The 139044-nt window shown below is 42.4% G+C and overlaps 13 protein-coding genes and 2 non-coding genes across 27 annotated transcripts in view; 6 read left to right on the forward strand and 9 right to left on the reverse strand.

Annotated features, from left to right (window-relative positions):
- The window catches only part of pygl (phosphorylase, glycogen, liver), a 12752-nt gene extending 11355 nt beyond the window's left edge, over positions 1-1397 (reverse strand). The window contains exons 1-2 of one of the 2 annotated variants that reach the window (XM_086050087.1): positions 848-1395; positions 1-74 (exon numbers count right to left, since the gene is read on the reverse strand). The exon at positions 1-74 is cut by the window's left edge and continues 28 nt beyond it. In XM_086050087.1, coding sequence (XP_085906213.1) covers positions 1-74; positions 848-1090 — 317 coding nt within the window. In that variant the 5' untranslated portion in view covers positions 1091-1395. Of the gene's footprint in view, positions 75-847 lie in introns of both variants that reach the window. The other variant, XM_086050088.1, reaches the window with a different exon arrangement.
- An 878-nt stretch (positions 1398-2275) lies between these two features.
- On the reverse strand, positions 2276-19913 carry trim9 (tripartite motif containing 9). Its single transcript, XM_086050089.1, has 11 exons — positions 19007-19913; positions 14700-14795; positions 13139-13261; positions 9528-9638; positions 9307-9460; positions 8424-8569; positions 7473-7611; positions 6451-6480; positions 5581-5884; positions 5134-5296; positions 2276-4739 (listed from the first exon to the last, which is right to left on the reverse strand). The coding sequence occupies exons 1-11, from the start codon at positions 19847-19849 to the stop codon at positions 4662-4664; spliced, it is 2187 nt and encodes a 728-aa protein (XP_085906215.1). The 5' UTR covers positions 19850-19913; the 3' UTR covers positions 2276-4661.
- Positions 19914-25033: 5120 nt separating this feature from the next.
- Positions 25034-27686, reverse strand: LOC147137247 (uncharacterized). The gene is made up of 7 exons (XM_086049648.1): positions 27520-27686; positions 26737-26913; positions 26537-26608; positions 26375-26467; positions 25993-26078; positions 25738-25918; positions 25034-25539 (listed from the first exon to the last, which is right to left on the reverse strand). The coding sequence occupies exons 1-7, from the start codon at positions 27592-27594 to the stop codon at positions 25393-25395; spliced, it is 831 nt and encodes a 276-aa protein (XP_085905774.1). The 5' UTR covers positions 27595-27686; the 3' UTR covers positions 25034-25392.
- A 1791-nt stretch (positions 27687-29477) lies between these two features.
- Positions 29478-33534, reverse strand: LOC147137248 (galectin-related protein B-like). 2 transcript variants are annotated; one of them, XM_086049989.1, is made up of 7 exons: positions 33114-33534; positions 31988-32081; positions 31712-31804; positions 31536-31616; positions 31297-31382; positions 31030-31201; positions 29478-29893 (listed from the first exon to the last, which is right to left on the reverse strand). In XM_086049989.1, the coding sequence occupies exons 1-7, from the start codon at positions 33122-33124 to the stop codon at positions 29747-29749; spliced, it is 684 nt and encodes a 227-aa protein (XP_085906115.1). In that variant the 5' UTR covers positions 33125-33534; the 3' UTR covers positions 29478-29746. The 2 variants fall into 2 exon arrangements, with proteins under 2 accessions (XP_085906115.1, XP_085906113.1); XM_086049987.1 differs by having other exon boundaries at positions 31988-32206; positions 33114-33519.
- Positions 33521-41497, forward strand: tmx1 (thioredoxin-related transmembrane protein 1). Of its 3 annotated transcripts, none has more exons than XM_086049985.1 (8): positions 33521-33642; positions 35776-35891; positions 35962-36007; positions 36470-36598; positions 36773-36818; positions 37775-37876; positions 37967-38030; positions 39217-41497. In XM_086049985.1, exons 1-8 carry the CDS (start codon positions 33617-33619, stop codon positions 39498-39500), a joined length of 813 nt encoding a protein of 270 aa, XP_085906111.1. In that variant the 5' UTR covers positions 33521-33616; the 3' UTR covers positions 39501-41497. The 3 variants fall into 3 exon arrangements, with proteins under 3 accessions (XP_085906111.1, XP_085906112.1, XP_085906110.1); XM_086049986.1 differs by lacking the exon at positions 33521-33642 and adding an exon at positions 34430-34467; XM_086049984.1 differs by lacking the exon at positions 33521-33642 and adding an exon at positions 34496-34721.
- Positions 41498-47178: 5681 nt separating this feature from the next.
- On the forward strand, positions 47179-48351 carry LOC147137250 (dynein regulatory complex subunit 4-like). Its single transcript, XM_086048733.1, has one exon. The coding sequence runs from the start codon at positions 47179-47181 to the stop codon at positions 48349-48351; it is 1173 nt and encodes a 390-aa protein (XP_085904859.1).
- Positions 48352-57077: 8726 nt separating this feature from the next.
- frmd6 (FERM domain containing 6) lies at positions 57078-82619 on the forward strand. 2 transcript variants are annotated; one of them, XM_086049122.1, is made up of 15 exons: positions 57078-57237; positions 60573-60731; positions 66364-66609; positions 67608-67698; positions 69333-69412; positions 71100-71176; positions 71265-71451; positions 73142-73297; positions 74102-74167; positions 74269-74337; positions 77184-77358; positions 78228-78536; positions 78754-78885; positions 78967-79058; positions 79865-82619. In XM_086049122.1, exons 3-15 carry the CDS (start codon positions 66511-66513, stop codon positions 80135-80137), a joined length of 1806 nt encoding a protein of 601 aa, XP_085905248.1. In that variant the 5' UTR covers positions 57078-57237; positions 60573-60731; positions 66364-66510; the 3' UTR covers positions 80138-82619. The 2 variants fall into 2 exon arrangements, with proteins under 2 accessions (XP_085905248.1, XP_085905247.1); XM_086049121.1 differs by lacking the exon at positions 60573-60731.
- On the forward strand, positions 69465-69547 carry trnal-uaa (transfer RNA leucine (anticodon UAA)). The gene has a single exon. It is a non-coding gene; the product is annotated as a tRNA-Leu (tRNA).
- A 3379-nt stretch (positions 82620-85998) lies between the features above and the next one.
- On the forward strand, positions 85999-97874 carry gng2 (guanine nucleotide binding protein (G protein), gamma 2). 3 transcript variants are annotated; one of them, XM_086049123.1, is made up of 5 exons: positions 86004-86175; positions 88064-88145; positions 93768-93839; positions 95972-96067; positions 97042-97874. In XM_086049123.1, exons 4-5 carry the CDS (start codon positions 95981-95983, stop codon positions 97168-97170), a joined length of 216 nt encoding a protein of 71 aa, XP_085905249.1. In that variant the 5' UTR covers positions 86004-86175; positions 88064-88145; positions 93768-93839; positions 95972-95980; the 3' UTR covers positions 97171-97874. The 3 variants fall into 3 exon arrangements, with proteins under 3 accessions (XP_085905250.1, XP_085905252.1, XP_085905249.1); XM_086049124.1 differs by lacking the exon at positions 88064-88145 and having other exon boundaries at positions 85999-86175; XM_086049126.1 differs by lacking the exon at positions 88064-88145 and having other exon boundaries at positions 85999-86172; positions 93766-93839.
- Positions 97875-98524: 650 nt separating this feature from the next.
- dusp23b (dual specificity phosphatase 23b) lies at positions 98525-102240 on the forward strand. 2 transcript variants are annotated; one of them, XM_086049918.1, is made up of 3 exons: positions 98525-98686; positions 100615-100885; positions 101334-102240. In XM_086049918.1, exons 2-3 carry the CDS (start codon positions 100616-100618, stop codon positions 101517-101519), a joined length of 456 nt encoding a protein of 151 aa, XP_085906044.1. In that variant the 5' UTR covers positions 98525-98686; position 100615; the 3' UTR covers positions 101520-102240. The 2 variants fall into 2 exon arrangements, with proteins under 2 accessions (XP_085906044.1, XP_085906043.1); XM_086049917.1 differs by lacking the exon at positions 98525-98686 and adding an exon at positions 99406-99574.
- Positions 99070-99152, reverse strand: trnal-cag (transfer RNA leucine (anticodon CAG)). Its single transcript has one exon. It is a non-coding gene; the product is annotated as a tRNA-Leu (tRNA).
- On the reverse strand, positions 101592-113688 carry afdnb (afadin, adherens junction formation factor b). Of its 2 annotated transcripts, XM_086049916.1 has the most exons (25): positions 113447-113688; positions 112153-112345; positions 111970-112076; positions 111769-111887; positions 111625-111698; positions 111485-111550; positions 111154-111326; positions 109750-109895; positions 109571-109665; positions 108979-109250; positions 108671-108814; positions 107736-107934; positions 107586-107665; positions 106770-106856; positions 106590-106655; positions 106448-106521; positions 106253-106371; positions 106017-106187; positions 105822-105901; positions 105581-105724; positions 103594-104220; positions 103408-103515; positions 102298-102379; positions 102155-102194; positions 101592-101965 (listed from the first exon to the last, which is right to left on the reverse strand). In XM_086049916.1, the coding sequence occupies exons 1-25, from the start codon at positions 113540-113542 to the stop codon at positions 101872-101874; spliced, it is 3456 nt and encodes a 1151-aa protein (XP_085906042.1). In that variant the 5' UTR covers positions 113543-113688; the 3' UTR covers positions 101592-101871. The 2 variants fall into 2 exon arrangements, with proteins under 2 accessions (XP_085906042.1, XP_085906041.1); XM_086049915.1 differs by having other exon boundaries at positions 103408-104220.
- Positions 113689-114272: 584 nt separating this feature from the next.
- Positions 114273-120184, reverse strand: slc22a3 (solute carrier family 22 member 3). Its single transcript, XM_086050510.1, has 11 exons — positions 119738-120184; positions 118771-118874; positions 118541-118695; positions 117624-117792; positions 117435-117552; positions 116840-116943; positions 116545-116759; positions 116364-116472; positions 115467-115579; positions 115260-115359; positions 114273-115007 (listed from the first exon to the last, which is right to left on the reverse strand). The coding sequence occupies exons 1-11, from the start codon at positions 120122-120124 to the stop codon at positions 114965-114967; spliced, it is 1617 nt and encodes a 538-aa protein (XP_085906636.1). The 5' UTR covers positions 120125-120184; the 3' UTR covers positions 114273-114964.
- Positions 120185-122317: 2133 nt separating this feature from the next.
- On the reverse strand, positions 122318-129609 carry txlnbb (taxilin beta b). The gene is made up of 10 exons (XM_086049399.1): positions 129544-129609; positions 128344-128582; positions 127744-127835; positions 127469-127639; positions 126505-126699; positions 125225-125344; positions 125069-125143; positions 124102-124194; positions 123924-124019; positions 122318-122822 (listed from the first exon to the last, which is right to left on the reverse strand). The coding sequence occupies exons 2-10, from the start codon at positions 128564-128566 to the stop codon at positions 122388-122390; spliced, it is 1500 nt and encodes a 499-aa protein (XP_085905525.1). The 5' UTR covers positions 128567-128582; positions 129544-129609; the 3' UTR covers positions 122318-122387.
- Positions 129610-130706: 1097 nt separating this feature from the next.
- The window catches only part of hivep2b (HIVEP zinc finger 2b), an 18423-nt gene continuing 10085 nt past the window's right edge, over positions 130707-139044 (reverse strand). For 3 of the 4 annotated variants that reach the window (XM_086048851.1, XM_086048850.1, XM_086048852.1), the window contains exons 2-7: positions 137557-139044; positions 136365-136522; positions 136113-136288; positions 135388-135486; positions 134568-135283; positions 130707-133875 (exon numbers count right to left, since the gene is read on the reverse strand). The exon at positions 137557-139044 is cut by the window's right edge and continues 2150 nt beyond it. In XM_086048851.1, coding sequence (XP_085904977.1) covers positions 133531-133875; positions 134568-135283; positions 135388-135486; positions 136113-136288; positions 136365-136522; positions 137557-139044 — 2982 coding nt within the window. In that variant the 3' untranslated portion in view covers positions 130707-133530. The remainder of the gene's footprint in view (positions 133876-134567; positions 135284-135387; positions 135487-136112; positions 136289-136364; positions 136523-137556) is intronic. The other variant, XM_086048853.1, reaches the window with a different exon arrangement.

Here is a 139044-nt window from a genome sequence, read left to right on the forward strand (position 1 = left end):
TGCAGACCCAGGTTGATCATGGTGTTCTGCAGTGTGCGACCCATGTAGAATTCCAGGGACAGGTAGTACACTCTCTGCACGCAGTCACACAAAACAGAAAGAATTCAAGCACCGATAAAAGTACACCATAATGTGCAAGCGAGGACACGTTGTCCATAAAAGCATAACTTGGGATATCAACTGCGTGTTTGATACCAGTACGAGTACTCAATGACACCGATACCTCTAGTACTTTTGGTGCATAAAATATCATTTAACACCATGACAAAACATTGTGCACAAAACCTTCCTTTCTGACAGATGATGATTCTCCGATGAAACTGCCGTAGTATAGCGCCAACTATGGGAGAGGAGGACTTCATACAATACAAATACAACATTCTACATATAGAGCACCGGTAGATTTATCTTATAAAACATATAGCTAATTAACAAGATATTAAAAAAAAAAAGTTTTTTTTACTCTACACCAACCTTTCTCTTCACGACAGGTTTTCAACAGCACATGGCTGATGTGGCTGAGCTGTGGTAGTCCATGAGTGAAAACAAAAACAAAAAACAAAAACACAAACCTCACTAGTTAACGAAGCAGCAAAAAGGAGAGGGTGCACTAACAATAAACTTTGATGTCAAGTAGGGGGCCGCAAAATATCATCCTGCGGACCACAAATGGTCCCCAGACCTTAGGGTTAAGAACTTTGATATAAATGGTCAATAATACAATTTAAAAATGAGAATATTTTTTTATGCGAGTGTGTAGGTGTCCCTAATGAAATGTCCATGAATTTTTGTTTGTTTATTTTTGGTTTTGCCTTTTTTTTTTTTTTTTTTACTTTATCGCTCGTACCTTGGGGTCGGCCTCGTAGTAGAACTGCTGCGTCCGGATCCAGCGGCCCACCAGGTAATCGCGGACGGTGTGCGCCAGGGCGAAGTAGTAGTCCCGCGGCGTGGCGATGTTGCGGTCCTTGACCAGCGTGAAGTGCAGGTGGCGGTTGAAGCCCTTCTTCAGCTCGGCCACGTTCTCCACGCCCACGATGCCGCGGATGCTGATTTGCTTGCGCTTCTCCTGGTCGGTCAGTAGGGCGGCCATCGCTTTGCCGGTTTTTCTGTACGCCTCGAGTGCGTCTGAGTCCGGGTAGTTGCTGTTCTGTCAATCGGTGAGTGGAGTGACTGGAGCTCCGGAGGTGAGGAAGTCAGCTGTCATTGGTAGGTGGGGGCAGGGGGGGGCGTGTCCCTTTAAGAAAGTAGAAAGCCAAGTTTCTTTCGCGTTGCGTCCTCCTCGACTTTAAGTCAATCAGCTTTCAGCAAGGTCACTTAAAGACCTTGTATGTATATATCAATTACTTTTTTTCATATATGGAAATTAACAAATCAGTAGTATTTTTTTAAATGTGACGTTTCTCTCCTCCTTTGTGTCTTTACGTCTCATCCTAACTGCTGTCAACATTTTGACCAATCAACTTCCAGGAAGAATACTTTCAGCCAATCAAGTTTTGGCAAGTCAACTTTCGACCAATCAGCTCACTGCTTTTCCATCGCTTCTCTACTTTGGAGCTCACATTAAAAACACACGCAATATAACATAGAAAATATGAATACATGAATTTTAAAAATATGAAATTTGTTAAATTATTGATCTCTTATCACTTCTAAATGTGACGTTCCTTTCATATTTTTTTCTCCTTCACCGTTCCTCAAATCAAGATAAACTTTTTGGCCAATCAAATTCCAGCAAGTGTACTTGCAGCGAATCAGCTTTCAATATTTCACCTGTCGGTCAATCAACTCTCTACTCATCCCTTCGCTTCTCTATTTTGTTGCCCTCATTAAATAAATATAGAGACATGCAATAAAACAAATGAGTTATGAACGTATTAATTAAAAAAATTCGACATTTTTTACAGTCACAGGATCAGCTTTCAGCAAGTCAACTTTGAGCCAATCAGCTCTCTTGTCTTCCTTTCCCGTCTCGATTTATGTGCGCAAATTAGATACAGTTAGTGTAAAAGACACTGAAAGAAATTTTAAATTAATGAATTAAAATTGTTTTGTAACTTTTTAAAATGATTATTTTCAAAAAGTATATTTGTTTCACCTGATTCGCCTCTCAGCCATTTAAGTTCATTTTTTTGGCCATTGAGCTTTCAGCAAGTAAACATTTGACCAATCAGAATGGAGGACTACAGTGCACCCCAATACATTTGATCATAAATTATTTGTCGCTGTTAAATTGCTATTAATAATTTACAAATATTAATATTTAGTGAGACAGGCATTAGTTTTGTCACCCATTTATTGAATATTCACATATACAGGAAAACACAGGCTCATATTAGGCTCAAATTATCATCATGAAGATAATAATAATGCAGCAGTCATCTAGTAAGAGAGGAGACATAAAGAACCATCTCATGGCATTAAATTAGAACAGAAACAGGGTCACGCACAAATATACGATTATGTACATTTAAATAGACTGTATGTATATACTGTACGAGCCAGTGTCGCCCAGCGACTGCGCAATAATAATTCATAAAAAGCTGCGATAGACAAACTAAGCATCTGCTAGTCTATTTGATTTGCTCACTCATACTTTCACGCATCTATTCATCTTTATTATATATTTTTTTTTCTTTCAGAAACATACTTAAAGTCATTGTGGTGGTCAGAGAGGGATGCTGTTGTCATGGCAACAAGCGGCATTAACACCTGATATAACATTCTGTTCTAAATACTGTACATATATATCATATATATAAATATATATATGACACTTATTATAGCTTTGAGCTTTGTTGTTACTATAGAAGTAGCAGCAGGTGACGTAACGGGGTGACCCAGTGGACTCTGCTCTGTGTGCGCTGTGTACAGCAGAATATAGCACCTTATGAATGGATGTAGTCAGCGTGGATAACTCTTACCGGACACAACATTAGGTACACCCGTGAATGACAACCAATGTAAGAGTTGTGTTGAAAGCCCCTTTCATACTGCCAGCAAAAGCCAGCTTTTTTTTTTTTTTTTTTTTTTATTTGGTTGTGTTGTTCTGGTGTATATATGGCACCATGCTTTCGTTGAGTTCTGTGTAAAAGGCACAGGCAAAGAAATGCTGGACAGGGGTGTGAAGTTACAGAATATTGTCGTTATTAATATATGTGTTGTGTAAAGTTTGGGATTTTTTTTGGTGGGGGAGCATGTTCAGTTTTTAAGCATTTACTGTTTTGCGGCAAAGGAAAATGTGAAATGTGAAATACGATTCACCACCCCTATCATATATTATGGCAAAAACTCAAAGCTTATTAGCACTTTTAATGTCCCGGGCCTTGAGATGCAGGCCGAGTTTGAAATCGACGGATGAATCCACTAGGACAAGGTGGAAAATGTATGTGTGCAAAAAAAAAAAAACCAAAAAAAAAAATCCCACTTGCTTCCTTTTCATTTTAGGGTATGGCTTCTGCAGACTTATTTGTACATCTCGGAGGGGTGCAACACATGCAAAAGCAGCAACATAAAGAATAACAAAAATGGAAAAGAATAATTCCTTCAATTAAAATAGGGAACTCGGGCCCTAACTAGAGCTGCAAGCAGCTGCAAAGTTAAACATGGATGAATGCTGGTCTTCTGTTACGGCTTTGATATGGCCTCTGTGTAAACGCTGTTATTGTCCTGACTTTGTTCTGATGCGGAACGGGGGCATGAATTCGATTTGGCAATATTTCATCTCTGTAGAAATTATCGGAGCCATCAGACAGAAAGAACGATGCCTGTATGTATGGGTGCTCTGCATTGCCGGGAAAGAAATGTGAACTTTAACATGATGGGTCCGCTGCAGCGATTTTTGCAGTATCTCTGTGTGAAAGAGGCTCCAAGTGGCAGTTGTTTGCCCCTTTCACACGGTTTCGGTGTTGCAGTTCTGTAAAAAGGGACTGGTGTAACGTTAGGATAGGGGTGCTAAGTTTAACGCCCGACGCTCACTTTTGACGCTCAAAAGTTCACACAGTCGCATAATTTGCCGGGTTCTGTGTAAAAGGTACAGTACATACTGTACTTTAAATGCCAGATCTACTGTTACTTGATGGTATCGTTAGCACCTTTTACACTGTTCGAAAAAGCCATCCTTTTCCCACCATTTTTTGTGTAAAAAAAACCCATCACACCCGACATTCACTTCTCCCATATTTGTTGCGGGATGCCGCGTTGCCACGAGAAAGTGATTTTACGTAAAGGCTCGGTTGCTGCAATTTCGCAGGCTTGCTGTACCAGAGGCAGGCGTACCTAATATTGTGGCCTGGTGAGCTCATGTAGCTTCCTTGAGATGTTTGGTTCGGTAATTGCTTCCCGGGAAACAAAAAAGGGAAAAGAAATCCGATATTGCCCGCTTTTAAATTCCACACATACGACATTATCAAGCAACTCAAAAGACTGTCTTGCTCAATATAGCTAAACGTCCAATAAAAAACACGATCATTTATACACTCTTTTGCAATATAAAATACAAAAATGCCTTTTCAATCGTTGTTTTCAAACACAAAAAGCCACGAGAAGCGCACAAACAAGAGCTTATTTTTGAACGTCAAACTCCCTCTTTCTCACTGTGCTTTTAAAATGTATACTGGGCATGGGGGGGGGGGTTGCGGCGATTGTAGTTGGGGGTGAGGTGTTTAGCACATGTGAGCGGCAGGATCAACCTCTCCTGGGGTGTAGAAATCAGGGATGGGCAAGCCGGTGTGCAGCGTCACCTGTTGAAAAAAAATTAAAAAAAAAAATCGTGTTTTTAAATAAGGCCGGCGGGGGGCGCTGTTGCTCCACTTCAAAGACACAAAAAGAACTTCTAACACTCACAGATTTGGGGAGTTTTTGGGAGTGTTTTTTTTTTCTTAATCCTTTGAGTAGACAGTCCTAAAGGAATGACTTTTAAAGCAGCGCAACAGTACATTGAATAACTGATAAATGGTATGTAAAAATATTTAAACTGGGAAACTTTGAGCTAAAAATCGCTAAGACCACCTGTTTGCAGGAATGTGAATATTATTTGAATATATTTGTACGTGTGTATATAACAATTTATTTTTGAATATCTGCCTTCATTAGGTGTAGCTAAGATTAAGGCCAGGTGTGAGTGGCGCGTTGTACCTGGACGTTCCGGTTGAGGCTGATGGCAGGGTAGAAGGCGCCCTCCAGGCCCTCAAAGGCCACGGGCCCCTGCTGCTCGTCGTTGATGAGGAAGATGAGGATCCTTCGCGTGAAGTCCAGCAGCACGCCGATGGTGGAGCCTTTGCTGATGCCGCCGTCCGTCCTGTGCCCACATTAAAAAAAAAAAATGCTGCATCAACTCTAGAATTTCTCACATCCCCCGATAGCCATGGCACGGTTGGTTGCTCGCTTGTTGCTAGGCAGAACACACAAGAATGCATCATAACAGCCACACAGGTTAAAGAAAAATCATACGCCAGACAGAAATGAAACAGAAATAAAACAGATCTTTGATGTACGAGGTTGTGCTAGGAAGCTCCAAAAAAATGAAAAATGGCAGAAAAAGCCTACTCGCGCACAAAACAAACAAACATTTGCGTTGATTACCTGTTGGTGTGCGAGTTGTTGTGCATGAACCAGGAGCGGTTGTTGTCCACGTACATGGCCCAGGCCTTGTCGTCCTTGCCCAGCATGACGTCTTTAAGGACGTCGGCGCGCGCCACCCCGAAGGCGGGGTCGGGGTGGTTGTCGTAGCGATCCAGCGTCATCTCCCAGTAGTGGACGCCGCGCGAGAAGGCCGCGCCGCCCAGGGCCACGCGGTCGTCGTAGCTGTTGCACGTCACCGTCAGGTTGTCGTTGGACAAGATGATGTCCGGGTGCGCCGACGCCGCGTCGAAGGTGAACCAGGCCACTGCGCCAAATGCCATACAGCAAGTTAGATTGAGGAGGGATTCTTAAAGTGTGGTACTAGAATCACGAGAGGTACGAAGGCTCTCTCTAGTGGTACGCAAAAGAATCACTGTCAGTTGTATTTAACTTTTATATATATATATATATATATATATATATTAGTGCTGTCAAAAGATTAATCGCGATTAATCGCATTTTTCAACTACATTTTTTACGAAGCTTTGAACCGTTATTTACTTGAGTAAAATCTAGGAATTAATGTGGAAAAAAGTATATTTCAATTCAAATACTGTTGTAATAGCTTTCTTTCATCCGTGAATACGATTCTTTTCCTGTAAAAAAAACAACAGTTGAACGATACACCAAATGTGGTATTTGAATTTGGCTGCGCAAAGTGTGCAAATTATTTTGGATTTCTCCAATGAGCCGTCAATTTTTACTTTTTAAGTAAAACTACGCAAAAGTTCGTATTTGCGATTAATCGCGATTAATCTTTTGACAGCCCTAAATATATATATGAAAGTCAGCAATGAGAGAAAGCATGAGAGAGCGCGAGAGCGAGCTTACCTGACTGCATGTCACCCGGAGGGAGTCCAGCTACAAGAGTGGAGAGGTGATAGCGAAAAGTGGGAGAGGAAGCAGCTTTAGCCAAGCAAAACCAAAAGAAAGCAATGAACACTTCATGTTTTTCTTGCTTTTTCATAAGCTGGTGAAAGCAAGCCAGCGCATTCATTCATCATTAATATTAGAATTATGATCATCATTATGTTCGAGATCACATAGCGGGCCGATTTGATTAAAATGTCATTTTATGAAATGTGGAGAAAAAAAAACCATTTTTATGACTTCCACGTGACTGAGACAAATGGATTCTCTCACATTTTTAACAAAATAGTAAGACTGTCTCAGATTTGATGACTCTCATGAGTATAATACAAATATATTTTGCAAGAATATTCAAAAGCACTTTTGTCAAACCGATACCAACATGAAAATACACTTTTGAGAACCCACAGATACCGATACTATAATACCAAGTCCCGATACCACAAGTGTTTTTGATTTAAAAAATTTCACAGGCATCCGGTTAACAAATGCGCAGAAAGATTTTTATTACACCTATTAGATTATTATTATTTTATCACTTTCATTTGTAGAAAATATAATCTATTTGGTCACAATGTTAACAAAAGTTACGAAGTTCACCATTACAAGTGGTAGCATGTAAATTTAGTAAAATGATTTTAATATTTCAAATATCAAATATTTTTTTACTTTCATTTAATTCAAAATAAAACAATTTGATCCCATTCTTAACAAACAGTGCAGCTTTGTCGCAATCTCGTGTTGGTGCGCAACATTTGACAACTTTCAAACCTATGCTCCAAATCAATTTTCTTGTAAAACTGTTCATAAAAAAAAAAAAAAAAAATCCAGTTGATCGCATTGCTAACAAACGAGACCGCAAACGATACAGATTTGATTTGACCACCTGTCGGTGTGCGAAATTCAACGACGTCGGTACTCACAGCGTGAAAGAAATGGATGTTTTTTCCATTTGATCACAAAGGGTAAAAAGCTTTGCGTACCGTGCGACGTGTGCATGACGAGCGTCTTGCTGTACTGCCCCACCCCGCTGGCGTTGAAGGCTTTCACCCTGGATTTGTACGTGCTGTTGTAGTGCAGGCCGTCCACCGTGCAGATGGTCTCCGTCCCTACGTACACTTCCTGCGGGGAGTACACGCACACACACACACCACAACGATATTTTGGCGACAAGCTCCGACGGGTCGGAACGGTGGCGCGTGGGCGGGTCGGCCCACGCCGGGGTATTAATAAAAAAAAGGGCCGTCGGTGAGTCAGCGTGCGGCACGGCAAAGTGCAGCACAAGATGAGCGTGATGTTGAATCAATGTGCAAAGTGATCATTCTTGAAAAAAATTGAAAAAAAAAAATGACAATCGGCGTATCAGGAGGGGAATAATACTCGTAGTTGCCACAGTGTGCCTCCTCAAGTGCAAGAATATTAACGCTTCTATTAATTAAAATGTACCGTTTTAAAATGAAATAAAGATTAATTCAAAATGAAAAGTCATGAACATATACAACATATTTTGCCTTTTAGGTAAACATTTACATGTTCACAAAATTAATTTGACTCTTTTTTCACGAAACTAATTTACACAAACAATTGAAAAAAAAAAAAAAAAAAGACAAACATTTTACAAATCATAATTTCAATCTATTTTTTTTAAATTAAATTAAAATTTGCTAAAATAAGTTCACTGTAAATGTTTTTAAAAATAACTTAATGGAAGCTTTTAAATCATTTCATAACATTTCATTATTTCTCTCTCTCTCTCTCTCTCTCTCTCTCTCTCTATATATATATATATATATATATATATATATATATATATATATATATATATTCTTTTTAGAAGATGCCAGAATTGTCCTGACATTAATAGGTGCTGCTTTTTTGGTTAGCAACAGAGATGAAGCTGTGCATTTGCTTTCTTATGAAGTGAGCGAACGTACCCTGAAGTGGCCACCGTCACCGTCGTCCAGCTCCAGGATGTATCCGTCCACGGCGATGGTGGAGAGCGGCGGTTGTTTCCATGACAACGTGGCGCTGTTGTTCTCTGTGCAGCATTCTTCCAGCTGGAGCATGGGAGCCGACGGCACTGGGCAGGACGAGGCCACGCAAGGGTGTGCACAAAACGCAACGGATGCTCACTTTATTAGGCACAGTGTACAGCGATTGGATTCATTGTGAAGAGACCATTCAGCAGTGAGAACAGCTTTCATTTCATATCACGATTAGAGTGAGAAAATGATGTTTATCAGTGTATCGGAGAAAATGGATACAAATATATATAAAACAAACATCAGGAATTAATACAAATTATTAGCCACACTACAAAAATATTCAATGAAGAAAATAGAAAATATATAAAATATGGTAAAAATATTTATATATATATATATATATATATATATATATATATATATATATATATATACCTACAAAATAATACATAAACATTGGAAAAAATAACACTCAATACAGTAGTACTAATAATATTTTACAACTTTAAAGCAGTAATGCTAAGCAAGTGTCATTGAAATTTTATTCCGGTTTATCGGTGAACCGTAAACATTTCATTGCTACCTGTGAGGGACAGGAAAATCATTTTGCCTTGACAAACGGTAAGGCATCGAGACCACGTGTGCGTGGTGGGGTGTAGACAAATATGATGTCAAAAATATAAACCAAAATAATCAGGGAGAAATATATGAGAAAATATCAAAGTATTTGACAAAAACACAAAACTATTCGTTACCGTCATAACGATAACCATGTGAATTTGTTATCGCTGCGACAAAAGATAAGGCGTCAAGAGCAGCGGAGTGCCTCTACCTTTCATCTGCACAAAATCCAGCTGGTGGATGGTCTGCAGCAGCGGCGCACTGTCCAGCGTCAGGTCGAAGTCGCTGGTCATCCTGGGCGTCAGCGTCCCTTTGCCCCACTGGCTCTCCGTCATCAGCACCCTCCGGATCAACGCGTCCGAGATCTGGCGAACAAAAACTGACTGGGTCAGGGGGGGCGGTCGCCGACCCGGACGACGAAGCCAGTCTCACCTGGAGGAAGCCGCTGGGGTCGTTCTCTTTGATCACCTCCAGGCAGTACTCCATCAGGCCCGTCGTCTGGCGCAGCTTCACCGTGCAGTGCGAGATCTGATCACGCACCACCTGGAAAAGCCACACCACAGGACGTACAATATAAAAAGTAGCATTAGTCTGTCGCAATAATATATAGGTCGATAATCTGTACGACGTATGTTTCAAATGCACAACACAACGATGACATGTTTGGACATGTGAGGAAGGCGTCGTTGGGTTTTTATCTTGAAGTCATCGCTTCGTGGCAAAAAAGAAATGCGATTTGATGGTAAACGTCGTCGTGCATGAATCCTGTTTTGCCGGTGACTTCACTAATTATGTTGCTCATGTACTGAATATATTTATGACCTAAATCCAAAGATAAATTCGTCAGTTTGAGAACAAAGTATCGTAAAGCAATCCAATTTTCTCTCTTTAATGCATGTCGTCGTAAATGTTCAGGAACCAAAAAATAAGTTACTTCATTTTATATTTTAATCGGCCAATTCATCGGTTATCGATTTTTTTTCCTGCCCAATATCGGAATTGGCTTCAGCCTCAAAAAATCCGTATTGATCAGGCCCTCGTTATTAGTCAACGTTTTAATTTTATAGAGTGCTACATTTTTTCTTTGGTGGCAGGGCTGGAACGGATTAATGGCATTTCCATTCATTTCAATGGGGAACGGTGATTTGAGATACAATTGCGTGCTAGTCGTATGTATGTCATTCGTACATCACGGAGCGAATCTGTACAACCAGCATGAAGAGGTTGACGTAGCTTTTGAAAAGCTTCGCAGGACTGCTGTCAACGTGCTGAATGGTGACTCGCACTGTCCTCGACGGAGGACGCGTGACATTTTCACACGGCAGGATGTGCGAACAGTTGTCCCGTTACATCAGAGAAGCTGTAAGCTACTCGCATTTTTTTTTTTTTGCCACACTAGCACCCCTGAAAACGTCAACATTAATCCTGACACCCACCCAGTGCATCTATCACTGCTGCTGTCCAAAGAACCTCTTCTTGGTAAAAGAGACTCAAGTAAAACACGCACACACACTCCGAGCGGAGATGGACGAGGGGTTGCTAGGTAACAGTAACCTGGTCGCGGCTATGAGGGGGCCGAGAGGAGGGAAAATCCTGCAGAGAAAAACATGGAGGATGACAACCACAAGCGGCGTCGTGCGACATAACATTTGACATTCCTCCGGTCATGCAGTGTTCATCACTTGTTGCTAGGCAGAATATACGCAGGTAGGAAAAGGGCATACGACCCGACACCCTGCTGCTTCCTTGTTAAGCAGTGCCTCGGCCGTATCACATAATCGATAAAGGACAGGGAGACCTGGAAACAACAACTGCTGATTGAATGGGGCACTACCTCATCTGCCCCTAATGCAAACACTTTGTGGTTTTATAGATGAACCAGGCTCCGTTGGTGCTTCTCAGTCCCCCTCACGGCGAGGTCGCCGTCGAGGTGCCAGAATTTTCCTCCAGGGGGACGAGGCCAAATTAACTTGCGAACCGGATAAAAGATTATTAGGGGGAAAAAAAAGGGGGACCTTTCAACGGCATTTAGACGTGAGCAGGGCAAACTAGCTTTGAGCGCTAACAAAAGCCGAAACAATGCAAACATAGTATCGTGAGGCTTTGGCTTCTATATGGCAATCCAAATAAAAGCCAAAGAACAAGCAAAATAGACATCAGAATCCTTTGATGGATCCATCCATTGGATCTTTGACTGCCCCACAAATCCTGCCTAGCAACAAGTGACCATTCAAACATGATGTGACAAATGACATGGAGAGTTTGTCGCTGGTGCGCTTTACTACATTCCTGTTTTGTCCATCGCTGTGCGAAAAATCACACTCGGCGGAGCGACACCAGGCCAAACAGAGGGACGAGGCGTTGAATCACCGTGACAACTGCAACGCGGCCGCAGAGGACGGACGGGAGCTTGTTGTTGCCAGTGCGGTAAAAACTGGAGTCACTCGCGTCTCATAAAGACTAAATACTCTCCTCTGGCTGACTGATAACATCAATAACACGCTTAATTATTTAGTTTGTCTCTTTATGGGGAAATGATCGCATTCTGAGGGTGTCCTTAATCCTCCGGGAGCCTCAGAGGAGACAATGCAGTCAGTTCATTCCAGGCCACTGAGTGTGCTAGTAAATATTCAGCTGCGAAGACACGCAAAATATGGCTTCTGTAGCCTCTTTCACACAGACAACCTGCGTAATTGTAAGCAAAGTGAACCTTCTCGAGACACTTTCGAATAAAGTGTATGTGTGTGACAATTTTTTAACTAATTAATCGCAAAAATGTGCATAATTGATCGCGATTAATCGTGTTTTGCAACTACGATTTTTTTTTTTTTACGAAGCTTTGAACCGATATTTACTCGAGTAAACTCTTGGTATTAATGTGGAAAAAATCTAAAAGTGTATTTCGACTCAGACCGTTCTAATAGCTTTCTTTGATCTGTGAATACGGTATTTGAATTTGGCTTTGCAAAGTGTGCAAATTAATTTGGATTTCTCCACCGAGCTGTCGAGCACATTTTTTAAGTAAAACTACTTAAAAGTCAGTCTTTGCGACAGTGACTCTTCTCTAAATTGGGCTGCACAGTGAGCAGAGGTCAGCTACAGGAAGTAAATAAAACTGAGTTAACTGAGTTAATTTTTTTAGTGCATTATAAAATTTAAATTAATCTCCATAGTTAATGTTTTAATTTTGACAGCCCTAATATATATATATATATATATATATATATATATATATATATATATATATATATATATATATATATATATATATATATATATATATATATATATATATACACAACAATTAAAATGAAACGTGCTCTTGAAAGGGTTTCGTGCCATGTCCGAGGTTTAGGACAAGTCTTTGACAATCTGGCTAATCTGGACACTGGCAGATGGGCCAGCCCACCTCCAGACACACACACACAAACACACACACACGCACACACGCATACACACACACACACACACACTCAGGAGTGTAGCTGGTATCTAAATTGGTGGTAGCTGAACAGGCTTTTGTGTACTGTTGATTTTGTTGCGCTGGCTCACAACACCTCCACGTGCCAAACATTGATTCTTGCCAGCGTCCAAGCGTGAAATTGAAAACACTAACTCACGCCTCCCTTCTTGCCTCACTCCAAACACGTCCCACTTCTCGCTCGTCATGTTACGAGCGACGCAAAGACAAAATGTTTGTGAAATGATTGTCATTGAAAGCCACATGCGAAAATCATGCAGGGTTTCTTTTACACTCATCAGTGGAACCTCCTGGAAAGTTATTTAAAAAGAAATTAGCTCACATTCAAGTCGATATGAAATTGGGTGAAAAACTCAAAAATAGGATATGTACAAATAATAATAATTAAAAAACTAAAAAAAAAAATTAAAAAAAAGAAAATAATGAGAAAAATAAACAAGTAAAGAGAACGAATACCCCAAATTGTCTCAATGACCCAAGCCCAATGTTGAACGGGAAAGTGGCCATTTTGTTTTGAAACTGTGTTTTTTAAAAAAAAAAAAAGTTTTTAGTGGTGGTTCACCTTGAGCTTGTGTTCGTGCTCCTTGTTGACGCAAGCGAGCAGCTGAGCCTTGCGACGGTTCAGCGCGTCGATGAGGGCGTCGCACTGCGCCACCAGACACGCTTCGAATTCCACGCTGTTCTCCTGAGGGGATCAATGCAAATACACAAGCGCGTAAGTGGCATGAAAAGAACACTGGAGGACTCTAATTTGGTCTAACTCTCGTTTGGAATATCGGGAGTACGTGTAATTACACTATCAACCAATAGATGGCGGCGCACTTGTTTAGTTTGAGAGAGTGTGGATTTGAAAGAAGAAACAGGAAGTACTGAAATTCAGCACAAACTAGAATTTGTAGGAAATTAAACTTGTCAAGAAAAATGTACTACATTTTTTTCAATCAGAGATTTAAAGTAAACTTTTGTAGATGGATTTTTGCACTGGTTCCGAATCTGCCCTTGTTTTTTCTCCGGCACATCAGACTTTCATAATAATAATACTAATATAATATCAATCGTAGATGTTATATTGTAATATATTTAGTAGTGCCTGGATTCGTAACCCAAATCCGCATTTGTATATTTGTTTAGCATTTAACCACGAACCCCAAATGAATATGAATGGGTTACTAATTGTACTTTTGCCGAAAAAAAGGCGAAAAAATGAAAAAATCAATTTGATCACAATGGTAAATAGTAAATGGAGTCCACTTACGTAGCACTTTATCGCCACTATATGTATTCCAAAGTGCTTTACCAAACCTAATATTCACTTTTTTGAAAACATATCGGAGCTTAGAAAGACTGAGCGATGGAAATGTTTTCCTTTTTAGTTTAGAATAACTTACTTTAACCTCCAGGATCCCCACACTGGCCAACGGCAGAACCCCGGGTGTTTTCCCTTTTGGTAAAGTTTTAAATCAACCCGTGTCATCCATCCATGTTGAGTCTGTTGTACTAGCTAGCTAGCTAGCGCTAAGCTAACCCGGGAAGATTCATCTCTCTGGTCCAGCGTCCAACTTTGAGATTCGGCATTCGTTTTTGACGGAAATTCTCATCTCAATTTGAGTCACCACAGATTCGCGCACATCCCTAATATTTAGTAATATTTATGAATGAGACGTCATAGATATAAATTACAACACATGGTAAAACAATATTGACATTTTTTAAATTAGCGTCAAAAATGTACATTTAGTGCCACATGAAGCCATCTCTGATTAAAACTTACTAAAGGTTTATGGAACATTTGAAACATTGCGCATTTGGACTTTGGTAACTATTCTATACTATACTATACTATACTATACTATACTATACTATACTATACTATACTATACTATACTATAACAGTAAGCAAACGTTGCTGGAACTTCTGGACTGCAGGAATTAAAAACATCCTGGTGTTTTTTAGGGATGTCCAAGTGAAAGCTGCTCCAAATATTTTGAAAGAGCCTCGTGGTAATATCAATCAGATAAAAGTGCAGAGGGATTATCAATGATACACGATGATTAAGCCGCCGTTAATCCCGTTTGTCCGTCACCGCAGTGTGGGTGTCAGTGGGAAAACAGAGAGTGTGTACCTGGATGTGCTGCACGGTGTTCCTGAGCTGCACCAAGAATTCTTTGGCCTCGCTGGCTCGGTCCGACAGCCCGTTGAGAGCCTGAGAGAGTTGACCCTGAGTGCCACATGAAGGCAGAACGTTAGCAACAAGCAGATGCTAACTAGCTGCTAATTAGCGCCTAAAGACAAACTCCATTCCAAACGAATGTTGTGTTTGTGTGTGTGATGTAAGGGAACTTGATGTCTTTATTTCTGGTTAAACTAATAAAAAAAAAGAATCGAATTATATTAAACTAGCCAGGTTGTCTTTCAGCTAAAGAAAAAAAAAAGTACAATTAAGTCAAATGTGATTAAATACACCCGTATTTCTTTCAGCTAAAAAAAAAAAAAGAAAAAAAAGAAAGAAAATGAGAAAATGAACCAGGCTGATTTTAAGATAAAATAATAAAGGTAAAAATAAGCAAAATCCAATTACCTAAACCAGACTTGAAACTAAACTAGACTAACTTCAAGATAAAAAATAAAAATAAAAATGAAAAGAATCACAATGAATAAAATAGGATTGAATAAAGCAGGCTTTTTCAAGCAAAATAATAATATAATCATAACACTTAAATAATACATGAAACAGGATAAAAGAAACAAAAAATAAATACACAAAATGGCGCCGAATATATCAGGTTGCCTTTTAACTCAAATATATTTAATATATTTAATATTTTTTAAATGCATTGATTAAATGAACTAGGAAGTCTCTAATAATAATAATAATAATAATAATATATAAAAATAAATATTTTGTAAAGCATGCTTCTGTTCCACTAAAATCATAAAAATAATTTTAATTAAAGAAATTGTTGAAATCATGATTAAATAAACCTTTCAGCTAAAATGGACTACTAATGAATATTAGAAATGAAAAGTTATGTATTTGATAACAATTTATGTGCTCTATACATATCTCAAATGAGTATTCTAATGATTAATGTTAACATTAAAAAACAAGAATTCCTAACATGTAAGCCCAAATTTCACATTTGGAACCAAGTCAATTACAATTATTATTATTATTATTATTATTATTATTATTATTATTGTTAGTATTATTATTGTTACTATTATTGTTACTATTATTATTATTATTATTATTCACAATGAAGCAAGTTGTGAATCATCATTGCTGCTATAATGGAAAGGAGATGTAGAAGTCATGTGACAGGAAATCCCACACAAAAGTTCTTGTTTGGACACGTTTGGCCATTGCAGAGGGTTATGCGTGTGCTCTGGGGGTCACATGACGCCGTGGGAACCACTCGCACTCTAGCCGGCAGCCACATTCTATTGTTGTTTTCTCATATTGTCGGAATACGTACAAACACTAGGCGATACAGTTCCGAAAAAGGAAAAAAAAACTTTGACGTTTCGTGCCTGCGAGGGAATTGGGGTTAACCTTTAACCCCGACCAGACAGCTGAATGCACAGCTGAACAAAGACCAAACGTGGAAAAAGCATGTTAAACGGCCTACTTGTGTCTTTTTTTACACATTAACGCACTACAACATAAGACAAAGTTAATGACATTCAAAGCACCCCCCCAACCCCCTGTTGTTAAATTAAACAAATAATCTAGGAAAGAGCAGTGTAAAACACTCAAATGGTGTGCCTGCCATACCAATCTTTATTGTTTTAAGGGTAAAGGGACACAAAAAGAAGTTATTTTATTCATTAGTACTTTTTTTTTAATTAATCGTCTAATTAATCGGTCATCTGAATTTTATTGTACCGAATATCACAATTGGGTTTGGCCTCCAAAAAAAATATATTGGTTGGGCCCTACAGAATTAAACTTGCGTAAGCACATCAACTTTGTCTTCTAAAAGTCTTCTAGCATAATGCTAACTAGGCTATGGAAAATTGTGCAGATGGGCTAACAAAACTAGCACTGATGTCACAGTGTTATAAATCCCCTTAAGCAGTGGCTATTCAAACACAAACGGTGGCACAACATATGTAGATAAGCAATATAACAATACTCAAAGACACATTCACTTAGTTTATCCTCTCCAAAATACAACTCATTTTGCTGCAGCTTACTGAGCTGTTTTTTTGTCCCTGAAAAATTAGCTTAGCAAAGAGTGTCATAACCTACTTTCAATGCAGAGTCATTACATGGGCACGTGCACACACACGCACACACACGATTAATATCTCATATTTCTAGTTGACAGTTGACACGGTCCACTTTTCACCATTCAACTTGGCAGCGTTTGACGACTTTTCAGGAAAACATTCAAGCAGGCTGTTGAGCAAGATGAGACATTCATAATTCATCACTTCACGTCATCAATAATGCACAAGCTGTGAAATCCCCCATCAAAATCATCATCATAATCATAATATGGAGTCCTAAAGTGACACACACATGACCGAGTGGGACAGCAGCGTGTCTCTTATCAGATCGGTTAGATTATTACAATTATTTGCAATTTTTGGGGATTGCTAATTTTGCTGAAGTCAACAAAATATACTGGATGTACTTAAAAAAAAATAAAAAAGAGCAATAAACTTTTAATATTTGTGCATTGTCCATGTGATATTTTATTTATTTATTTCTGTTTGAATGTTGATACATTTGTGTATTTTTCAGTTAGATTTTTTTGCCCGGTATCGGTGTATGTTGTGCTTTTTTGGTGTAGTATTTAGCATTTTAGTGGAATATGTTTTGCATATTTTGTATAATATGACAGTTTAGTTTTTGTCAAACTTTGGGGGGGTTTTTTTGCACCTGTTTTTTGTATTTTTGACTGCTATTTGTTGTTGCTGTTGTTGTAATATTTTTATATATTATATTTCTTTCAAACATTTTTGTTCTTTTTGTCTATTTTTTATTTATTCTTTTTTTTTGTGGGGGCAGATATTGTAGTTCGTGATTGTTTATTGATTTTGTATTTTTTCATCTGACCCTTTTGTTGATGATGGTTTCCAATTTGGATATTTTTTGGTGTGCATGCGGAGTGCAGTGTGCTGTTTGGAGCACACAAGCTGCCTCTCTGCCCACTACAAGCCCAAAAATAGCATCTGGCACGCTCCACTCCAAATACCCATGAGTGTGTGTGTGCAGTCCCGGGTCACAACATTAGGTACGCCTTCACCAACAGTGACAAGAGCTGGATGAAAAATTCCACCGCGTTACGACACCTTTCGAATATTTGGCTGATAACTCCCACGATGCGTGAGAGGTTCCAAATATTTGAATGACAGGCTGACTGGTTGTCATGGTAACGGAATTCATTGTCAGCATGTTTTGAGGAGGGTTGGGGTCAGGAGGGAGGTCCTGCTTGCACAGGCCACTGCTCGCTTGGGGGCCAATGCTGAGTATGGCTTTTGTTACCATGACGACCAGGGGCGGCGCTAGGGGGTTGCGACGGGGTGAGCGACTACCACAAGTCTGGAGTGCGAAGAGAAAGCAAGCGGATAAAGACAGTAAAAGCAGGGATTGTTTTTCACTCGTGGCGACAGCGCTTCATCAGCAAGCCGTTTGTATTTTGGCTGACTATTTGTGTATTTTCAGCTTATTTTTTTGGTATATTTTCATGTACTATTTTTCTCTGTATTTTTGTCATGATATTATTTCCTCAGTTGTTTTTGTGTATTTCTCTGCAAATAGCTTGTTTTGTATTTTTCATCAACTATTTTTTGTTTCATATCCGCGTAATCGTCATCCAATAATTTTGTATTTTTGTCTAGTATTTTTGTTTACTCTTTTTCAAAATTTTCATCAAAAACGTTTTTTTAATGTAAGATATTTCTATTTCAAATCTAATATTTTTCATCTAACTTTTGTTGTTTGTCATACATTTGTGCATTCATGTTGTCCATGTTTGTGTATTGTCTTGTAATTTTGTCTGATATGTGTTTTTGTATTTGCATATTGTGTGTATCGTGCGTATGGTGTAGTGTATTTTTCATCAAATATTTGTGTATGCATTTTTCTATAATTTATTTCATCAAATATTTTGTTTTAAAAAGATATATATTTTAGTACTTTTGTTCAATTCAAATTTTTGAATTTTTCATCTACTATTTTTTTTCAGTTTTTGTGTCATATTTGTGTATTTTGCCGAACATGTTTGGATTTTTTTTTTTTTACAGCTAACATAACACACAAGTATGTACTGTATGTATATGTTGTATATGTATCGTTGCATTTTGACTTTGCGTGTGCTGTGCGTGGGTTGCGTGCGTGCGTGCGTGTGCGTGCGTGCGCGCGCGCGCGTATTACTCATGGAATGTATTTGCCAGTGAAGTTGTCGTCGCGGCTCCCACCTTGTGCAGCTTCCACATGGCTCCCAGCGCCTTGACTTCGTGCGTGCCGTGCTTGCCCTCCTCCAGGCACTGGTAGCACACGGGCGTCTTGCACTGCACGCAGTACATGCTCAGGTTCTCCAGTTCGTGCTCCGTGCATGTGGACGTCTTGCGAGGCGCGGCGCGACGCCCGGGCCCGACCCGGCCCTGGGCGGGCGGCACCAGCCGGTGCTTGGCGAGTGGCCCGCGGGGCGGGTGGCAGCGCATCCGGCACGGCTCGCAGTACAGCACGTCGCACTGCTCGCACATGACGGCGGCCTCGCGGGGGCTCCTCTCGCACAGCTGACACTTGAGTGCGGCCGCCCGGCCCTGGCGGTAGCGCTCCACGACGCCCTCCAGCACCCGGTTGCGAGGGAAGCCGCGCAGACCCCGCTCGTCCAGCACCAGGCTGCGGTGGCACTGCGGGCACGTGATGCACGCGTTGCGGGGGATGGGCGACAGCAGGCAGCCGGCTTGTTGCTGCGCGGGGGGCTGCTGCGGGTGCGGCGCCGGCGCCGGCCCCGGGGGGAACACCCGCACCCCGTTGGGGGACTTCTGGCAAGGGGTGGTGGGCAGGCTGACGAAGCCCCCGTACGAGCCGTAGCCGCTGTCTGCCTCGCTGTACAAGCTCATCTTGTCCAGGTCCAGGTAGTCGTAGTCGGAGCCGGAGGCTCGACTGCTCTGCGGGGACTCGGCGTCGGGCGTCTGGACCAGGATGTTTCGGGCGCACGCCAGGCAAATGTTGTGCGAACAGGGTAGAATGATGGGCTCGCGGAAGAAGGAGCCGCACACTGGGCACTTGAGCTCTTCCTCCATCTCGTCCATGGCTGCGCCAGCTGGGAACGGGACCAATAGAACCGCGACGACTGGCGACCGCTCGTCAGTCCGCACACCGAGTGAGCGCGTCCACCAGGCGGCGGCGGCAGCAATTTGGCCGTGGGAGGAGCCTGAAGCCTCTGCGCCAATAGGCGAGCGTCAACAGATTGGCTCGGTTTCCTATTGGACCGTCGCTGGATTCCGCACAAATCATTGGAAGGTTGCAAGTGTGTCTCATTAGCAAATGCAACTCACACGTATGAACGTGAAATGGCAACTTTATTGATGAAAATGTAAAACAATAAACGTATGGGGAAAAAAAAGTCACAAACAAAGATACTCCTGTATCTCCTGATAGTCTTGATGTTTTAATGGCGTTAACTGGATACAAATTAGGCTTGAAAGATTTTTGGTGTGATTATTTTATTTACCTATTTAACTATACATATAACTGTAGTATATATATATGTATATATTTTTCTTTAAAAATTGATTATTTAAATTTTTAAAATAATATTGGTTTTATATTTCATTTATTTATATACAGTATTTAAACTGTTCGTATAAGTCCATAGAAATATGAAAAAAAAAAAAAAAAAAAACAGCAACAATGTAAATGACGAATGTCTATCACTATCATTTTTATCAGCAGTTTTTGCCATCTTAAGTGCTTGATCACTTGTATGAGTAGAATTCCACAAACATTAATGCATGTGCCATGAGCGTTGCATGCTTTCAGAGAAACTTTGGAAATGAAACTCCTGAGCGTCTTTCATAGCAAACAGACAACAAATGGCAGTTTGATCCGTGAAACAATATTTCCCCGGATCTCCATGTTGATTCGCACCAAATGTCGGTTAAGAAGGACCGCCGTCTATTTTTGGATCTCTGACGCCTGCGGCATAATGACATTGTTCTCTGAGTAATCCGAGTTAGGATAGTGTTGCGTGTTGCTTTCTGGCAGACTTCAACCCCATCTTCCCCAACATATTCCCTCAGTGAATGCACAGAATTCGAGCACTTGGAATTGGTGGGGGAAAGCAGGTACATAGCGTAGCGCCTATAAATAAACCCCCGGATGACATCTTTTGTGGCCCGTCAGCACTGCCCCACTTAGAACAACCGATCCAATGGTCTCCTCCCACCTATAGTGAGGAAAAGAAGGGCAGGACTGGGAAGTGAGAGAATCAGGACGCGAGTGACCAGCAAGCAAAGTGATGAAACGTTTGGTAGACTTATAGGAAGTGAGAAGGCAAGGGAGAAATGATCGACTAGGAAAGTGACGAAATGGTAGACCGAAGTGAGGGATGAGGGATTGCCATGCATGGGTGATGAGGCAACGAGGAAGTGAGTGACAGGCCAGGAAGGGGAGGCATACGAAGAAGGTGTGGTAGACGTAGGAATTGAGGAAACAAGGAAGCGAGTGATCGACCAAGGTAGTGAAGCAACAAGTAAAATCCTGGGAAGTGAAGAAACAAGGGATCGACTAGGAAAGTGATCAAATGTGTGGTAGGCCTGCGAAGTAAGAAGGCAAGGAAGCAACTCGGCAAGTGATGAAATGTAACGTCTGCAAAGTGACAAAATAAAGAAAAGAGTACTCGACAAGAAAGTGATGAAACATGCAGTAGGTCTGGAAGTGAGGAAACAAGGAAGCAAATGACCAACTTTTTTTTTTTGTCCGCCTCCGTGCCTCCTTGTGCGATAAGAGGACATTCCCCCCCCCCCCCCCCACTTCTTCGTATAATTTGGCTTCTCAAATGCTGTTGATCCGACTGACCGGGGTGGCTGTTGCTATGGTTACCACTCTACCGGCGCAGACGAGTACACACGCAAATGCTGCGCTCTTCCCACTCTCTTCAATCCCCACGCTTCACATTTATCCATGCGACAGCTGACGGATGCCGGTCATTTGGAGGCTTCACCAGCGCCGCGTGGGCGTCGAGAGGCGCGAACAAGTGGCCCTCACCAAAGCATTCCGCATCTCTCGACATTTTCCGCTTCGTTCACATATATTGAACTAAACGCATTTCTGCAAAAAAAAGACAGCCGCAACTATCTTTTCAAGACTGTGCAAACAGAGGTGCGCAAAGGGGTGGGCTGAGGGGGCTGAAGCCGCCTGGGCATTTTCCCCAAAATTCCCAATGGCCACCCCCACCCCTGACGCCGTTATTTTATGATACGGCACAAGTCGACGCAACTAACGGGAATGTAAGCATTGACGTCCTGCGATTAGCACGGGACATGAGGTGCCTTCAAATGCAGTCGGACATTTCAAACTCAGATGGAAAAATATGTAGTTGTTTATTTATTCATTATGTATTTATGATCTAAAATCTATTATATATTAATTAATTAATTAATTAGTTAATTATCTGCTGTTACGCATCACCTAATTTACCTGGAAACAGCTGAATATTTATTTATTTGTTTATTTATTTATTTATTATTTATTTACTTTCATTTCTGGTTTTTTTCAATTTTTTTTTGGGGGGGGGGGTGCTAAATCGGTCGAGCCATTGTCAAATGTACATCAAACTGACACAAAGGGTCACTAAGTCGTGGAGTCCATCTAAAATTAATTCTGCTGTGTTCAGTCCTTACCTGAATGCAACGAGTAGCTCTTCATGCATATGCTTCTAGGTCTGTTTTTTTTTTTTTTTTGTAGCCACATGCACACTCCATTTTTAGGCCCATGCTTCTCATATTCAGCCTAAAACTGAAAACAGTCTTATGTAAGGCCATTTCTAACAATGGCCAATATCTAAGAAGGTCGAAATCAGTCATGACTCACACTGAAACGCTGCCATCTGAGAGGCAGGAAGGACCATCGGAAGCCGTGGGAGGCGTTCATCACAGCGGGGGGAGGCGGGTGGCACGTCGCATTCTCGGACCCACACCCACGCACACGCCAGCCTCAGAACATGATATATTTATGTAGTAGGAGTGTTGCCTCCAGCTCAAGTATGGATATTGATAAAAAAGAGCTTTGAAGGAGACGTATTACGTGAAATTGACTCTCCTATTTTATTCATGGCTGCCCACCCATCAAGTGAAATTAAACAACCTAGTCAATTGTTAGTTATCGCTCTACTTCCGCATGAGGCGGCAGCTTGGCTCGACGAGGTTTCATGCATCTCAGGTCAGGAACCTCATTTGTCAAAATTTGGTAAATTTCCAATTTTTTCACAAATCTATATGCTATTGGTCAGTCCGCGTGTGTGCTGTTTAGCTTTTTTTTTCTCGCAAATTATGGACCAATCTCAAGTGTTGAAAAGGGCTTGCTTTCTTTGACAATGCAACGTTGTTTACGTTTTGTGTTTTTGGAGTCTCCCGAAAAGTGATTATTTGGGAGGTCCAAGGATACGGCAACGATACATGCATTAGGGGTGTGCATCTCTCCAAAAAACATGTATTGCAAAACGATTAAAGGACCGTCCATTTCAAAGTGTAACGATTTGATTTGGTTTGATTCGATGCACTCACATCTTTTACGGTAAATCAAATACGATTTTCCGATTGGTTTGCGTTACTCCTAATCCTTGGTGTGTTTTCACAAAAGCATGCCACAAACATGGTACTAAGACACCTGGGAAATTGCTTAAATGATTAGTCCCGCAACGTGGGGGTGAATGTACGACAAGAAGTGTACTGTTCATGAATAAATAGATGCTATACTGTAGATGTGAATGTGAACTGTAGCTAAGACAGCACGAGTCAGCAGCATTCTATGGAGCAAAAAGCACTAAATGTATCAATAAATTGTCTATATGCAGAAAAATACCGGTACTGGTTTTATTACCAATATATTCTAAGAAGAAGAAACAACTTTCCCTTGTCAGTGGTCACCCACCAACATTTTCTACACAACACAAAACTGCATCCAAAATGGCGACCAGATTCAACTCTTCAGCCCGCCCAAATCCAATATTCAACCTAATCTGCTGGGTCAAAATAATTAACCCAACCTTGGGTAAAAGTAAGGCTTAAAAAGGTGATAAAGTGACGGCTTTCACAGGCAACTTTAGAAAGAACACTTTTGTATTGCTACGCAACACCAAAACAGTTGCAAAATGGCTCCAACAAGGCCAAAGTGTGTTCATTTTCTTTGCAACACACACACACACACAAAGCTCCCCAAGAAGACCCCCCCCCCCCCACCTGCCTAATGGAGTCAGCTCTTATTACTGCAAGCTGCATGGAAGCGCTCCTTTTGTTTGGCCCCGTGAAAGCAGAACAGGTGTAGAAAAAATGGAGCACAATGAAAGATTCTCTTACAGCCACTGTGGTGAGTATTCCCTCCTCGGGGAAAGGAAGAATAATAACACCAGATTAGGAGTTCGGTTTGCCAGCGAAAGTTCAGTCAGCAGTATTCTCAATTTATAGTATTCACTAATACATGTATATATATATATTTTTTTGATAGATAATTCACTATACTGCAATGTTTTTTTTCTTGCAGTCATGAAATTCTTTACATATTATTCACTCAAATGCACATATACTACACTGTATTTCATCTTGTGTGTTCGCAGCCCCACTATTTTGCTGTTCAGCAGCAGTGCAAAATCATCGGCCATTTTGGATAATGAATAAAAACCCATTATGTCTATTAATTGCAGCGCAGGTCCCCTGCGGAGGCTGTACTGCGCGAGACATGGAGAGCAAGACGGGCACGTGTAAGGCCTGCTCACGTTTCTTTCTGGCGATCCGTGGCTGCCCCCCCCCCCCCACACACACGCGGTGTGTTCTCCAGAATCAGTTTGCTCGGCCTGCAGGTTACTTGTTGTTCCAGCTGTTTCCGGTGTCAAAAATGGTGCCAGATCCAAATCCACACATCACAACGGAATTCCTGTTTCACCGTGAAATTGATGAACGCAGCACCAACAAAGAATGCACTTCCTCTTATCCTTTCTACACAGTAGGTCTGCATGATTAGCCTAAATGATCATTTTGATCAGTTTAATGGGGATAATCATTTGCAATCATGTTATTCAAAATCTCATGGGCTGGCCCAGTCTCTACTCCCAATGAATTTGGAATAGGTGACAGGGTGGCTAGCTAGTTAGGATAGCAAAAAGCTAACTAGCTAATGAAAATGCTAGCTGGGCTTTTGAGCTAGCTTCTCAGGAGGCAGCCATTTTGTCGACAATTTTTCTGAAGCTGAGTCGTATTGGTTGTGCACTGAGCAACGCATTTTGCCAACTTTAAAAGCACTTTATTGGAATAAAATATTGGAATAAAATGGATTAACATGTGATACATACTTTTGTAATGCTGTTGAGTACAATGGATGATTGTAAGAAAAAGTTCTCATCAAAGGATCAACATCAAACCTCATCTTCTGGAGCTTCATAGTTCGAGTTGTTCATTCAATACAATTTCTCTAGCTGCAGTGTTAAATGTATATAACTGCCATTTTCATTAGTAGGTTCTAATAGCCCTTTATATGGATAGTATGATATATAAGCATGATCATGAAATGGTGCTTCAAATGTTGCCATGAAGTCACGTATGATATATAAGCATGATCACAACACGTTGCCATGATGAAGTCACACAATCTTGACGTCCATCAGCTTCATGTCGCCAGACACTCTCACGTGGGTGATCTTGCCCAGGTCGACACGGTATTTGTACTCCAGTAGTGGGATGTTGTTGACTGACACTGTGAAAGCGCCGTCGCCACAGTGGATGTTCATCTGAATGACAACAAAGACAGCAACATGGCGGCTGAGGGACCTTCAACCAGTAAACATTTTCTGGTCGCCATTCAGGGCACGTATTGAGTTTTTGGGTGCTCAATGAAGCTAGCATGTTTTTAGCCCATCAACAAACATTGTTGTAATGGATGTGTGTGTGTGTGTGTGTGTGTGTGGAGTAACAGTGATTCATGTAACCTCAAAGTACAAGTTGGGCGAAAAGGAGAACTTCTTGTCCTGCAGCTCCTTCTCCTCCACGCCCCAGGAACCAGACAGAAAGGAGTTGCGCACAAACACGGTCTTATTCCTGGAATTCATGCGAGGGTTCAGTTGCAGTGCCTCATCCCTGCTGTTGCCCATCAACAGGGAGACTCTAAAACTGCAACACAAAAGCACAAACATGTTGTCATGGGAGCAGACTTATTTGCAGGGGGTGTGGCAATAGTACTAGACCTTTTTGGATTCAGGTTAACTTGGCCCCTGAGGGCGATGCTGTGGCCCATACGGAAACCTCCAACCAGCTCTCCCATTTGTCCATTCTTCAGGAGAAAGGAATTTTAGAGAACTGCGCGTAAATACGGTTTGTAAAATGTAATTATTGTACGGACTATGTTTGTTGGATATGGGCCTTTTAGGGATTTGGCCTAGCAAGTGATGTCAGGAGTTGCTCCTAGAGTGCGGTTCAACTTTTATGACTGTCCCGTTCAATAAAGAGCTGAAATTCCATTGCAGCGGTGGCGCTCTTTTCATGTTACCTCTGTACTTTGATGTTTGAATGGGTTGAAATATTATGGTAATGCTCTTCCGCATTCACACAAAAAAATGGTTAACTCACCCCATCAACTGTCATAACAACTCTGCGCCAGCATTTGATTTTATGCTTGTTCTCATCCGAACGGTTTCTGGCCGCGCTCAGGGTGACCTTTTTCTATATAGAAAGAAATCAACAGTTAGCGTCACGTCACTTTTAAGTCATGCCAGGGAGACGACCACTCACAGCCACGACCTTTCCGGAAACGGCCATCTTGTTGACAAGATACAGTGCCAGTTGTTCAGTGAAGGTCAAATTCTGAAAGCAACAGCGTTTGACTTGATTAGCTTAGCATCAGCTGGCGCTAAATCTGTAGAGGAGATATTGCGGTCGTGGTCATCAAAAAAAGTTGAATGGTGGCAACTGCTGGTAACGCTGTGGCTTACCTTGGTGTCGTTGTTGGGCACATACTCCTCATTGAAAATCCATGTTTCAAAATGTTGGGGGTTGCCCTGGTTTTTAGCCGCCTTGTTTCTGTCAAAGAATAAGCTGTGCAGGCTGAACAGTGTCACCACGATCAAGATCCAAACCAGGAAAACCAACTGCCAAGTCTGTGCTTTTGCCTAAAAAGGCAAAAAGTGGGATCATTAATACAATGGAAACAATTGTCATTCTTTATATTTCAGCTAAATTAAATTCAAATCAAATGGAAAGACAGTCATGCTCGGCGTGGTACTTTGGCACTATCTAGTGGTACACAAGGGAGTACATATTAAAATGTGCTTTCAACTAATACAATTGTAGCTATATGCAATTCATACATAATTTCCTAGTACATATTGGCCAGTGAACAGTAGAGAAACTATACTCATGAATAGCAAAATTTACATCATTTTTTCTTTATTGTAAACTGACATGAATGCAAATCAAGCATTCAACTTCATTGATGCTAAAATGTATCAACACTTCACATTGTCATGTAATTAATAATCATGTAGAGAAATTGTAAGCATTTTCTTGTAAAGTTGTTGACATTTGAAAAATAGTTGCTATTCTTGACCTGATTTAAAAACTAGGTATCCTTGTTATCAATTTGTTGTGATCAAACGTAACTGCAACTAGCCAGGGAAGTGTTTCCAGATACTTTTAAACGTTGCGTAGAAAGCGGTACAGAGAAGGGATATAGATGGATGTTAATAGTACTTAAATGACAAAAGATGTACACTCACGCAACGTTTTTTTTTCAGTTTCTTACTACTCTCAAACGTTTCCCAGCGCATATTGAAGGTGTCTTGCACAGGCATCCTGATGGGTCGATGTGATTCTGAAACTCGACTTGCTCGTTTCCACCATGCACCTTCCCACCAGCGTTCAAACCGGTGGCGAGTTTGTGTCGTTTGTCGTTTGCTTTTTGACGCATTTAACGTTGCCCTTTAAATTTCGTGACGAACCGAACGTTGCTTTTAAGTACGAAAAGTACGAAAGTAAGACGTTTTAAAGTATGAAAGGTGTTATGTAATGATTGACTGACAGCTTCCGAGGTCGTGACGCGGGGCGCTGGCCGTGCGTTAAGGTGAAATGGACAACGTCACAAAGCACATGCAGCCAAATGGTTTTGATAAGGTCAAATCCAGCACAGAAGACAAATTGGAATACACAACATTTACAGGCTATCTGCAAGATTTAAAAATGGATTTCCCTCCCAAATGTCTGCTTGGTCTTGATCACACAAACTCCCATGGGAGCAATTAAGTGGGAATGTTAAATTAACAAGTGCTACGAAATAGTTCTGCAGTGTGTTGCTAGTGTATTGCCAGCATGCGTGTCTGTAACGTAAACCAGTCCCAACCTTTATTGAACTAGAAAATCAATTTTCATCCAAATAATTTACATTAATTCATTGATGATCTATCATGCTGACAACTGAAACATGTCATAGAACCAACACAATACCTAATTTTTAGGTATTCTTCCAACACGATAGCAGCATTTGTGGTTTGTTGATCCTGGTGGAAACAGTCGAACACAATAATACTGCTGCGTTGTAGGACCACCACTCTGCTAAATTCTAACAGATTGATGGATATAGGCCTAGATTTGTAGCTATGGATAGCTAGCTTACAAGCTTGCTAGATGGATGGATGGATGGATGGATGCATAGATGGATATAGATATAGATATAGATATATAGATAGTACATTACAAAGGCAGGATTCTAATCTATATTACCTATTTATTTTCAAGACAACAACCAACTACGGCTCACCTGTCTTCTGAAGCTGAGCCGTGATTGGCTGTTACCTGAGCAACTGTGATGTAATTTTCGGTTGATACCAAGTGACAAAATGGCTGCCACCTGAGATGGCTAAAAACAGTTGGATTTTGCTGCTTCATTTGTATTCCACAAACACAATATTATTCAGAATATGCACGGAATATATTATTGAAAAGAAATGTTTTGGGTTGACTTCCGTTTTAAGCAACTGATATTTGAACCCAAACGGTGGTGCAACACATGTAGAGAAACAATATAGTAATACCGGGTGTTATGGCTGAAAAATGTATCACGATATAGGTAGTTAATATCAGTTGACAGTTTTATTTTTTTTAATGTATTTTTTGCTGTTTAATTCATGATCCACAAACGTAATATTAACCAGAATGCCATGTTTAGATAATATAGCATAGCACATTATTGTAAATAATTTCAACAACCTTGGTTTTGAGACATGGTGAAACATTAAATTGCTAGTGTGTTAAGGGCATGCTTTCAAAGCTTCGCTATAAATGTGTATGCCGGCCAGCTGCGTCCCACTCAGTTAAAACCCTGAAATGTATTTTTAGCGTATGTAAAAGCTTGAGCATTTTGATTAGCTGCAATTTGCAACGTTAAAAATTGGCTGTGGTATGTGCCGATCACAATACATTTTTATATTTTTTGCCCAGCCCTACTCAGGCATATATTTTTCATCCACTGCAAAAAACAATTACCGGTACTGCCCCAAGGGGACCAGAAGCTGCGAAAAAAATCATGTGGCTTCACTCATAAAAGTACAAGTGATGGGCCTAGGCCTGCTTTGCTCATTCTACCCCTGGACATTTGTTTAATCAAACCGAATTTGCTTACATGTGACAAGATTTTTCTCCATCTGGCATTTTTCTTTCCAAGTGTAGCAGGCAACAGACATACGTTTGTAATGCTGTTTATTGAAATGAGTTCAATTAACGTCAATCTTCACCAAAATTCTGGAGCTTCATTCTTGCTCTTGCTGCAGTGTAAATAACTTATTTTACATATTAAAGTCACACAGATTGCAACCGTGATCATGTTCATTGGTGTAAAAAGTCATGCTACGAGAAACAATAATAATCCCATGTTCTAATAATCCTTAATATAAATGTATGAATATATATGCATGATCCGGCCACGGCTCTTCCGATGCTGCCGTGATGAAGTCACATCAGCCTGACGTCCATCAGCTTGATGTTGCCCTCCACTTTCACATGCGTGGTCATGTTTAGGCCGATACGGTATTTGTAGTCCAGTACTTTGACAGTGTTGACGTCCACGGTGAAAGAGTCATCGCCACAGTGGATGATCATCTAGACAACAAGGCAGCAACAGGCGGCTGAGGGATCTTCAACAACTACATTTTCGGGTCGCTAGTCATTGTCAGGGAATATATTGACATTATTGGTCTTTAATTAAGCTAGCATGCTTTTGGGATATGTGAGGAACATGCCAACTTCATACAGGAAAGTCACCGATTTGAACCCTGTGCGGCAGACATACTAACCACTAGTTCTCCGTGTTGCCCATATTGATATTGTTGTAATGGCATAGGTTTGCTTATTAGCAGGGCTATTACAGTTTGAGAATTTTCATTAGTTTTTTTTTTTTTTGTTTTTTTTTAAATGTCTATACAGTCTTTTTTGCATGCATGATTAAAAAACCACCATGGTAAGTATAAAAATTTCTAATAAAATATTTTCAAAACATTTTAAAAATAAACATCCATCAACAAATTCATTGCACAAATCAAATACAGCTGTGAAAAAGTCCACAGACTCTAAATAACAATTCAGATTCCAATCATGGCTCAGCTTCAGAAAACAGGTAAGACGTGATTGGTCGTCACCTGAGCAACTGTGCTGTCATTTTCAGTTGACAGAAGTGACAAAATGGCCACCCCCTGAGATGGCTAAGAATGTGTGGATTTTGCTGCTTAACTCATATTCCACAAACAATATAAATCAGAATGCCATGTTTAAACTAGTGAAGGCCCATATAGCAAATGGCAAAGAATATTTGGGGGTTGACTTCACTTTAACCCATTTGAGCTAAAGTACTAACCAAAACAGCAGAACCTACTGAAGCACGTTAACGTGTCAGACTGTTCAACGCACACTATTAAAAGCATTTTCATTTTATTTAGGTAGCCCCTTGCAATTCCACCTGGCAGTTTTACCTGAACGAAAGGTGCACCAAAGTAAGTAAAAATCCGATGTATTCAAACTTTCATAATTCAGTGCCAGTAGCACTTGAAAAGATTCTGACAGTTGAGGAGAAAAATTCAAAGTTTTATCATCAAAAAGAGACCAAAACTATGCCGATACTACGAATGGTTCAAGTACAGCATCAAATTTACTGTGGTGCACCTTTCGTTCAGGTAAAACTGCCAGGTGGAATTGCAAAGGGTTAACACATTTAATAACACAGTAACAGTAATTCACATAACCTCAAAGTAGGAGTCGGGTGCAAAGGGGAAGGAGACCAGCTGGCGCTCATCCTGGCCCATGGTGCCAGACAGTTTGGAGTTGCGCACAAACACGTTCACGTCACCCTTGTCATTGAAGCGAGGGTTCAGGCGCAGCGCAGTGCCGTCATTGCACAACAGGTCGACATAAAAACTGCAACGCAAAAGTACAAACATGCTGTCGTTGCAACAGCCTCATTTGTAGTTGTCGTGGCAACAGCCTTATTTGTAGAGTATGTGGCCTAGTACCGTTTTGGGTTCTTATTGACTCGCCCTCGAACGGAGATGCTGTTGCCCTCATAGAGACTTCCAACCAGATGCCCGACAAAACCATTCTGCAACAAGGGAATGCAATAAACGGCTGAAAGTGCATTGGCAAACCGAGGCACTCTTTGTTACCAAACAAATTTGATGTTTGAATGGGTGTAAATATGCAATTAGCAATAATGCTCTTCAATATTCACACACAAAAAAATAATAGAACTCACCCCAAGGCGTTTCATATCAACACTGTGCCAGCATATGATGTCACTAGTTGAGTCTGACAGGTTGCCTGAGTTCAAGAGGGCCTTTTTTTTTTTTTATTGAAAGAAAATAAAGATACAGTTAGCATCATCATGGCGTCACGCAACTTTTGGCCAGTGCCTGTGAGGCGACCACTCACAGCATTGATCTTTCCTGAAGCGGACATGTTGTTGACGATCGCCAGCGCAAGTAGTTCATTGAAGTTCAACATATAAGAGAGACTTGACAGCACCTGAAACCAACAGCGTTTGATTTTATTATCTTAGCATCAGCTAGCGCTAAATGTCTTGTGTACATTGTCAGTCATTCCGGTCATGGGTAATCCGTAAAAGCTGAATGGTGGCAACTTGGCTCTTCTGGGTTGGTTGGTACTTGGGTTTCTTCCCACCACTGCTGGTAACATGGTGATGCTTACCGAGTCGTCGGCCAATTCTCCCTGTTTGACGCTCCATTCCTTAAAATCGAAAAAGAGGTCTGTGTCGTCTTCACCCGGATTCAGGTTGCTGTTCCTGTTGAACATCAACATTGGCACCAGGATCAAGATGGCCACCAGGATAGCCATCAGGACAGCTACCAGAATAGTCACATAGCGGGTTTGCACGCCCAACTGAGGAGACAAATACTCCTCTGCCGCCTAAGACAAAAGTGGAATAATGAATAAAATCAAAGCGATTGTGAATGTTTTTTTGATGCACCCACACTAGTCTAAACACGATGTTCTGTTTATCTTGTGGAAATAAATGAATTAAGCAGCAAAATCCACCGTTTTTATCGATCTCAGGGGGGAGCCATTTTGCTGTCAACAGCTCAGCTTGCTTACGTCACATTACCAAACCCAGAAAACAGGTGAGCCAATGCACACGTTACCTGAGTCCTTCGTCACTTTGATGTCATTTTCAGTCGACATCAAGTAGAAGTACAAGGCAAAATGGCCGACCCATGAGATGAATTTCTGCTTAAATCATTCCACAAACACTGTAGCAAAATACTGCGTTGGCACATAGAAGATACTGTAAAGAAAATGTTTGCCTTAACATACCATTAAAGATGTGCTTTTAAATATTTTACTACATGTTTGTTATGCAACATTTTCCTTTTGTTGCAGTGTCATTAAAGTTCCTTCCACGATGAGAGCAGACTCACTTCTGGTGTTTAGTTTCTCCATCGTTGTAGCAATATATTAATTTTGCATTAGCTAGCACTTGCTTCAAATATAAATCACACATTTGCTAGTCAAAATGAATCTATCAAACTGGGATTATTACTATATAGTCAGAACCGAAGTGTCAGTCTCGACAATTGCAGATGGACGTTATTATCAAACGAAATTTGGCCACACATGAATACAAAAATGACGTCACTTTCAACTAGTCACAATTTGGATCTCTTAAATTAACATTTTAACTATTCAAAATTGCAAGTATAGTCAGAAAGCTTTTGATCGATAATTCAGTTTATTCCAGATATTCCAGAGTCAAACTTGGCTTTTGAACTCGGTACAGAGAATGGACGAAGATGTACACAACAGTTGGTTAACTTACGGTACGTTCATGATTAGAAGGCATTTTCCAAGTTAATGACGCGGTCGCAGATATTCAGACGATTCGATCCTGATTCTGAAGGTCGACTTGCAAGTGCGCCCCTTCTCTCAAGCAGTCATCCGATGGCGAGTTCATGTCGTTTGTTTTGTGACGCACATAACGTTGCTTTCTAAGTACAAAAGGACGAAAGTATGACATTCTAAAGTATGAAAGGTGCACTAAAGCTTTGATTGATTGATTGATTGATTGATTGGTTGATTGAGTGATTGATTGATTGACAGCTTCCGTACGCCACGATCGTAGTACGTACGTGCCTTTGGCTAACGGCACATTAGGGTGCAATGGACATTTAAACGTCACAGGTAATGCCGAGACAACGTTGGAGATAAGTTTATGATGAGGTCACACACTAATAAATAACTACTTTGCGCAATTTCAAATTTTGCACTCAGCACTTACCATCTGCAAGATGGTAAAACGCCCATGAAACCAGGCTTCACCTCATGCAAAAACATCCCAGCAACTTCATGTTAGTCTCAGTGAATGTTATTTAGCATCTTCTATCATACTGATCGGGATCCATCCAATATAATTGAAAAAGTGCAAGTATGATTCAAGTGCAACATTTTGCATGACGCCAAAATCTGAAGAAAACCACAATTTCCTTAAAACTAAGAATGTGGAAGAAATCGTTGCCATATAAATCACCCAAAATAACCCACCCACACACAATTTTATTGCAGCGATAAAACTAATTGGCTCTCGCAAAATGACAAAATCAATTGGGAACGCAGTATTTCATGCCAAAAGGTCAATACTACCACCTCCTGGTGAAACGCTATAAAGGTTAGGGCGAAGAAAATTTACTGGTCAATTAATTAGAAAATACAGGTCTTATTATTTACATTAGAGTGTATGTACATCAAAAATAAATATCAAATCAGATTACAATCGCAATTTTAATGAAGTACCAAAGTGTACTGTAGAGTCTACTGTATAGCAAAGGTGCATTCAAGTGATTCAGGGAAAAATTGTGACAAGAGGTTTACGTACTCCAAATTAAAAGAATTGTGTGATAACGCTGACTAATTGACATTTAAAGTGAATTAAAACAAGCATTCGTCTTATTTAGTGCACCGTTGCTCTGCGGCTCTAAAACCGTCGTGTTTTATCCGCCGAAGTGTCTATTATCTCGACTAGGCGCTTTTGAATTGAAAGCAAACTATTCCGATATGACGAACGCGGCACGACCGCCAATAATGGCGAATTAAAGCCTGTAAACGTCCTATATTGTCTATTTCAAGGTTTTCATTGTGTCATGTTCGAGTGAAATGAACCCAAGTCTGACCCGAATGTGAGAAAACGAAGTGGGCGGATTTGCACTCAAACGCATTATTACAGGAGTCAATTTCTGGTTAGCTTAGCGGGCGAGAGCGCCACCATGTTTCCTTCGAGTTCGGTTCCAAAACACCCCTCGCCGATATGTTATCTCCTGTTAACAGCGTGTCTCGCGTCCTTGCCGGTTACAGGGGCCAAGCGGGACAGCCTCCGCGAAGTGACCGACGGCAACTGGGAGGACATCCTGACCGGAGAGTGGATGATTGAATTGTCAGTAGCTTAGCCAAGTCAGTTAGCTAGCCACATGGAGGAGGGGGCACCGGGAGGGCGTTTTGCCATCTTTTCTTTCGTTGCAATTCCAAATTTTCACAATTGTTAATTTAAACTACCGCTATCAATCCAAATGTAATGTTTTTTTTACAATGTTTGGTAGTTGTCTTGCTAGGCTACGCTAGCTTCGCCAACTAGCTGGCTAATCACATGCTCAAGCTAGTAGTAAGCCTAATTGTTTTGACTTTCGTGTATCGAATCCCGGCCTTAGAAGCGATGCAAATATTTTTCAACATCTCATCGACCGATGAAAAGTGGACGAAGCAGTTGTTAAATATTAAATCATTAACTGCCAGCCTTTTTCAAAGCAGGCTTCCCCATTTTGCCAGCCGTTTTAGAGCACCCAAAGAATATTGTGTTCTGTGATAATGCAAACACCAAACTTAGCAGAAGAGTAAATTCTCTTTTCTAACCAGAATAAAAAGTTTGCTTCTATCTTTTTCAGTTCTGTAGTAATCAGCAGTAGAACTTTATTTTTCTAGCCAAAAACACAGTTTTCTGACTAAAAAGAGGGGTTTTGGGTTGAGGAGATTTTGAGCAGAGTAGTGATTTATATTACTGGTACATGCTTTTGGGACACCAAACACACCAAAAAAAGACTGAGAACATGTTTTTGATGGCTGAATAATTATTTAAAGATTTACAACTATGAAATGTGCCGTGAGCGATGATGCTTTACATGGAGTTGAACACCAGTGCCGTTTTTTTTCATGGCTATTATGAACTGGCTCGTCGTTTTTCATAATAGCGACATGCACTTCTACTTACCACAACACATTACACTTTCAGGGTTCATTTTAAATGTATTTTGGTTTCGCTGTATATCTGTACAGAAGAAGAAAGGTCAGCTGTTTGAGAATTGTAGTTTACGTTATTACACAATACTTAGGGACTTTTTTTTAAAACTTGGTAGTACTTTTAACTTAGTATACCTGCCTCACTTTCCTGAGGTTCGGGTACCCGCAATTTCAAATATTTTTTCACACCCCTTCAGCTATGCGCCCTGGTGTCCGGCCTGCCAGCAGCTACAACCAGTGTGGAAAGAGTTCGCTGACTGGGGGGAGGACATGGGGGTCAACATAGCCAAGGTGGACGTGACGGAGCAACCAGGTAGGGAACCCCAGAAGTACTTTGTGGTTTTCTGACTTAGTCTTAACCTACTGTCGTTCTCACTTGAAAGGTCTTAGTGGGAGATTCATCATTACGTCACTTCCGACCATTTACCAGTAAGTTCTCTTGCAGTGTTTGGCAACATCCTATCTCCTTATGTTTCAAGGAGGCTTGTTAATGCAGCTTTTCCACAATTTAAAATGGTTCCCTAGTGTCTCGGTAATATGTCTGGAACATGCTGTTGTCAAAATACCCAAAAGGATTAAGAATTATGGATGTATTATGTTTTTACAGCATATATCTTGAATCTCTGAAATTTAGGGCCGAAGAATTAATTGAATTCAAATCGCCATAGCAATGTAGTTGCAGTTTTCAAATTGTAAAGCGGATAATTTAGGTGAAAAAAAATGACTTTGGTCAATCGGTAGGTTTAATTTATATACGTGTATATAATTAGTGTCTAGATAAATTGATTGCTTAAGTCCACAAATCTCAAGTTTACAAATCACTATTTTCTTTCTTACTACTACTGTCTATCATTAGCATTTTGGGTGTGTTGCTTTTGTTGCGCGTTCCAGTTGCAAAGACGGCATCTTTCGCAAGTACCAGGGCGCACGCACCAAGGACGAGTTCCTCAGCTTTGTGGACGAAAAGAAGTGGAGTGCGGTGGAGCCGGTCTCCTCCTGGTTTGCACCCTCATCTTTTCTGTGAGTCCCCAATGTTTTCTGACTGTCTAGTAAATCATGTCTGAGTGTTTTGACTTTGGGGGTTTCACGATAATTTGGTCTTATTGGAAATAACATCACATGTCCGTCGTGGTAATGTCACTGTTGAAAGCTCCTTTTAATGACGTGAGGCCTTGTTTGTCTCATTTTTTGCAGAATGAACTCCATGTCTGCTCTCTTCAAACTCTCCATGTTCATCCGGGTAAGCCTTGTCCACACGTGTTAAGCGCTAGATAAGTGCTTTGAGAATAGAGGAGGAAAGTAGCTTAGATTTTGTGGGATGTCTTAATAGAAAGTGGAAGCAGTAAAAAGAGCAGGAAGTCTTTGACGGACCCTTGCAAATGGGTAAGATTAATGGTAAAATTGCCGCTTCGGACAAAAATTGGCAGACATTCTATGTTGTGATTCTTAAGATTTTTTTTTTTAATGAAATTGCTGTTCAGGGTTTAATTTTCAACAAGTTTTGGTCAAGCTCTTACCTGCTGGAGCTGAGTTATAACCGTTCCTGCGTTTTGGTGAATCATCAAACTTCATCGCCTTGCTCTGTCCACAGACAGCGCTGAGACCTCAAATCCTCTGCAATTAGCTAAAAGTGGTTCAAATTTGGTAGCAGTCGGACAAAAAAATTTAGAGGAGGAGTTCTCAAAGGAGCATTGAAAATGGGCTTAAATTGGGGGTCCAAACCAGTCATTTTAAACCAAACTGGTGGAATTCCGGTGTCATTTCGGCCATAACTTCTTTTGATGTATTTTTGTGGGTCTTCCCATGATAGACATGCCTATTAAAGCTCATGTTGCCAAGCGTTTTTGTAGGTTTGTTTATGATGGACAAAATTGGTGGAATGTTGGTTCGTAAAACTGACTGAGGGCTAAATTAAAAAAAAAAAAAAAAAAAAAAATCTTGAGGACATTACTGAGCTGAAACATCTGATTCAAACCAAAATGGCAGACTGTATTTTTTGGGGGTTGGCTTCTTCAGACTTTTTGTGGGTCTACTATTGATCGACATGCCTACCAAATCCAGCATTGCTCAGTGAAACTGGCTTGAGAATTTTTTTTTTTTTTTGTGGGTCTACTCATGATAGGCAGGCCTAACGAATTTCATGTTGCTCACCCACAAAACCATAAACTACCATGTTCCTGTTGATTTTTCTCCCAGCGTTGCCATAACTACATGACGGAGCAACTGGGCATTCCCGTGTGGGGCTCGTACGTCATCTTTGGCTTGGTCACGCTCTTTTCCGGCCTTGCTCTGGGACTGGTGAGCAAAAACGGAACCCTTTCACAACCGTTTGGTTTGTAAAGTAGCATACACAATATTTCCTATCGTTACTCTTGTTTTTTTTATCAGTTGCTGGTATTCATCGCCGACTTTGTCTTCCCGTCGCGGCGATTCTCGCCGGACTACTATCAGAGTAAGTTCTATGTTTTCATACACATTGTAGAAGAGAATACACCCTAATGAAAGCTTTATAAATTATTAATTGGATTCGTTGTGAAGACCAAATATTTTCCCGAGTCATGTGGCATGTGGTTTTATTGAAGTGTGGCGGTTGCTGAAGTGCCGTTTAGTAAGCGCTAATGATTTATAAAGAATTAACGACATCATTATTTACCTTTTGTAAACCATTTGAGGCTGCGCTGATTGCAAAGCTCGAAAAAAAAAAAAAATCGCTACAGTACTTTATTACTTTGTACATTTAAACAAATGCCATGTCATCAAAACACTAGAAATAAATGCTGGATGTAAAATTACATTTTGCATCTTGTAACTCTCACATTCAAATAGCTAAGTAAAAACGATTATCCTTAATACATCCCCTTTGAAGTTGCGGATTTATTAACACTGCTACAGCGGAGGTAAACAGTCTACACTCGCTCTGCACGTCCGCACATTTTGCACATGTGGCTGTGTTCAGAATTAACCAATCGCATTCAAACTCGGGTGAAAAAGAGAGTCAACATACACCTGCCAACATTTTAAGGTCCTCTGATCAGCCCTAAATAAAGCTTAAGGGGACGTTAACCCCAACCTTTTTTTTTGTTGACAATATTATGTTCTCTGTAGCCCCACTCGTCTGGTTAATATTACGTATGAGTTAAGCAGCAAAACACCCGTTTTTTTGTCCATCTCAGGGGACAAAAACTTTCTTTCGGCTGAAAATGGCATCACAGTTACTCAGGGCTCCGGTAACGACCAAACATGACTCGGCTTCAGAAAGAGGTGAGTCGTGATTGGTTGTTAGCTGAGAGCCCTGATCGACTGTCAACAGAAAGGGACAAAATGGCCGCCCCCCTGAGATGGATAAAAAAAACGGTGGACTTTGCTGCTTAGTGGAGGCAAATTTGGGGGTGACTTTTTTTTCTTGAAGATGTTCTGTTAGGCATTTTCAAGCAGGGGTGTGTAGACTTGTTATATCCAGTGCAACTTTTCCATACCATGTAAACTTGATCCCAATTCAGACATTTTAAGTTGTTTCAAAACGACACCCAACTGGCTGCCGGCGACGGCGGCTGCTAAGTAGCGAGACGTGTGGCAACTCGGTTGACCTTTCAAGCAGAGCGTCAATGCAACGCCTCACTCTTGTCGCTGACGCGCAGAGAAACAAACGGCGGACCAGGCCTGGCTCCTCAAACAGCAGCAGCAGGAGGAGGAGGAGGAGCACGAGGCCGACGGCGAGGAGGACGATGACGACGAAGAGGAGGAGGAGGAGGAGGAAGACGACGAGGCGTGGAGGACGCGGCGGTCCCACAGTGCGTCCTCCGAGGGCCGGCCCGAGACCAAAGGACAGGCTGTGAGGAAGCGGGCAGTTCCCAGACGCAAAGAAGAAGATGAGGATGATGATGAAGAAGAAGAAGAGGAGGAGGAGGAGGAGGACACCTAGAGGGGCGGAGTGGAGCGTCACGTCATCTCTTGTCGAGTGGGAGGAACCTCACACTTCTAACGACGTTTACAACTTGCCTCTCCTCCTCCTCACCTCCTCTTCCTCCTCTTCCTCCTCTTCGGGTGCCATGGCGGCTCCACCCGGGAACAAAACTTGAGCTTGAGCGTTGGGAGGTTTGTGGAGCTGTTGGAAGTTTGCGGTGTTCTTTTTTCAGCTATGCATCCTTTTTTTTTTTTTTTTTTTTCTTTTTTTCTTTTTTTCTTTGTATTTTTTAAAATAAGTTTCATTTTATGTATATAGGCATCATATGTCCCTGTAAAAGTGTTTGATGGCCCGTGAGTGCAGTGTTAGCCAAGGTTTGGGATGCAAAATTTTTTAAATTTTTTAAGTTGGAAACTTTTCATGGGCAGTACCAGGAATTTAATTGAGAATAAATGAGCAATTCGCAACATTGAATGTTCGTTTTTTAATAGGGAAAGAGTCCCTGTAACGTAAGAATAAAAGGAAGTGTTGTTAAAAATGCCAAATTTGAATGAATAGTATATAATATGTATAGGGATGCAACGATTAATCCAAAATCGACTTAAAATCGATTAGCCCCGATCGAAAATTGAGTTGAGTAAATTCATCTTGAAAATGATGTTTTGAAATGTTTTTTTCATTCCAGATGCATGGCACATTTTGAATGTGTCGATCAAATTATGCTTTTGCGCCAAACATCATCGCGTATTGCGTTTCTGGATGGAGACAAGCATGGTAGCAATTTTTAAAAATCAAATCGAAAATCGGGAACTGAGAATCGAATCGGGGCTTGAGAGAATCGTTACATCCCTAAATATGACGCTTCAAAATTGAGAGAAAGGCCGTTGTCTCCACTCTCAAAATACCGAGGGTGTATCTGCTAAAAATTAGATTCTAATTCATGTAGTATATTTTCTTCACGTTACATGTTTCAGCCGCGAAAGTAAATCCGCTTAAAGTGACGAGCGTAATAGTCACCAGTCACTTTTTGACCTCTATGGGTCGAAAAAGGGACCAACCGCCACTTGGGTTGAATGAAAAACCCACATTTAACCCCAAAAGTTGCGTCAAATGAATAACCCAAAATCAGGGCACATCAGGTTGACTGTTTATGCCCTCCTTGGCACAAACCACCCTTTTTTTTTGCGTCTGCGAAAAATGCCAGACTTGTGCTGGACATTTTCAGCAATTATCTTCAAACATCCACACTTTACAGAGTCTTTACTGTAAGTATAGTTTGGGAAAATATATTTGAGCACAATCCTGACTATAACAACTAAATATACAAATTGGCAAAGGCGAGCTACATTTTGCATGGATGCCTGCTCATGATGAAACAAAATGTTTATTTTTATGCTTGAATGTTAGACGGCATGGCTCAAAGGCCGAGTGGTGGTCTCCCAACCTGGAGATTGGGGGTTCGATCCCCATCCACTGTGACCATGTCAGTGTCCTTGAGCAAGATACTGAACCCCCAGTTGCTCCTGATGCCGTGTCATCAGTAGGCAAATGAGATCAAAGAGTGAAGCGCTTTGAGTACCAAAGGTAGAAAAGTTCTATACAAATCACAGACCGTTTACCATATCTTTCCATTAAATTACCCTCAATTCCCAGTTAATTCCTGTGATTCTCATGGAATGTTTCCCGTTTGGAATATTTCCAAAATCCCCCCAATGATAAATTCTCATGGAATAAAAAAAAATAAATAAATTGTATCCGATTTTCCACACCTTTGCAACCCTAGCCAAGGCACATATTTTATAATGAAAAAAAATTTCATTGGACTTTGGGTCCAGACAAAAATGTCACCAAAATATGTAATACTGAAATGATGATTTTTGTCTCCATTTACGAAGAAATTTACTGGCAACAAGTGTATACACAGATTATTTGTACCTTCTTCTGCCATCTATCAGATGTCTGCCCGTCACTGTAATTTATGGAATAGATGAACAATAAAACATGATTTGTAGTAAGTCTTTTTCAGACCAATGAATTGAAATTGGAATTTCCCGTGCCATTACTGATCATAACACTGAGTACTTGTATTTCTCAAAATTAAACGATCATAAAAATGTACATTTACATCTCCAAGAATTAACGAACAATTTAAGAGTATGAAACCAATTTATATACATAAGCGGATCAGATGGATGGATATACTTATTTAGAATATTTTTAAATGACTTTTACCTGTTTGTTTACACTTACAGCTACCATACTAGTAGTATATTTTTGACCAGTAGATGTCACTCTATGAGCACTCAGTGCAACAGGATGAGGTTTTTCATTGTTTTGGACATAATAGAAGTCAAATTTGGACCATGTACTGATTCGGACCAACCGGGCACTTGATTAGGTACACCTGCACGTTTGGATGGAATATTTTTTCCACCCTACATAGTTTTGTTTTAATTACATGTTACTCTCAAAAAGTATATTAGCTACCTCCTGCCCGTTTCATATACTTACATCTAGTATGTATTTGACAATAATTTTGTGATGAAATGAAGTCTGATTTGCATGAAATCTGGTCGACTTCACATTTAATATGACTCAATTTGAAATAACAGAAGGCAGTCACGTTTCTATGCTGAAATATCACAAGTGTGGACAAGTAAGAGTGATGGAAAACAAATGTTCAGTTTGCCGTGGCAGCCTTGCTTGGGCCACAGTGCTGAGCCTTGAGTATTTGTGATGTCATTTTCAGGCGACAGAAATGGCAAAATTGCTGCCCCCTGAGATGGCTAAACACGGGTCGATTTTGCTGCTCAACTCATATTCTACAAACGCAATATTAATTAGAATGTTTCAACTAGTGGGCCTGCTCGAAACATATTCTTGAAAAAAATATGTTTGGGTTGATTTCCTCAATAAAGGTTAAAGAAAACCATTATTTATGTGGAAATTCTTTCCATTTTAAAAATTTTATTGAAAGCTTCTTTTTTTTCATTTTATGTGACTTATTTTAACCCATTATTTCCTTAATATTAACCATAGATTAACTCCACAAGTACACACTTTGTTTTTTATTTGGCTTTTTAGTGTTGTCACCACCCAAGACCCCAATTGGTGGCAAAAGATTAATTGTGTGATGATAACTGTAGAACAGCAAATGGAAAACACACAATTGAGTAGTGTGTGGTTTTCCTTTTTTTTTTTTTTCTTTTTTCGAAATGCGTGTCGGTGTTAAAGATTCCCGGGAAACACAAAGTCAGCAAGCTGAGCGACCGTTTCCACGGATACGGCGAGGTTTGTTGTGGCGCTCGGCACCCGACCCGAAACTCACATCTGGTTCTGGGTCAGTCAAAAAGCCCCCAACACACATGCATACACACCCTAAGTTTCAACATTTTCTGCTTGGCTGGGAACGGTGTGCATTTAGACATCGGAATTCATTTAAGATCGGGACACCGGGGAAAGGGAGAGAGAGTTTGTTTTGTTGAGCTCAAAATTCGCACAAAACCAAAACCAAAAAAACATCAAATAGTTCAACTCAACCGAGATTATAAATTTGTGAGTTGGTTATAGTGAATCATTGTGTAAATCATTTTGTAGTTGTGTGAGTTGTCCGAGTCAGTGAGTTATGAAGTTGTGTTGGTTAGTGAGTCGGTGCACTATTTAGTGAGATATTGTGTCAGTTAAGTTAATGTGACTGAGTTAGCGAATACTAAGTTTAGCTAGTGAGTTACTTTTTCGGTTATTTTTGCACGTGGGTTAGTGAGTGAGTTACAGAGCTGGGCATTTTACTAAAAAACGGGTACTCAGGCTGCTGACGGATGACGAATGACAGACCGGCAAACTTTAGTAAAATGCCCACCTGTGCCCGCCACAGGAATGTAAAATTGGTAAAGAAATCATTTGTTAGCTAATAGGCTACTTCCGGTTAGTGGGGAATAGATTGTGTTACTTAGGTAACGTTTTCGCATGACTTTACAGGGTAAATATTGCTGAGCAAATATATTACGTTATATTCAGGATTAGTGCTGACAAAGTACTTTAGCAAACAAGAAAAGCTGTTGAAGGTTAGTATCCTGACAGCCTATCAAGGTTAGGGCTGAAAGGCACGTCATCGCTTGTGGTTGTCGTCGGAGTGTCTGGACATCGACATGCCTCCCGTGGAAATTTAATTTCCCAACAAGCGAAGGGGACGACCTCCCCTGGGGCCTCTGGAAGTACCACCGCTGTCTCTGCAGCAGACGTCTCAGTCATGCCGACTACATGGCAAGGCTTAAGAATTTGAAAATCACATTTTAACCGCCGTAGAAGTGTTAACATAAATTAGTTTCTACAATAGAAAACAAAAATCAATTTGCATAATGAAGACAGAACAGGATTTTTTTTTTTTTTGCTCATTATCAATCCACTTCTTGATTCTTAGATGATGACGAGGACCAAAAGAGAGTGTATCATTTTTGTTTTTCCCCTGAGCAGATTGCTTTTATTTTAACTCAAATGACCAAATGGCAGAATTTCTCTGACAAAAGTGAAGAAAAGAAAGATAGACTTCACACATCATTATATCTTGTACTTCAAGTTTGACTCTTAGACTGAGTTCAGACTGGGGAGTTCCACTTTGAAGTCTCCCACTATTATTATCAACGTGAGTTGTAAACCGCCGCAGTGAGAAAAGAATTTTTTCCCTAGGAGGAATTTGAATGGAGCCAAGTGGCATTGTAGAGATTTCACGCTCGACATGCCGACACATTCCCAAATGTTAGCTTGGGTTCATCCCGCTGAATGGAGGGCAGGTCCCGACTTGTGTGTGCGAGCTCACCTGTGGTCATATTTCATCACCTTTTGCCTCCTGAATGCAAACACTCAAACACATGCACATATAACCAGAGTGCAACTGAGGCAAAATTTCAGACTTCCTGTGTCTTTTCAAACTTGGCTTCCTGAGACTTTTTTTTTTTAATGGGTTTACTCGTGATAGACAAGCCTACCGAATCTTATGTTACTAAGGGAATCTGGTTTGGCGGGCTGATTACACTGGTCAACAGCAAATTTGAATCCGAGCTGGCTTTATGCGTCCCTAAACGTGTTTTGGACGCTAATTTAAAAAATGTCGACATTTTTTCTAGCACATCAGGTGTTTTGAGATATTTTCATTTTTTTCTTTTGAAGTTTTCACCGGTAAAAAGCTTGCGCAATACGACTTTTCCCATGCATTGTAATTCTTAGCTATGACGTTGCAGGACACTTAATTCATAAATATTACTAAATATGCTATATGACTATATTAGATATGATTATGATTATTAAAACCTGATATGCTAGAGTAAAAACGAGGGCACTTTCTGAATCAGAGCGTAAAATTCACCTAGAAAAGTTCACCTCCATCTCTGATTAAAAAAAAATTGGGAAAAATGTATTGAGCAGTGATAGGAAATCTGATTTTGGCAGCTGATTGTTTTTGGTGAGTGCTAGAGTCAAAATTGCCACTTTAAACCGTAATGGGAGACTTCCTGTATCTTTTTGGGCATGCCTTCTTCTGACTTCTTATTCCTACTCATGATAAACACGCCTACCAAATTTCCTGTTGCTAAGTCAAAAGTGGCTTTGGAGGAGGATTTTTTTTTGGTTACATTTTAGAAGGGCCTACCAAGTCTGAATGGCAAACTTTGAGAATTTTGCGGATCTGCTCATTGTAGACAAGTCTGCCAAATTTCACGGTGCAAAGAGAAACTGACTGACTACAAGACTCACTCTCTTTGGAATCAAATGTTATCCGCTAGGAACTTGTCAAGGATTGATTTATTTTTCTTCTGATACAAGACCCCCGGATTAAAAAGCATGTTCCTGTTCATGTCTTTGGTTGTAAACCTCAAACACGTGGTACACTCCAACAAAAATGATGATGCTACCCAAGTGGCGTCTGTGACACAGATGGTTCAGACTGCAACTACATTCCGTGTGAGGTCTGCGAACACAAGCAATAAATGAATCTGTATTACAATAAAAACAATATTTATTATACATACATGTTTGGTCTTATAGTTTAGGCTTATGCTAAAATAAAGACGATTGAATCATGAATTAATATGAATTTATTCATCTCCTTCAATTGGGGTTGTTAACTTAGGAAACACTTTGACTTGCCGAGACAATTTAAAAAAAAAATTCTACCAAGCCAGTAATGACTCAAATAAGATATCAAGCATTAGTATAACTATATTATTTTTTTAAAAACTTGCAGCTAGTGTTTGGACTTTCTCTAGGATGAAAAAAAAAACGGTATTTGCGGTTTGCTCAAATACACCAGGACGTCGTTGCGGGCAAGCCTGGAATTATATGGACTGCAGTTCCTACTCGGAGGAGGAAGAGGGTTGATCCAGCAGTGGTGACCACGTGAAAATTCATCCTGGGAACTCAAAGAAGAAAAAGCTTCCATCCTTGAGGAAAAAAAACCAAAAAAAAAAACGCTTACGTCAACATCCGAAAAACACGGGCCTGAAAAACCATAATTCTTTTCAGATGTATCAGTGACGCCCCGGAATGCGCTAATCTGTTGTGTTTGGTGGAAACAGACAACGAGCCCCGGAGACACTTAATCCTTGTCCAAACGTCCCCTAGTACAAGTTTTAAGTTACAACAAAAGCTTGTTTCTTGGTGGAACATTTTTTTTAAGACATACAATTAAGAATCAAGCAGCAGTGCTTGTGCAAAGTTCACAGGCCGGTGATATTCAAGGTCCTTATACCGTGGCATCGCTCGCATCAACGTAATCACTTAGTCGTTTTTCATTGATTTGAATTACATCAAAATTGTAACGTTTTGTCTGGCTGTTGTGGCTAGACATGAGAATGTTTACATTATACATGGATTCCTTGACAAAAAGTAGTTGAAACAAACATGCGGAATAAGATTGTTCCATCTTTGTCACTCTTTTCGTGATAGTTTGCATTTTCCCAAACTAACTTTCTTTGGGCTTTGCCAAAAAGTCAGGATTGGGTACATACTTTTGGTTTTAGGGTGATAGTTCAGTTCACAAGTGGGTACAGTAATGGAAAGAAAAAATGCTGCAAATGTTTTCTGCTGTGTAAACAGGAACATATTTGATTACGTTGAAACTTAAAGGACACCTAGTTGTGATAGTATTTCGCTGGGGTCTATGTGAAAGCCACGGGCCAAAAAAAAAAATGCCTGCCACAAAATCAGGCGTAGCGGTAGACCTGGAATCGACTCAGATGTGCCTTTCAGGCAGAAGATACCAAAACGGGGAAAAGTTGCACCCTACACACAGGGAGGCCGAAGCTAAGATTCGAACCATGCGAGTGCGCATGCTTGTTTGTCTCTATGTGGCCTGCGACCGACCGGCGACAAACCGAGGGTTGTTTCCCACCACCTGCCCAGAGTTAGTTGGGATTGAGAATAATCTCCAATGATATCGTTACATCTCTAGTAAAGATGTCATCTATGATGTTTGATGAGGCTTGTTGTTGTCATCTAAACCAGTCCTCTCTTCAAAGAACACCTCATTGGCAAAGATGACATCACATTTCACACTTGGTGATAGTAGTCGTGTAGTTAGTATTACGTCGTCAGTGATACAAGTCGTCTGCAACGCCGGAAAATCGGCTGACTGCAATCAACTGGTTGTCCTCAAAATAAATCCAGGAGTTTTTTTTCGGTGCGTTTGTTGGTGTTCTCCACGATGGCCGCCAAAGGCAAAGGCAAAGGCAAAGGGAAGGGCAAAGGCAAAGGCAAGGCGGCGGAAGTCAATGAAAATATGCCATTGACTGAAATGACGGAGGAGCAGTTGATGGAGCGTGTCGCTAAGATTACAGCGGAGCTGGTCCGCATCCAAGATGAGAAGAAGAGCTTCCAGCTAATGCGGGACCAGGTCAAAGCCTTCTGGGAGATCTCCAAGCAGAAGCTGCAAGACGTGAAGGACAAGCTGCGCGAGGGCGCCATTGTGCGTGACGAGGCCAAGATGCTCCACCGGATGAAGGTGGCCAAGTACCAGCAGAAGGTCCGGCACCTGGAGTCGGAGTGCCACACCAATGTTTCGCAACTGAAGCTGGACGGGGCCGGATTCTCCACCATCTTCGACAACAAGCGCTTCGAGATGGAGCAAGGGGCGCTGAACGAGATCCGCAGCCTGCAGGTGGACCTGAGCGAGAAAGAGCTCTACGGCCAAAACCACATCGAGCAACTTAAGTTCGAGCAGGCGTCCAAGCTGGTGGATATCATCGTCCCGCACGACTGGAGGAAGGTGGAGCTGGAGGCTAAGCATAACGCTAAGATCCTCCCGATGTTTGAGGCGTCCGAGAATAAGCTAGAAGCCGAGATCAACATCCTGGACACCCTAATGCAAATCCGTCTGGAGACGCTGAAGAAAGAGCACGACGGCGCCTTCCGCGATGCGCTGAAGCGAAGTTGGGAGTTCTACCAAGCGCACATGGAGGAGATTTCCCTCCTGGAGAAGCAGCTCACCACACTGATGTGCCAGGGCGTGGTGCGGCAGCTGTCGTCCATCCAAAAGCAGCCGTCGTGCCCGCAGGAGAATCTCCAGCAGGACAAGAAGAAACTGCAGGAGCTCCACAGGCAGTTGGAGAAGCACAACGAGGACAAGGCCCAGCGCGAGGCCAGCGACGGTCGCCTGAGGCTCCTGGAGGAGGAGCTGGAGGAGCTTTCAATCAAGCACAGCTCCCTGGTGCAGGAGCTGGAGCGCGAGGAGCTGGAGTATGAGGCTCTGCTCAAGAGCCATGCGGCAGGTCTTCTGGAGGCCCAGAACCGCAACGGACTGCGGACAAAGCAGCTGAAGCTGAAACTGCGAGCCGCTACCGAAACACTGGAGAAACTTGAAAAGAGCCTTAGCGCATAGCGCTGACTTGGGAGACCGCGTTCAGTGGACGGGAGGTTTGGACGTCCCTGGGGGATCTGTATCTGGAAAAGCGCAGATGGCGGGCGGGACAGACGTACGGTGCTTGATTTACTTTTGGAGCTACGTTTTCAAGCTTCGTTTTGAGTGAGCGGAAGGAGGGATTTGCAGGCAGAAGCGATGGACCACAGCAACTCTGTCAACACTATGGATGGCGCATCAACGACAAATTCATGCCTGGTTCGGTTTGCCTGGAGGAAGCCTCAGGTCAGACCTGGGAACCACAGCGCCTTTGCGATTGCGGGACGTAACGAAGTACAAATACTTTGTGTCTACACATGACGTTTGGTCCCCCACAATTAAAAACAGATATTTGTACTTTCTGCTCCTTGCTTTGTCAAAATAGGCACGTTACCTTATTCAACCTGAAGTCAACGGGTTCTTGTGGACTTATAAGGCAGAAAAAACGGAGTGTGACATTAAATAAGGTAAACAAACCAGGGACCTTTCGCAACAGTTATGCTGCTGTACGAATTTGGAGACACAGAGATGTGTCATTCCGCATTTAGATAATGGTATAAGACGTACCATTTTAAAACGTGGGCGCAAGGCGCTGCCAGGACCACTGGCAGCAAATTAGGGTTCAGTGTTTTGCCCAAGGACACTTTGACTGCAGACAGCCAGAGCCAGCGTCCAAACTGGCAACCTTTTGGTCACTGGACAATCGACTCGACCAACTAAGCCACAGTCGCCATTTTTGAAGCCACAGTTGCCCTCGATTACATTTTTGACCCAGCCGGACTGGCACCAAAACAGGAGGCTGTTCGAATCCTTTCTGGTTTGCCCACAAGATATTTTTACAACCTTTCTCCTGAAAACACATCGCTCCTGATAATCCGTACGCGGGTCACAATGGCCGAAAACAGGCCAAGCTAATCTACTTCCTGCCGGTTGTCGGAGTTGCTGGCATGGTCGCGGTGATAAAATGGAGCGAAATCACACTCTAGTGCTGATAGAACAAGGACAATATGCTTAGGGGTTGGGAATTGGTGCTGTGTTTACAGGAACAACGAGTATAGTCTCAAACAAAACAAAACCAATTGAGCAAGTGTTTTTGCAAGTCTGTGTATCGTGGTGAAAATGTACGTATTTTGGGGTCCCCCTCTCAACCGTCCAAAAACCACTCAATATTGCCGTCCCCAAAAAGAAAATAGACCCCAGACACGTGTTTTATTCAGACCACGCAATTTCTTCGAGGTGTATTGTATAAAACGTAATAAAAGAGAATGATAAGGAATAGTTTGTTTGCAGAAAGTGTATTCACTTCATGTACTGTAGTATTTGTGTGTTGGATGTTTGCCTTTATGGGGTGTGGCCTGGTGAGTCACGTCAGGAGCTGTGGAGTTGGGTTGTATGCGTTGTGGCCTACAGCAGCTCCTTGAGAATGTTCTCATTTTGCATTTGTTTGTCCGATAGTTTGTCCCATTTAATAAACAACAAACAGTGCATTGGTGACTGTGGCTCTCCTTGCCCACATACGATGGCATTATGGTACTGTTTGGTACTGAATTCTCGAAAAAAAAAAAAAAATCAACACCTGTTACTTACACTCTTATGTTTTTGCAATCTCATGGTTGAACTTCCATGTTCTGGATCTCTGTGACACATTACAACAGACCCTGCCTTGGAATGTTATGTAGAAGGAACAGCAGGGTCCCTAAACGCAACCAGATGTTCCACCGTTGAAAGCCTTGTGGTCCTGCGCTGGGCCAGGACCCGGACCGATCCCAACATGCGTCACCACGGATGAACCCCAAGCCCAGATTTTTAGGCCTTAGCTAAACAGCCTTCTTCCTGTGCCTCACTGGGCTAACTGTTCCTATTCTGAGAGGCTCTTTATTTGGATGTTGCCATTTAATTTGGATGCGATTAATGCTCCGAGTAAACCAAAATATAACACTGAAGACACTCGCTCTTTGTGTGTGCGTGCGTATGCGTGCGTGTGTATATATATATATATATATATGTGAATATATATATATATATATATATATATATATATATATATATATATATATATATATATATATATATATATATATATATGGGGGCAGTCACAATGAAAGCATTAACTATGGAGATTAATTCAAATTTGATAACGCATTAAAAAAAAATTAACTCAGTTAACTCAGTTTTATTTACCTCCTGTGCCAGCTTCCCTCTGCTCACTTTGCAGCCCAAGGGAGAGTCACTGTCACAAAGACGGACCTTTACCTTGTTTTACTTAAAAAAATTGCTCGATGGCTCATTGGAGAAATCCAAAATAATTTGCGCACTTTGCAAAGCCAAATTCAAATACCATATGACTTGTACGTATTTGGTATATCGTTCAACAGTTGTATTTGGCGGGAAATTAATCATATTCAGATATCAAAGAAAGCTGTTGGGACAGTCATAGTATAATTTTTTTTCCTACATTAATTCCAACATTTTACTCAAGTAAATATCATTTCCAAGCTTTGTAAAAAATTGTAATAGAAAAATATGATTAATCGCGATTAATTATGGAAAATTCTGAGATTAATTAGTTAAAAAAATGTAATCATTTGACAGCTCTAATATATATATATATATATATATATATATATATATATATATATATATATATATATATATATATATATATATATATATATTGATATATTGTATATATCATGCTGTCATTCTTCATCCTTATTGTATTACGTGTCGGCCAGTTGTGTAGTCACTTGCTGTTCCGCTTGCCCGGCAACGTAAAAGCCGTAAAGTGTTCCTACCAAGGAGTTTAATCTCCTGCACCGCTGTCTGGACGTTTGTTATGGCGCTTCATACCACCGATAAGACTTTTTTTTATTTTGTAGTGACCTTATGGGACTAAAGCTGAATTTACACTACAGTTCCCATCTTAAAGTCTTTACTCCTATAATGCACCATATTCAATATCATATTAAATGTCTGTAAGCCTCTAATGTAACCTTATTTACATCATATTTACATCATCTGTCTATACGCCGCTAAATATCAGTTGTTTGAATGTGTATTATTACATATCAGATCTTAATTTACATTTGGAAAAGGAAGGATTCTGGTCTGAAAATATCCAATTTTGTTGGGGGGGGAGTCTTTTGTGCGTGTTTACATTGCTGTGACGCATATCCCAATTGTGCCACTTAAGAGCAAATAAAAGGAAATGGGTCACTTGAACCGCACGTCGTAAATCCAGTCTAATGTGTACAGTACTGAACGTCTCAGATTAGGTTGATCAATGAAAAAAAAGGTATTCACGTCTCTTCCAAGGAGGCGTTCGGGGGAATTTGAGTAGCCTTCAGGGGGGTTAGAGGCCCGGGGGTGAGAGGAGGGTGAGACGCCAAAAGAACAAAGGCAGCGAGCGCAGATTAAAGGAGGTAATAAAGGCGGCAGACTGTGGAGCGTTGACGTTTAACCGTGCCGGAACTGCAGATGAAGTTGATTTTGGGAGGGTAATGACAGGTGAAATGACTCCCACGCTGAGACGATAAAAAGGTATCCTGTTGAGTTGACAACGTGAGCGGGATAATCTCGAAACGCGCCGCAGCGCAGAAACAATAGAAAACTAAGCGAGACGCATGCCAAGCCTGTAGGTGGCGATGTCACATTGGGAAGAAACACTACGCCCTTAAAGAGGGAGTCAACCCTAACATATTTGCTTCAAGAATATGTTCCCAGTAGGCCCACTAGTTGAAACACGGCATTTTGATTAATTTTGCGTTTGTGGAATATAAATTAAGCAGCAAAATTACAACTGCTCACAACGACCAATCACGGCTGAACTGTTTTCTAAATATGAGCCGTGATTGGTCGTTGTGAGCAGTTGTGATGTCATTTTCAGTCGACAGAAGACAAAATGGCCGCCCCCAGAGATGACTAAAAACAAGTGGATTAACACTTACTCCACAATTGCAATATTTATCAGAATGCCCTGTTTCAACTAGTGGGCCTGCTGGGAACATATTCTTGAAAAAAATTTTTGCGTTGACTTTTTCCCTTTAAGAGGCATATAGAGTGCACACATACCGATAATCGGGCCAAATTTGACCATTTTCATTCCCTTCACTTGCCATCAAAATCAGAAAGGCCCCATTATTGGATGTCTCTGAAAGATTTGTTAAGACTGATCTATTCTGCTTGACTGTCATAAATGTTAAATCTGTTCAAAATTTTAAATGGAAAGAGACATATCCAGAGATGCATACAATCAGGCAAAATTTGATCATTTTTTCCTCCCTTTGCAATCAAAGTCCCAAAAAGGCCCGATTATCGGATGTGAACGATTATCATAATTGATAATCCTGTGCTGTCGGGTGTGTTAAGAGTGATTTTTCCTGCCCAATCTGCACATCAAATAGTTGAGGCTAACTCTTGTAAACGTTAAACCATTTCAATATTTAAAGAGGTACACACATCCCAACAATCGGGCCATCTGGCATCTCTTTCCAGGTCAACAAAACGTAAGCACGTGTGAGAATCCGAGGTCAGAGCACACCTGCGAGGGTTTCGACTGGCACAGTTTGCCATTTTTTTTTTTTTTCAGGGTTTTCGGACTTTAGACAACAGGGACGAAACCCAAACATGTCTCCGCTGAAGCCAAATATTTGTTCTCCTTTTCCTCTTCTCGCTATCATCTCTCATTGTAAACTATTTATATATGCATTTTTGGGGTACTGTTTTGTCCTGGCTGAAGCTTTCTCTTGACAGGATAGCTCAAGGATGTTAATGTTGTTTATTTTTCCTCATGTTATTGACAAAGAGTCACGTTTTCTCCAGTGTTACTTTTTTCCTGATAGATGACGAACGCAATCAAAAATGCTTATTGACACTGTTTAATGTGTTGAGATTTAAAAACAAAATTGGATAATCATTATTAAATACATATCCATGGTTCCGCAATTTATATATATGTATAATGGTGGTTTAAATGAATGCAGGTATCTGTACTGACACTATAAATAACACTAAAGTAAGCATAAACTAGTAATACCATAAAATGACGTGTTGGTTCCGGTGAAACTGAAGCAAGGCTGCTTTAAATGTAAGCCAACCCCGCAGTCAGTCACATATTCAGGAATGTTATTACTGCAGTTAAGGGGGATGGAGCTTTAACGGCAGGGAGGGGGGGGGGCAGAGGGTGCATGCATGGGATTGCAGAGTGCACTGATGCCTGAATTTACACTCTCAGGTGACACGTTCGTACTGCAGAGTCTACAATGGCCACGGTTGCTAACATCCCGCGTAGTGGGAGAGGGTCATGGGTTTGGCAACATGGAGTAATAACATAATTAAATAAAATGTAAAGAATGAAATAGCTTTTGGCTTCACGATTTCATGTTTCCATTCAATTCATTTTGCCGCTCCTTCTGGTGTACCTGCCCTGGCCACCGGGGGGCAGTGTAATGTAGTCAGGCAGATGCAAATTTAGAAGAGTTTCACAACTACTGTGATTCGGTACATTACTGTAATATTTGTGTCTGTCTTTTAAGAGGATAAACAATACATGCATGTAGCTATATGAATGCACGTTCATAAAAACATAGAGAATCTCATTTTTGTCGCACTGCATCAAATGAATGGCGATTGTGCTTTATTTAGCTTCTTCATATTCAAAAACTGGAGCTTGGTTCAGCAAGTATCAAGGGGTTGACTGTGTGTATTTTAAAGGAATGATGTTCCACCCTCGAAAAAAAAAAAAAAAATAAAAAAAATCAGTAGGTTGTTTACGAACGACGATGTCATAAAGAAAAGGGCCCATTAGCTCATTACTTTGCTCAATATACTCTCCTGATGCTTGGGATGCACAAAGCACGCATGAATTTTGCATGTTTTCCTTAAAAGCGACGTCAATAGTCGCCATGCATTATTTAGCAGCGACAACCATTTTCAAGTTCATCAAAATGTTTTTGCACACACACGCACGCACGCACACACACAGCGCAGAGCGTCTCATTTTCCCTAGCTCATTGCACATGGTGAGCTAATGACAAAAGCTGCTGACTGGCTTTAAATGACTCTTTTAAAGTCAGCAGCAGCGAGTCATTGGGCTCAGTCGGTGGGTCGGTCGGGCTGGGGGGTGTACGGCACTGCGGGGGGGCCACTGCAGATCGCCTGCATGCGTTCAAATCCGCACAGGCAAATTCCACAATTGATGATGATGATGATTATGATTATGTATAACCTGCATTTCCGCTCAACCATTTGAATTGCAAACGACGACACATGCAGGAGTGTTTCTCCTTCAATATTATCACCGGTATGTTTTTTTTCCCCCCATGTTTTTCATTTTATGCACACGTACAGTTAATATTAATACGGTGTTGATAAAATGAAATGAAGTATGATATTTTTTATTGTTATTTAGTGTAGTGGTACACACGCCGGAGTTGTATGCGGGCAGCGTGGGATCGGTTCCCGCTCAGTGACGGGTGTCTGTGTGTGCCCTGCGACTGGCTGGCGACCAGTTCAGGGTGTAGTCTGCCTTTCGCCCATAGTCGGCTGGGATAGGCTCCAGCACCTCCCCGCGACCCTGTACGGGATAAGCGGTGTGGAAGATGACACATTTTATTTTTATTATTGTATCCTTGCCCCAGTACAATCTAGTATAGTATAGTATAATCTTTTATAGTATCGTGATGCATTATATATTTCATTTTATATACATATAAATATATAAATTATGTAAAATATATAATTGTGAGGGCGGCACGGTGGTCGACTGGTTAGCACGTCCGCCTCACAGTTCAGAGGTCGTGGGTTCGATCCCGGCTCCGGCCTCCCTGTGTGGAGTTTGCATGTTCTCCCCGTGCCTGCGTGGGTTTTCTCCGGGCACTCCGGTTTCCTCCCACATTCCAAAAACATGCATGGTAAGTTGATTGGATACTCTAAATTGCCCCTAGGTGTGATTGTGAGTGCGGATGTTTGTCTCTGTGTGCCCTGCGATTGGCTGGCAACCAGTTCAGGGTGTCCCCCGCCTACTGCCCAAAGACAGCTGGGATAGGCTCCAGCACGCCCCGCGACCCTTGTGAGGAGAAGCGGTACAGATAATGGATGGATGGATGGATATAATTGTGATATTTTCTAATAATTGCACATGTATATATGCATATAATGTGTATGTATATGTGTATATACATACAGTATGAGCATATATGCAATATGTATTATTATAGATTTTGCCATTGATGCACTATTATAATTTTTTGCAAAAATACTTGAAAAATAGCATTATCTTTATTAGAAGAATTCGTTTTTATCATTATCATTACTATTATTTTATGATTTTATTTGTATTATTACTCAATTTTCCAGCAGAGCGTGGATTATTTTTTAAGACTATTTTATTCGCATTACTACACACTGAGCTCTATTTGCATTATTAAATTTTCTTCTAATTTTATTTTTCCTTTTATAGACTTCGCCATTGATGAATAATTTTATTTTACTTTTTTTAATCTATCAAAAAAGTAAATATTTCAAAAAATACAACTCATGATTTATTATTATTACAATTATTTCTATTTTTAATATTATCACATACTTGCCCCAGCGTATTTCTGTATTTGAATGAAAGGACAGCTACTGTATAGGGTTACCATGGCGTATTGTTTTCACCGTACCATCTGGTGACATTCACTCCTTGACTCCGACCACGCCATCTCCATCGCTTTCTTCCTCCTCGCGTTCTCCATCTCTCTCATTCTGTCCTTCTTTCTGTCTTTCTTTGAGTTCGCAGACGTGATGCGTTCAAGAAGACGTCAATGGTTCTTTTGTCTGTTGTAAAACGCCAACAACATTCAGACGTCGCTGGATAGTACCGCGCCTCGCTGCTGGAGCTCGGTTCAGCGAGCATCGACGCAACCTTTTTGCTTTTTATTTGGCTTTGTTCACACACAAACACAAATGATTGGGTTGGAAGGCGGTCTCCAAGTGCCCTGTTATTGACAGGCAACCAATTTAAGTTATACCCTGCCTTGCCGTACAAAGTCAGCTGCGATAGCACTCTCGCAACCTGAATAAGGAGAAATGGTTGAAAAAAAGGATGAAGAAATATTTCTCCACTTTAGCAGGTAAATGCATACTCAGTAGGGTTGAAGTATGGAGATTGAGCTGGCCCCACAAAAACATTTTTTGCCGTGTGTTTTGGTCATTACAATGGGCTTATTAGTATTCTGATACACAAAATGAATGGGTGGTTTCTTTAAATTATATATATACATATATATATATATATATATATATATATATATATATATGTGTGTGTGTGTGTGTATATATGTATATATATGTATGTATATATGTATATATGTATATATATATATAATGGTCCCACCCGCTGACTCCCCTTCCCCAGCCAGTGGGACACACTCAGCCGGGAAAGGAATGAGAGGCCGCCGTGGACGATACCAACTTCTGATGCAAATGGGGGACTTCGAAATTACCCACCACGACGGTTCACGATACTAGATATTAACAACTCGTAATAACACAAATTATTATATAAACTGTCTTAAGAACTTGAATTCAACCGAAAATTTGACATTCCGCGGTTGTGTTGTTCATATTACGTCGTCGTCTTTCTCCAGTCCACCCCAGACGAACTCCCCTTCTCTCCGAGCTCATGTAAACCCAGAAGAGGAGCTCAAACTCGGGCAGAATGTGGCGCGAGTCGACCAGCTCACCTCTCGTCCGTCGAATTTAGAAGTGTCTTTCTCGGTATCACGGATGTCCTTTTTCCTTTCTTTTCTACTTTGCCACAAACAACACCGCGTCGGGATTAACCTCTTTTCAAGGAATTACGTCGTTTTTTCTTCGGGGGAAAAGGTGAGTTTTGTGGTCGTTCAACGAAGACTCTTTAAAAAAAACTAAACTTAATCCAAGCTAGGTTTCGCTGTGACGTCACGGTGTAAAACTTGTAAAAATGTCCTCATATTCATTTTATAGCTGGTTTCATATTGACAAGTGGGCTATTCGAACCCGTTGTAAAACCGTGTCCGGGCACGTAACTCGATGATGCTGCCAGCGTTAACGCACAGGGAATGTTGCCATGGAATTTAAGTTAGCCACTTTCCGGTTGCTTTTTTGGGGTGTCGGGGAGGGGGCGCATTTGAGGAATTTCGTAGCCTCTCGGCTAATTATGTAATCGTCTATTATATGCGATGATGAAACAGAGCAGTTTTTCCCCCCCGAAGTTCTCCCTTGAGAGAAATCCGCATTCTTTGGAGTAGTGCTAATTTCCTCCCATGTTGTTGTGTAATTACTATGATACACACGCACGCACAGATTCATTCAAATGATATACGATGACAAAATGGTGTGCATGCAGCTTTACAGATGCCACATTCAAGGAAAACTTTACGTTATTAAGACAAAGTGGTGATTATGTGGTTTAGGTTTGTCGGATTCCCAAAGAATTCTCATTTGCTTGTTCATGCTTTGGTTTGAATAAATTAAGGGGAAATAATTGAATTTATGACCTAATTTCACACAATTGTGTCACTCCTGTAATAAAAAGGAAAGAAGGAAAACAGAATAGTTTTAATGACCTTTTTTCATAATAAAAAAAAAATCAAGATTTTATAAAACTTTGAAATGTGTCTAAATGACCCGCAATATAACCGAGAGAGTTATACCAGATCGTCATCATTGTTTTGTTTCTATTTCTGTGGTTTACCAAAAATATTCACAGATCATTGTGATGCTGGGTGTTTCAGGGTGGAAAAATGTGTTTTTGTTGTTGTTGTTAAACGAATATTGAAAAATTCCAGAAGAGTTTTACATAACGTGTGTGTATATAATACAATGCGAATGAGTGCATATTTGCAAAGCAAAGTGCTTACGTTAGACATTTCTGCCCGCCCTTTAGTTGCTTGTGCACTGTTTTAAAAGTTTTTTTAAATACTAAAAAGAAAACAAGAACAAGTCTTTCAGAGAATTTTCATCCCTCACAAATGTCTTCTACATTGTTATAATGTATTTTTAAACTTCAAAAGTGTGCAGTTTGACTTGCTACACAACAGAAGTGTCAATAACATTATGTAGGTGTTGGACAGGACAGGTTAGGACAGGACAGGAGCAATAGCTAAGCAGTGCCCTGCTGTGTAGTGGGAGTAAATCGACGTTGTGAGTGACTGTTTGCATGTTGCGTAATAACTGTTGGATATTGTGCCTCTCATTCCCCAAATTTGTGAAAAAAATGAACAGAAGTGTTTTTTTTGTTTTTTTCATGAGTCTGGACAGGATGAATGCTGTGAAAGTAGGAAACAAGGAGGAAATGTGGACGAGGATGGTTACTGTGTGTTTTGATGATTCATTGGGATGGCTGGTTGGAATGCAGGAAGATAATGGCGCAAAAGTTGTCCTAAAGTTTCTCAGATCGATTTGATTTACATCCGCGTTTTAGTGGATGTCGGCGCTATTGTTTGCTTTGGTCTCACTTCATAAATGCTTAACGTTCAGCGGTACCTTGTCTTACATGTTTAATTTGTTCCGTTTTATAAATGGTTTTATTTAAAAGTCATTTATGTATTTATGTAACTATGTAGTAGGGGAGTAATGAAAACTAATGTGAAGCAGAGAATCGATTACCAGACATGCGGATGTGACTACTGACAGAAATAGAGACAACCAACAATAAACCGACCGAGTCCACAAAACCCCGGCAACTAAATACGAGCAAACTGACGAGGCGACGAGGAACACCTGCACAAGACACGAGTGGCCGAGGGAGCTGATTGGAAGACACAAAAGACCATGTTGACGAGCACTTGTGGAAGCTAAAAACCTAACCAGAAGGACGAGGCATGAAAACACAAGAAAACGAAACACAATATGAGACAAAACCAAACGCACAGGTCATGACACTTGAAGATATATCAAGATACACGTTGAAAAGATACACACACACACACACACACACACACAATTCCTGCTGTATCCCACAGGCCTAGGGATGCTTTTACACTCTACCCCGTAAGTCTGTTTTGATCCGCGGATTTTTCGCCAGCGCTGAACGCCATGATCGAACTCGAAACAATCCAACTCGTCTGTTGGAAGCCTTCAAAATAAACTCCGGGCAGGGTTGGGTAGTGGGGCCCACCACTACCTGTAACTGTGCGCACGGGTGGAGTTTTCTCTCTTTGCGTAGAAGGGCGCAGGTAGATAGAGGCTTTTGCGCCGTTGTGGGAGTGACCACAGCTGACTAACTTCCTGGCCAGTGAAAGCGGCTCCGCTCGCTGGAGTCCATGCAGAAGATCAAAGTGCGCAAATTACGTTCATACGGAACTGTAAGCACGTTCACTTGCGGATGTTGTCAGGTTGTCCGTGTGTGACAATTTTAGTCATCAATTGTTGTTATCAGCCAATATTTAATGTGAATTTATTTGTTATGGAGTTTGTTTGTTTTTTTAATATAAATTTGCACAAAGGTAGCGGACACTTGTTACGTTGCTACTTATATAGTTCTAACTAGTGCAACATCAATGCTAGTTTCATCAACCCCGTCTATAGTTTTTCTTTGTGTGTTAGCGTTAAGCTAGGAGACTTTCGTCAGACAAAGCTATGCGGTGTTTGGTTAAATATACAATCTGTAATCCACTTTAGTTCATGTTTAATTTTCCAGTAAACATTGTGAGGCCTCTTTTATTTTGAAGCATTGTTGCTGCTTCCATGTAGCCCTGGGTTACGATAATTGCTCGTCGGGCGACGACTTGTTTATCGAAAAGAAAAACTGTCGGGTCAGACGAAAGTCGAGGTGCACTTGTATAAAAAAAAAAAGACTTTGGTATTTTAACTATATAACTACCCCGGCGACTAGAGATGATCTACTGTTTTTTATAAGTCAGGATGGTTTAAAAAAAAAAAAACGTCTAAAACTGCATAGTCATACAATGAACTGAAAAACACCTGTGACTTAACTAATAATTAGCTGCCTCGACATTGTTTTTGAAACGTGCTTGACCCCCCCCCCCCCCCCCCCCGCAAAAAAATGTCTCACTTCTTCCTGCATTTGTCTCTCCTTCCTCGGATTGTGTTTTTTTCCCCTCCGCTCTTGCTCCTTTCAAGGAAGTGCAGAAGTGGACCTATTTGTAAGACCTTTATTCCCCGCGTCTTGATAGCACGCTGGTTTTCATTATGGCTTTTCCTTCCATTGAGGTCAGCCTTCTTGCCGGGATGACTGGCCGATAGATTCATTCGCTGGCTGGCTCCCAGGTGGATGCACGCAGCTGGATGCTGTTACACATTCCGCCAAGCTTTTAAGCGTTCCAATTCTTGCAGTTGGGCGCAAACTTTTGCTGGGGAACGAAGACCTCTTCCAGGTATGAAAACGCCACACACGGGACTCAGCAGCAAACTGTCAGAACGCAGGCTGCGATCAAAACAAGCAGGGTTCGGGCTTTGCCGTAATTGCAGCTCGCGTCTTAACCCTCTCCTTAAAGGCTGTTGTGCTCTATTTCGAGCGCACGTAATGGCCGGGTTGACGTCTCTGCGGCGTGTTGCGGAATTACTCACGCGCGGCTCAGGCTCGAGCGCTAGGCGGGGAGCTGGGTCTGTTATAACATGTTCACTTGTACCGCTTTGCATTTGCGTGCGTGCGTCTGTGCTCTCGCTTCAAGCCAAGCCACATGGATAGCAGCCACTCACGAATCAAGGTATGCCCCGTTTGTTTATTCAAGAAAAGACTTGTAACAAGCTATTACCAAAGGGCAGAGATTTGACTCACAGAAGCTATTGTTAGTGACAAGGGTTGAGGATATAGCGATACACAATGTTCACAGGTTGGACAGGAGTCAGGACTATGGCAATGACCGTTGAGATGACTCCCAAACAGTGTTGCCGTGGCGGCTTCCACTCCCCGGTGACACGCGGGGCAAGTATGTTGGAAAGTCGCGCTACATGCTAAAGATAACGTCGTAACGGAAATCTGTGTGTTAGGGGTGGAGCAAAAACTGATTTGAATCGGAAAATCGGTTGTGATTTTGACGATCCAAATCGGATCATTACATTTGAAATTTGTTGCATCCTTGAATCGTATCGCATGCATCGAGATATGTATCGAATCGTCTTTGTGATGGATGTACACCACATGGTTTGCCATTGCTAACGATTTGCTTTTTCCTTTGAATTTACTGTTGCATATTAATAAACGTGACTACAGCCGTGACATATTGAATCGAATCGTAATCGCCATTGAATGGAATTTCATTTCAACATCATTACATCCTTGAATCATATCGTACCCCATGTGTGGAGAATCGTATCGAATCGTCTTCTGTGAAGAGATGCACACCCCGAGTTTGTGTCTGTCTGTACACTGATGCAGGTCAGAATTGCTGTAAATGTGTGTCTGAAAAACACATATAGGCCATAAATTGAAAAACAATTTACAAAGGCGCTAACTGGGTGATTTTTCTCTGTTCATTCGATGCCATTTCAAATGAGTTGAATTTGAAGTACGACCAAAAAGCATACCGCTAGCCATGCTAGCCATGCTAGCCAACCAGCGGCTGAAAGGCGCTGTTTGTTTACGGAGCAGACGTGCTGTCAGGTTCTTACATTTTGTCTCTCTTAATATGTTTTGGAAGTCAACTCTAAACACCTCTGAACCATACCGAGCGTTTCAACCACTCAAAAATCGAAATGCATGTATCGTTAACACCCAGCAAGGTACACTAAAACGGCATTCCCGCTAAGCTCACAATGTCACCAAAGCATCGCATTGAGGCGTTTATTGAAAATTGGCATAATTGTAGGTTTCATAGACAATTTAGCTACCTGATATTGACCCGCACCTCACTCGGTTCAGTGGCAATATACAGTACTTACCTGAAAAAAAAATCGTTCATCATCTACGATTGCGCTTGCTTGGTCAGAGACGATAAATGCAGATGCTTGTTCTTAACATGGCTTTGTAAGGCGCCGGTTGTTTAGCGATGCACTTTTTCACATGCTATACCTTTACCAAGTTGACAAAAAGGCCCGATCCGAATGGAATTTCATTCGGAGTCGCAGGGTCTTGTTTTAAAGTACCGCTAACTTGCTTTCGTCAAGATGCTGCTTTAATAAGAAGCGTTGAATAAAAACAATCGCGAAATACTGTGCTCAATAGATGAACTCCATCTCGATACATCACGTGACGGTTGCATCGATCTCCGCGTGTCACACGGCTGCGACGCGGCTGATCCGATTAACAGGGCGCAGCGAGTCAACGGCCGATCGGAATTGATCACGTCACATGCAAACAGGTGACCGGAGAGCCTCATTCGGAAGGATTTCACTCCGAATGACAAAAAAAGTCTCCTTGTAAACCCGCAGAGCGTCACTCAGAATCCTTTCCTTGAGCGTCCACTCACTTGTCAGTTATGCAAGACTAGCACTACGGTAGCACGCTGGAATGGACGCCTGACCTGCTATTTGATCTTGAGATCTCAAAATCAGAGTCGTCTCCTTTTTGGGGAGTAGGCTTAAGGGGTAAAACACACCAGGTATTTTACAGGCAAGCAAGTACAGTGCAAAGCTGTGACTTAAGTCTTTTTTGACAGGTACTTTTGCTAACCCGCACGATACGCACTGCAGTATGTTTACATCCCAAAAAAGACATCGAGTGTGGCCAGCTTGAAAGGCTTTTTCCTGTTTGGATCCCGAGTCTCAGTCTAGCGGCTTTACGGGGGGGGGGGGGGAAGAAGGAGTCAGCCTAAGCATCACCGTCAAGGCTAAAGCCGCCGCGTGACGGCTGTGATTTAGAGTCAGTCGTCAAGCTCAGCGGCATTTTCTCTTCAGCTGAATAAACAGCTCTCCTGGCCGTGGGAAAAAGTCACGACCTTTCAAAGAGGGGCCTTTAAAAAATCTCCAGGGGTGCGATATATAACGGCGTCCGCGTTCCGTTAGTAGGCCGTCCTCGTCGAGCAACTGAAACACCATTTACGGCATCTCTGATTGAGTTCAGGCGGATTTTTCTTCGTCGATTTTTAGCACATCCTTGCTGCAAAGTGTACGCTTATCACACGGCTGCGTACAAGGAGGGGTTTGTTTACCAAATCAGACAGTGAACATTCCCGCACGGGTGGTCATGGACGTTTTCCGATATATACGTATATGCTTCGCTTATTATTATACCGGCAAATAGAGATAGACCGATATGCTTTTGTCAGGGCCGATACCGATTATTAGGAGTCAACGGGGCCGATAACCGATATTTGGAGCCGATATTCATTTTCAGTGAAAAGGAAAATATTGGCATCAAAATCGGAAGAAAAATGTACTCTTAACTTTGTTGTCACGCCTTTAAGCGTGTTTATCGAACAATGTTTCAGGTTTGCATAATTCTGATTTTTCTTTTTAAATCATTATTACACAACATTTTTGACAGTATACTTTCTATACTTACTGTTTTGACAGTATATTTTCTCTGTTATAAAATTCGAACAAAAAGTTCACGGAACGCCGAGGACGCATGTCTTAAAAAGGAGAAAGGAAAACTTAAACAATAGCTCCATGTAGTTTTCTACAAAATTCAAAATTTCAAAACGTTAAACTTCCACACATCTTTGTTTTGATTTCCACAGTTTTCAAATTGATTTATTATCGGCCAGCAGAGTTTTAAAAAAAGGCCGATATTCGTCAAAAACCAAATATCGGTGCCGATATTCGGCCCGGCCGATAATCGGTCCATCCCTACCGGCAAACATTCGTCTGCACAACATTTGTCAGTTGAACCCAACCCTGACTGGACGACGTGACTGAATGCGGTTTAGTCTAGTTTAGCAATAGTTTGACCGATTATTATGTAGTTATTTGGACAGTTGTGGGACGCTCACAAGGAATGCAGTTTGTGGGCGCTGCATCCCGAATCAATGCTCGCCATTGTCGGAATGAGAAGCATATGTGAGAGAGGAATTCTCCTGACTGCAGCACGTTTCCTTTTTTTTTTTTTTTTTCTTCTTCACAGTCCTCGCCTTTGAAAGTCACCTCCGTCTCTCTCGCTCTCTTTTTCTTCAGCATTGACACTTCCTCTACCTGCAGCGCAGTGACAGCCTCCTCCGGGGATCCGTTTTTTTTTTTTTTTTTTTTATCTCCAAAGCTTAGGAAGTTTTTCTTTTTGACTCGCGTTTCCATGCAGCAGCGGGCCCAGTCACTCATCCTCTATCCGAAGCTGAGAAAGAGACCCTGCATAGTTTGAGAGAGAGGCCCTCTCTCTCGCTCACTGAAGCCCTTTTTTTGTGGGATTTGATGACAAGCTCCGATGCTGAGAGCTTTGCCACGTTGACAGAATCTCTGTTTGCGAGGCTGAAAAGGCCGCAGGAAGCTCAGTTGGCCGCTCTTTTGTGTTCTGACCCCGCGCCGCTGTTGCATCACACTTACGCGCGGCGCTAATGTGATTACGCGCCACTCTCCCTCGCTCGCCCTAATTGGTTGGAGAATTTTCGTGGCCTTCTGTGGTCTCGTGTGCAGATGTTTAAACGCATTAGAAGATGACTTCACCGGGTTATGGCTGACTCACCTCAAACCGCTCTCCCCGGCGTTCAAGCCACTTTGTTCGGGCCACACAGGAACAAGAACACTTCTCACAGTAGTTTTCTCCGCAGCTTATACTGGACTTTAAAGTCTCCGCCAAGTACAACCGATCCTCCAAAAAGTCCCAACGAAATCTTAACACACCCTTTAAATAAAACACTCTTCGCTTTAAAGGTGAAATCAACCCAAACGCATTTTTTTTTCAAGAGTGTGTTCCCAGCAGGCCCACTAGTTAAGCAGAAAAACCCACGCCTTTTTCGCCATCTCAGGGGCGGCCATTTTGCCACTTGCTGTCCATTGAAAATGACATCTCAGTTGCTCAGGGCTCTGAAGCTTAGCCATGATTGGTTGTTACCTTTTTAAATGACTTTCCCTTGAAAAAGCTGAACACATTTTCTATTTAATCTAGGGCCGGGCGATTAATTTGAAAGTAGAATCTGTTCTCAATCGCCTTACTTGAATGGAAAAAAATGGATGGATAAATAAGTAAATAAACACACATTTTCCACAAAGCCGCTACTGTATTACGGACGACCGAACGAAAAGGCACCGAGTGGGAATCGAGCCTACGCCAGCCGGACAAAACCCTCCCAATAGTGCCCGCTGACAATTGTCTACTCATTCAGAAAGAACGATTCGACATTGTCTTGCGAGAAATATGACATTCGAACACCCCCGTCATACCAAAAGTGGGAGGTCAACCAAAATGATGCCTCAAAAAGTCAAAACAATCACCACACTATGTGACATCCTGTGAAATGTCAGCAAGCCTCATGAGACTTCAGTTCCAAAAGTGATTCGCATTTTCGGGGGGGGTGTGTGAATTCATGGACACAAATCCGTGGCGACAAAGCAGAACTCACCTCGTATGCTAATGCTACATGCTAGCCATTACCTGCACCGAGGTGAATATGTCTCTTAACACGTTTTACCATCGGAATGTGGTCGTCATATAAACAGGTGTGTTGGGCTTGTCAGCTGCTTTCTTTTTAAAGGTTAATCCCTTCTTTCTTCCGCCGTAATTTGATCCCTGGCCCCGCACTTCTCAATCTGTTCGGAATGACAAGGCGGAAAGCCTCGGCGGCGAATGACTTGCAGCAGGGAGAGGTGTCGATGCCCCGATTGTACTGCGACTTTGTTTTGTCCTTCCTGAGTATTTTCACACCGCTCGGAAAGCTATTCAACATCTCCCGCTGTCTGTCATTGTGTCCTCGTGGCGGTCCCCACAAATGGCAGCGGAGCACAAACCAAGATCCTAAATAGTCCCCATAAAAAGTGCACCCAATTCGACTACGAAAATTCAAAAAAAAAAAAAAATCGAAAAAGCCACCACAAAGGGCAAACTATGTCCTCTGAGGAAGAGGTGTTGATGCGTCCCCGGCCTCCTTTTGTCCTGCCGTTTCACATCTCACGCCGCGTGTCATTGTGTCTTCACAGCGGTCGAGCACAGCCGGGCGATCTCCATGCTCGTCTTCCGGGTGACTGCTGAAGCGCGGCTCAAGTCGGCGCGTCGGTGGCGGTGGTAGCGGGCCGCTGGTGGCGGAGGAGAGGGGTGGGGGTGGGGGGGGGGGCCCCCACACGAAGATGAACAAAGTGAGCTTCCACAACAACAAAGCCATGCAGGACCGCCGCTGCGTCTGTGTCTTTCTGCCCAATGACGACACGCTCAACGTCATAGTCAACGTGAGTGGAACGCGCATGCTGTGCTACGTCTGTCAAGGGTGGAATTCGTCAAGCTGATTGGTTGTGAACGCTCAAGCCGGCACGCCATTGGTCGTAATGGTTGACATTTGGGGATTTTTTCATGGCATTTACCTGCAGAGTCATTTGGTTTTCCAGATTTTTTTAGGTGCTGGGATACCCTGGCGCATTTGGCGAAATCAATTGGCGCGAATTGATTCTATAATTTTTGACTCTAAATTCATGCTTAGGGGTGGAAATAAAGGTCACTTTCGATAGGTGAGATCTGATTTTGATATTGCATCCCTCACCAAAATACGACGACCGGCTGCCGGCAGGGCCGAAACGGCCTTAAAATAAAATCTGATTTCTGATTAGGATCAGTTGACTAGGGATGTTCGATACCACTTTTTTTCACACCGATACTTTGAGTAGGGATGTAACGATTCACTCAAGCCCCGATTCGATTCAATTTTCGATTTTCAGTTCCCGATTTTCGATTCGATTTTATTAAACCATGCTTGTCTCTGTGCGCTAGTGTGGTTCCGCAGCCATCCACAAACGCAATACGCAACGTTGTTTGCCGCATAATTTGATCTGCACGTTCAAATTGTGCCATGCATCTGGAATGAAAAAAACGTTTCGTTCAAGATATCATTTTCGAGATGAATTTAAGCAACCCGATTTTTCGATTTATCAAATCGATTAATCTGGGTGAATCGATTTTAAATCAATTTTCGATTCACCGTTATATCCCTGAGTATGAGTATTCACTCATTCAGTACTGATACCTCTAGTGCGCTTGATATATAAAATGACATTTAACACAAAGAGAAAACATTGTGAAGAAAACCTTTCCTCATTTTGACCTATCAGAAGTGGCCTTTCAGTGTTGGCGTAGCAACAAGGATGTTTTGTTTATCGTTGATTTTGCAGAGAACTTCAAGCTTTCTGTTACGACCGGACGTGACGTGGTTTTCCTTCCTTCCTTTCCTACTCAGGTGAAGACCCTGTGCCAGGAGCTGTTGGTCCAGGTGTGTGACCTCCTGAGACTGAAGGACTGTCACCTGTTTGGACTCAGTGTTATTCAAAGTGAGTCCACTATTTGGTGCCACAATCTGTCTGCGGTGTATCTCTTCTTTGGACTCACTGGATTCTTTTGGGGGCGGTCATGCCATGCCCATTGTGACCACAGATGCATTGAAAAACATTTGCAGCCTGGCATTTCTGCTTCTTGGCTGGGAAAAAAACGCAATGGGTCCTAAACGTAGCGCGTCTCACCTAGCTGCCATGCAGGTCTAGATGAACCCGGGCCTCCTCATTCTGACTGGCTCCATTGTGCAGCCTGTACGAGTCGTGTGAGTCACGGCGTGTGCGTGTGTGCGTGCAGACGACACACGACGCTGGCGGGCAACTGCAAGGGAGCGAGTGTGTTGCGAAAAGTCGTTTTTTTTTTTTTTTTTTTTTTAGACAGCTGGCCTCCAGATGAGCCGCCGACGGGCCGGCCGGTGCTCTGGCTCGGAGCCGGTGGGTCTGATTGTGGGACATTCTTCAAGTGTTTGTCTGAACAGCGTGAAAATCCCCAAGGCAAACAGCGGCCACCCAGCCGCTGTCGTGACACCCACCGCCTCCCCGCCACAAATCCGAGCCCACCTCACGGTCTCATGGCCGCAGAGGGACCAGTCGTCGCTCTGTACGCGCTGCTTGTTCTGACTCCCACGACTTTGATGCAGTATTTCTGTCCGAAACGCACAGTGGATTAACTAGCGTAACAAAGATTTATTTTTTATACATTGAATACAGAGTAGTATTGGTGGAATTTCTGCAATGGTGAAAACATTTCTTGAGGATAGTTAAAAAAACAAAAAAAAACAATTTTGTCTGGAATTGTTCCTGTCCAATAAAAAAGCACAAATTGTAGCTCTATATTTTAATTAAAAAAAAAAAAGTTTTTATCCAAAACAGCGTTGTTTGCAGTTTGTCCGTATTGATACATGAAACTCACAAAATGTTTTTGGTGGTAGCACAATAAGTACAATTTGGTCATTCACATGTGGAATTAGCCAGGTTAGCCTTACAAATCTGTTCTCAGTTGCTTGCATAAATAAAGGTTACATTTGTGTAAGTGACATCACCGCTGTGCAATAATAATACAGATAAAAAAAATGTATCTCCAAATTTTGCGAGTTTTTACTTTTATTCAGAACAGCTGCCGAAAATTGTTGTTTGTTGGATTTAAAAAAAAAAGAAAAAAAAGCTTTTTTTTTTTTAATCACCAAATTTTGAGTTGCATTTTTTACCGGACTGGGACAGCATGTCCAATTAAAAAAAAAAAAACATCTCCAATTTTGTGATTCATTTTTATTTATATTCGTTTCCTTTTATTTTAAACAAAACATGAAAAAAATGTTTTAAGAGTAGAAATGAAAAATAAAATTGGAGTTACATGTTTGATACCAAGTGTTGACATGACTATGACATGATAACGTATGATAATTTGATCATAATCTTATGGGGGCGGTTCATGTTGAGCTCTCAAATTCTGCCTAGCAACAAGTAAGCGCACATGAAATGTTCGTGAAATGTGAAATTGTGCTCATCTACAGTGTATGCAGGCTCAAATCCTGGAGGATTCATGTTCTGTTTTGTTATAATAGAAGTTTAAAAAAGATGAAAAAACACCCAGAAGAAGATTATGTTCTTAAACTGTGCCTTCCTTCCCGCAGATAATGAACACATTTACATGGAACTGGATCAGAAACTGTCCAAGTACTGCCCCAAAGAATGGAAGAGGGAAGCCAGCAAGGTAACCGCTGCCGATCTTGACTGTATTCACACGACCGCTCAGTCAGCAGAGTACCAGGATGGCCGAGTGGTTAAGGCGTTGGACTTAAGATCCAATGGACAATAGTCCACGTGGGTTCGAACCCCACTCCTGGTATTGTTTGCCTATTTTCACCACCCAACCTAAATTATGTGATGTCAGTTATGTGGCCGTTTGACGTGGTTTAAAAACAACCCGTGAAGGTTTTTGGCGTACAGAGATTTCTCAATGTTGCATCACCCCGAGCACTTCTTCAAAGAACAAAGCTCCAAACGACATCGACGGGGTCGGGTCCTTAACATCAAACGAGGCAGCAGACAAAGTGGGCGTAAGGCGATACGGCTTGAAAATCAGGAAACCCGATCGAGTCCATTTAAGAAGCGACACACGCACAAGCGCCAACGTCCATTTCATTCCACACATGAAAAGGATGAAATCTTTTGATTATCTAGTCTTTTTTTGTGTGTTCCCGAAGGGAGACGGACCGATTCCTGCTTTTTGTGTGTTCCCGAGTCCTGCTGCGAATTGCAAAAATCTGGCAAAAATTACCCCCCCCCCCCCACCAAAAGATTTATCTTTACTTGTAGATGCCACAAGATGGTGGGCGCCTGACTAAATGAAGCTCATCACCTCACTACATCACAGTTCCTTGTCACCAACAAGCCGTAAGATGGCATCAAAGGAACATTTTTATATTCGATATGGCTAACATATTTTATTTTTTTATTATATTTTTCATTTCATTTTTGGGAGAATTTATGGCTAGTAGATTGTACAGTTTTTTTGGGTGATTTTTGTTGTTGTTGCGTTTTGCGCTTTTTTATGCTCTACTACAGTGATTCCCAAAGAATGTGGCTCCCTCTAGTGGTATGTCAAAGAATCACTGAATTAAATGTTTAAACTGTGCATAATGTGTATCTTTTTTATTATTTTTTTTTTACCCACTACAGTACAGGTCAGTTGTATAAATTATTTTAAAAGTCGAGTTGAGTTTTAAGTACAACATATCGCTGCTGTCCTGTGAAAAACACTTGTGTCAATTTAAAAAAAAAAAAAGTAATTTAAGTTAATGGGGTTTCCGTGTAACTTAAAAAAAAAAAGACAAAATTGGACATACGTGTTTTTCACAGGACAGCGACGATATTTGCATTTAATCTTTTAGAACTCAGTTTTTATTCAACCCCTCAACACAACACCTTTTATTTGAATCATTATTTAAGTACAGTTTGTTTTTATTGTCCTATATTTGAGTTTAGTGTTAATGTTCAACCTTTTGCATAATTTTCCAGGGGCTTACAACAAATCAAATTCCTCTGCCTTGTATTTGATGAACACTTGAGCCCACTTTGTTACTGCTTAGCAATATTGGGTCATTGTGGTGGTACTGCACTGTATTTTTTCGTGGTGGTACTTGATGTAACTTTAACTGCCGTCCTGTATTCAAAGTCAACCAAACCGCAATTGTAAAACTATAAGTCGCGTACCTCGGCTTCAAAACTCTGTCGCCAAGTACGTGATTGGCTAAAAAGACCGTGCTTTTATCCGCTCATCGTGTATAGACAGTTCCTTAACCCGCCTGTTGGAGGTACTCTAGCACAGAGCTAGTAGTGTGACGTTAGATATAAAATTCCTCCTTTTTGAAGAGAATAAACATTGGTTCCTCCTACAGGGAATCGACCAGTTCGGCCCTCCGATGATCATCCACTTCAGAGCTCAGTATTACGTGGAGAACGGACGCTTGATCAGGCAAGTCGGGCCTTCTCATCTCCAATGTGTGAGCCGGCCGGCTCGCTAACATGCAATGCTACGTGTGTTTTTTTTTTTTTTTTTTTAGCGATCGCGCCGCCAGGTACTACTACTACTGGCACCTGAGGAAACAGGTGCTGCTCTCGCAGTGCATCCAGCGGGAGGAGGCCTACTTCCTGCTGGCCGCCTTCGCCCTGCAGGCCGACCTGGGCAACTTCAAACGGAACAAGCACTTTGGCAAATACTTTGAACCTGAAGCCTACTTCCCCCCGTGGGTGAGTGCGCCTAACAGGTACCGTGTGTTGCCCCCCCCAACCACAAAAAAAAACGCCCTCACGCACACATGTGGCGTCTCGAGCCTTTTCCGCAGTTTCTGAGACGGGATTCACGCACCTTTTCTTTTCTTTCACTCACAACCCTGAAAAGTGGGATAGTGGTGGGCGTCAGTTGTGGCTGTAGCAGTTCATGTATGAATGTGGTTATTATGTGTGTATTTTTTTTGTACCGTTCATTTGATGAAGTGTCTATCCTTGACCAGTTGTAGGGGCATTACAATGCATTTTAACTCGAGGTGGTAGGAGGTTAGTTTCAGGGCTCCTGCGGATCCTTCAAAAGTCTTTAAAGTCACCGAATCCATGAATCTAACATCAAGGCTTTCGTTGGAGTTAAAATTACGTAAGCACATTTGTCAAACGTCTTAAAAAAATGTACACATGTCCTTAAAAGTTCAGAATTTGACTTGCCGTAAGCTGTATGAAACCTGATATTAAATTAGCTAACATCAATACCCTGTGTTAGCGACCGTAGACACGCTGTTGTGGTACGGTACTCGGTTCTGCACTTTATCATCTTTTTAAAATCTTTTTTACGGAGGAAATAATCCCAAAACTTTGGAAATTCTGTCTTTTAGACTCTATTTGCTCCTGGCTTGCCGCCATTGTGCGATCATATTTCTAGTAGCAGTAGCGTCAACGATACTTACAGAAAAATGATCACTACGAAGCTTCGAGGCAGATATTTTGCCTCAACTTTTTTTCGTAATTGAATTATTCAAATAGTTTGTTTAATCGTTTCAGCCCTAAATCTATCAGCCCGGTCCGACACGGGACAAAGGTAAAAAATGTTCCGCTTTTACTGGTAGTGTAAAAGGTAGCTTGCGTTCAACACAATGGGGCGGGACAAGTGAATATCGCATATTAAACGTCACAATAATTACAATAATTCTTTGTTTTCATACATCGTGGTTGTCTGTGACCATACGTTTATATCTTATCTTTGTATAGGCGTACGTTGCACTGGATCTGATTATTAGGTTATACAGGTGTACCTAATGTTGTAACCTTGTAGAAGTTGACTTATATTCTATACAATTATTTCAATGGCATTAAATTATTTTTACCATTTTTTTTTTTCTTGGACCTATGCATGAACTTGAACAGAAAGTCGGCCATTTTGTTTGAATTTGTCAATTTGGAGCAGAGTCAAGGGTTTGTACTTTGAAAAACTCTGAATAGGCAATTTGCCCAAATGAGCCCCCATCATGAGGAAGTTGTAACATGGGCCAAGCATCGTGTCAAATTTTGTTGAGTATATTAAGGCTTTGCCCACTCATCGCTGCTTACGGCTTCTCGTTCATCGCGCTGTGCCACCACATTGACACAGCACAATGACACAAAAACAAAAAAGTGGGCCACTGAGTTTTATTTTTGTCGCTGGAAGCGGCGCACATTTTTTGTGTGTGTTTTCTCGGGTCATGAAACCACACCCGTCTGATTGCTCCACACTTCCTGCAATCTGCCTCCTTATCATAACTCACAACAGGAAATGACAAACAAAAGCAAACCTCAACATGCCAATTACCAGAGGTCACACACGAAACCTGCTGCAGTCCCGCCGCCCCCTCCCACTACCATCGTGTTGCGTAAATAAACACGCCATGACGGCTCCCCTCGTCCTCTCGCTCAGGTGATAGCCAAGCGCGGCCGCGACTACATCCTGAGGCACATCCCCAACATGCACAAGGACCAGTTTGCTCTCACAGCCTCCGAGGCGCACCTCAAGTACATCAAGGAGTGTGCACAGCTCGATGATGTCACCGTCCATTACTACAGACTGTACAAGGTGAGCCGCCATCAGACAGGGCTCTATCATGAGTAGACCCACAAAAAAAAAAAAAACTCCTCTCCAGAAGCTATGCCTGAAAAGACAGGAAGTCTGCAATTTTGGTTTGAAATGGCCAGTTTTGATCGGTAGTGCTCTCGCAATTTTTTATTTAATTCACTCAAAAGATTCTCAATGCGTTAAACCGGAAGTCAACCCAAACATATTTTCTCAAGAATATGTTCTATGCAAGCCCACTAGTTGAAACAAGGCATTCTGATAAATATCGCGTTTGTGGAATAAGAGTTAATCCACTCGTTTTTAACCATCTCTGGGGGCGGCCATTTTGTCACTTCCGTCGCCTGAAAATGACATCACAACTGCTCAGGGCTCAGATAACGAAAAAAATCACGGCTGACCTGTTTTCTGAAGATGAGCCGTGATCGGTCGTTACCTGAGCCCTGAGTAGTTGTGATGTCATTTTCAGTCGACGGAAATGACAAAATGGCCGCCCCCTGAGATGGCTAAAAACAGGTGGATTTTGCTGCTTAACTCATATTCCATAAATGCAAAATGGATCAGAATGCTTTGTTTCAACTAGTGGGCCTGCTGAGAACATATTCTTGAAAATAATTTGTTTGGGTTGATTTCCGCTTTAAAGTAAAGCAATGTTGCCAATTTCCTTTACTTGTACATTTCGCCAATTGCTAGCAAATTAGAACCACATATACTAGACTGGTTGACACTAAATTCAGATGAATGGCAGCCTGATCATCAATGAATCCTTTGTTTTTGATATCTGCTGACAACATAACTTTGATTTAGGACAAGAAGGAAGTGGAGGCATCGCTCACTTTGGGACTGACTTTACGTGGGATTCAAATATTCCAGGTACAATCATTCATCTGGGAAGGATTCACTGCCCTCTGCATATGTTTAATCCCAAAGCAAAGCAGTCAACACCCCCATTAATCATTCCTCCTTTCTCGCAGAACATCGGCTCTGTGAGGCAGCTTTTGTACGACTTCCCGTGGACCAACGTGGGGAAACTCGTCTTCGTGGTGAGTCACGCGCGCCATCGCATCATCCTAAACCTCTCCTGGCGAGGCTTCGTTTCTCTTTCACTGTTGTTGTGCCTCAGCCCTGTGAGGCCCCTGGAACGAATTGGGGATTTAGGAAGGCTTTTCCTGCCCGCACACAAACTAAAGGCCTACTTATAAAATAAAATACGACACTATATGGACTGAAGTATTGAGACACACTTCCTTATCACTGATTTTACTCAGCACGTCCTTACTTCAATTGTTCACTTCCTACTTTGGTGGAACAGTTTGGGGAATGTCATCTTCTGTGGCCAGTGCGCAAAATAACGCCCATAAAGACATGCTTGGATGAGTTTGGAGTAGAAGAACCTGTCACTCAAACACGCACACGTACTTAGCACAGTAAAAACTGTCAAATGTAGGACTGTCACTATCGACATTGAATACTCAAGGAATCGGATGGATTTTCAGTCATTTCAAACGGTCTGTTTGGCTGCAGTATCAACTTTCTGCCAGTAGAGGGTGCTAATAAATTGTGAAATTGTAATGAGTTGTTTAGATGCAGTAGACTGGATGTTTTGAGGCCCTAAATCCGCCTAAAATTTAGGGACTTGAAATGTCTGTTTGGATGATGTACATGCTGCCGACAAAAAATTCTACCTGTCGACCTGTTTTGGTGGTTTGACGTATTCGACTTGGTCGACTTTTTTTACGCCTTGATTTACGACTTTAATTTGTTCTGTGACCACGCTTGTAGCTCAAAACATTTGTATCTCAAATCATCTCTCCCCTTTGAAATTCCATTTATCCGTTCTTGCCCACCTAAAAAAACAAACAAAAAATTGGAACGTGGTTTTTTTTTCAATAAAAGAAACATCACTATATCAAGTTGCAAGTTATAAATAAAGATTTCAACAGGTTTTGTCACATTTCTTTCTGCAATTCAATGGACATTGTGCTGCTCTTTCACTGTGTTGGCCACCTGGGGGAAGTCAATACACATATAAGGAGTCGGTCACAGCTTCTCAATATGCCACATTAATTGCAGTCGTTCTTCGCAGAGGAGAAGCAAGATATACAGACTTTGACTTTTAAATGACTAAAATTGGTCCCCCCGCCCCAAGGTCTACAGAAAACTCCATTAAATGTCCTCATTAGCCATTTTGCCGTAAAATCTTAATGTAAGCGTCGCTACCCGCGATCCAAACTCGAGACTCAATCAGCAGCATTCCCCAAAATAAATGTCCCCACACTGTTGTGTTTTGTAGTTTTGCATTTGACCTAGTTGCGCGGCGCCGACGAGACGCTCGGCTTCTGCATTTCCTCCTCCGCCTTCCCTCCCGAATAAGAGCCACGGCTCCCGCGGCCACACCCGCGCTTTCAGCTCGTCATCGCAGTGCACCGCGGCGACCGCTGGGCGGAGGGACACGCGGGTCAATAAACACCAGATGTTACGTTGGTTTGAGGGGGCACTTGAGCAGGCTGATGCAAGAAGACAAAACAAAAATCATGTTTATACTTCCTCATCATTATCACCCTTGTGGATGTGGAACGAGGTCATCTTCCTGACGCCCTGGTCATGCTTTACATATTGTTTGTTGAAAAGTAGTGCAGTAAAAATACACATGTTTTTTCCCTGACATAACGAAGTGATAATGATTGATATTCTTGATGACTATATTGATCAAAATAATCATGATTATCGTTGCCGTACAGTGTTCGCTCCCTTTTAGCGGGTGATACGTTCAAAGCACGGTGTGCCAGTGCGTCAGGCAGTCTAGATATAAACAAAATTTCAAATCAAAGTCCTTTGTTCACAAAAACTGGTCAAGCCAGCCTGAGCTCTAGTAAGGCACGTTGACAAGTCCAGAATGTGTATATTGAAGGCATATTTTATCTCAAAAAATAGGTCAAAATTGGACCACCTTTGCGGGCATTTGGGGTATCACAGAAGATTCAAATCAAAGTCCTTGCCTTTTTTTTTTTAGGCTGATGATGACTTTGATATTTGTCAGAATAGAATTCGATTAATCAAAAATATATGTAATGAATAAAAGCTTATTTTTTGGTCCCTTAATTCTTACAATAAAGATATGAATTATAGGCAGAACATTTGATTGTTTTACAATACTTTGGACCTATACTATTTGTTTACCTTTATGACAGAGAGAAAAATTGGATGATTTTTTTTTTTTTATGGTACAGTAAATGGTCTGTCAGTTGTATAGCGCTTTACTACCTTTGGTATTCAAACCGCTTCACACTGTACCTCATTTATCTACTGACGAACCCACAACATTTTGCGTTGGGAGACAACCACTCTTCCACTGAACCATGCCGCCCCCCGGGCGGAAGGTGTTTAATTTTTCATTTTTTTTTGTCTCAAGTTGTAATGCGTTATTGTGTCAAAAATCGATTCAAAATTCACCCCAAAATAAATCGGACGATTTTGGCCGATTATAAAAGAGCTAATATCGGCTTGTCAGGCTCTAGTATATAGTATAGCAGTGCAGTATTTCATGGCTACTTTGTTAAAAAATTGAAAGACGTTAATTCACAATTTCACAGCATTCTCACAGTTTTAAAAGCCAAAAAGAGACCCTCAGAGAAGAGAACGTTGAATACAACCGAGGACAGCTGCTTGTCAGCTGGGCTTCAACCAAAAGTCGCCTGTTTTTTTTCCACGTGTTCAGCCAATGCCTCATCCCAAAAATTGTGGAGAAATGATAACAGATGTCAGCTCTGATAGTGTTGTCTCTGGCTGAGGGACATGTTTCAAGAGCCGGCTTGTTCCTCCTCTGAGGTTTTCTTGTGTGTCTCCTTTTCACATTCCTGTGTGTTATTAACCGCGCAATTCTTCTTAGGGAAAGAAGTTCGAGATCCTCCCCGACGGGCTGCCCTCAGCCCGCAAGCTCATCTACTACACTGGGTGCCCCGTGCGGTCCCGCCACCTCCTGCAGCTGCTCAGCAACAGCCACCGACTCTACATGAACCTGCAGCCGGTCCTCAAGCAGGTCCGCCGGCTGGAGGAACACGAAGGTCAGTCAAATGCAGTGAACCATTTGCTCTCGTTCGCGTTATTATTCATTAATTCCAGTTTGTTTGTCGGAATGATCAATTTATTTGATTTCATTTATTTGATTTGATTTTTGGCGGGTTCTGTAATTTAAAGCTTACCCCACCTGATGTGCACTGCTGCCCTTACAACATGGCCGCAAAATGAGATGAGCCCCACAATCATGTTCATGTTTAATTAGCTGAAAAAAATCTCAAATTTATTACGCTGGCCATTCACCAGAAAAAAAGGCTTTAATACTTTGCAAAAAAGTAAAAGACAGTGGTTTCAATATATTGAATAATATCATTGCCATATAAAAGCAAAGGGAAAAAACATGAAATTGGAAATTGGATTTTTGTGAATGAATTTGCAGATTTTAAGAGCATATAAGCCAGCCCTATACAAAGTCTGAACTTGAACAAAAAAGGTGATAAAATGTTGCATGTATCTAATTATTTTCTGCATTAGTAACTGTCTTAAAGTTTTTGAAAAAAAAAAAAAAAAGGCAAACGACTGCAATTAGTAGAAACAACAACAACAAAAAAACTCGGAACACATAGCAAAATACATGATGGTGGTCAGCCGAAAGAGCCACAAAAAGTCAATTTGAAAGCAAAATACGTACAAAAATGTATCCTTAGCCTCTATCGTGCAAGAGTGTGGCCCAAATTCCCGAGGTTTGTGTGACTATCTATCAATTCATGTCAGTTAGTATCACATGGTAGCGTTAGCATCAGCAATTTTTAAACAAAAATCCATGAGTGGGCAAATTCAAACCACGAATGTGGGGTTTCATTGTAATAAATTAGCCACTGCAATTTGCATAAAGTGTGTAAACGTGTGTTTCCAGAGAAGAAACAGTACCGCGAGTCGTACATAAGCGACGCTCTGGACTTGGACATGGACAACCTGGACAAGCGCTCGCGGGCCAGCGGTAGCAGCAGCGGCAGCGTCTCCCGCCACAAGCGCCTGTCGCGCCACTCCACCGCCAGCCACGGCAGCTCGCACACGTCGGGCATCGAGGCGGACAGCTTCCGCGCGCCCCACCCGGCCCCCCACGGGCCCCTGAGGACATGCGGCTCATCCACCACCAGCCACGGCAGCTCGCACACGTCCGGTGTGGAGAGCGGCGGCAAAGAGCGCATCCTGGATGACGACGGTATGGTCGTTGTGACTACTACCGGAAAAACACACCAAAGGTCGCACTGTTAAAAATGAATCTATTTAATTTGACATAAGTTACATTATGTTAAAAAAAAAAAAAAGACTAACCATGAAATGACCATTTATGCCTCAAATGTGGCGCAGGTCAAACTACACGGTAAATTCCCAAAAGGTTGCACAGGTTAAACTAAAACTGCCTTAAATCACTGCAGAGATTGAGATGCTGGTGGACGACCCCAAAGACTACGAGGAGCTGAGCGAGATGTCCCTGGACCAGGAGCTGTGCATCCACATCACTGAGGACATGTTGACCATGTCCCCTGACCACAACAATGGATTCTCCGGTAAAAAATTGTATTCTTCATCTTGGTGAGATCTTAAAGCTTATTTAGGAGATCTATAGCTTTCAAATGTGGCGTTGGCAGGTCTCATCGTCAAGGACGTCAGCTCATCCACATCCAGCTCCTCTGAGACGGTCGTCAAGATGAGAGGACAAAGCATCGAGTCCCTCCCACAGGTAGAGTTAGGGATACAGTTAACGTGAAAATTAATCAAATTTTAATCGTGATTACATTTTTGGCTGCCAAGATTACATGAGCTTGATTGTTGGCGATATTTGCAATTTATAATGCGGGCTCTGTCGCATATCTGATCAAACGCGTTCTCAACAAGTAGTCATCCAACCACCAGGGGGCGAAAGCATGCTTAAGGCTTCATTAAAATGCCTAAATAAAGAGTAAGCGCACCCTGCAGCGGGCGCCTTAAGTCACTCGGTTGGCTGATGAGAGCGAGTCATGTCGAAAGAAGAAAGTACCGCAAATATTGGAGATGAAGAGCATTATGGTGAGGAGCTAGTGCCTCGAAATACCTTTAATTTGTGTTTTTTTTATTTTGCGAGTGCCTTTTATTTATCATTTCGGCTTTCAGAGTTTGACACAAAACTGTTTACTTATTGTTTGTTCTAAAGTAATGCAAAAGAAATACAGATATTTTCTTTAACAGTGAATAATTGTGATTAATAATCGCGATTACAATAAAATGTTGATCAAAATAATCGTGATTAGCATTTTGGCCATAATCGGGTTAGGGTTGTGTTCAAGAGACTAAAATCCTCTGCCAAGGCTGAAAAATAATGACGCGTTGGCCATACTGTTCCACTCCAGTCTTGAAGGTGGCGGTCATTCACATTTACAAAGACTGTAATGGCGATATACGAAAATAAACAACGATCGCTTGGCACGCAACATGGCGGGAGACGAGAGCGTCGGGTGTTAAGCGTCACACCTACTCAAAGGGCTGACGTCCGCGTTTTCCCGCCGGCAGACGTCGACGTGCAGGAAGCCCCCGTCGTCCAGCGACCGCCACAGCCAGTCGCTGGACGACGTCCGCCTGTACCAGAAGGACTGCCTTCAGTGGGCAGAGCTGTGTCAGGACACGGCGCACAGCTACACCTTCGGATGTGCCCAGGAGCTGAGCGATGGGGGCGGCGCCGGGGCCTACCAGGGCCTGGCCGACCAGTGCGCCGGGATCAAGAGAACCAGCAAGTACTTCTCCCTGGATCTCACCAGTGACGACGTGCCAGAGTTTGTGGTGTGAGGAGCTCCTTCCTTTGTCTATAATCAATACAGAGGAACGCTAAAGGGATCGCAGAATACTTAAATGTCGCGCTAGCAACCAAAGACCTGAAGAGATGGAACGCTTCGGACGCCTCTTGACAGAAAGTGCAGCGTGCCAAACGCACCTCGCCACCCGACGTGCCTTCATCCAAGACGCCTAAGACAATCGCCGCCGGCCGCCGTTTTCAGCTTGCTCTACGCCAGTTGAAACTTATTCGTGCCCTTTTGAGCTTGCGCAGTGCCATTTTAAGCGCACTCTCTCGTTTAAAGCTTCCGTGTGCCATTCAGAGCTTACTCAGTTCAATTTTAAGCCTCGGCAGCACTGTTTTAAGATCACTCTGTAAGATTTTAAATTTACTCTGCACTGTTTACTCAGTGCCTTTTTAAGTTTACAAGGCGCCGTTTTAAGTGGGGCCCCACCGATTGATCGGCCGGCCGATTTATTATTACTTCTTTTAAAATTGGCAAAAAAAAAACAAAAAAAACCCTCAGATTTTTGAAGATTAAATAAATACCAAAGGACAACATATTGTAAAACAGCCAATTGTTCTGCTTGTAATTCTTATCTTTATTGTTGAAAGCGTTACGGGAGCCCCAAAAAAATATTCATTATACTTTTTGTAATTAATTAATTGGTCCGTTAATCGGTTAGCGGAATTTTCATCAGCCTAAAAAAAAAAATCCATATTGGTTGCGTCTTATTTTTAAGATTACTTGGCAATGTTTTAAGACAGTGTTGAGATTGCTCATCACTTTTTAACATCTACTCAGCACCATTTAAACCTTGATATGTGCCATTATAAGGTAATTTGGTGACGTTTGGAGCTTGTCGGGTGCTAGTTTAAGGTTACTTGGCACCAGTTTAATCTTACCGTACTCTGTATTAGGTTTAAAATCAGAGCTGGGCATTTTACTAAAAATTCAAGGTCCGTTTATCACCTTCCGCCTACAACCGGGGTACCATTTCCGCTGTCCGTTTATCCGCCATTTTGTCCGGGCGGACCTTATGGTAAAGGCCGGTCCGGATATCATTTTAAACCGGCTTCCGTTAGCGTTAGGGTTAGGGACTACCAACTTTGACAAACTAGCACTATCTCCTATTAGCAGCTTTCTAGGACCCTTTTTGCCTCGCCGCATTTGCCTCGCCAAATTTAAAGGAGACTCATTTAGTCCGGCCGCGCTGAGTGTTTTCTTTCAAATATCGCCCAGCGGGATGAGAGTGGGGTCGATTACATAGACGGGGAAAAAAATGGGCTTCCGACTATGCTTAGTCGGACTATTTTTTTAAGTTGATCGTTTATCGCCGACAAAATGGGCTTCCGTCATAGGCGGATAGGCGGACTGGTCCGTCACATAGGCGGTACGCCCAGCTCCGTTTAAAATCACTCAGCAACAATTTTAAGCTTATGCCGAACCGTTTAAAATGTGTCCTGCGCCGTTTTAAGCTCACTCGGCATGATTAAGCTTACGCAGCACCGCTTTAAGCCTACACGGCGCCGTTTTAAGCCCAGTGCCGTTTTGAGCGTACTTAGTGCCGATTTAAGCTCGGGCCGTGCCAATTGGAGCTGGCTTTACTGTAAATTGGAGTTTGTTACTTCTTCACATCAGTTGTCTTTAAAGGTGTTGTTTTTTATTCAGTATTACAAGAAAACATAAAGAAATGTGACAGTATTTCGTCCGTCAGAGCTTATTTTTCGCATTCACAGCTTTAAAGGAGACATATGCTTTTTTTTCTCATAGTTTCCAACAGATTCCAGGTGTCTAACATGTCTGTGGTGTGCTTTATTCAAAATGCCCCAATGATCAACAATGAGAGCATGCGTCTTTGTGTCTGCAAAAAAAAGTGACAACTTTGTCAACGTTTTAATGTCTTCCCAGAAGCTTTTATTAAGATCTTAGAGGAAAACAAAAAGGCAAAGGAACATTTAGACCTTTTGGGAATATTTGCTCCGTGTTGCCCCCGGAGTCTTTGTAAATCCAAAACCACTCCCATCTTTGTACGATAACTATACAAAAACGTGCAGACGGGACAGAAAAGTCGTCAACACGCATCTTGCTCAGCTTTAATTGTGCTTCTTTTCTACACTGCGGCATGTGAACAAGTGTTGTTTTTTGTTTTACTATCTATATTTCTAACAGGTTGTTTATTTCCACATGTTAATGGTTGACAAATTTCCTATTTTACAGACAGATTTTACAGTTCTTATACCATGATTAAGGTACACAGCCATAGAAAAAAAAAAAAAAACGTTGCTTTTGTAAGAGTCCCTTTTACGTCTCTTATGTTGTCCTTTCTGTGAAAGGATCTATCTCCCTTCAGGAAAAAAATATATAATTTTTTTGGGTCAAGTTGTAGCTAAGACAAAGTAGAGTTTTCATTGTTACTATGAAGTCTGGTCTGTGTGCCTTTTTGGTACTAACGCCTTCAATATCCTATTAAAAAGGTACATTTATTTGCCAAATGTCTGCTCTCGTGTGATGATTTGAAGCGCGTATACATACTGTTGTAAAATATTTTTCTTACACAAAATGTTTGTGATTGTGGAAAACGCTTACTGGCGGTATCTCCCCGTTTGTTCAAGGATATAATTTTTTTCAATGCTTTTATAACGGCTGTCGATTATTCGCGGATTTTCGCAATTTTGCGGTCGGGTGAATAGCAGGGGTCCACTGTATTTAGAAATCATCGTTGGTGTCAATAATAAAATCTATTTTAAACAATTTTAAATACAGTATTAAATAAATCATTATTAACGATTATCATTTTAAATTACATTAAAAGTAAATACAATACATTTAAAAGTAACTTAAGTTAGGTAAAGTCATCATTTGTCCGAAGAATTTAATTATTATAGTTGGAGATACAAGTATATTCATAATTTCCTAAGTATTTGTGTACTTTTAATACATTACATTTGTTCGCTGCCCTCTGCTGGCAATGTGTGTTCTCCTTTGTGCCGAGTCATCTGGTCCAGCAGGTGGAAGTATTGTCTCGTACATTCCCGCCAATTTCCTGGCATAATCTATCGTAAACATTTTATTATTCAATCAGAAAAACTGGAAGTTTGAGTTGCAGTTGCTACTATTTTCATACTGAAGACTACTTCCAGTTGTGATTCCCACTAAACTGTTCTGCACTGAAAGAAAAGTTTAAGCCACTGCAACATTATGTAAGTGTTTTTTTTTCACCGACCGCTAGAGGGAGCCCACGTACCTTTAGTGGTACAATCCCCGTCCTAGTTGACTCCAGAGATTTGTTCATGGACGTATAATCTGCTTATTATGTTTTATTACCTAAGGATCATCTTTATCTTAGTGCGGTGTTCGCGCAGATGTTTTGATTAATAGGCTGATTTTTATGACATATCGCTTATCCACCTCTAATGAGGCGTGGATTACTCCGGACCTGGGAGCTTCAGGACCATATTGTGTATGGCGAACAGTAAATATTGTCTAGTTCCAGGATAATTTATTAGAGACAAAAAAGGACTCTCTGAAGTGGGGTGGCATTGGCTTGCAAATAGGGGGCCCAAAGGGGCATCACCCCCCTGTATCCACCTGATTGAGGGCATCCACCATGCCATGGGCAGCAAAATGACTTCGGCCGGTGTTTCTGTCCACCCCCCGCCCCATCTGTATTGAGGTGGATGTATATTGACTGTAAATGTAACTGTCTGCAAGAATTCTCACTCTTGTTTTTCTCACACTTTTTGCTTTTATATCAGTTCAGGTCTAGTGCGTCTTCAAATGTTCACCCCTTGGTCACTAGGGGGTAGTATAACAGACATATGGATGGATGAATATGGAAACTGAAGCTACACCAGAACTCCACCGGTAGACTACTGATTGCAGTACTATTAGTCGTTCTTCGCAGAGGATAAACAATGTATGCCTGTGAGTATTGTAATGTTATCTGTCAAGTTACGTTGCGCAACCCTTTGCGTTCCATTATCCGTTGCTTAAAGGGTCATAACACCATCATGTAGCTGCTGTGGCAATTTTCATTGTTATTTAGCATTAAGCTAAGCAGTCTTTCCTAAGGCAGTAATTACGCTTTATAAAACCAGTTTATTTCAATACATTATTTTTTTTGTATGCTTTTATGCAATACACTGCCATTTTCTTTATTAAAATTGTGTAATGAAGAAATGCTGGGTGTCAAGGTACCACTGTATAGGCATTGTTTACACGTGGTTATTGGGGACGGGAGGATGCTTAGATTTCATCATTTGTGATTTGTGACCATCTGGACCCCCACAAACGCCCCCCCCCCCCCCCCCCCCCCCATCCATCCATGCAGGCAGCTGCTGCCCTGCCCCAATGCCTTGTGGGATTTAGCCATGCTGCACAATCGCACTGTCACCTAATAGTACTACACGCATACATACACACACGCTGGACAGTCCAATCATAATGAACTAATTCTATCTGATGCGGGTAAGAAAGCCTGGTTTTGAAAGTGAAAACATCACAAAACGAGCTCTAGCTAATTCAAGTAGACAAAAGAGTCGGGGGGGGGTGGATGTATCGTGTTGTCGTCGGTGACGACTCTGGGAGATTCAGAGAATGGATTTCCCTCTGTGTTGCCATGACGACAGCCCTGGATGGAGCATGACTGATTTCGTGTACAGCTGTGCACAGCGCCAGGGGAGAGAGAGGCCAATGTGGCATACATCTTACATAAAGTACAATAGTATGTACAGTGGGCTCCCACTATTCGCGGGGAATAAGTACCAGGCCGGCCCACATTTCCGCGTATAAATGACGTCCCTTATAAATTCGTTTTAAATCCATTCAAATTGTTTTTTTTTTCCAAACCACCAAATTCTGGAAAAAAAACCAAGGTTAAACAGGGTAAGCTTTTTGAAAAATGAAAAAAAAAATATTTAAAAAAGATATACGTTTTTTTTTTTAATCCACAAAAGACGACCCTGCTTGGGAGTGGGGTAGTTTTTTCCACAGGTTTTAAAACTAGTGTTGGTCCTGACTGATCATATCAGAGTGGACATTTTTAATTCTAGGAACTAAAATAGCGCATTTGCAGGGTAGTTTTACCTTGGAGCTAGGAATTTTTGGAAGACAATGTTTTGTTTGGCTCAAACTGTTGTCAGAATCTAGTTCTAGGTTAAGACATAAACTGTTAAAGAGGGTAATATTTTCCAGAGATCCAGGAACCTTTGGGGCAGCGTTGTACCTTTTTTGTTCCAGAAACCAGTTTGCATAATAGCACATTTCAACTGCAGCAACTTTATCCCGGAACGAGGAACTTTAGTAAGACTTTTTTTTTTTTTTTACTCGACGAAACTTGTGATTGGATCCGCTTTGTTGAAAAACAGGGTTGTTAGCCTGTCCGCTACCTAGCATTCAAACATTGGGAAACCAGCAAACAAATCCCTGCTCAACGAAAAGCATGAAAAGTAAACGTAGCTTTGCCACGGATTGCACAAAAAAAAACCACGCAATTGATGCTGACCCCAAATGTTTATAACTGCCTCTGTTTATCGTTTCAACTATAAATATATCACAAACCATGATCCCAAAACATTTGACTATCATTTCAAACTCTTCTTACATTACCGTAATCTTTAAAATAAATGGCCTAAAGATGATTTGATTTTCAGAATTGCACTGTAAGTGCGCTATTCCTACACTATTTCCTGCTTGCTCCGATAGTTATACTGCCATACAAAGGTGGCTATATATCATCGGGGAGGGAGCCGACTAACATTTTGTTGACATGACTGATCTCAGGATGGACAGAGCGTGCTGATGATAGCAGACGGAGAGAGAGAACAGAGAGGGGAGGAAGAGGAGGAGGACGAAGAGCAGGAGGGAGGGTATCTTCTTGCAGCCTGGCTGGAGGGTGGAGACTGTGGGAGCGGCAGGCGAGGAGAGGGAGGCAGGGAGGATCTCAGCCAGGGAGAACAGGGAAGAGCAGGATCGCTTGGATGTCAGCTCGTCTCCGTCGGACTGGATGTGTTTTGGTGCCACGTCGGGTAGACGCGCTAAAAAAAAAAGGTATGATTTAAAAAATTTTTTTTTTTGGAAGTATTTTCAATGATGTTGTGGCATACCACAGGGTGTGCTTTGCTTGATTGATTGTGATACTGCTGACGGGTTTACATCAGGAATCCCCCCCCCCACACTCCCTGCTAGCGGAAAGAAAAATTCCCTCTGCTGGATGAAATTTAAGGATGAAAAGGGGGTTGAGATGGGCAGGGGTAATGCTCTGATCACTCCGGACCATTTTCCTTCCTCGAGCGTCATGTCGTGGTCAGAGGAGAAAGGGGGATGAGGGGGGAGGGTCTGCTTTTTCATCAAGCATACCCAAGTAAATTGTACGCAGCACAAAGGCATTGTCGTGTTTTCGCTAAATCTCTTGTGGTTTTTGTGTCCGGGCCTGCTTAGCATTTTGTGTCTCAAGGCCACTGAGACACCACCGAGACAAAACACCGGAGGTTAACAAGTGTTGCAAAACATCGGAGCGACAAACAGGACCAAGATGACGAGGGAATTGTTAAGGGAATCGACGATCCCTCTGGCTGAGCTGCTGGTTTGTGTGGGATCCAGGTTTACAGAAAAAGCGGGTTTGACAGGAGGTGTAAACGGCCTCTGGGCTAATAGGCTTGGAAGGATGACGTTGAGCTAAAGGCTCTGACCTTTTTTTTTTGTACTCGCCACTCTTGTTTGCTTCTGACAAGTGTTGATTTTTGCTTTTGATAAGCTTGAGTGCACAGCAGGACAGAGTTCAGAATCCAAAGACCTTACATTACATTGATAAGTCCCTATGGAAGTGAGTCTACCAAATGACCTTTTGGCACAAGGACCAACCAGGTCTTAGTTGTCCTTAGAAACAAAAATATCAGATATTTATTCAGGTCTTAAAGTAGTTGTACCTGTAGGAAAGTATTTTAAGGGGAAATCCTTTTGACTGTCAAAGTCAAGACGTACACGTTAAGTACATGTCTCCATAAAGACTGAATGTTTCTTGCCTGCCCCATATCATCTCGGATATTGAATTGTTCTGAGGCGGCTGTCGGTTTCAAGTCTGGTAAACTTGCAGGAAGGAAAAGGTTTTATTTCAAAAGGAAGTTCGGAATCTGAAAACTTAAGGCATCCAGGTCAAGTTAAGACCTACGTAGATGAGGCCTGAAACTAGGCCACAAAAAGTAACCAAACAAGCAACCAACCAAGCCTCAGTTGGTCTGGTAGACCAAAACATTAAATGATTCTCTGAGTCTTAAAGAAATCAAGAGCCTACCAGAACTTTAGACAAAATTTCCACCAATCCATTCAAGTCACAGTTTTGAAATAAGTTCAAACCGACCAGGTCTGTTTTGATCTTGGAAAAAGATTGGATGTTTTTGTGTCAATATCAAGCCCTAGGTAGATGAGTCTTTATGGAACCGAGTCTACCAAAAGCTCTTTTGGTTCAAGTCAAGGATCAACCAACCAATTCTTACTTGTCCTTGCAGACAAAAAAAATGGAAGTTTCTTTGGGTCTCAAATGAGTAAATCTATGGGAAAGTAAGATAGAGTTGTCATGGTTAAGTCCATGTCACCTCTGAATTTTAGGTTTTGTTGCACAACAGAGTTCAGAATCTCGGGTTTTTATGCTTCCAGGTCAAGTTAAGAGATAGGCAGATGAAGCTTGATGGAACCAAGTTTACTAAGATAGACTCCTCTGGGTTGTGGCTAAGTTTGGATTCAAGTCCAACACGTGAGACTACTAGAGTCTTTCAAGGTCCTTTGAACAACAAGTTCTAACAAACCAGCCATGTCTCAGTTTTCTTCTGAATCTTTCTTTGAGTGTCAAAGCAGTTAAGTCCTTAGCTGTGTGACAGTCTGAAAGTCTGTTGTCCTGGTTTAGTTTTCTTGTTACCTCAGACATCTTTCACTTTTCCAGGACAAGATCTAGAGGAGTCAACAAATAAAAATCTTGGATGTTTCTTCGAGTTTCTGGGACTGTTTCAAGTGGTGTTGTCAAGGTATGGTCCACATCAGATGTCTTTTTGTTCTTCAGGTCAAGATCTAGATGAGTCTTTCTAGAACCGAGTTTCACCACTTTCGAGTCAAAGACATGCTTGAGTTGAGTTGTTTTGTGACTGTAGGTTGAAATCGATCTGCGAGTCCTTCGGGTCTCTTTTATCAACTAACCCAGTGATTCTTACATTTCCTTTACAAAAAGATTATTTTAGATTCAACAGTAGTCAAGTCCCCCAAAAAGTTAGTCACAAATCTGATTAAGCAAGTCTCATGATCTCAGTTGCCCAGATTAAGTCCATGGAATTTTTTTCTTCAAGACTCAGGTACAGTCAAGTCCTTACATCTGAGATTGTCTCAGGTTTTCGAGACCCAAATCCTTATAATCAAAGTCTTGGGCTAGGATTTAGGTCCCTGGTTGAGATTGGGAGGTTTAGTGCCTTGCTCAAGAGTAGGAAGTGAGTGGGTACCTTCTGAAAGAACCATTCCAATTTTGCAGGAGGCAGTGCCCTCTAGTCCTGAAGCCCATTCTTTACAGCCAAGTCTCTGAGAGTAAGATTCTCTGATCAACCAGGGACATTAATTTTCTTTCTGGTTTGCAGTTTTCGTCAAAACGTTTGTCATAACCAGAATTGGACTCTCCGCCGTTCTAGACCATGTCATCTGTGAAAACTTTCGAGAAAAAGATCCCTTTGAGGACTGCGGAGTCTCAGCAAAGTTCCCCACTGCACTCTCAGCACAATCTAAACAAGGCCGGATGTTTGTCATATTGTTAACAGCCCAGCAGTCTGACACTGTTATTCTTGGCTAGCTGATTGGTTCCAGAGAAGACATATGTTTATATCCACTGCACTCGCAGCCGCACAGTTCCAACTTCTACCTTAACTCTCAACCCAGAACCACAAGGGCATCTTTCACATCCCCAACACCATTCAGTGCTTGTTCGCCACCTCGAAAAAACATCACAGTATGCCTCAAATTGCATCTGGCGCTCTGTAGTTGCTGCTCTTTGTCATTGTTTCTACCCCACTTACCGCTGTGCTGTTATGTTACGTAACGCACCATTTCAAGGTTTTAACCCTTTTGGAGTGTGAGGCAATTTTATTTTTTTTTAATCAACATTTCACGCTTGTAGGATTGCTCCTGATTGGTTGTCGCCGCTTCAGTCCAACAGAGAAGACGTAGCAGGATGCCGTCGTTTGATCTGCTAAACATAAGAGAGCACAGTTGCGCTCCCTGGAGCACTAAGCCTCCTCCCCGCTGGCTCCTCTATTCCCAGGAGATGCATCATTTCCTGGGCCACTGCCTCCTACAGCGCCCCCAACACCCCCACCCCACTCCCTTCCACACACCACACCCATCCTTCTAGGGCCTAGATTAACCTCGTGGACACACACACACACACACACACACACTACAATGTATAAGTCAGGGCGGGCAGTGCATGCTGAGGGTGTCGCAGATGTCCGGGCTAATGGAATGATGACGGGTGGCGGTGGGCCGACTGTGAGGCAGTGGGAGGAAGTGGGGGATCTTGTCTTACTTTAGGGTAATTTAAAAAAAAAAAAAAGATTATTCATTTCATTGCCTCCGCAAGTGCGAGCGCGATTGCCGTTTGCTGGTCAGTCAGTTGGTTCACCGGAATTCCTTTGGAGTTTACGGAGGACAGACGATTTCATGGGACCTCAAAGGTGGGAGTCTCTCGGGTGATGTGAGCAAATGATGCATAGAAAGCAAGCCCACAAGCTAATTTAGCGTTATGACATGCTAAGTTCTTTAAATATCCCCCCTCATTTGTCCCATTCATCAAAAACCATCAGCTTTACAAAATATTTAAAAAAAAAAAAAAAATTACATATTAACATTAATTTCCACTTTAAAAGAGTCAATCTTTTAAAACTACATACGCCAGAAATATATATGACGAATATTAATTATATTTGGGGGATTTTAACATTCTGGGAGAGAAAAGACTGGACATCCACAACCCGGCTATCATTTTAGTAGCGAGGCACCCTTGCAGAAAACGGGAAATGGCATACATTTTTTTGCTTCATGCTTTGAATAGGGGAAAAAAGTAACATTGTCTGGTGGACCAATATGTCAAAATATTGTAAATACGGGGCATCCTTGGTTCACTTCCGAGTTCCGCTCACACTGCAGCGACAAATTTTTATTCAAGCTAACCTAGTTAGCTGAGAACGCAGACGACATATTCTTAATGCTGCTTCGCAAACCAGTTCACCGTGTGCCGATTGTAACCTCGCGCAGTACGTCGGCACTTTGTCACATAAAGCGCTGCATTAAATATGCTAAAAATGTATTTTTCAGTGGGGCATTTATGATCCTCAAGAACAAATGAGGCATTTTCTGCGTAACTTCCATTCCTTCAACATACATGAAAAGTCCGACCTTTTTAGTAGATGACTATCCTCTGGCAAATTGGAATTATTTTCATTCATCACAGTCAAAATGGCATGGAAAAAAAAATTGTATGCCACAAAATGGCCCTAATATCTCTTAAGGGTGAACGGTGTATTGCTATAAGTTAGCTTGACCGGAGCATGATCACAGATACAAGGCAAGAGATACTCAGCAAAAGTGACGATAAGACGTAGCACCGTCTTCCGTTGCACTGTAACGCAACACCGGAACAAGTGACACGTACGAAACCTTGCCCTTGAACAGGAGCAAGGATGCCGCACCACAGCCGTCTCCATCGATATCGCACCATATAACAGTGACTCCGGATAGTTAGCTTAGCAGCTAGGGTGGGGCTCTTCAATCCTGTTCCCCGAGGGTCGTTGTTCTACCGGTTTTCCATCCGTCCCTGCTGCAACACACACCCGATTCAAACGATCAGGATCGTTATCCACCTTGTGCAGACCCTTTGGTGGAAAACAGGCAGGACACCGGCGCTCGAGGAACAGGATTGAAGACTCCTGAGCTAGGGTAATCCTTCACAGAGAGGCACGGTCGTGGGGGAATTTTGGGAAAATATGTGAATTTTCCCGAACAGTCTGTGTATTTTCACAGACCATCGCGCCCGCACACCCCTCCCCCGCCTGTCAGCGATTACGTTTCAGTGCGTCACGACGTTTGGGCGCATGACGCCCCATCAGCGACAAAGTTTCCGCGCTTGACGAACAACCCCCACGCCCCCATCAACGATCATTTTCCGGCGCATGGCGGCCGCACGTCACCAGGGGTATGTAACAAAAGCGAGAAATATTAACGTCTTAAGAAACGGAAACGTTGTACTCCTGAAAAAGGTAGAATCACTCAGAAGAGAGTCTATTCCTTCGTTTGGTATATCCCTTGTAGATACAATCAGAGGGTCCTAAAAAAAAATCGGTCAAACGCTCTAAAACTAGCTAGCAATCTGGCGTCTGCTGCACTGAAAACTAACCGCCATTGAATGATTTCATTATCTAATCGCGTGAAGCCGCAACGGCTGTTTGAACGATTGCTGACTCTACTGTCAGACCTCTGGCCCCAAATGAAAGTGGCGGGAAAAACTCGCAGTGACATTTTGTCAAAGGCACTTTTGAGTAGGGGTGTGGGGGGGGGGGGGATGATGGGATGACGGGGTCTCTCTGTAGACCCTAGTAGCTTAATCACTCTTCCTCCAAGGTCCAGATTGCAGAGCTGGGGACACATGTTTAATTACCACGCTGCGATGCCTCACCCCGGGCTTCACAACGAGAGGACACTCCCTGCCCGCCGATGGTCTCGATTCCTCTTTGACACACTTGGAAAAAATTGTAGTCAAGCTAATTAGCTTGAGAAGCAGGATGGGGTGGGGGTGGGGGGTGGGCGGTGGGGTGCGGATGATGGGTGTGGTACAAAGTAGTTAGATATCAGAGTAGCAGATTGTCAGTCTCGATGGGGCCTGCAATTACATTTTCCTTGGCGGGAAGTCTCCTGTGGAGCTGGTACGTCATTCCACGTGTGAGTGACGCTGACCCACGCAACACATGCTTCACAACAGCGCCAGTTCGTTAACCCCGAGCACGTTCCATAATAGGCATTGCGGTGTTCCTTTATGGCAGAGAAGAAAAACGCCAAGAGTGCGTTCCCTTTAAAGGAGAGGAGAGGTCAAATATTGCGCCAAATATTGAGCCACTGATGACAAACGCACAAAAGCGGATCGAGCCAGCCATTTTCAGACATTTTATGGAGCACCGTCGCCGATTGTCGAGCGAAATGGATGACAAAGTACCTTTGCGTTGCCAAAAAATATGAGCTTTGTGATTGAGCCATATCAGCGACTCTTATGGTGGGGGTACACTAGTGGCAGGTGGGGAAAAAAATACATTTTCAAGTGTAGTTCAGTTGTATTTAACTTATGAGTACAGCACAATACATTTTCATTTAAAATTTAAGAATTAATTTCACACATTTGTATCAGTACACTTGTGCGCAGCAATAAATCATTATTTATAGGTTTTGTTTCATTTTCATGTATTGAAGTACAGTGTTCATTTCCCAAGTGTAGTCAATAAATATTGCCATAAATATAATTTTGCAGTGCAAGTGAGATTTCCTGTAGTGCAGGAGTTAATACATTTCATGCCCTGTCGAGGAATCCTATGTATAAATTGATATGTTGTTTTGATTGTTTCCCGTCACTGCAATGTGAAAAACACTTATGTCCATTTTTGTCATTTTAATTTGTTTTAAAATAATTTAAATAAATAAAAAATTGACATTAATCGGAGGTCCATAACGCGGGAACCCCATTAACGGAAAAAAATAACAATAATAATAAATTAAAAAAGAAAAAAAAAAAATATATATATATATATATATATATATATATATATATATATATATATATATATATATATATATATATATATATATATATGTTAATTCATGCATTGCCACTCCCTGTGGGGGTTAACATGCAACAGGAGACGGATGCCTGCAAGCACAAACAGTCACAAGTTGGCGCTCACGTGGGTGCCGGCGTTTGTCTCCCGTTGGTGTTTGCTGTGTCAACGTTGGACAAGTTAGATGCTAAATCCTACATTTGCATGCCTCCTCCCCTCAATAGTGAACATGAATTTGTATTTGCTCGGCGAGCAAATTTTATTTTGCTGTTTGGCGCTTTGGGCGAGTGAGGTTTTTCTCTCTCTCTTTTTTTTTTTTTTTTTTTTTTTTTTTTTTTTTTTTTTTTTTTTTGCTAATGGATGCTTTTCTGCCACGCCGCATCAGTTCGGGATTTACAACAGCCGGAATTCCCTTCCTCTGCAGATCTGCTCATGCGGAGTAATTGGTCCATTTATCAGAAGCAGCAGACAGCGAGCGTCACGTGTCCGCGGACAATGACGCCGTCGAGGCAAAGGAAAAGGAGGATGAGCCACTTAAACCAAGGGGTGGGCAACCTAAAGCGCGTGGGCCACCGACGGCAAAAGTAGTTCAAATTTGGTGATGATATGGAGACGGAATTCCCTGGAAATAGACAAAATCTCACAAATCAAATGACAAAATGGCCGACTGCCAGTGTTCTTGACAACACATGTTCTTCTCTCATGTTGTGATTATAAACATCCGTAAATCGGACCTACCGGTGCCGGTACATGTTTTCACAATTTTTTTTTTTTTTGTCTCTTTTCTTACAGAGTAGGCGGAGCTCAACTCGCTGACTTGAGCTGCAGACACTGAGGCGGAGTACGGCGGCGTGAGCAGACGAGGTAAAGACGAGCTTCTCTTTGTCAACGAACGGTGGCACAGCGCCAACCAGTTGCGAAGATCGGCGACTCGAGACGAGGCAGCTGACCGCGAATTGACTCGCCTGTGTCCATTTTGTTCCTGTATGATGTCCCGTGACCTTCTATTGTTGGCACACACACGCGCGCGCGCGCGTGGTCATCTGATGCATGACTCCCGCTAATTATCATTGCGACATGCTTTTAAATCACAGATGTGGTGCTTAACAAATGTATTGCATCATTTTTTTAATTCAGCCCCTGAAGCCAGTTTCACTTGGCAACGTGAAATTGGGTGGGCAAGTCTATCAAGAGGAGAAAATATCTTAAGAAGTCAAGGCTGAAAAAACACAGGAAGTCGGACATTTTTGTTTGAAGCGGTCATTTCGGCATTATTTTCTTACTGTATTTATAAAGCCTTTAAGACTGCTGAGTATTATTCAAATACAATTCGACGTGTTGATGATGTGGAAGCTGACACAAAAAGGCCTCCAATATGAAAAGAATAACGAAATGATACATATAAAAAGAAATGGTCAAAAAATAAAATCTAAAACAATCAAAAATAAATGGATAAAACAAATTGAAACCAAACAAATACTCGTAATGGTAATAAAATGCCAAAATAATTGAATAAAAAATAAACGAATATGACAAATAAACAGATTAAGCAAAACTAAACCAAGCAACTACTATAGTACTGTGATAAAATACGGAAACAATACCAAATTATGTAAATAAAATCATTACTTAAATGTAGTGAAATATGTATGGAAATCAAATAAAATGTTTTAAAGTACTTTGTAATAATTAAAAACAATAAAAGGCTGTTTTAGCATTTGCATTTAGCTTGTGCATCTGTCACTTCAATGGAGTAAACTACCCAAGGGTTGACTTTGTGACTTTGGGATGTTTTTTTGTTTTTTTTTAGTACGCTGTTTTTAACAAGTATGTCACTTTTTAACAGCTAACAAGGACAACAAGGTCCTAATTTTGTGATGTCACCCCAGAAACCTGAAAGCGCAGCACGGTAGTGATCTGCTGGCCCGTTTTCAACGCCTCCCCCGAGCCGTGAAACAATAACCTCGATACAAAAGATGACTTTTTACTCATAAGTCACGCTCGGGAAGTAAACCTCGACCCCGTTTTCGTTCGGAAGTCGCAAAAGTATGCACACGCCATTCCAAATACTCCATTATGTGACCGTGAATTCATAAATAGCGAACCATGAATAGACGGGAGTTCACTGTGCTGTGTTTATTGTTGTTATTTTAAGTGTGGCATATTCATTGACCTGCTGAGAAGACGTGTGTGTGCGATCCGTCACTGTTCACCTGCAACGCGCCAACAGAGATCCGTCTTAAGCCCACTTGGGTTCATCCCCTAGAGAGGAAGGACAGGCAGCGGGAGGGCTGGCGTGGGGTCAACGGGGGTCCGTGTGTCATCTTTTCACCGCTGTGAGCTGGTCCGCCAGCTCCTAAGACGGAGAAGCATCTGCGGACAAGCAAGCTTAGCTAACCTTTATAGCCTTTATTAGTCCCACAATGGAGAAATTTGCATTGTCTCGGCAGCAGTAGTGGATAAAAATACTACAAATAGTCACACAAATCATTTAAATAGCTCTAAAATAATGAATACATAAGTAAATGAAACAAAATGTTGTCAAAAAGTCAATAATTTACAGGCTAATTACTGTATCATATTACAGAGTAAAAAAAAAAGGAAATTAGTCAATGAAACTATTTTAAAAAACAATTAAATAAGGGCGTATGAAATGTGTCCAATTTTGTCAAGCCTCTGTGTAGAAATGTAATTTCGTAGTAATATAGTGGGAAATGCTGCAGCATTTGAGATGAAATAGTGTGTTTATTTATTGATTTATAAGTGCAGAACCGGGCCGTACATATACCTGGCATTATTTCAGATGCAGTGATCTGTGAAAATGAGCTACGGACAAAGCAGTGCCCCCACCTCACTCACCCTCAGCCGCCACCAGCTGCCTAGCAACTGAGGCCATAAATAAAATGGCCGCATGCGTGTGATGATAAAATGAGTGTGGGTGTGTACCGTGCGACGTACGACGATCAGGTGACGTGACGATGTTCCGTCCCGTGCAGACCGTGCCCATGGCGAGCAATAACACGGCCAGCATCGCACAAGCAAGGAAGCTGGTGGAGCAGCTCAAGATGGAGGCCAATATCGACAGGATAAAGGTGAGGCGAGTGGGCGTGACCGTGACCGGAGCGTGACTGTTTTCATCTTTCCCCATTAGCCTATGCCGGAACAGGAGGAATTCTGCCTAGCAACAAGTGGGAAATCCTGTGATATGACCAGTAAAAGGGAAGTCAATTCAAAATGTGTCTTTATGTGCCCCCACTTGCCTAAACACTATTATTCTGATTAATCTTGCATTTGCGGAATATGAATTAAGCAGAAATATCAACTCGTTTTCATCCATCTCGGCAGTTGGCCATTTTGCCATCCGGCAGTGTCATGTCATTTTCAGTTGACAGCAAGTGGCAAAATGGCCGCCGCCTAAGATGGATAAAAAACGGTGGATTTTTCTGCTTAATTCTCACGCTGTATTAATCTGAATACCGTGTTTGGACTAGTGGAGGCGCATGGAACATGTTATTGGAAAGAAAAATTTACACTTGACTTCACTTGAAAATATGAACCCTTTTAGATGTATCAGAATTGTACATGTGAATGTAAGGTTTGTATTCACTTCTCTCTATTTCCTACATTTATACTTGGCCTCAAATTGTTGATCGCTATCAGGCTTGGCCAAAGCTTGCTGATGAACGGATCATTTGAATCAGGTGTGTTGCAGACAGGGAGGGATGAAAAACATTAAAAATTAAAAAAAATTAGGATTACAAAAGGTGACGTTCAGTAATTTTCAACAAAAATTAGGCTGCAATACAGTACTTCCTGTTTCATTCTTCTTCTTTCAAATTTACACCACCATCTAGTGTTTGATAGAGGAATTACACCCGATATTATAAACAGTTGGACCAAAAGAGTTATTAACTCTAACAAAAAAAAAAAAAAATCAAAAAAAGACATTCCAGGACCGCAAACCCTGAATTCGTGATGGAGGGGGGTTTAATGTATTTGTATTACCATTTGACATTCCTTAATCCCAATTTTAATGTGACATCAACATGTCACTTTGTGATTTTAGGTGTCGAAAGCAGCGGCAGACCTGATGTCCTACTGCGAAGCGCACGCCAAAGAAGACCCGCTGCTCTCGCCGGTTCCCGCCTCGGAGAACCCCTTCCGGGAGAAGAAGTTCTTCTGTGCCATCTTGTAAAAAAAAGAAAAAGCAAAACAAAATGGAGACGCCACCGACACCATGTGCTGGGAAGTCTGGAACGCGGACGTTTGGGCCGGGCGGAAAGATGTAGAAATCTTTAGAAATCTCATCCGTGGATGGGAAGTGTCAAAGGGGTTTGTGGTGGCTTTTTTTTCAGGGGGTGAAGCATGTTGAGGGTCGGTGCTTTGATGATAATGCTAAAGGAGTGATGATGGACGACTCTTCAGGCTGTGACGTGTACAAAACTAGTTAACTTTTTGTGGTTTTTGTTTAGGGGTGTGAGTGTGGGTGGATGAGTGTGCTTGACTGGCGCACAGTAGGATTGCAAACTAAACTTCTCTCGCCGCTAGATGCCACCTGACGGTTCAAACTATGATTTAAGTGATTCCTCTTACCTGGATATATCTTCCTATAACTCTATGTGGTTTCTTTTTTAATTTTTTTTTTTTTTTTTAAACATCCATAACGTTAGTGACAGCTTTTCAGTGGGATGTTTTGGAACACTCGATGGTGTGATTTTCTTCTCGACATACAGTGCTGAGTAAGTTTATGGGAAACAAACAAAAAGATTTACGTCTACGGGACGTTCTGTTTAATGACGGTGTGATCAAGTCTGTCTCCTTTCCCGTCACGCAAACCTTCTTTCTACTCTTTGTACAAAAACAAAACGATATGCGAGTAAAACTGTGATGTGCTGTAAACTGTGTTCGCCTTCTGCTTCTTTTCGTGACCATATATATATATATATATATATATATATATATATATATATATATATATATATATATATATATATATATATATATATATATATATATATATATATATATATATATATATATATATATATATATATATATATATATATAATGAAACCACGTTTAAAACATACTATAAAACATGTGTAATAGAATAAAGTTCTTTGGGTCCCCTGTAAAATGTGGTGTAAAAAATGCTAATAGTACAAGAACATTTTTAATAAACCAAAACAAAAAATAAAAAACAATAATGCAGTAGCGATTTTCAGTTAAATACTAAAAATAAATATGTATAAAATACACAAAAATACTTAAATAATCTTAAACAATTTACAAATAATAGTAATAAAAATAATATACTGCAAATCAAATAACGGGTCCTTGGATTCCTTGAAAAGCTGCAAGTGCTATGTAAATAATAATAAAAAAAAAATACTAAGCGATATAAATAACTGCATTCAATATTTTGGGGGAAATACATATCATATTATTGCTGAAAATAAAACACCTAATACCATAAATTACGTTCAGTCCCATATGCTACAAAGCTAGCTAGCTATCTCGGGACAAAAAGAATATTGACGTCCCCTGGTGGCCGGTTGCAGAAACGGCAATTCAATTACTAAGGAACCACTAAATTATTTTTCTTTTCGGGTTTGATTTTAATTTGTTTGTTTGTTTTTTAATACATTAAATCTACAGTCGACCAACACAAATGTTCGGTTTAATTGGCGAGGACCTGTGATGACTTGAAGGTAAGCGGCTGTAGCTAATTTGTGGTCAGTTTGGTACTTAACTTGTTTGGTTTATTTTACTCAAAAAAGAACACAAAGGATAAATGAAAACTCTAAAATGTTTGCTTTGATAGAAAGCGTTGTCATTTTTGACCCGCGTAAAATAAAGACCAATTATAAAAGTATGACGGTTCCCCATCGACAAGTATGTTCCCCTTGTTTTGTTGTGGCTAAAGCTAACTTAATTGCACAGACGTCGAAAACAAATTTAAAACCTTTTTGAAAGTGAAAGCTACTCCTTGGGGCACAGATTACTGCGAAGGGTTTGGTACACACTTATTAAATAAGAAATGCTAAAATCAAAAACGGCCAACTTATAGAAACAGTGGGGGGAAAAAGGTATATGTCAGAAGTGGGATTCGAACCCACGCCTCCAGGGGAGACTGCGACCTGAACGCAGCGCCTTAGACCGCTCGGCCATCCTGACAACTGAAAAGCTCGACTACTGTATCGTACGTTAAAGGTAACAGTACAAATTTAGTGTGCCCGTTAGTGAAATTTTACAAACGTAGTGATTTTTTTTTTTGTACACTAGACCGTTAGTGAAATTTTACAAACTTTGTGACATTTTCTTCGTACACTAGACCGTTAGTGAAATTTTCTTTGTACACTAGATAGTTTCCGCCATTCTCCCCCAAGCAAAAAATGGACTTCTCCTAAAATGCCCCGCCTCTGTTCAAGCGTACTTGGGTCAGCTGTTCCGCAAGTACCCGCCATGCTGTGCTGTAGCCCTTAACAGTCGCAATTATGTAACAATCGGTTGACTTCGGCCCCGAAATTCCGTTTTGCCCTCATTTGGGACGAGAGGACGCCGCCGGCCGGTCCTGTCTTGCCTTTTCCACTAAAGCTGTGAGTTCAAGTCATTAATTGCAAGTGTTGTGTGCGTCCGTTATGTGACACCTGCTGTTAGCCGTCGCGTTAGCGTGTAGACAGTATCGTGTTTTTGTACGTACATCAGATTTACGTACACAAAGATCTGACCAGAAGATCTGATCTTTCAGGTTTCTCAGCACACCTCAACTTGATTTCTCGCGAGAGTATTTACAGTCTTGAAATGAATGTCTCAGTGTATGCTGCTGAACCAGTTCAGAATTTCGTCTTGCTTTGATTGAGTTGAAAGTACAAGTGGCAAGTCTCATTTTCTACAGCGTTGTGGTGTCCGTTTAGTAAGACCGTTTTATTTACGTAGCGCTTGTTCAACCGAAATTTGGCTGCTCATTTGGGCAGTTTCATTAAGCCTGCATGACAACAGCATTTGAGTCTGAAAACCTTTGAGCCCTTAAAGCCCTAGAAGCCCCTTCCCTCACATGAACATAGTTCCTTTTCTTTTAGAAAGTGATTTTGATTCCTTCTTATAGGATCTTAGGGCGCTTCAGAAAGAGCTGAAAACGTGCAAATAGGTACTTCTATTTTATTTTTTATTTTTTTTTAGCGAATAACGGAGGATAGGTTCCTTCCATTAAAAAAAAAAAAAATCTATGAATAGGCAGGGGAGCACTGCACGATGAGCATCATTTAGTCCGTTTGTTTACATGACAATGACATGCAAGCACCTGAAAAACAAATGCCAACATGACAGTGGCGTTTTAAACCTTTAAACGTTTCAATGAAAACCAGGGACACCTTTCTCAGATGTCCAAAAAAACACGTCACCTTTGACCTAGTTGCATTTTAATTATATGACATACACAGACACTTGTACAGGAAAATCAGCCAACTACTAGTTAAAGGGTACAAGTACTTGAGTACATGACGATGATCATTCGTGCCGGTCAGAGTGAACTTTCGGGTTTTTACCAAAAGTTGTCGTGCAAGCAAGCCCCCTACTACTTACTAGGGCTACTTCCAGTCATCTTCTTTTCCTGAAACCTACAATTTCCCCTTGCCAGAATGGCTTCCACTCCTCCGAAAAATTTCTCATGGGTGGACCAGGGCAAAGTGGCCGGACTGGCCCTCCCCCGGATGACGGCGGAGTACCAGTATCTGCTTGACCATGGCATCCAACACCTGGTGTGCCTGTGCGAACGCAAGCCGCCCAATTACGACACGTGTCCTCAATTGCAGCTGCATCACATCAAGATCACCGACTTCACTCCGCCGTCGCCGTCTCAGATTGATAAATTCCTCGCCATCGTGGAGGGGGCCAACACCAAAGGAGAGGTACAAGACTTGCGAAAGTTTAGCCATGTTTCTGGTTCGCTCATGGAACAGTTTGGATCGGTAAATCCCGCTCAGTTTTGCGTTGTCGCGGTAACACGACCTCGTAACAGAACAGGAAAGTGTAGCTAATCATAAGTCAGTAGTGCCTTGACATTTTACTCATTTTTTATTGAATGAATGCCCCAAAGCTAGAGGAGACTATTGGCCTTATTATTGTCAATTTCGCTAAATAGAGTTTGAATGTCAGCGCCGTGTGTGTGTGTGTGCGACAGCTTTCTCCCACGGGTTAGGTTGATTACTCTGTTTTTGTGATTGTTCAATGTCAAACACGTGACATCGAACAGAATAAGTGATACAGAAAATGGATGGATGAATTTTAAAGGGCAGTTTCAAGGTTCATGCGGCCATCTTCGATTTGTCCGCACTGACGCTTGTCCTCCTCTTTTAGGGCGTGGCCGTCCACTGCATGCACGGCCACGGAAGAACGGGCACCATGCTGGCCTGCTACCTGGTCAAGACGAGGAACATGTCCGGCATCGACGCCATCAACGAGATCCGCCGACTGCGCTCGGGCTCCATCGAAACTCACGACCAAGAAAAGGCAGTGGTACAGTTTTATCAACGTGTCAAATAATTGTTATGAATACTGAAAATTCCACCCAACAAAGTGGCACTCCCGCTAAAAAGAATTCATATTGCCTAGAGATGCCAGAACATGGCGGCAAAGCACTCCTTTTATTTCTTTATCATAACATAGTGTAACATAACATGTACAAGATGAACCGCTTTATTATTTGAGAATACAATTGAGACTTCAAATGTGATCAGGCCATAAAGAAAGTGACGTTGAAGGACGCCAAGATCAAGTTGGCGTACCATAATAAGACTGACATGTTTTACGGTAGGTTCGGGTCCAACACTAACCCTAAGTTCTGTTTTGACATGACTTTGTGTGGACATTTTTTCACCAAAACTTGCGCCTTCATTTATGCACTGGATGCCAGAGAAAACAAACGCTGACGCTCCTTGAACGGTAGCTTCTCGGGAGCCGACATCATCCGCGCCTTGCCTTCCCGGCACCTGCGGATCAACGCATTTTATGTGGGTTTTTACATAATACTTGACTTTTCATTATGGGGCGTAAACAAAACAAAACAAAACAAAAAAAAAACATGACCTCAAGTTCTCAGGGACTGCTTGCAAACAAGAGAAGCTGTTATGGTTCGCAGTTTCACAAGACACAAAACAAAACTTTTTCTTAGCACTCACTCTGGGGGTGTGTCTTGTGGTGGCTCACTTGATATGTAATCTGCCCAAAAATACAAAACGACAATAAAATCCTGAGTGAAAAGCAAGCATCTAGTATTCTCACTGAATTCATCAACTGGATCAGTTTTCCACCAAAGAAGTACCTGTTTTCTCATCTTTTGGGTTGGAAAGACTTTTGTGTGCATTCAAATCGTCGTCTCCATTCCCCGGTGCGCTTTTCTTTTTCTATAAGACAAAACGTACATTTGACGCCTTTTCATATCAACGGTTATCGAAAGCAACACTGGAGGAAAAGGTCGAAGATGCACAAGAATTACTCCAAGGTATGACCTTCATGTTTGTTCATTTTGGAGATTAAAAATGTTCGTGGGTCAATGTGACCGACTGCATCTTCAGCCATTTTAGATTTTGGCAAACAAAAAAAGGAATGTAAGGTTTTTAACATAATCTAGCTTTCTTGATAGGGTCCTTTTAAATAGGCCAAATGCTTAAAGTGGAAATCAACCCAAACATATTTTTTTCAAGAATATGTTCAATGCAAACTCATACTTGGAAAAAAGGCATTCTGATAAATATTGCTTTTGTGGAATAAGAGTTAATCCACCCGATTTTAGCCATCTCTGGGGGCGGCCATTTTGTCACTTGTGTCGACTGAAGATGACTTCTCAACTGCTCAGGTAACGACCAATGACGACTGACCTGTTTTCTGAAGCGGAGCCGTGATTGGTCGCTACCTGAGCCCTGTGAAGTTGTGATGTCATCTTCAGTCGACAGAAGTGACAAAATGGCCGCCCCCTGAGATGGCTAAAAAAGGGGTGCATTTTGCTACTTAACTCATATTCCACAAACGCAATATTAATCAGAATGCCGTGGGCCTGCTGGGAACATATTCTTGAAAAAAACATGTTTGGGTTGATTTTCTGCTTTAAATCTGCCTTTGAAACATCTTTAAAATGCCACAACCCCCCCCAAAAAAACATTGTTCCCTTTGTAAAGATATTTGACAAATTTGTTATTAGCCGTTGACATTTTCCACAAACTGAGATTAGCGGAACCACTGTCAATAACTCTTTTTGGAGTAACGATTCACATGCTGATCCGATAACGTCTTGCGCTCTCGTTGCTCTTTTACCTCGGTTTGCGTAATCTACTTTGTCGGGATTTCCTTCGTTTCCCAAAACTCCTGGCGGAGCCACCAAAAAAAAATAATAAACACCATCTGGATCTAGTTCTTCCTCCTTGAATGCGCTTACCTGAACTCTTTTCTCCAGCTCTTGTATCATCACCATCATGTCCAAGTCCTCGTCGTCCTCGTCCTCGTCCTCCCCCCGTTGCCGGATCTCTCGCAGCCTCTTCTGAAACTGCCACTCCAGGTTGAGGTTGCCAAGTCGCTCCGTCTCCTTGCGGCTTAGTTCGCTCCTCGCCTGAAGCGCCCTTACCTCCCGCTCCAGGAGCTCCACCTCGTGCAGCTTCGGCGTCTCGCTGGGTTCCCGGAGGTCTTTTGACTCCGCCGGGCAAGCGCCGTGCGGGCCGGGTGGTTCTTGGAAGGAAACGTGTTTTGTGGGAGTGATGCTCACTTGAGGTTTTGCCGCATGTTGCCGGGATAGCTGTGAGGACGGCGGCGGTTTCTCGACAGCAGGAACGGGACACGCGTAGTTGACGGGAGGTTTCCGACTCCTTTGAGTCGATTGTCCGTTTATTCGGACGGCTTGACTGGACCTCAGCGCCGCAAGACGGGAACCGTGTTGGAATGTGGTCAGCGGAGGATTGCCATGAGAAACGAGCGGCCTGCTCACGGGGATGTCGATGCGTACGGGCTGGGTGGAAGGCGTCGGCGTGGTCTGTTGTGAAAAGGGGGTCCTCCAAACTCCCGCGCGGGTTCCCTGCTGCCCGCTGAGCGGACAGCAGTTGTCGGCGAGGATGTTTTGGGCGGAGAAGCTTGGGCGAAGGGGAAGGTGCGAGTGGTAGTTTTGCTTGGCGCCTCGGCCCTGCCAGATAGTCTGACTTTTGTCCAGCAGGGGGCCTCCTGTGTCCACGCACAAGTTCTCTTGTGAAAGCGCTTGACGCTGGAGGGGAGGAGAAGAGAGAGTGTTTTGATGGCTTCACTTTTGATGACAACGCAAACAAAGTATAGATCGTGATTCTTGACTGTTGTGTTAACCTTCCTACAGCTTGTTTGTGCTGCTTCATTTTTGTCCACGTACTGACATGGTCTGTACGTTTGAAGTGTTTTGTTTGTTTGCCTCTTTTTACTGTTTGAACTCAAATATTTTTTATCTTTTTAACCTTTCACATTGCACAGGTTGTAAAACAACCTAAAAAAAAAAAACATTTCCATATAATATCAGCTTTTTTTTTTGCTAATTCTTCAATCTCTTCAGCCAGCCAGGGAGCTCCCACTTCTTAAATTAAAATGTAATTCTCCAAACTCAGCAGAGCGTATTGCCACTTCTTAAACTCAAAATTGTCATTATTTTGCGCCATTGATGTGTGTAAGCCATTAAATAGCGCTTTTGGAAAATAATGGAAAACACAATTGGTCCCTTGCCCAAAAATAATAAACTCAAACAACAAATTTCACGAAATCTAGAAAGAAACCCATTTGGCCCAGACTGTATGATTTAATATCGTCTATAATATTTTCAATTGGCCAAATCTGGCCACAATAGCCCCAAAATGTACAATTAGGTGCAATCAGTTTCTTGGTATTTATAGTGATGATTTTAAAGGGGAAGTCAACCCCAATTTCTTCTTCCCAATAATACGTTATATGCGACCCCATTAGTTGAAAAATGGCATTCTGATATTCAGCAGTAAAATCCACACTTTTTTTGTCCATCTCAGGAGGCGGCCATTTTGCCCCGTTCTCTCGACTGAAAATGACATCACAGTTGCTCAGACATCAGATAGCGACCAATCATGACTCAGCTTCAGAAAACAGGTGAAGTGTGATTGGTTGTTACCTGAGCCCCGACCAACTGCGATGTCATTTTCAGTCGACAGAAGGTGGCAAAATGTCTTCCCCTCGGATGGCTAAAAAGGGGGGGATTTTGCTGCTTAACTCATATTTCACAAACGCAATATTAATCAGAATGCCATGTTTAAACTATTGGAGGTGCATAGAACATATTATAACAGAGATGTATACTGTCAAAAATGTATTGAAATAATAATTGAAAAAAAAAAAAATCAACATTATGCAAACCTGAAACATCGTCAATAAACCTGCTTAAAGACGTTGCAACAAAGTTAAGAGTAAATTTTTCTTTCGATTTTGATGCCAATATTTTCCTTTTTACTGAAAATGAAAATCGGCTCCAAATATCGTTTATCGGCCTCCTTGACTACTGATAATCGGTATCGGCCCTGAAAAAAAGCATAGTGGTCTATCTCTAGTTAATAGCAGTGAAATACCGTTGGTTTTACCATAAACGTCCTTTTGTTAACAGCACTCTGTCCTCCCAAAGGCCTCAAAGACACCTGAAGCATTTGCTGCGGTCGACTGGATGCGGATGTGTTCTTGTCCTGAGATTTCGGGGTAGGGAGCGTCAAATATTCTCGACCAAATGTCTAAGAACAGACAAAAAAGGGTGCCCTCGTGTGACATGTCGAAACAATCCGTGCCGACTGAATTTTTCGGGTGGTTAAGTAGGAAAGAAAATCATACATCAGTGCAAAGGTTGGAAACGGACATGTTCCCTCGCACATCCCGGTCGGCGAGCTCATCCCCGCCCTCGAGGGCAAAATCTGTCGGCATAGGCAGGAAAAATAAATCAAATACTAAAAATAGCACAGTTGTTCATGTGACACCGCCTTTGGCGTATTTCACACTCATCGCAACATTGGATCGGACGTCACCCACCGGCCATGTTGGGGTTGGAGCGATAAAACTGCCTGTTCTTCTGCATGATCCGCACTTTGGTTTCCCCGTCGCGGCTGTGCCGAACCCTTGGCTGCTCCGGTTGAGCGGCATCCTCAATGGCGTGCAGAGACATTTTCTTACAGTTTGCTGCGACTTGGCCGCTATCGCCCCCTTCAGGGAGAGAAAGTCGTCGTCAGAATTTTGACAACAATTCAGCTTATGTCGATGGATTTTACCTGCACTCCCAGCGGGGGCGGGGTCGCCCAGCAGAGCACCGAGGCCGTGGAAGCTGGCGCCAAACTTAGCCACTTTTAAGGTTACAATAGGCCCGGTTTGCATCATGATCGCCGCCGCCCTAAATCAGACGAAACACCAAAATGCGGAAAAGGTCCCCGGGACTTCTGTTGGCTCGGGGTCAGCTGGCTAGCTACCTTTCCTGGCTGAGGCCTAGCAAGCTTTGACCGTCCACGCCGAGTAGCTGGTCCCCCGCCGTCAACAGTCCATTCTGTGAAAAATTGGAAAAGTTTCAGAGCCCCCCCCTCTGTGGAATGACTCGGGTTTGTCTTAACCCACCATCTCGGCTGGTCCCCCCTTGACAATGGACTTGATGTAAATCCCGAGGTGGTCTTGGCCTGCTCCCTGAGGCACAATTACGTCGGAGATGCTAATCAGATCAGATGTTTGGCGAGATAGCAGTGGCGTTTGCGCAGGGGCCGTGAGTGAGCATGTTTTTGCCAGGGTTGCCACGGTTACCTTGGCAGCCACAATGCTGACCCCCATGCCACTGTTGAGAGGTTTCTTCAGAGTGATCGTAGCAGTCTCTGGCTCTCTCTGGTTGTCCTAATGATGAGGAAAAGAAATGATTACAGTGCTATCTTGGCTTATGAATTCCGTAGCTGGTGAATGTTTAAAAAGGAAATCAACCCAAACACATTTTTTTTTTTTTCAAGGATATGTTCCCAGCTGGCCCACTAGTTGAAACACGGCATTCTGATTAATAAACCGTTTGAGGAATATGAGTGAAGCAGCAAAATACACTCGTTTTTAGCCATCTGTGGGGGCGGCCATTTTGTCACTTCTGTCGACTGAAAATGACATCACAACTGCTCAGGTAAAGATAGAAGTGACAAAATGGCCGCCTCCTGAGATGGCTAAAAACGGGTGGATTTTGTTGCTTATCTCATATTTCATATTAATCATATTGCCTTGTTTCAACTCGTGGGCCTGCATAGAACATATTCTTGAGAAAAATATGTTTGGGTTGACTTCCGCTTTAAGCTGCTGTCGAGATATGTATTTTTTTTTCTTTGCGTTGCGAGCTAAAACGTTAGCTACAATTGAGCTTCAGATACGCCGCCACTTGAGTGAAGTGAAAAAGGAAATGGAGTAATTAAGGTAATAATTCCGGTAAAGTGGACAAGGCATCCCTTTATTGAACAGGACACGGAGTCAAATGCAAAACGAGAACATTCGCAAGGGGTGTCACCAGCAACTCACTAGACCACACCCCTTAAAGGCGCACAAACAGCCACCGCTTATCAGTTCGATTTTGTCTTGCGTAATATATACCAAGTATGGAGTTCCTGTTTCAGTGAAGAAGATGGTCCAATCACCTTTCGGGTTTTGCTCCGAGGTTAGATAGCAGAGACCTACGAAGGAAGCATCACAAAACAGCGGCGCTTTGATATCATACCATTTCAATCTTGACTTGTCCATTACCTCTCTGGCAAATGGGCTCCAGGAACTCCCGAAAGCCCGGAGGTATTCCTCTCACGTTGTCGCAGGAGTATCCCCCATCCGGCAGCAGAAAGGGCAGGTGGAGGTCGAGGTTCTCCTCCAGCTGCACGTCTCGGCCCTCCTGCCGAATCAGCTTGTCCGCCGAGGCCTCTGCGGCCCCGACCACGCCATCGATCAAATCCTGTCGCAGGATAGTGGACGGCCGACACGTCACATCAGTAAATAGGGTCAAAAGTAAAGATTCCAACAGTAGGCGTCATCGTAACAAGAAAGTCAAATCACAGTGGCGGTAAACGCTGGTACAGGTCAGTATAGTCCGGGTAAAGCGACAACCACTTCCTTAAAAACGGAAGACCAAGTCCGAAATGTTGTTGTTGTTGATAGATTCTGACTCTCAGCAGTCATATCAAATCAATCACTAAAACAAAACAAATCCGGACCCAATAGTTGCATGCCCCAAACAACGTATCCAAACGTAGCCAAACGTATCCATGCGTTATCTGCATTAGACTCGATTAGCGTCACGTTGTTCTGACTGGAGTCCCCGAACAGAGCATCAAACAGCTTCAGCTCATTCCGAATGCTGCAGATCGAGTTCTGACCAGAGCAAAGAGATCACAATGTATTACCCCACTCCAAAAAGGCTTGACACTGGCTCCCAATCGGCTGCGGAATAGACTTTTCAAGTTCTGCCATTGATCACCGAATGGTTTGTGGGCCTGAATATATCAAAGAAATGCTAATCGGATATAAACCCAGTCAGGCTCTGAGGTCTGCAGGCCAGAGTTCAAAGCCCTAATGGCGACGTAGCATTTTGTCATTTTAGCAAGCTACTTTTTATTCACTTTGTTTTATCTCTCGTTTGCCCGTTAAATGTTGTACTTTTCCTAATGTGGGGGTAACTCAACGCGCCTTACCGACGGGATGCGAGGCTCGTTGGGCGCGTAAAAGTATCCGCTTAACAAAGCTCGCAGCTGCAGTGAGTTCAGCTTGAAACAGGCGTTGTGGATCTCATTCACATCTTGTGTGGTGTATTTACTCATGGTCAGGAGTGTGGTTGCCTGTTTCGAAAAACAGAATACACATTTTCAAAAAGCATAGCGAGCATGTCTTTGCGGCTATGAAAAAAAGCCGAGGCTAATAAGTAAAACGTTTGAGGGGGTCTCGTTGTAAAAGAAGTTTGGGGCATTATGGTGTTTGCTGTGGCGCAAAAAAAAAAACCGACCTGGATGACGCGTCCCAGGTGGCAGTCGGCAGCCAGCTCCAGGCCCTGCCGCTCCGCCCAGGCTTCTATGCCGGTCAACCTCTGGCGGAGAGCTGCCCCCCAATAGTGGGAGCGCAGGCCTGGGGCGCTGGCATCAGGGTTGATGAGGCGGTTGAAGAGCCAGCTGCTGATGAAGTGGAAGAGCTGGGAGAAGAGCTGAATGGCGAAGGCCGGGTTGACCTGGTAGCGGCGCAACGCTGACATGGTCTTCATCAAGGTGTTCAGCGTCATCTCTGGAACCATCGCGGCAAAGAAGTGAAACGTTTTAAGCTTTTTATGGTTGACCTGATGGAAGTTTGACTTTTTAATAGCTTGTATAAGCATGTACGGTGGAGTTTGGTGTAAAATTAAACCACCAAGTAAATCTTTTTGTGAGGTGAGATTTGTCAGGACTACATTTTTCCAATCGTGTTGGTTAATCGAATAATACCAAGGTTTGGTAGACTAGACGGAGGCATTATCGTGTTAAAAACCAAATACAAAGCACAACTGCAGTTTTGGCACAACGGCAAATATGGAAGTGCCGGGTGATTGTGTTTGGCGATGTTTTTACCTATCCCGGCTGGAAGAAGACCATGTTGCTCAGGATCAATCAAAAAGGTCGGCAAATTCTTGCTTAGCTCGTTCTGCACACACCGAATCAGGTGCCTAGGGTGACATAAACACATGGAATCCAGAACTAAATAGACGGATTCGATTCAAACGTGCGCAAAGAGACGAGTGAGCACTTACCTGTAAGCTTTGTGCACAAGGTGGGACAGATGCAGCTGACTTTGTTGCGCGAGCCTGCTGAGGTCCTTGTCGTGTTTGAAGAAGTTGAGCAGCTCTGAAGTGTTAGCCATCCAGAAGGCGAGAGCTCCGGCGCTCTCCTGCTGCCTCTGGAAGGTGAATGGAACATGCGCTCTTTTGTAGCGTCCTTTACCGCCAAACGGAGACGGGATCAAGTCACCAGTCTTCAACTTTTTGTCTCGGTCAAGTCGAGGCCACGGGTAATCAGCGATGGTACCGAGGATATTTGGTACCATGGCTTTCAGCGGACACACCCGACTTCATCCATCTCCTATTACCCACGACCGCGTCGCAATTATGGAAATCATGAATATTATACAGAAACACGATGTGTTGCCACATCTGCAGCATCAATGTTTATTTAAAGCAGGAGTCTTCAATCCTGTTCCCTCGAGGGCCCGGCGTCCGGCCTGGTTTCCCATCTCTCAATGCTACAGATATTCACCAAAGGTCTGCAGAAGCTGGATAACGATCCTGATCGTTTGAATCGGGTGTGTGTTGCAGCGGGGACAGATGGAAAACAGGTAGGACACCGGCCCTCGGGGAACAGGATTGAAGACCCCTGATTTAAAGCAACTCTGTCAGTTTTTGTTGATTATGGCGGCGCCATGTGGACAAAAGCGGTAGCGTTTTGACAAAAGACAAGCACGTTTCCCATGCGCGCCAGCGCGTAGCGTCGTGAAATCCTGAGCTCTCGCTGTCCTGCAAGTTGGACTGAATTCCATTTCTATTTCCAGTGGCTGTGTGAAAGATGAATAGCGACGAGGTCATGAATTTAATTTTATTCAAACAATACTTTTGTTTTTTTGTTTGCTTTGGGGCTTCTGCCATGACACCAGTAATAGCGCGTGGACGTCCAAATCGACTTCCGTCCTTACATAGCAAAAGGAGGACGTGACGTTTGCCGTAAAGCAATTCATTTGTATTTGTTTTGTGTGCCAGGGTTGCTCCCATCCTCCTCAAAGTTTCTTAGTGCCACTAAAAATGATGCAGACCCTCCCAGGGCATGACAAAATTCCCATTCAACAACTTGTAAGTCAATGTTTCATCAAAAGAGTTGTGAACATTTTTTATTAAGGTCGAATTCTTGCCCAGTGCTGCTTTAATAACATGACAAAAAGGAAATATTGAGACTAAATACATCACGCTTGCCGGAGGAGCCATCAATCCATTAATTTATTCGGATTTGAACAGCTTCTTAAAAACGCAAAGTGATTTGAGTTGACTTGAGTTTTAGTCGAGCCACAAGTGATCAAAACAGTGACTCGGGTCGCAAGGACTCTCGTCCCCATCTCCGCCTCAAACACTTGGTGGACTTTGGCGATGAGATTTTGTTCCTGGCCTTACCTGGATAACCTTGCTTGTCACGGCCGCCATTTTGTCCGCGATAGACGTCAAGGCGCCCGGACGTCGCAGCGCAAAGCGGCCTGCGGCGTAGAGGGCATAGGCTGGCGAGAGCTTGAAGTGAATTGTGGAGCTGTTGGCATAATTTACGACCGCCGTCAGGAAGGCCTCCTCAGCTGAAATGTCACATGAGGACATCAGAAACACACGAGGACACGCAGAAAAGTACTTTGCGCTGGATTTGGGGGAAGACGTGCAGTGCGACTACCAAAGCAACACAGCAGAAGTATTTGTACTTTGTTGAGCGCCATTGTGTCCTTGTAGTTGTACTCACATTGATCGCAGAGTTGAATTCCAAGCGGTAAACCAAGCTGATCGAAGAAGTCCGGAAGAGGACTGTCTGTGCGGTTTAATAGTCATGCAGTCAACGTAAAAGCAATAACTCGAAGCCGCCATCCTTTCAGTATGACTTACTTGTGTCTTGCCTTTTCTTTCCTGTGCACTGTTCCGATGTTTCCGGATTGCCGTTCGATGGGTTTTCACTTGCCCTAGATGTTTTTGTTTAAAGAGGTAAGGACTTCTCATGAATTGTATTTGCCGTCAAACGTTTTTGTTTACCCGTTCTCCTCCCCTGCAGGCTTGTCGGACACTTTGTTTTTGTTCTTCTTGTCTTTTCTCGACAGTGTCCTCTTGAACGTTTGGATTACGCCCCCTTTTTCCTTGTTGTGACAGCTCCCCTTTATTGATCACAGAGACGTTGACATTTCAAGAAAGATATTCAAACGTTTTCCCTCGAAGGTTGCAGAAGGCAAATGATACCTCGGGTGTCTCCTTGCTTTGCCTGAGAACGAAGCGTCCTTCTCGGTTGTCCGAGTTCCAGTTTAGCTGAACCGCCAAAGGTTTCTCATCTGGCTCCAGTTTACGTTCTTGTTTTCGCACACAGACAGAGAAACCAGAAGTTGTAGGATCGAGGCAGCGCCACTTTTGGACTCAGCGTCTCACCCGTATTGCCGCGGATCTCGAACAAGGAATGGCAAGCGCTCAGCATTTTCATATCGGGCCGGAATTTCTCGGCTAGGGTTTCGACCACCTCGCTGGTCGAAGCGTTGCTGCAAAAACGCAGGCACTTGGTAGCCACGTTCCCGCCGGCGAGATCTTCCAAGTAGAAGCGCATCACGCCCTGAAACACCAGATTCTAACGAACAGCAAAGACGTAACACGTTGTTTAGGCTCTTGTCATTTTGCAGAGGGTAGTCTAGGTTAGACATCAGGAACTTGAGTTAGCGAAGAACGGGCGCAAACTTGATTGAACACCCAAACAGATGTGGAAGCTGATCAACTAACGGAGCGCACCCAGGATTGTCCGCCAAAAGGGCACAATTGCCGGGCACTTTCTTTCTTTTTCATAACACTACTAGGACTAGACGCGAATCATGTAAATGAGCCCATGCGATATGATTTATCACCATGGAGACGAATTGTGGTGGCTGATTTTGCGTGTTTAAATGCTGCGTGTGCCCATGACTGCAGTTGTCGTCGTGAGGAGGATACAACATCAGAGGCAACTGGAAGAATGGATCTCCTTCTCCTGTTGACATTTTTAAAACGTCCAGAAACACAAATTGAGACGTATCATCTGTTCTGCAATTCTGAATGATAGAAGAGCTTAATGGAGGCAGTCGCAAGATGGAGTCACGTCATACAACTTGTGACAAAACTCCTTTCGACTCTGCTTTTCAGTTTTACTCTACCGGCGCTCAGATTCTCCATGAAAACCATCAAAGCTACCGAGAGCATAAAACCCTGTCATAAATACAGCAGTCTCCACTACTTTCTCACCTGTTTTATACAATCTTAGTTGATCAGGTCCACAATATTCAATAATGAGTTTGAACCAGAAAATGCTTTTTTGATTTGAAAGTTAAGAGCGCATGAATCGAACCGAATCGTTCCCCGTTGAAATAAAGTATATTGAGATACGTTTTGAATCGTCTTTTATTGGTGGGTTATACCGTAGAAGGAAATGCCACATTTACACCATTGACAAGTTCATTTAAACGTACGTAAAATGACAACAAAAAGTCATTGCATCATACCCTTATGAACTGAACCGCACCCCATCGACTTGAATCGTATAATCCCACTGAGTCGAACCAAATGGAATCGTTCCACTTTGAACTGTCCTTGGGTCATTTTGCATCCCACGTATCGAATCGTCTTTGGCGGAGCGACGCACACCCCCGGTCAACAAACAATTTGACGCCAGCTCGGTTCTTGGTAGCTGCAAGTTACTTACTGCATCCGGTTCGCTAATTGCAAACAAGTCGAGTCTGTTGTTGTTCCACTGCCTGATGACGTGGGCCAGCTTTTCCCGTTCGTCCTCGGTCGGCATTTCGCACCAAGGAATGTTACCTGCGGATTACTTCCAGAATCAAGAGCGGCAAACTTTCCCAGCTGTCTTGGTCCTTCTTTGCTTGTGCTTTAAACTCACCGTGCCCTTTCAGTGAGGTCTTAACATAATTTCCTACTTCATCCCCTCTTCACAGCCCCTCTCCAAGCCCCCTCTGCTGCCCTCATTTAATGGGTCAGTGGAGCTTCGTTATGTGTGGGGGAACATTTTCATAATCGTGCCATCAATCCTACGTCACGGCATGTTATTTCTGTCCTTATACTCCGACAACGGTTTAAATCTCCAATGTTGGTCAGTGGCACAAACGCATCACGACTGCAGTTTAATCATAAAATCCATTGCTCGTCTCGTTAAGTTCAGCGTGACTTCCGGGTTGCCGAACTTAGTTTCTCAGTCGCCATCAGATGCTGTTTTTTTTTAATTAATTAATTTATTTTTTTAATGGCTTGAGGGGAAACCCACTTCTCACGCATACCAGTGATCTTCAGCACGGCTAATGCGTACAGGTCGTCCCATTCAGTTGCACGACGTATGTGGGGCAGCTTTTGTTGGCCTCCCTCGGCCTTTTCTGGGTAAACGTCCAGTGGGACAAAGGCTTGAATAAAAACATGCATCAATTAGATAAGCAGTGTATAAATAGATGTCTTCAACAATCACTTGTATTGTTGTCTGGATTTTTGAAAAAAAAAAAAAAAAAAAGACAAAGAAGGCGGATGCTAAAGAAGCTAGGTTTAATTTCACAATTCACTTGATTGGTACTTCTAAAATAGACCAAGAGTGTGTAACACGGATAAAGTAACAGATAGATGATGATGTCATACATCAATGTCTTTTGCACCTCCGAATTTGTTCTAAGAACACTGGCGGGACAGGCCTTGTAAACAAAATGGATGGAGCCCCGCAACCCCGTTTTCATCGGAAATCCTTGAAATGTTCGAACTTTGATGCAACGGACGCATCAGATAGGCAAAACAGCTCCGGGATTTAGGGTCACCCATCTGTCAAGGATACGTGCTTCCGATTTGGAGCTCATCTGGGCTATTTCCCAAAGTACCAAGAATGTTCCCAAAATGGCTGCTCCAAACCAAAATGTCCCGTCTCTTGTTACATTTCTGGAGTGGGTCTTTGAGAGTTTTTCATGTTATAATAGTCACATCCTTTGAATTTTAGGTTAACTGGTGAAATTTGGTATTGGGGCGGTAGGGGAATAATTTTCTCAAACATTCCAGGAGCTGCTAATGTGTGCGCTTTGTAGGAGGGGGCTTGTTATTGGGATACCTGAAATACATTTAATGTCACTAGGACACATGAGTAAATGACTGAAAGATCATGTAAGGCTTCCCAGAAAGGCAATTCATTCAAAACACAAAAAAGATGCTGAAATCTTGCGGCTCCCTCCTCTTGTCATGTCATCGAGTCGTTTGCCTCCTTGGATCGGTTTTGTTTCCTACAAGAGGCCACAAAATCGGACACGATTACATTAGAGGTGGCTCAAGTGGATGCCACACCCTGAAGATCCGGCTACACACTTAGCGATTTTTAACGTCTTAACTGGTTTTCATACCTTAACTCACTCGCTGCCAACCCTACCAGTTACAATGCACATCTGGCATCTCTATAGCCATCAATGAAAATGTGCCGCAGGGCATCAAGACTGCCGGTAAATGCAATGAAGAAAGTAGTAGTGAAATAATGATACCTTCTCAGATTCTCCATGTCCTCGATGGTCTCAGGTAGCGCAACTCCCTTCATCTCCGGCAACAGTGTCACCAAGCCGCAGTTGATAACTGCCATAACCCCTTCAACAACAAAAACACAGGCAGGAGTTCTTGTACCGCCTCATTCTTTTATGCACGGCACCCGACGTGAGCGTGGTGTCGGCTTGGCGGGACGTTTTCGACTGTACCGTAGACACAAAAGGGAAGTTCCTGCCAGAAGGTTGCCAGCCTGTAGAGCAGCAATGGAGCCACAATGACTCCGGCGTCACAAGCTGATGAACACACGCACACGCCCAGATTTCTATGCAAATAGACATGCGAGTAGTAACTTAATGAGCAAGTACCGGGATTTGTTTGTAAATTTCAGGTTGAAGGATCAAGGAGCCGAACGGCAAAATAAAAAAAAAAACAGGTGCTTGGTCCCCTGAATCGATTTCCTTGTTCGGTTAGAATTGTTATTTAAACAGTCCTCTTCATTCTACGGTTCACATTTTTAATGATCTCATAAGGACGTGGTCACAGAGTGTCATCGGCAAGTTGTGGAAGAGATGCGCATAGACTGGCAAAGAAAGTCACAGGGCGGCATGCTTGGAAATGTTCACGGTTCAAACGCTTGTTTTACACTTTGCCCTTGTTAAAGAACCGCAATTTGCGCAAACATCGTTGATGTCCTTGAGAGTGTGTCTGAGGTTCAACCCGGCCGGCCAAGTAGCGCTTACTACGTCTGCTTCACAGTTCTCAGGTTCAGGCTTTGAACTTTTACTCTTTCTAAGTGGTGTTTGCTTGGCCTTCCCCGTGCTTGCCTGGGTTTTGTTTGTCTATATGTGTCCCGGGATTTGGCCGGCGACCGGTCCCGGGTATGTCCTGCCTTTCACCCAAAGTTGGCAGGGAGAGTCGTCAGCTCATGAGGACAAGCAGTACAAAAAAAAAATCATGGGACGGATGAGTGCGTTTGAGAAACGCTTACGTGGTCCGTTACTGTTGTAAACATGCTATACCGCGTGATTCTGACTGCACCTTGCAGGTTTCTTTGTCCTCTCTAGAGGGTTGTGTATGACAATCATCCACAATCATCACGTTCACACCTCAGAGTGGTGGGATACAGCTCTGTGTTGGCAAAGCTGAGCGTCTCCAGTGCAGTAGCAATGGCGAGCCTCCCGATGAACGCCGCAGCTTTTTTCAACCAGGAAAGCTCTGCGCGGAAGGTTCAAGGACAGAAATGCAGATTAGATCCCGTGAGCGCGGCGGGGCTCAGCTCAAACCTACCTGAGGGAATGAATGGCGCGGCGAGGCAGGCGAGCCCGCCGATTAAGTTGGTCGCAGCCAACAGGTAGCGTCTGCCGATTCTGTCAACCAGCAGGTAGAAAATGAGGCCCGTGGGGAGCTCCACCACCGAAGAGATGAAGAAGTCCAAGAAGTGGTTGTCATATGTCATCCCCAGACTCAAAACCAGGCCGTAGAACACAATACTGCTCGAAAACCTGCCGAGGGGGAATGAAGGCAAACACTTGACGAGAGGAAGGAACCCGGTCCAACCGTGACGGTCGCCAAAGTGACTTGCCAGGCATAAATTAAAATGAGCGTGTTTCTCCTCATGAAGGGTGTCCTGAGCAAGTCCAGAAAAGATACAGGATCTTGTTCTTTCTCCTTCTCCAGAGGAGTTATCTGAAGTGAATCAAATGCGTCGCTGCATTTGGATCATACGGTAGCGCTTACAACGATACGATCATACATTCGTCACAAAGAACTTACGGATATTCGGCTTTTGGTTGACATTTTTGGATGAAACTAAAATGCACTGTAACTTTTACAGGTGCTCTTAATTTGACCTCCTGTAAATATTTGAATGCCCAGGTCCAATTGTTCAGTGCTTCAGTATTTTTGGCACAACTTGCTGTTCTTTCAAAATGGAATGATTAGCAAAATTCCCAAGTACGTCCACTTGCAACTTTTTCAATCTCTTTATCTCTGTTGCAATCTGCTAATGGCACTCTGCGACACTCTTAAGGTCCGTGGCCACTTGCTTCAGAGAGCATCCCGTTTTGAAACCTCGCAAAAGTTTAGATAACCTTCATTTAAGTTCACTCGGAAAGCGTTGTAAGTTCATTCTGAAATTTCGCGCAAAGTTCACTATCCATGAACTTTTCTTACAGTACCTCTTGAACGTTCTGCGGCAAACTTCTCCCGTTGCACTTGGCGACATCGGACATGATCCTCATGGCCTCCGAGTTTCTCCTTTGAGAGAAGAGCCAGCGTGGAGACTCGGGAACCATCCTGAACAAACACGTCCTCGTTGGATGGCCTGGATTTGAATATGAATGTGGCACAGCAGTAAATTATGTTACCAGTAGTATGGGATAAAGAGGAACCAGGGTAGCGCCATGATAAGTTGCAGCGTCCTCCAGGAGGGTACAAGGTAAGCCAAGATTGGCAGGATCATCATGCCAATGGAGAAGAATGACCGGCACACCATGGACACAAATTTCCTGTTGTCTGAGCTGAAGAACTCAAAAACTGTATTTGGAAAAGATGGAAGATTGTTTCATAAGACATTTGTTAAATTGAAGGCAGAATATCCACAGATGGCCAAAATAGCACTGAATACCTTACACCTAAACCTTTGTCAAACAAAATTACGGGAGGGGGGGTTTTCCGTTAGACTGACGGACCATCTTGGACGGACGCCCCTTTTGCTGCCGAATGACGGAAGTGAGATTTCATCTGTCAGTGTAATCGTCACAAACCGCGTCCGTCGCTAATGGAACCGTTAGTCCGTCGCTCGCGTACGAATGTTTTTCTGACGTTTTCTTGGGGGGCCCACTGACAGACCGATGGGCTTCTGACGGACTAACTGACAGAGTGACTGACGGACTGAGGATTACAATTAAGTCGCTCACGAAAAATGATGGACTGACGAATGACGGACGGGTAACCTGGCCGCTGACGAATGACTGACCGGCAAAATGTAGGAAAATGCCTACCTCTGAAAATTATGGAGTAGACTGAACATGAGTAACACACTTTTGGGTCTTAATATGCGACCGCCTGGTTGAAGATGAACTCAGGTCACTTGGTGACTACTGATCTGGAGTGTACCATGAGAGTATGAGATGTAATCACATACGGCGTTTTTTTTGTTGTTGTCGTTGTTGTTTTTCCTCAAAATGTCTGACGTCTCATCTTAGCATCGGTAAAGATGTTAAAATGTTAGGAATAAAATCCTATGATATTAGTATTTTATTGAAGGGGGGCATCAACATACGTAGGACATAGCACGACGTCCACGCTCCCTTTTCAAGAAACCCTTGCAGGAAGCGAAGTGCCAGAAGCAGTGGGTACCACGGTGACAGCATGACACCCACGCCCACGATACCGAGGCAAAACATGAAGACAATGAAACAAGGCTTCCTGCCAAACCTGCGAGAAAGACCGTTTTATGACGTTTCGTTTGCAGGGATTATTTCTACAAACATAAAATGCCGGGAGGCAAACCTGTCGGACATGTAGCCGGTGAAGAAAGCGCCGATGAATAGGCCACATGCCATCATGACTTGATTGAGATCGGCGAGCCAGGATCTCTCGCACACCAACGAGAACTGCGGGGCAGAAGATTTGCTTTATGGTTAGCTTACATGTCCCCTTGTTGCCAGATGGGTCTGAAAAGTTGCTTGAAGTGGAAGTCAACCCAAACTTTTTAAAAAAAATTATGTTCTATGCAGGCTCACTAGTTGAAACAAGGCAATATGAGTAAAATGAAATATGAGTTAAGCAGAAAAATCGAAAGGTTTTTTAGCCATCTCAGGTAGCGGCCATTTTGTCACTTCTGTCGACGAAAATGACATCACAGACCCTCAGGGCTCAGATAACGACTAATCACGGCTCACCCGTTTTCTGAAGCTGAGCTACGATTGTGAGCCCCGAGGGTGTGCGATGTCATTTTCATTCGACATAAGTTGACAAAATGGCCGCCCCCAGAGATGGCTAAAAACGGGTGGATTTTGTTGCTTAACTTAATTAATCACAACTTTCAACTCGTGGGCCTGCTCGAACATTGTCAGCCGACAGCAAGTGGAAAAATGGCCACCCCCACCCCACCCCCCCTGAAAGGCAGACTATTTGCAGTCTGGCTGTGGAGACTTGAACATCTCCTCTGGAAGGAGTCTGCAGGAGACTAGGTTTGCTAATCGCTTTTTTCCCAAAATATTCGCCAGATGGGTTTGAAAGATCACCACTATAGTGACAGTCACACGAATGAGGAAGGCCGATTTGCAGTCCGGCCATCTCCTGCTCGGGATGGAGTCTCCCGAAGTTTTTGGCAACACCATCAAAGTCAGAGCCTTCTTAAAGGCCCCTTTCCAATGATAGCACAGCTCAGCAGAGTCAAGTTGAACATTATGTCTATTTGCCGCTCTATTCTTATGATTAGCATAGGAAACATCGAGAACACAGTGGCAAGTACCTCAGAAACAATCGTGGAATAGTTTTTATCGAAAGCCCACCCGTCATCACAAGGTATCACAGGGGTCTTGTTGGACGCCAGCAGTCGTTCCAGTTCATCGCAAGTGTTGTGGCTCAGGTTCAAGTCGAACCTGTCGCAGCGGCTGAAGGACGCTTCCGAGCGGGGGATGGTGACTTCCTTCACCGCCGCCTCCGTCCAGCCGCACTCCGCCCGGAGCTGCTCGGCCTCCGGGATGGCGCAGCGGTGATCCGGCGTCTTGCCGAGGAAAACCGCCCCCACCAGGACAAAGGAGAAGGGGATCAGCGGGAGGGCACATAGCGCCACCAGTCTCTTCTGGAAAAGCCCAAAGTCTCCAATTTGCACGATGAGGTCGCTGAAGTCCGCCATCGCCGCTGAAGATGTCTTTGCGGTGTGGGGGATGGTTGTTTGTCAGGGGAAATGTGGAGCAGCTCAAAGTCCTGATTTCATCATCAGTCTTGGGTTCACTTGGCTTCGCTTCCTGGAAGGGAAGCGACTTTCCTGATTGTGCCTTTGACCAGCTGATGATTTATGTGAAAGGTCCGCTTTCATTTCCGCAAACAACTTTTTCATTGGTTTCCTTTGTCTGCTCATGTGAACCGCTATAGAGTTGCAACATGAAATGAGTTCTAGGACAAGATCCGTATTGAAAATGAGCTGACGGTGTCTATCGCAAGTAAACCTTACTGCCTTTGTAAAGACTTTTTTTGGGGGATAATTTTCCAATGACATTTTAAAGCAGGGTATGGCCAAGTATGTCTTTCGTCCCACATATGGCCCGCTCTGTACTTTCAGTCCACTCACTGAGCATTTACATTAAGAGTCCTGTATTATTTGTTGCATGAATTGAGAAAGTTTGTTCCCCTCAAAACCAGGTTTTATTCAAATGTGTATACCGTAAGCTTCACTTCTTATTAATATTATTATTATAATTTTATTTTATTTATTTTTTTAGGAAAAAGTAGGAATTTTTTATTTTTCAAAAGAACAAACCTAATATTGAGAATAAAGTTAGGTTTAAAAAAAAAAGATTGACTGATGGGAGTAAAGTTGGATTTTTTTAGATTTTTAATTGTTTTTATTTTATGGGCCTAAATCAGATTTTTAGACAAAAAAGTATTCCGACAATAAAGTTGGGTTTTTCAAGAAAAAAAAAAAAAGTATTTTTCGAGGAAAAAAAGCAATGATCTAGTAAAGTTGTATTTTTCGATTTACAATTTTTTTTCGATGAAAAGCAAGCAAACATCTTTCCCAGAAAAATATAGACGAAATGGAACATTTCTTTTAGATTTTTATTATTATTATTATTATTCTTTTTTTTACAAGAATAATGCCTTATTTATCAAGAAAGTCTTCATATACTGAGATATAAGTTGTATAGTTCTTTTTTTTTAAGTCATAATCTTATTGTAGTGAAATTACGTTTTTCAAGAAACAATCTTAAGAGAATAAAGTATTAATTTTTTTTCTAGAAAAAGTAAATACATTTTATGGCAAAATTGGATACTACCCGCGATAGTATCCAACTTGAGGGACTAAATCCCGATTTTCATTTTTTCTATTTCTTTTTTTTTATAATTTATTTTTAAAAAATATACTTCAACTCATATTTGGAAAAAATCATATTGTGATGGGAATAAATCCAGTTTCAAGATGAAAAGCCACGAGTTTATCTCATGAGATGATGCAGATTGGTGCTAGGTGCATATAAGTATACGTACGTACGGTATGCTGATAATGGCTAATCAGTCTACGAATGATTGACAGGTCTGCTTGTTTTCTTGCCGCCTTATCTCGGATAAAAGCCGCAAGGACCTTTGTCACACTGTCTTCTTTGTCGGTTTTGACAGCCGGAATAGGCAGCAGTGTTGGTTGTATGGCAACTCTTATCAGTGTCTGCACCTCTGCCGGGGCTTTTGTTTAGCCACCGCTCCCACGTAAAGTGAATTTACACAGCAATGACAGCATGTGTATTCAAGGCTTATGTCTCCATAGTGACAAAAAAACAAAAACATCCTTACGTTACTGTTGGTACATGTCAAGGTATAAGGCCGGTGTCGCCTTAACCGTGCGGCAGATGGCGCTCTTTTTTTGCCTTGACAAATCTGAAAGTGTTTTTGAAAGAACGACAAAGAGACTTGGTATGTTAATGAATCCTTGTGAGGCTTTGTTTTGGATGATTATTTTTGGAATATTATGACTTTTCTAGAATGGGGGGGAAAAAAAGACTTTTTGTCTCAAAAAATAATTGCAGAATTTTGCAACTTTTTAAGTCAAAGTACTAAAAAAAGCAAACTAATCTTAATTTTCTACGTTTATTATTAAAAGAAATCGCAATCCATATTATCTTTAAAAATACTTGTAAACTTGTAAATAATAAAGAAATACATTATTCTCGTTACATTAATTTTTTTTTTTTTTTTTTAAATAAAACAATTTTCTCTCAAAAAATACAGCACTCTTGTGAAATAATAAATTTCTTTCTAGGAGTAGAAAATTATTCCAGACTAAAAAAAAACCCAAACGTATTTGGTAAAACTACAGTCACTGAAATGTTTTTGTTAAAAGCACTTTTTCTTTTTTTATTGCCACAGAAATAACGCATACCGTACAAAGCGGAACTTTTAAAGTGTTAATCAACAGACTCCAGCTGCAAATGTTCTTGGCATTTGTTGCTCTGCTCTGCGTGGTCCTCCGCCGCTTCCTGGGCGCCTTCGGAGGCTCCTTGCGTCGTGGTGTCCGCGGGTACGACGTGCGAGATGGCGAAGGAGCCGGCAATCTCCTTGAGGAGGGCCCGCTCGGCTTTCAGTTTGGCCAGCTCATGGCTCAGATGGCTTTCCGGGCTAGCGGCGGGCCCGGCGGGGGCCGCGCTCGATGGCTCCTCGTGATGTTCCTCCTGGGCGTCCGTCTTCGGGTCCTCCTCCTTCGTCCCTTCGACCGGGGGACCTTCGGCTGCTTGCGCCTTCTCATAGAGCGTCTTCCTCTCGTCCTGCAAAGCCCTGCACAGACTTTCCAGCTTCTGGTTCTTGATGATGACCACCTCCAGCTCTTTGTCCCTCACTGCTTTCTGCAGAGCGCATTTGACACAGTCCACGATAATGACAATAATCGTACACACCGAAAAGGGAAAGCGGGTTATTTACGAAAGTGGTCCTATTTTTGGGTGGGCGGGGATGGGGGAGAGTTTGTAATTTTCTTTGATTCTAGTTGTTAATGTTCCACTCAAAAGAATAAAATTTCATATTTCAAAATATAAGCGAGAATTTGACAAGAATAAAGTTGTTTTTGTTTTTTTTAACAAAGGTCCTCCTTTATGGGACTACTTTTTTTTTTTTTTTTTTTTTTTAATAGCAATACGTTAGGAGAAAAAAGTTTTACTCTTATTGAAGTCGTATTCTAAAAGATTCTCAGTGTTGTACGCGGGCTCCCTCTAGTGGTATGAAAAATAATACGGACAGTTCAATTGTATTTAACTTGCATTAAAGCTTTAAGAATTGTTTGTTTTTAAACATTTATTTCGGCACAATTTCTATTGAACGTTTATGTGAAATATATTCAAACCGAATATAGGTTCCGTTTTTAATTTTTTGGAGCATTATTACTATTATACTAGTTTTCAATTGTATATGCTGAGTATCGTGGAACTTCTTTGCTCAATAAAGACGATGACAGTAGCAGTCTGCATCTCCAAAAAAAAGAAGATTCGATATTCACACTATCTCGATACACGAGGTGCGATGCAATTCGAGGACGGTTCATTTTAAAGTGGAACTATTCGATTCGATTGGTTTCCAATCAGTGGGATTCCAATTTGATTTGATATGCTACGCCTCGAAGATTGTATGATGCCATAAGTTTCTTGTTGTCATTTTACAAAATGAATGTAGCAAGGTGACAACTGGCCGGCATCTTTATTGGAGGTTTATCCCCATTTTTTGGGGGTTGATTATTTATTTATTTATTTTTTCTCCGTTGCCTTCGTAAAACGGGCACCAATCCTCCACTCATTTTTTTTGCCGTATGCTCTCGGTGGGCCGGGCCGCTCCCTATAAATCTTGTGATCTCATTTTGAGGCTGACATCTCCCGCCGCTTTGTTTGAGCTATAATGAGCATCACGCATGCAGTACATCAGTTGATTAGGGAAGAACAAAGGCAAAAAGCCCTTACATCCGCCACCATGTCGACGAGGCTCTTGTTGCAGCCGTCGAAGCGACTCTTCCATGATTGACACTCCTTCTCCAGCTTCCTCATCTTCTTGGCCATCTTGGAACACAACAAACATGTTAAAGCGCCTAAAAATATCCTCCACGCTACTCCTTTTTCCTTCAAAGGCCGGCATCCGTACTTTATCCATGTCCTGTTTGAAGCCGCTGTAGACGCTGTTACTTTTTGAAACAGTGCCCTGGATCTCGTCAAACTTCTTGGAGTACATGTCGAGCTGAGGGGACAAAGTTGGTGTTAGTGTTTCGGGGGGGGAAAAAAAATTCACAAAATGAACACGGAAGGCTGGGCCGTTTGGCTTTTAAATCTGATTTGGTTTTTTTTCCCCACTTCACTTACAGAAAAAGCAAATGAAAATGACATTGTTCTGTTTTAATTTTTTTTTTCCTCTCCCCTTTCTGGAATTTGCTTGAATTTTTCCTTGTTTCAGTGTCCACAAAGATAACAGAAATGCTGCAAATATTTTTTTCAGCACGGACAATGTGAAACGAAGTACTGTAAGTGCTTTAAAACAATAAGGCTGTTTCATTATTTTTCTCCACTGAAGACATTCTCTAAGTTTTTAAAAGAAAAGTCACAATATTATGAAAATAGTCTAAAACACACACACACACTATGTTACAAGAATAATGAAGTTTTTTCTAAATAAGTATGTAGAAAAAAAATTATGCCAAAAAATATAGTTGGATTTTTTTTCTATTAAAACATTTGGAATGTGACATGAATAAAGCCGCATTTTTTAATTATTTTTATTTTTTTTTAGATAAAAAGCCACAGATTTTTGGGGGGTTACAGTAGTTTGTAGTCTTGCAGAAATAAAGAATATTTCGTGACAAAAAGTTTAAAGGAAAAAGTTACGATCTTAACAAGAATAGTCGTATTGTTTCGAGAATTTTTTTTTTTTTTTTGAAAAATGCTTTTTCCAGGAAAAATTTTTTTTTTTTTAAAGGAAATTTCTTATTTACAACATTAAATTAATAACTAATAAGAAATACCGTTAACTCTTGAAATATTTTTAGTTTTAGTAATTGTAGTTTTTTTTTTTTTTTTTTTTTTTTAAATTCCTTCCACGCATCCTGCTGTGAGCGTACCTGCGCCTTCATGTCCACTTCATTCTCCTTCAGGAGTTTTGCTTGCGACCTGTACTCTGCGGCTTTTTGTAGCAGCTGTCGGGACATTGGCAAGGTTGAGAACGGCAGTATGGCGCCAAGGCAAAATGTCGTTCCGCGTGAAAAAGCACAACGTACCAGCTCCCTCTCTAGCTTGTGTTTTTCTTCGGCTTCCTTCAGCAACATGTTGGCCTGACTCAGCTTGGTGTCCAGAAGCTTCTCCTTCAGGTCACGGTGCTTGAACACCTTCTCCAGGTTCTGGAAAAGAGCGTTTGCAAAGTGAAATATCTTGTTTCAAGTGAAACTGCTCTTGTGGAACTTTGAAAGTCTACATCCCATTTCTGCGGATTTTGGAAGGAAAAGCAATCAGTTTAAAAAGACGTTTACTATCGGTGTTGTGATTTATTGGCAAAGACCACATCTGAAGGTGGTTGACATGGCAGAATATTGATATGAATTGGAATCTTACGAGAATGGTCCAAATCAACCCTAAAGCCTAAAAAAAAAAATTCGAGAAAAAAGTTGCGATATTTAGAAATAACAGAATTGTAAAAGAAGTCATATTTCTTTAAATAGACAGCTGTATTTTTTAAGGAAAAAAATGTCTTTTTGCAACGTTAATGAGAAAGTCATGACCCTGAAAGAATAAATTAGTGTTTTTGAAGAAAAAAAGATAATAGAACGTAAAAAACGTCAATTTAAAAAATATATATATTTTATCTTAGTCTTGCTAGAATAAAAGTCAGATTTTTAAGAGAAAAAAATCCTAATGCCATGAGGAAAAACAAATTGAATTTTCAATAAAAAAATATTCAAGGAAAAAAATTGCAATATTTTGAGAAAAAAGTCTACTGGTAAATTTAATGAAATCATTTTTCTTAAGATATATATATATATTATTTTTTTTTTAAACAAAAAGTCTGATTTCTGACTAGAATAAAATTGTATAATTGTTGGATTATGAGAGGTAAATTGACATTTTCCTGGGGATATTTTTTTGTGTTTTTGTTTTGTTTTATTGAGGAAAAAAATTGTCCTGAGAGAAGAAAGTCATGTTTTCGGAGGTTAAAAAAATGCTAATTTTACACAAATTAAATTGTACTATTTTAAATTATCTCACCCGAAAAAAAAAACATTAGTTCCACTAGAAGTTGTAAGTTGTGTTTTTCGCGAAAAAAAAACATAGTCCTACAAGAATAAAGTTAAAGTGTTGGAAGAAAAAAAGCTTGTCATGCAATAACTCCAAATTTTAGAGGCAAATACGATCACATTTCGCGAGGTTCGGAGGTGCCGTTGTTTTTGGCGTAGTTTTCAGTACTCTACACTGCAAAAACTACAAGCACAACCAAAAATATCGAGATCAGCTCTAAATCGGGCAATGGCACGCTGTTGCTAGTCAACGGGGTTAGCGTCCATACCGCCTCCCGCTGGTCGTACTGCGTAATCAAGCCCTTAAGTTTGTCAGCCAGGGCGCTGTTCTCCTGACACAGTTTGGTGTTGCGGCTGCTGTGCTCCTCAATCTGGGCCTGGATGTCGCTCAGGGTTCCCTGGAAGTGGGTGGTGATCTCCTTCCGCTTCAGGTCGTCCTCCCGGCACCTCTGCAGCGTCTCCTCCTGCCCACAACAACATCATTTGGATTTGTGGAGGGCTGAGAGTCGGTGTACCGGCTGTCGGAATATTGTACGGCTTTTTTTTTTTTCTTTTTTTTTTTTAATTAGAATATTGGACAAGATTGGACTTGCTTCGTTTTGTTCAGGGAAAAGGGGGTGCGCCACCTCTGTTGGGATATAGGAGTACATTTTTTGATCATTTTCTCATGGTTATATCATGTTTGCGTGATTAAACGTGATGCCTTTATTGGCTATGAACTGGATTTGTTTTGACTTGTATTTCGAGTAGGGATTGGTTACCGACACTGGCGGAGCTACGTTTTTTTTTTTTTTTTCCTTGCGGAATGCGTGGGGGGAGGGGGGGGTTCAAGGATATCTCAGGGAGTCCGCACAACAAAATCCGTTTTTTGACAAAACCCCCAAATTATCCAGAACACGATGATTAAAATTCATTATATGTTCCCTACAGGCGACTCGGGGAAATGCGGAAAAAAATTCCCGGAGGAAATCGGAAAATACCCAAAAGTCAAATATCTGGTCCCGCACCTTGGGTGTCCAAGACCGGAGTATCAATAACCTTTACCCACAACGGTATCGGAGAAAATAATCACAATTATTTTCAATTTATTTAGCCTGGAGACTGACATTGTCCTTTTTTTTTACCCCGCAAGAACCTTTTGTTTACATTTGTGAAAAAGTGAGTTTTGGGTGTTTTTTTAATCGAACTTAATGACTCAACGACGATCGGCGTGATCTTATGTGGGCGAGGCACCTTCAAGGTCTTGTTGTGCCGCTGCAGTTCCCGGCAGAGTCCCTCCAGTTTGCTGCGAGCCAGGACGGCGCGACTGTGCTCGCTCTGCAGCTGGTCCTTCTCCTTCATCACCTGCAGGAGCTTCTTCTGCAGAAGCTTCAGCTGCTTCTGGTCACTTCGGTGCTCCTCCAGCTACAACCGCACATGAGCCCAGCCCACATGGCGTCATGCCGACGCTAGCGCTCGCAGGTTAAGCGCGGGCTCGGTTCCGATTCGGCCGGCGTAAATCCACTCACCAGCTCGGCGTGCTTCTTGATGGTAGCTTCCAGTTTCTGCTCGGGAGTGTCGAGTTTGTTCAGACTTTGCATGAGGAGCATGGCGTCCTTCCCTGAGTGGCGACAGGAGACGTCAGAGTTGGCGTTCATGCAAATCTGAGGACGGACGCTGTACTTGTCACTCCGTCAGCACAATTTGGATTCTTGGATCGGAATCCTGATTCAGAGCATCTTGATTTACAACGATGGTATTGTTTTTGAAAGTCGATCAGCCGATTCAAAGTTTTTTTCCACTCAGCAGAGTGGCCATTTCCTAACCTAAAGGCTGTTGGTACGTTCCCCAATCAATCCGTGTGACTTTTTTTTAAAATAAACTAATACAGTGCAAGTAAAATTGAGTCAAAAACTCTCCTTGTAAAATTTGAATTTCGGAGTGAATTTCCAAGTAATAACTAAATCATTATTCCAGTCCACCAATCTGACTTTTTGAAAATGATTTTAATCCAGATTATGGATCCAGATGACAAATGAAACTACAGTGATTCATTAATCCAGATTTCCAACGGAAGTTCTAAATCACGTTGAATTGAAATCCGCCTGTGTCACCCAACCAAAGCCTACCCAAGCTTTTGAGCATCTTTTTCTCCAGTTTCTGGTCCCGTCGGCTGTTGGGCTGGACCTCCTCGTTGTCTTCCGGCTCATCTGGAGCATCGTCGGCCCGGTAGGTGCTGATGATGTCCTCCAGCTGCTTGCCAAGGTCGTCGGTCAGGTCAGCATCGGCGTCTCCGGCCGACATCGCCGGGCTGCTCTCGGCCTGCGTGCTGTTCTCTGGACAGGGCTCCATCTTTTGTTTTGTGTAGCTGAGAGGCAATTGTTGACCATTTAGACGAGAATCCAAGGGTTCATTTGCGGCTTTTGCTTTTTCTTTGTCTTTTTCTAAATTTTTCACACGGAACAAAATTGGAAATCCCAACGAATTGAAGGTTGACCATGTTTGACCTCAGAGGTTCTGCCATATTTCGAATTAAGTCGAATTTAAAACAAACAAAAAAAAATGATCCGGTCGTTAAAAACGGACATAATTCAGATTCTGTAATCCAGACTCTTAATCTTTGGGTCATGGGGAAAAAGGACATCGGAAACAAATTGGAGGTCAACTGGATCTTTTGCTGTATTTAAAACTGAGTAAAATTCCTCACCCCCCCAAAAAAAATATATTTAGTAAATAACGGACGTATATTTTATTGGAATGTGTTTGCTCGCCAGCAGTGTCAAGAAGTCCTTGTAGTAATGCCGTGCTTTCGCTTTACTGGTGTGAAACATGCATGTTATGCGTTCCAAAAAATGGAGAGATGGAAAACAAGCAATAATGTCGCGCCGAGTCCCAGTCGGAGAATGTTTACGCGCATAAAATTAGCGCAGCCCTCGCGCTGCTTTCACAAGCTGAGCACATGGCACCTGTTCCAGAGCCACGGGCTATTTTAAGACCCTCTTTATATGGGCAAAACATTTATTTATTTCCTCCTAAACCCACGCTATTGATGCACGGCGGCGGCGGCGGCAGCTGCGTGCACAAAAAAAAATAAAAAATAAAAAAACTGCAGAGATTTGCTTTGAAAAACATGGAAAGGAAGCTCAAAATCCCAAGATGTTACGGGGAGTCGAGACTGAAAAGTCGTCGCTAACTGTTGAAGTCAATGACAAATAATCACCAGACAAGCACTTAAGCAAGCACTGTTAAAAGACTAAAGTCACGGCGTATGTACTGTAAGGTTAATTTTCTGTTCGTGCCAATGGGCTAAAACCAGCTCACACACTTACCGGGACCGAGGGCCGGAGGGGCAAAGAAAGAAAGAAAGAAAAGAAAAGCGAGCGTGGAGGGGCTCGGACAGGCTGCCTGCCACCACAGATGCAACAGCTGTGATAAGACCACCTCGAAATAGACCATAAGCCCCCCGCCCCCACTCCACCTCGAGCAAGGGGAGAGGTGAAGAGGGGGGGGGGGGGAATACGGGACAAGAGGCTCTAACCACCCCCAAAAACGCGATGAGTGGGAATTGTGATTCACTGAACACATCGATTGATGGTTTGCTATTTCAAAATACACGATCCATTTGGATGAATTTATTCCCAACAGTGTCGTTTTTTTTGTTTGTTTTCATAGCATTTTTTTTCTTGGCTACTTTAAGTTAATGTGAATGTTAATTAGATTTTTTTTTTTGGGTTTTTTTTTTGGTCCGATCATATTTCAGCATCATTCTAATCACGGCTTTCAGAATCAAGAATCAATAGCGCTGGCCGATGAAGCTGAACTAATGTAAAGTTTGGTGAATAACACTTTTTTTTTTTTTTTTTTTTTTTGCGCAAAAAATATTAACATTTTGATTGAGTTGACTTGCGTGGAAAAAAAAGTACAAAATGTTGAGTTCTTGCTTAGCAGTTTTGTGCCGTCCTTGAATGGTCTTTTTTAAGCGAGAGAGCCCTTTGCACTCGGGGGAAAAAAAAACCCTGCGTGTGGTTATTTTGTTGTTGGTTTAGGAGAGAGGGTCTTTTATGCATGCATTGAGAAATGTATGATCAAAAATGAAATGTATTAATAGCATTTATTGATTAGGAAGTGTTTGGTCCTATGTACCACCTGCAGTCGACCCCATGAAAAAGTGAGGCCCCTCCTCCATCATTTAAGTTGCCCATTCCTGCCCTAAGCAAAACCCTCTGAGGTGACATAATTTGCGCTATAACTTCAGCCAGTAATTTCCCACTATTTCTGGAAGCCTTCATTTTCAGCTTCCATTGCAACGTCGCCGGTGAGTCATTTTCACCCCTCCTCCTCCTCCAGGCGTTGGAACAAAGCGTGAAATAAATTGTCAGACACACATTCCTGGGTTAGAATTATATTCTCTTAAAACAATTTTGAATTGAATCTGAGCACCAAATGATAATAATAGAATAGACCTACCCCCCCCCCCCCCCCCCCCACCACCTCAAAAGCATCGGAGGCATTCCATCCCCAACCGAGCAAATTTGACGCAAACAAGTCAAACGATGGATTGGCTACTGAGGATTTTTGTCCTCAATAAATCTCAGCTGAGAGGTAAATGATTCGTCCTCGTCGACATATGAGAGGCACAATGCACTTCAGTATATATATATATACTATGTGTATATGTATATATATTCATGAATACATAATAAGAACCAAACACAAACACAATCCGGGTACATAGGCTTTCGCCTTCACATCGGATGAGCGACCTGCTTTGAGGGGAAAAAAAAGTGATCCAAATCTGCAAGACGCGTCGTTAAAGCAGTGCACCTTTAAAAAGATGATGTATGTAAACATGAACGCAGTTCGGCAAATCCCTTCCGACGCAAACGCGGCGACGGTTCAATAAAAAGCTCCACCGCATCGCCGGCATTTATGTCAATACAAACGAGCCACGTTTAAAAAGTTTTCAGCGTTCCAACATTGCCCCCCAAAAAAATCAAACACGTCTGTATTTACAAAAAAAAGAAGCGTTTGGTGAACCATCGCTTACATTTTCCCAGTAAATGTGGTCAACCGACACACGCGCAATGTAAGTAGGGATGGGCATTTGACGATATTTCTTTAATATACTCATCGTGTAAGGTGGTTGCAAAATCCCGAAATAATTTGAAAGCTATTTAAATAACAACAAAGACGACCAAAAATATTGCCTGAAAATGACAGTCTATTTATTTATTTATTTATTTTTGAATTCTGAATTTGAGATGACACCCATTTAATACAACAGAATTAGCATTAGCAATAATCAATTCAACTTGATTATTCAAATTCATCATTCAATGTTAATATTGCACCCTTTGAATATTTACAAATGTAAATAATAAATAAATCTTTGAACAGAAATGTCGCTTTCTTAATTCATATACCATGGGGGCACATTCAAAAATGTTGGACCCGGGTAGTGAATTTATAAATAAATAAAATTATAAATAAATAAAATCGTGTTTCTTTATTTTAACATTTATTTTTAACTATTTATTATATTCTATTATTTATTCAACTATCTATTTTAATATTTGAACGTGAAATGGCAATTGGCTAGATTTCCTTCATCTAGTTAGCTCATTAAAAATACGTTATGCTGTATAATAACAACAAGACCAAAAGTATTGCCAGCAGAATAATTGTCATCCTCATTTTGAAATTAAAAAAAACATTTTTCAATTTTTTTCAACAAACAAATTAGGAGGGTTAGTCAACAAAATAAATTGACTTTTTTTATTTTTTTATTTTTATGTTATATGAATTTTTACAATTGTATATAAATTGTGGCACAAATCTAATTTGACAGAATTCACGATGATCGGTTCAACTTGATTATTCGGGTCAATATTAAGATATCGTGTAATTAAATGTAAATGTAAAAATAGAATTACATTTCATTATTTGCTCTACATTTTGAACTTTCATGTTTTTAACAGTGAAATGTGGGTTGGCATTTGACTATAAGTCCCTATTAAAGTATAAGTATGATTTTCGTCCGAAACATAATATGCATTTTAGATGGCACATTTTGACATTACTCCCAACGGTCAATTCTACCTGCTTATGCCCATCCCTAAACATTACCTGCGACAAGTTTCTTGTGCACGTTTCTCTTGACAGCGTTATATAAAAAAGAAGTGGAATGTCTCAAAAAGCGCCCAAAAAAACAAAATGTTTCCCCACGTCGGTCATTCCCGACATCAAAACCTGACAAAGTGCATTGTGGGAACACGGCAACTACTTGCTATGATGGTCGATACAGAAGAGGAAAGAGAGCAAAAAGATATCAAAAGCAACGCCAGCATGGTGGCTCACTGCATAACTTGCATCACTGCTGCATAATAAGTACATATATATTATATATATATATATATATATACCATATATAAATAGTAGTCAAATATTTAACAGTATCAATAAGTGCTTACATCCTAATATATAAATACATCTTACAGTAAATTACATGTTGACTTCCTGTAATTTTTGTGCAATAGCAAATCTCATGCAAGATAAAAACCACAACATTAAGAAAAAAACAAAACTTCTTTTTGTTGTTCTTTTTTTTTTTTAAAAAAAAAAAAAAAGATGAATCAAGCTTGCAAAGCTCTTCCTCGACCATTTTAACCACCCTCCCAAGCAAAATAAAGGCACAGACCCCCGTCGCGCAAGAAGCGTCAAATCTCATCGTACGCTCACCCACCCTTTTTTTTTCATTTGAAATATAAATAATGACCTTACCGCACTACTGTATCACACCTCGATATGAGTACATGAAACAACAGTCTATTTGCAAAGTACACGTACGTTAAAATACACCGCGTCTAAGAAGAAGGAGGAAGGGTGTGTGATACGTAAAAGGACGTGGGTTTTTTTTTTTTTGTTGTCGTTTTTTGTACAGTTATCTATAAATATAATTTATGTGCAATTGTATGCAAACTGCTATGTCAAACAAAAGGCATATTAGCATTATACAGTATATCTCTTCATATTGCACCTGCACCCAATGAGAATAATAATAGTTAATAAACCGTTGCTCGTCCAGTCCAAAAAAAAGCCTAGAAGCCGTGTTGTCATATTGCCTCGGTCGGGACCCAAACAAATGGGCGGTGCCCCAAGGTCCCCCCAAGGGGGCGCTTATCTAACCAAGGGTCCCTTCGTTTTGATCGAGAGCAAGGCGGTCTGAAGAGAAGAGCGGGATTCCTTGCCGCCAAGGATCTTTGTCGTCGTATTGCCAAAGTCGGGACCCCGGCAAGTGGGCGGCGGCCCGAGGGTCTCTAATGCGGCTCCTCCGTGTTGATCTTGAGGGAGGCGATGGCTTTCAAGCACGTTTGGACGTTCTCCTCCTGTCCGCCGTCCCTGATCCCCGAATCCAGACTTGGCTGCTCCTCCTCCTCCTCCTCCTCCATCTCTGAGGCCCCGCGGGTGGCTCCCTCCTCGCTCGGTGGGCTCGGCGGCACGTCGGACGAGGCGGGGGAAGGAGGCGGCGCCCGGAGGGCTCCTCCGACGGGAAGGAGGGGGAGCAAGCTGAAGGACTGCTGCTGGGAGTGAAGAGGGAGGTGGCTGAGGAGATTCTGCAGGGGACCGCTGGCGGCGGGAAGAATGGAGATGTTCCTTTGCTCCTGAAAGACACCAAATCAGTTGGGGGAAAGTTTGGTTTAAGGAGAGCTAATAAATGAGGGGAGTTCCATCCAACAATTCCATCTTCACCCCCCCCCCCAGCAATTTTCCAAGTTCGGAGATAGTATCCGATCCGTTAAAGAGGCATTGACCCAACAAAAACCGATCCAAAGTACAAGAGGGATCATTGACACTAGCCAGTGTCCATCTTCACGTCATCTCACCTCGACCTCAGGAATTCTTTTGCTTTCAGGTCGGTAAAATGTGCACCGACCCAACAAAAACCGACCATGGATGCTACGTTTTTTTTTAGCTACGTATTCGCTCTAAGACGGGGCTGCCCAAGTCTGGTCCTCTAGAGCCCCTATCCATCCTGTTTTACGTTTCCCGCCTCCAACACAACTGATTCGAACGATCGGGATCACTATCAAAGCTCGCTGATGATCCGATCGTTTGAATCGGGTGTGTTGGAGGAGCGAAACATGTAAAACAGGGCTGGATAAGGGCTCGCGAGGATCCGACTTGGGCACCCCTGGTCTTCTGTAAACCAAAACAAGAGGGGAGAGCAATCACGATCTGACTTCGTCCACCAGCAATTTCTTTGAGTTCTGATATAGTAGCAGAGCCGTAAGAGGCATAGACAAAGACTGATTGTTGTTATATAAAAAATTTTTTTAAAAATGGCGCTACGTACCAGTTCCATCTCAAAGGCTCCTTGTTGCTGGGCCACGTCGATCTTGACGTGCTGTCTGCTCTTGTCGCTGCAGCCTCGCTGCTGATGGGATCCGCCCCGGCGAGGCGAAACGGCCCTCAGCACTACCCGCTGCCTGCCCCGCAGGGCCGACTCCCGCTTGCCGGCCATCTCCGCCCCGGGCGACGTGGGCCGCTCTGGCGCCACGGGAGGGGAGAGGTGCTGAATGGGCGAGAAAGCGGGCGAGCCGGGCCTCAGCGGGGAGGCATCCCATCTGGGGGCGCAACGGCCCCGCGGTGAGAGCTCACGCCTCGGGGACGGGTATCGCGGACGGGAGGGTGACGGCTCCCTGATGGGGGACTCCCAGCCGGGCGAGAGGAGACACGACGAATAAGGGTCGAAGAGGAAGCCGGCCTGATCTGGGGACAGAACGCTCAGCGAGTCATCCTCCGCGGTCTTGTCTCTCTGGTCGGAACCCGGCCATCTGCCGGAGACGGTGACGGTGACCGGCAGGGACGTGACGCCGCTGCCCGGATGCGGACTGGTGCTCCTGGAACCCGGCTTGGGCGTGGAGTCGCCCTCGTAGTCGTCGTCCTCCTCCTCGTCTTCATCCACGTCATCGGCGTCTTCGTCCATTCCGTCGGAATATTCGGCGTCGGAGAACTGATGTTTGGCCGCAACCGCCACCTCCGCCTTGGATTCTTGCGGCGTCTCGTCTACTTTAAAAGAAAAAACATTGCTTCAGATAAGGGTATGTTTTTTTTTTTTTTTTTTGTAATATTCATAATTATGTAGTATGTACATACGAGCCAGGTGTTCTTACCAATTTCCTGTATCTCCGTCTCATCCATCGTCACCGACACACCCAGCTCCAGACATTTCTTCATGTGTGCCTTCGACTTCATGTGCTTCGTCAGGTTTCCTTTTCCACAAAAAAAAAAAGAGATTGACCTCAATTTTTGGCCTATGTGAGCAAACGAGCACTCGGCAGAAAGAAAAATTGCAAGAAATCAGCTGATTGCGTAGAAGCTCCAAATAGACCCGCCGGTGTTCCGCCGCTGCTGCATTCGCGCATTGTGATTTTCAGACGCATTTTTGGTCTTTCCAGACTTTTGACTCAATCTCACGAGGGTGACGAAACATCCGCTTCATAACTAGCGTGCGTTCAAGTTTTTCTTTTTTTTTTTTTAAACGGCTTACGCTAAGCGGAATCCCCGGTCGCATTGTCGCCAAAGGTAAAATCCTGGTGTGGGTTCCTGCGTCTTTTGGCGCTGTAAATCCTTTGTTGTTGAAAGTGAAAGCTAGTTGCCGTGACTTGTTCTCCTTCATATTCTAAATGGAAGACCTTTCCGCCACGGAAGTAGAAGAACGGTAGTCATGGCAACAAGCTTACAGTTTCCACAAGGATGATGTGGCAAGTGTTTGAAAAAAAAAAAAATGTTCGCCTCTACTTGGCGGAAATTTCCTTTCAGGCATCTGAAGTCGACGCGGTGGGTCTTGCATGCACGGAAATTCACCGCACTCGCCGCTTTGCCGACCGACACTCACCTTTCGTTTTGAACGCAAAGTTGCAGACCTTGCAAATGTAAGGCCGCACGTCCGTGTGGGTCCGAATGTGTTTCTTGAGCATGCTGGGCTTCTTGCAGCGGATGCCGCACTCCTCGCAAATGTATTTGCCCCGACCGCGGCCGCGGACGTACACGTAGTCCTCGTTGGATTTGTACCTGGCAACACGAGAAGATAGTGAGTGGCAAGTACTTATGAAAGAGCGGCCGATCTCCCCGGGGCCGGTTGACTGACCCTCCCTCGAAGATCTTGACACGCGTCGGAGCCGTTTGGGTATTTGACGCCTCCCTCTCCTTCCACTCCTCTTTGGCAGCCTTCAATCGGAAGCTGGTGTCTTTCACCTTCTTGCCCGGGTTGACGTCGGCCTCTTTGGGCTCCGGTTTCCTCTGCAGCTGATTGGGACCAGCAAACGTATTGTTAACACGCTGGATGTAACGTGACTCGGCCGGCCACTGTTGCCTCTTACACGGATGAAGTGCACTTCCGCAGCTGGGAATGACCCTGCCTTTTTTTTTGGTTTTTTTTTTTGTTTTTTTGTTGGTCTGATCGGCTTTTGTGGCCCGTGTAGCTCTGCACGGGATATTGTGATTTCCGACTAGCTCCGGTGGTTTTGTTCGCTCGTCTACAGAGGTCCATTTGCGCAAATTTGTACGAAGAGTTTTTTGCTAACGCAGTCGTCAAGTCAGGAAACACTTCAAGGCTATCTAAAAATCAAGGATTGTGAAAAATGTTACAAGATATTAAACAAAAATATTTGTTGAAAAGTATAGATATTTGGGGAAATATACAAAATTTTGCAGAACATTGAGAAATGAAAACAAAACACAATATGAAATATGACACAAAAATACACGATTAGGAAAAAAAATTGATTCGAAGAAAATAAGGGGGAAATCATACAAAATATCAGAAAATTTCCTACCAACAAAGTTATACGTAAACCCAAAATATTAATTTGATTAAATAGTTGGTTCATTGTTAAAAATTAAATTAACCATACACAACAACAGTTAAATAATGAGAATAAATTCCATTCAAGATTTTAACAAATACAAATAAATCCTAAAGTGAAATATACTTGTAAAATATATCAATATTTATACAATCGAAGATTTTACCAGTTAAAAACCAACACGTTTTACTTGGACCCTTTTGAAGATCATCTCCAAATGTCATGACCCATCAGTCTGTTTTAAAGTATAATGTGACCCTCGACGATAAAAGACGGCCTATCCCTGGCAGTTTTCGTACTATTTTGTTATTTTTAGATTTTCTTTTTTTTTTCTTTTTGGGGTACTTAGGCTATCGTTAGGATTGTGCCTCTGCACCTACAGTAATTATTTGACTTGTGCCACTCTCACCAGCAAACCCCTGTTATACAAAGCAAGGGGGTAGTGGGCGGGGTCTTTCGGCCAAACCTCCTCACCTGGTCAACCGTCTGCCGCCACAGGACAAGGGATGAAACCAGTTTCCCATTGCCGGGCTGACACATGGCAGCCATAGAGTAGATCAACGTGCCCCCCTTCTGTCTGGAATGCAGCAGGGCCAGTGCGGCGCTGGTGCTCAGCTCCGGCGGATTGGGATTGCGCGAGCTAACGTGCCAGGTGGCGTAGACGGAACAGGGAGCACTGCCACCGCCGCCCCCTTCGCCGTTGCGCGAGCAGCTCGGCTTGGTGTAGCTGAGATAACACCAGCTCACACCTGTCGCCGTGCGAAGACTTGGAAAGGGAGACGGCGTCCCCTGATGCTCAGCCTCCGGGACCAGGATGTCCCGGCTGAAGAGCGCCCGCGCCCCCGTGTCCATCTGCGCCCGTTTGTCCACGCCTGCTTCGTTGGGGTACGGAGGCGAGCCGGTACCCAAGGAGCCGCTCTCCATGGCAGACTCCGCGCCGTGGCCGTCGGTCATTTTTCCAGGCGGGATAAACTTGCCCCTGTGTGAGTCATCCTCCAAGTGGCACTTGCCCAGCTCCACTGCGCTCAGCTCCTCCACAATTTGCCCAAACATCCTTTCCTCCTTCACACGCTTCTGCTGCTTGACTTCCATAAAGATGTCCAGGCTGCTGGCGGGCGAGAGCATGCGTTTGTTGGCGCCGCCGCTGGACGCGTTGGTGGTGGAGATGGTCCGGGAGGTGAGGGAGAGGGGGATGCCCGTTTTAAGTTTGGCCGAGGATAGGTCCAGGGCTTCGACAGTGGCCGAGTGCGGGGCGGATCGATTCTGAGAGGCGGTTAGGGCCGGTCTAACTCTGTCGTAGTAATTGTCAAAGATCTGCGAGACGGATGTGTACGTGAGGCTGCCGTAGCTCGGCACATGGGTCTGGATCCTTACGGGGATTAACAAGCCGGGATGCGGGGGCTGGGGGAGCGCGTTCCCAGTTGAAAAGATGGGCAGCGACGAAGGGGTGGCAACGCCGCAAAAGGTTGGCACGTGCAAGGTATCTGTGTCCATGCTCAGTGACTCCTGGCGCACCAGGTTTCCCCGGCGTCTCTCCTTCGCCAGGTCCCCGGGTCTAACTTTGGACGTCGGATCGAGGCTCCCATAGTCGAAGGATACGCTGCGCGCCTCGGGGAACTCCTTGCGCAAGTTGCAAGGCGCCTGCTCTGAGGAGGAGCGTCTCATTTCGTGTTGCTGACGGTGGTGGAGAAGAGAGAGCGAGTGGCCGCTTCCGGGCACAGCTAAGAGCTCGAGAGGCTTGCCAAATTCATCTTGTCTGGCCGGGGAAACTGGCTTTAGGCTCTCCTCCCTGTCAAAGGAGAAGGCGGAGCTGTAGGATAAGTTGCTGTCCTGACTGGGGCTCCGTGAGAGGCTAGTGCAGGCCGACTCGAAACTGGACTCCCCCGAGGAGTTTTCGATGTCGGCAAGGCGCAACCGTTTCTTCTTCGGCGGGAGTTTTTCGGGGGGGAACTGGGCTAAAGT

This window comes from Filicampus tigris, chromosome 13, assembly GCF_054856515.1.
Source record: "Filicampus tigris isolate MCC_2025a chromosome 13, RoL_Ftig_1.0, whole genome shotgun sequence".
NCBI classification, from domain to species: Eukaryota; Metazoa; Chordata; class Actinopteri; order Syngnathiformes; family Syngnathidae; genus Filicampus; species Filicampus tigris.

Excerpts from the sequence above, each read along its gene's own strand:
- slc22a3 (XM_086050510.1), bottom strand. The coding sequence starts at position 120,124 with ATGGCGGACTTCAGCGACCTCATCGTGCAAATTGGAGACTTTGGGCTT. Across the intron at positions 118,696-118,770 it reads ACCGGCTACATGTCCGACAG|GTTTGGCAGGAAGCCTTGTT; the intron begins GTTTGCCTCCCG and ends TCTTTCTCGCAG. Across the intron at positions 117,553-117,623 it reads CTCTTTATCCCATACTACTG|GATGGTTCCCGAGTCTCCAC; the intron begins GTAACATAATTT and ends GTGTTTGTTCAG.
- frmd6 (XM_086049122.1), top strand. The coding sequence starts at position 66,511 with ATGAACAAAGTGAGCTTCCACAACAACAAAGCCATGCAGGACCGCCGC. Across the intron at positions 77,359-78,227 it reads CCGGCTGGAGGAACACGAAG|AGAAGAAACAGTACCGCGAG; the intron begins GTCAGTCAAATG and ends GTGTGTTTCCAG. Across the intron at positions 79,059-79,864 it reads GCATCGAGTCCCTCCCACAG|ACGTCGACGTGCAGGAAGCC; the intron begins GTAGAGTTAGGG and ends TCCCGCCGGCAG.
- txlnbb (XM_086049399.1), bottom strand. The coding sequence starts at position 128,566 with ATGGAGCCCTGTCCAGAGAACAGCACGCAGGCCGAGAGCAGCCCGGCG. Across the intron at positions 126,700-127,468 it reads GGCACAACAAGACCTTGAAG|GAGGAGACGCTGCAGAGGTG; the intron begins GTGCCTCGCCCA and ends TGTTGTGGGCAG. Across the intron at positions 122,823-123,923 it reads TCGTCGACATGGTGGCGGAT|AAAGCAGTGAGGGACAAAGA; the intron begins GTAAGGGCTTTT and ends TGCGCTCTGCAG.
- dusp23b (XM_086049918.1), top strand. The coding sequence starts at position 100,616 with ATGGCTTCCACTCCTCCGAAAAATTTCTCATGGGTGGACCAGGGCAAA. Across the intron at positions 100,886-101,333 it reads GGGCCAACACCAAAGGAGAG|GGCGTGGCCGTCCACTGCAT; the intron begins GTACAAGACTTG and ends CTCCTCTTTTAG.
- afdnb (XM_086049915.1), bottom strand. The coding sequence starts at position 113,542 with ATGCCGACCGAGGACGAACGGGAAAAGCTGGCCCACGTCATCAGGCAG. Across the intron at positions 112,077-112,152 it reads CGAGATCCGCGGCAATACGG|AACGTAAACTGGAGCCAGAT; the intron begins GTGAGACGCTGA and ends TGCGAAAACAAG. Across the intron at positions 111,551-111,624 it reads AAAGAAAAGGCAAGACACAA|ACAGTCCTCTTCCGGACTTC; the intron begins GTAAGTCATACT and ends TAAACCGCACAG.
- LOC147137247 (XM_086049648.1), bottom strand. The coding sequence starts at position 27,594 with ATGCCTGTGCAAGACACCTTCAATATGCGCTGGGAAACGTTTGAGAGT. Across the intron at positions 26,914-27,519 it reads AACTGAAAAAAAAACGTTGC|GCAAAAGCACAGACTTGGCA; the intron begins GTGAGTGTACAT and ends TTGCCTTTTTAG. Across the intron at positions 26,468-26,536 it reads TTTCCGGAAAGGTCGTGGCT|AAAAAGGTCACCCTGAGCGC; the intron begins GTGAGTGGTCGT and ends CTTTCTATATAG.
- trim9 (XM_086050089.1), bottom strand. The coding sequence starts at position 19,849 with ATGGACGAGATGGAGGAAGAGCTCAAGTGCCCAGTGTGCGGCTCCTTC. Across the intron at positions 14,796-19,006 it reads CCATGTGGAAGCTGCACAAG|GGTCAACTCTCTCAGGCTCT; the intron begins GTGGGAGCCGCG and ends TGTGGCACTCAG. Across the intron at positions 5,297-5,580 it reads AACAACTCGCACACCAACAG|GACGGACGGCGGCATCAGCA; the intron begins GTAATCAACGCA and ends ATGTGGGCACAG.
- gng2 (XM_086049124.1), top strand. The coding sequence starts at position 95,981 with ATGGCGAGCAATAACACGGCCAGCATCGCACAAGCAAGGAAGCTGGTG. Across the intron at positions 96,068-97,041 it reads CCAATATCGACAGGATAAAG|GTGTCGAAAGCAGCGGCAGA; the intron begins GTGAGGCGAGTG and ends TTGTGATTTTAG.
- tmx1 (XM_086049984.1), top strand. The coding sequence starts at position 34,555 with ATGTTTCCTTCGAGTTCGGTTCCAAAACACCCCTCGCCGATATGTTAT. Across the intron at positions 36,819-37,774 it reads AACTCTCCATGTTCATCCGG|CGTTGCCATAACTACATGAC; the intron begins GTAAGCCTTGTC and ends TTTTTCTCCCAG. Across the intron at positions 38,031-39,216 it reads CTCGCCGGACTACTATCAGA|AGAAACAAACGGCGGACCAG; the intron begins GTAAGTTCTATG and ends GCTGACGCGCAG.
- LOC147137248 (XM_086049987.1), bottom strand. The coding sequence starts at position 33,137 with ATGCCTTCTAATCATGAACGTACC. Across the intron at positions 31,805-31,987 it reads GAGAATTGGCCGACGACTCG|GTGCTGTCAAGTCTCTCTTA; the intron begins GTAAGCATCACC and ends TGTTGGTTTCAG. Across the intron at positions 31,383-31,535 it reads TTGATATGAAACGCCTTGGG|AATGGTTTTGTCGGGCATCT; the intron begins GTGAGTTCTATT and ends CCCTTGTTGCAG.
- LOC147137250 (XM_086048733.1), top strand. The coding sequence starts at position 47,179 with ATGGCCGCCAAAGGCAAAGGCAAAGGCAAAGGGAAGGGCAAAGGCAAA.